General features: G+C 47.4%; 20 protein-coding genes across 20 annotated transcripts; 6 read left to right on the top strand and 14 right to left on the bottom strand.

The window, feature by feature from the left end:
- Positions 1 to 13,705: 13,705 nt before the first annotated feature.
- On the bottom strand, positions 13,706 to 14,083 carry VC83_00370 (uncharacterized protein; the record flags this gene model as incomplete). Its single annotated transcript, XM_024464064.1, has 1 exon — positions 13,706 to 14,083. One exon carries the CDS (start codon positions 14,081 to 14,083, stop codon positions 13,706 to 13,708), a length of 378 nt encoding a protein of 125 aa, XP_024328482.1.
- Positions 14,084 to 14,167: 84 nt separating this feature from the next.
- On the bottom strand, positions 14,168 to 14,878 carry VC83_00369 (uncharacterized protein; the record flags this gene model as incomplete). Its single annotated transcript, XM_024464063.1, has 1 exon — positions 14,168 to 14,878. One exon carries the CDS (start codon positions 14,876 to 14,878, stop codon positions 14,168 to 14,170), a length of 711 nt encoding a protein of 236 aa, XP_024328097.1.
- Positions 14,879 to 14,952: 74 nt separating this feature from the next.
- On the bottom strand, positions 14,953 to 15,594 carry VC83_00368 (uncharacterized protein; the record flags this gene model as incomplete). Its single annotated transcript, XM_024464062.1, has 1 exon — positions 14,953 to 15,594. One exon carries the CDS (start codon positions 15,592 to 15,594, stop codon positions 14,953 to 14,955), a length of 642 nt encoding a protein of 213 aa, XP_024328096.1.
- Positions 15,595 to 16,996: 1,402 nt separating this feature from the next.
- VC83_00367 (uncharacterized protein) lies at positions 16,997 to 17,487 on the top strand (the record flags this gene model as incomplete). Its single annotated transcript, XM_024464061.1, has 3 exons — positions 16,997 to 17,035; positions 17,083 to 17,164; positions 17,381 to 17,487. 3 exons carry the CDS (start codon positions 16,997 to 16,999, stop codon positions 17,485 to 17,487), a joined length of 228 nt encoding a protein of 75 aa, XP_024328105.1.
- An 8,323-nt stretch (positions 17,488 to 25,810) lies between these two features.
- Positions 25,811 to 26,302, bottom strand: VC83_00366 (uncharacterized protein; the record flags this gene model as incomplete). Its single annotated transcript, XM_024464060.1, has 1 exon — positions 25,811 to 26,302. One exon carries the CDS (start codon positions 26,300 to 26,302, stop codon positions 25,811 to 25,813), a length of 492 nt encoding a protein of 163 aa, XP_024328104.1.
- Positions 26,303 to 27,318: 1,016 nt separating this feature from the next.
- Positions 27,319 to 28,353, bottom strand: VC83_00365 (uncharacterized protein). The gene is made up of 3 exons (XM_024464059.1): positions 28,084 to 28,353; positions 27,669 to 28,016; positions 27,319 to 27,569 (listed from the first exon to the last, which is right to left on the bottom strand). Exons 1-3 carry the CDS (start codon positions 28,317 to 28,319, stop codon positions 27,443 to 27,445), a joined length of 711 nt encoding a protein of 236 aa, XP_024328103.1. The 5' UTR covers positions 28,320 to 28,353; the 3' UTR covers positions 27,319 to 27,442.
- An 11,394-nt stretch (positions 28,354 to 39,747) lies between these two features.
- VC83_00364 (uncharacterized protein) lies at positions 39,748 to 42,523 on the top strand. The gene is made up of 2 exons (XM_024464058.1): positions 39,748 to 40,881; positions 41,988 to 42,523. The coding sequence occupies exon 1, from the start codon at positions 39,822 to 39,824 to the stop codon at positions 40,746 to 40,748; it is 927 nt and encodes a 308-aa protein (XP_024328102.1). The 5' UTR covers positions 39,748 to 39,821; the 3' UTR covers positions 40,749 to 40,881; positions 41,988 to 42,523.
- On the bottom strand, positions 41,121 to 41,726 carry VC83_00363 (uncharacterized protein; the record flags this gene model as incomplete). Its single annotated transcript, XM_024464057.1, has 1 exon — positions 41,121 to 41,726. One exon carries the CDS (start codon positions 41,724 to 41,726, stop codon positions 41,121 to 41,123), a length of 606 nt encoding a protein of 201 aa, XP_024328101.1.
- A 285-nt stretch (positions 42,524 to 42,808) lies between the features above and the next one.
- Positions 42,809 to 43,411, bottom strand: VC83_00362 (uncharacterized protein; the record flags this gene model as incomplete). The annotated part of the gene is made up of 3 exons (XM_024464056.1): positions 42,809 to 42,996; positions 43,068 to 43,127; positions 43,168 to 43,411. 3 exons carry the CDS (start codon positions 43,409 to 43,411, stop codon positions 42,809 to 42,811), a joined length of 492 nt encoding a protein of 163 aa, XP_024328100.1.
- Positions 43,412 to 44,300: 889 nt separating this feature from the next.
- VC83_00361 (uncharacterized protein) lies at positions 44,301 to 46,355 on the bottom strand (the record flags this gene model as incomplete). The annotated part of the gene is made up of 3 exons (XM_024464055.1): positions 44,301 to 45,541; positions 45,591 to 45,644; positions 45,692 to 46,355. 3 exons carry the CDS (start codon positions 46,353 to 46,355, stop codon positions 44,301 to 44,303), a joined length of 1,959 nt encoding a protein of 652 aa, XP_024328099.1.
- A 721-nt stretch (positions 46,356 to 47,076) lies between these two features.
- NHX1 (monovalent cation:H+ antiporter, CPA1 (nhx1)) lies at positions 47,077 to 49,727 on the top strand. Its single transcript, XM_024464054.1, has 4 exons — positions 47,077 to 47,309; positions 47,369 to 47,401; positions 47,455 to 48,264; positions 48,314 to 49,727. Exons 1-4 carry the CDS (start codon positions 47,267 to 47,269, stop codon positions 49,450 to 49,452), a joined length of 2,025 nt encoding a protein of 674 aa, XP_024328098.1. The 5' UTR covers positions 47,077 to 47,266; the 3' UTR covers positions 49,453 to 49,727.
- A 448-nt stretch (positions 49,728 to 50,175) lies between these two features.
- VC83_00359 (uncharacterized protein) lies at positions 50,176 to 50,812 on the bottom strand (the record flags this gene model as incomplete). The annotated part of the gene is made up of 3 exons (XM_024464053.1): positions 50,176 to 50,257; positions 50,317 to 50,539; positions 50,605 to 50,812. 3 exons carry the CDS (start codon positions 50,810 to 50,812, stop codon positions 50,176 to 50,178), a joined length of 513 nt encoding a protein of 170 aa, XP_024328447.1.
- Positions 50,813 to 57,021: 6,209 nt separating this feature from the next.
- On the bottom strand, positions 57,022 to 59,139 carry VC83_00358 (uncharacterized protein). Its single transcript, XM_024464052.1, has 6 exons — positions 58,943 to 59,139; positions 58,829 to 58,876; positions 58,633 to 58,705; positions 58,465 to 58,544; positions 57,555 to 58,406; positions 57,022 to 57,496 (listed from the first exon to the last, which is right to left on the bottom strand). The coding sequence occupies exons 1-6, from the start codon at positions 58,958 to 58,960 to the stop codon at positions 57,374 to 57,376; spliced, it is 1,194 nt and encodes a 397-aa protein (XP_024328448.1). The 5' UTR covers positions 58,961 to 59,139; the 3' UTR covers positions 57,022 to 57,373.
- Positions 59,140 to 64,034: 4,895 nt separating this feature from the next.
- Positions 64,035 to 67,127, bottom strand: UGA1 (4-aminobutyrate transaminase). The gene is made up of 3 exons (XM_024464051.1): positions 66,069 to 67,127; positions 65,617 to 65,931; positions 64,035 to 65,558 (listed from the first exon to the last, which is right to left on the bottom strand). Exons 2-3 carry the CDS (start codon positions 65,889 to 65,891, stop codon positions 64,352 to 64,354), a joined length of 1,482 nt encoding a protein of 493 aa, XP_024328441.1. The 5' UTR covers positions 65,892 to 65,931; positions 66,069 to 67,127; the 3' UTR covers positions 64,035 to 64,351.
- A 2,484-nt stretch (positions 67,128 to 69,611) lies between these two features.
- VC83_00356 (uncharacterized protein) lies at positions 69,612 to 70,367 on the top strand (the record flags this gene model as incomplete). The annotated part of the gene is made up of 2 exons (XM_024464050.1): positions 69,612 to 69,625; positions 69,722 to 70,367. The coding sequence occupies 2 exons, from the start codon at positions 69,612 to 69,614 to the stop codon at positions 70,365 to 70,367; spliced, it is 660 nt and encodes a 219-aa protein (XP_024328442.1).
- Positions 70,368 to 70,420: 53 nt separating this feature from the next.
- VC83_00355 (uncharacterized protein) lies at positions 70,421 to 73,906 on the top strand. Its single transcript, XM_024464049.1, has 2 exons — positions 70,421 to 71,583; positions 71,827 to 73,906. Exon 2 carries the CDS (start codon positions 72,280 to 72,282, stop codon positions 73,726 to 73,728), a length of 1,449 nt encoding a protein of 482 aa, XP_024328439.1. The 5' UTR covers positions 70,421 to 71,583; positions 71,827 to 72,279; the 3' UTR covers positions 73,729 to 73,906.
- A 4,340-nt stretch (positions 73,907 to 78,246) lies between these two features.
- QNS1_2 (glutamine-dependent NAD(+) synthetase) lies at positions 78,247 to 81,118 on the bottom strand (the record flags this gene model as incomplete). The annotated part of the gene is made up of 3 exons (XM_024464048.1): positions 78,247 to 78,509; positions 80,898 to 81,030; positions 81,089 to 81,118. The coding sequence occupies 3 exons, from the start codon at positions 81,116 to 81,118 to the stop codon at positions 78,247 to 78,249; spliced, it is 426 nt and encodes a 141-aa protein (XP_024328440.1).
- Positions 81,119 to 85,419: 4,301 nt separating this feature from the next.
- On the bottom strand, positions 85,420 to 88,146 carry VC83_00353 (uncharacterized protein). The gene has a single exon (XM_024464047.1). It carries the CDS (start codon positions 87,990 to 87,992, stop codon positions 85,683 to 85,685), a length of 2,310 nt encoding a protein of 769 aa, XP_024328445.1. The 5' UTR covers positions 87,993 to 88,146; the 3' UTR covers positions 85,420 to 85,682.
- A 400-nt stretch (positions 88,147 to 88,546) lies between these two features.
- VC83_00352 (uncharacterized protein) lies at positions 88,547 to 89,063 on the top strand (the record flags this gene model as incomplete). The annotated part of the gene is made up of 2 exons (XM_024464046.1): positions 88,547 to 88,855; positions 88,911 to 89,063. The coding sequence occupies 2 exons, from the start codon at positions 88,547 to 88,549 to the stop codon at positions 89,061 to 89,063; spliced, it is 462 nt and encodes a 153-aa protein (XP_024328446.1).
- A 6,387-nt stretch (positions 89,064 to 95,450) lies between these two features.
- On the bottom strand, positions 95,451 to 95,822 carry VC83_00351 (uncharacterized protein; the record flags this gene model as incomplete). Its single annotated transcript, XM_024464045.1, has 2 exons — positions 95,451 to 95,660; positions 95,709 to 95,822. 2 exons carry the CDS (start codon positions 95,820 to 95,822, stop codon positions 95,451 to 95,453), a joined length of 324 nt encoding a protein of 107 aa, XP_024328443.1.
- Positions 95,823 to 122,117: the final 26,295 nt, after the last annotated feature.

Genomic DNA, 122,117 nt, shown 5'->3' with positions numbered 1-122,117 from the left:
GACGGACTCGCAGGATGATGAGAAGAATCCTAAGAGTCCAGGACTCCGAGGACTCGAGTGAGTTCCCAAGAGTCCACTAGGCACGACCCCACTATATAAGTAGATAGTATTTCCTTAGATAGGAGCTTCGTGCTCAACTTTTTCCTAGCTCTCCGGCGCTTGCTTAGTACTTCATTTGCCTGTCGTAGGTTTTGGTTCTCTGCCTTTAGCAGTGCTAATTTACTTATCAGAGGAGCCAGGGGATCAGACACAAAGGCTTCAAGTAACACGTTACTAGTATATTCCCTTGGCTTCCGACCACGGCTTGCCCTTATTTCCTGCTCTACCTGCTGCACAACATCCCTCTCATCCTGTAGCTCTTGCGCCCCTTGTTGACTAAGTGATCCTCCTTGCTGTAGTCATGTTTTCCTAGCTCTCCGGCGCTTGCTTAGTACTTCATTTGCCTGTCGTAGGTTTTGGTTCTCTGCCTTTAGCAGTGCTAATTGATGCATTATTTGCGATGCACCCTTAGTAAACTGGTCAACAGCTGCATAGATTGAGGTTGGAGAGCTATTTTGATGGCGTGAAATCCGAGTTTTAATAAATGTAGACTGTGACATAGCTTCAATTGGGTTGTTTGGTGTCTGAGAAACCCAAGGTTGAGCAGTACCTGGGCTGGAGCTTGGAGGCGTTGGTGTCCTTAACTTAAGATCAAGTGTAGATATCACTCTCTCAGGGTCAAATGGAAGAAGCCCTGCCCCTCGGAACCCGCCTCGAATGTTACTTTCCGTCATTGTAGTGTTAAATGCAGCGTGGAAGGCAGGAAAGAAGTCATCCTTTGTAATATGAGAAATATGAGCCTGCATCATATCTTCAATTTGCCGACCATAGGCCTGCTTTAACGGGCCGAAACAGCCAACATCAAGTGGCTGGAGTAGATGAGAAGAGTGAGCAGGCATACAAAGCGTAATAATGTTGTGTTCCTTGCAGTACTCCTCAAACTCATCTGAGTGGTGGCTCTCATGACCATCAAGGACTAACAAGCGATAACCACCAACACTCTGGGCCTTTGTATGCTTCTCAAAGTGCTGAATCCAATCCATGCCTCTCTCGTTTGTAGCTGTGCCTTCTATCGTTTAGAAGTCAGCGTTACAGTGGACTTGTTGAGAGAAGTTCATGAACAACCTTCTATGGGACATCCAGGAGCTGGAAAGATGCTGCGAGTCATGAAACAGCACTATTACTGGCCAAACATGGACAAAACAATAATTCGATATATCAAAAACTGCCATAGTTGTCGAAGATCGAAACCATCTCGAGATTCCTACAATGGACTTCTACAACCAATCCCTATTGACAGTCGACCATGGATGGATATATCAATGGATTTCGTGACAGGATTACCACTCTGTGAAGGGAACAATGCTATCTTGGTTGTTGCATGCAGGTTGACGAAAGAAAGACATTTCATTCCGTGTTTCGCTGGGCAAGAAGGGACTACTGCAGAAGCTACAGCACAGCTCTTACTTCGACATGTATGGAAGCACCATGGTCTACCAAACTCGATAATATCAGACAGAGGTCCTCAGTTCATTGCAGAAGTCTGGAGTTTGCTCTGCAAAATTTGGAAAATTTCAGCCAAACTTTCAACTGCCTTCCACCCAGAAACAGATGGACAGACTGAGCAATTCAATGCAGAGCTCAAACGCTACTTGCGAGCTCATGTGAACTATCTTCAAGACAATTGTTTTTCATACTTGTGCATGGCGGAGTTTGCTGCCAACAGTTTGCCATCAGATGCAACCAAGACAAGTGCATTTTTTGCGAACAAGGGCTATGAACCAAGAATGAGCTTCAATACAGAGCAGCAAGCATATTACGAAGCCAAACAAGAGCACAAGAACATAGCTCAGACCATGGCAAAGGTTTGGGAGTTTCTGCAGGATGAAATCACGCTCTCGCAAGCAAAAATGGAACATTTCGCGAACAAGAAAAGGAAACCTGCACCACGCTATCAAGTGGGAGACAGAGTATGGCTTTCAACTCGAAATATAAAGACACAGAGGCCATCAAAGAAGCTAGACCACAGCCGCAGACGACCAATGGGTGCCAAAACATGATGTAGGGCTATCGTTAATCGAGGCATATCACAGGAAGCATGCACAAGGAAGCAAGGATGGGACAACGTAATGGTATTGGCCTTGGTGGCATTGCTGTATACGCGCTGGGCAGCGTGAAGGGCGCTGATGGCCGGACAGTAGCCTCAGAATCAGCAGCAAGGCCAGCATCTTCGTCGTCGGCCCAACAGTTCAGGAGAGTGTCGGCCGCAAGCTGGAGGGCCTCCAACTCGGTGCCAAGCTGGGCAGCAGCCTACCCAACCATTAGTACAAACAAATAATGAGGAGGGAGTCCCTTACTGGAACGCACGCGTGGTTGCCCCGAAGGCAGTCTGCGCACTTGGCCATGCCGGAAGGGACCCAGCACATCTGGCCCGGGAAGTTGTAATACGTGTGTGCACACCTTACGCAGCATGGGCGGGAGCCAGCGCGAAGGCGTCCCGCAGAATTGGGAACCTCACAGCGGGCAGCAACCTTCCACCCAAGCACGGTGCGCTCACCCTTTGGAGCCTCGGACTCAGGAACGACGGAGCCCTCGGGCTCCTCAGCTTCACCCTCGACTTCAGGCGAGCGATACGGACGGACAGTGCGAGAACGTGATGTGGGGGAGGCGACACCAGAAGGAACAGGCGTGGCGGGCGCCTGCGACTCAGGAGAGCCGGACATCTGGGCCGCTGGTCGCTTGCGAGGCGTAGCAACTAGAGCCTTCCCCTTCGGCTTGGGAGCCATGATGAGGGTTGGACGATGTGAGATCTATCCGTAACGATAAGCTCCTGCAATCCAGGTGGAAAGGAAGTGATTACCTTGAAGAAACAAGCAACAGTATCAAAGGTTGGGACTAAGATCGAGGGCGAAAGGCGAAGTAAGGTGATGTTCAGGATGAAGGTGGAAGGAAGTTCAATAGGGAGTTTGGAAGTAGGAGTTTGGCGCGACACCCACAACAAAGGGGGTGGCCGCGGCAACCCACAACAAGGGGGGTCACGGGACCAGCCCACCAAGTGCGCACCCAAACAAGCCCACCACCTGGGGCAAAACAAAAAGTCCAAACAAGCCAGGAGGATAATCAAGCCCTACCTGCAAACCTCGGAATTGAGGGCAATTCCCCCAAGAGGGGGGGTAATTCTAAGGAAGGCCATCACGTGCCACCACGTGAGGCCCCTTTGGTGGGACCCGTAGGGCTCAGTAAAATAGGGCACAAGGTGCATAGATAAAAGGGGTTGGAGGCCTCGGAAGAAGGCCTCCAGTCAATAGTCGCTGTGTATACGTAGACCTATTGTGCTTACAGAATACGATACCTTCCTGCCTCCTGACCTGGTTCCCTGGACTCCCGTGAGACCTTAGGCTTACGATTCTTACACATACTACCACATGACATATCTCTACCAACTAGAGGCCTAGGAGCATGAATGATAGCTCTAAAAGCTCCTACGAACCTCTATAATTCATTACATGTCATCGCTCTTTAGTTACCCACAAGATTGGTTAAGTTATGACATAATTTGTCTATGACATAATTTGTCTATGACATAATTTGTCTATAGGGGTACTCTGACCTTGGACCTCCTTTTACTTCCTATAGGCTACGAACCTAAGAGATGGTTCTATGGGATTCTCTTACGTCGACTACAGTTACCAAGGCTGGTTAGTCATGGAAAGTCTTGGAAAATGAGGACATCTGGTGCACCCACCATTACATAGCTCGGCAAGCTTGCTGGACAGGGGAGGTTTTCATGATAGGTAGCTTGGCGAGCTTGGCGGACAGGGGAGGTTTTTTTATGGCTGCCGATGGATTGGAGATATTGGTCGAGGGCCTGAGATATTCATTGGGAGGCAGCTCGGCAAGCTTTCCAATTGGATATATTTGCCTCTTGGGGGTATAATTGATGGATTTCAATCTGCACCAAGGTTAGCCAGCTGTTGGTTCTAGGAAAGGTGGAGAGATCATCCTGGGGTATGCTTTGGGCCAGGTTGATGCAAGCTTCAGAGATGCTCGGAAAATGTCCAGAGATGTTCTAGGATGCTAGAAATGCATTGATTTGATGGTTGGGTGAGGTCAAATGATGCTTTGACGAACTCGAAGAGCTCGGAATAAGGCTTGAGAACAAGCATCCAACTGGCTTTTTCAATCCAAACATTTCGTTCAAGTGAAATTAACTTATCTGACCTTACTGAATCAATACCAACTCTAATGGTAGATCAAACCTTCGGCGAAGGTTGATTCGAAGACTGGCTGTGAGTTGGAGGTGAGGGGGCTCTTACTTTGAGTATTGGCGTGGGATCGCCAAACACGAAAGGCGGGGATGGGCAGTTTTGACATCACCATCCTCAGACCATCAGGACAAGCATCATAGGTAGAAATAGGAATAGATAAGTATACAGGTAATTGGATACATTTATTAAAGCTACAGCTACAGCTACAACCTCAACTCTGGTCTGTAAAAGCGCTCCTGTTTCTTCATATCCCTATGTCCCCTATATCCCCATGCCTACTCTCTCACATCAGCCCTACATCAAACCAACAATGAATGAACTTTGCTGAATAACTTAAAGCAGCCGAAGATAACTGTTCAGCGTGGTATTCCGTGGTGTTCAATCTCAAGCCGCCCTTCCCAAATGGCGCCGGTTCATTCCTTCTTGTGGGATCTGTGTCAACGATATAAACTGGTTTGGTGCCAATACCTGGGAGACCAACAATCATCTGTGTCGCTTTCATATTTGAAATAATCCTTGAGGAATGGTTCGACCCATCGCAGGGCTTCCCCCCTAAGGTAGGACACAGTCCACAGGGCATAGCTCTCCTGGGTGGGAAACTTCTCGTCATTGAAGTGCTGGTACAGTTCGACCTGTAGCAAAAACACCTCAAGTTCCTTTCGGTTGCCGGACTAAGTGTCGGGCAACTTGACGCGTAGAGTTTTTTTGAGTTCGTTGACGGTGGGTGCGTCGGGCATCTCTTCATTCTCAGGCTTAGACCTCTGAGACGAAGTTGGCGTGGTGGGAGTTTTCCCCTTCGAACTGACGACAGACATGTTGCTTTGTGTATGAGCCAGTGCCTCGTAGAAGTGGTGCTCAAAGTGTAACGCTGACTTCTAAACGATAGAAGACACAGAGGTTCTCTTGCGTAAAGGTTTACTTATCAGAGGAGGCAGGGGATCAGACACAAAGGCTTCAAGTAACACGTTACTAGTATATAACAAATACTGTATTGAGTTGAGCACGAAGCTTCTATCTAAGGAAATACTATCTACTTATATAGTGGCGTCATGCCTCATGGGTAATCTGGATAGTTGGCGGATAGCTAGATATTCAGGATAGTTCGTGGATAGCTCAACTATCCAATATCCACTAGTTTCTGCAACTATCCATTAGCCCTGTCACATGGCAGCCTACCCCGCTTCCCACTGTGACTCACACGTCATGTTACTAGGCCCTGGCCCTGTAACCATGACATCATGTTACTATAGCCGTAACAACAACGGCAATACTGTCAAAATCGGGACTTCAAAAATACTTTAGAGAGTTCACAAGGTTCCCATCGCCAGCAAGATGGGGACGACGACAGTCGCCCCTTCATCATCTTAAATCCTGGAGCCTCTCTGAGGCTGGGATAGCCTCGATGCAAACGCCCCTGATATTGCGATGCATGCCACTCGAGAAGGAAGATATTGAGTTGAGGTTTTATAAGGCCATGCAATCTGAGTTCCGAATGAAACTGAGACTATTAAAGCTGACGCCAGAACAGCTTGTTGTGCTTGCTTTTGCAAGTATCGGGGGCTCTGCAACGCTGCATCTCTGTGTCATACTGACATTCGTTGCACTCAGTTTGCTATCAAACTCAAGAGCAAACTTGGAAATCTCCTCCTCAAACCTACAAGTCACTATACATATTTTGGCCTATCACACCAACAACAAGAGCAATACTACTCAACGATTGCTACAACCATCTATGATTCATTACACGTCATCGCTCCTTAGTTACTGGGCCGATATTACCACATAGCATATCTCTACAACCCTCTATGATTCATTACATGACATCACTCATACTACCACATCACATATCTCTACCAACTAGAGGCCTAGGAGCATTAACGATAGCTCTAAAAGCTCCTACGAACCTCTATGATTCATTACATGTCATCGCTCTTTAGTTACCCACAAGATTGGTTAAGTTATGACATAATTTGTCTATGACATAATTTGTCTATAGGGGTACTCTGACCTTGGACCTCCTTTTACTTCCTATAGGCTACGAACCTTTGGGATTCTCTTACATCGACTACAGTTACCAAGCCTGGTAAGTCATGGAAAGTCTTGGAAAATGAGAGAACTACACTCCTTTAGCATAAATAGGATTGCCCTTTCCTTAAGAAAGGGCAAGCAGACAATACAGTAAATCGACTATCACATACTTCCACGTCTTTTCCAAGCTTCCAAGCATTGATCTTGTTACTCCTTGTTTCTGAAAAGTCAGTGAGGTGTTAACCTCTGACTTACCCCTGAGTTCCCAGACTCAACATTTGTTGCAACTTGTCTGAACCACTTCACTACATCACACACCTGATTGCTGCGTTGTGGAATAGTCTAAGCTACGACCCTTTGGCTCTGTTTCCTAAGACAGTGTGTTGTCTTAGTAAATTCATCCCTTCCTTGGGTGGCTAGATTCTCACATCTGGTGCACCCACCATTACACTCTGGCTTCACAGATGAAAGTTCGGAACCAAGGCAAGGGAAAAGGGAAAGGAAAGGGGAACGCATCTCTAACGCCATCAGTTAGTCCACCAAGTGAGGATTTCTGCAGTGTTATAGATTCAATCGAGCAGTCGGTGCAACAAGAATTCGAACTGGTTACCAGTATGATGGATTTAAAAACAGCATCAGGATCCCTCAACAATTATATAAAATGGCGCAGCCGGCCGAACATCCACCAAGGAGCCCATATCAACGATACAATTGGGAGGTATGGAAATAGTTTCAGCTGCAATGTTCTCCATTGCGAGGACAAGCATAAGTAGGTTGTCCTCCCCTTATTTATTTGATTCTATTCTGATTATTGAGATAGGCTTTTTAAGAAGTGGGTGGAGGCACTAAATGGATGCTCAGTTGAGTGTTCTTTGATGATGCGCGAGTCAATCAACACGACCATTCGGCTCCTGCTCCAAGGACCATTCAAGTATTCTGAGCCAGAGATTTCAAGTCAGTTGAAATCTCTCTATGAGAAATACCCAAGTCTTATGGGCCAGATTATGCCATCTCCAGAGCAACCTGATAATGTCGAAGAGATAACCCCAGGCATATTGGAAGATGCAGCACATATCTGGCCAAGGGCAGTGAGATGTGCTTCACAGGCCTACATACAAAATGACCTCGATCTCCCATTATCTATGAAGGGGATCCCAGCACAGCATCCATTCATTCGTCAGCTCCGGCAGGCATATACAAAAGACTATCAGATGCCGCATATAACAAATCTGGGAACACAACCAATTGAATGGTTCTCCCAGCTTGGATTTACAGATCCGTGAGTTTTCCATTTCCTAATATTATTAACTTGATAGTAGCTGATAAAAAGCCAAACAGAATCTCCCAGCGCCGCATTACTTTTGAGACTAGGATCACATTCTTTGTTCTTGGTAGCACCATGTGTCGTTTTGACATGGGCCTTGTTCATGAGCGGGTACTAGGTGAGAAGCGGCTGTTTGTCCTTGTCACCGAGCTTGCAGATTGCGGAGAGGAGGATGAGCTGGTCATGTTGCCGTTGGTAAGAATAAAAAACCACCAATGGAAGCATGGCAACTACGCAGACTATGTTTGGCAGCTGGAAAGGATTCTGTAAGGAAATCCGACGCATGTTCGGAGAGATCGATGAGATTAAGACCGCGGAAGACCATCTGTTTGCACTTAAGCAGACTGGCAGCGCCCTCACGTACTCCACAGAATTCCAGAGATACGGCAATCAGACAGGATGGGACGCCAGCGCACTCATCAGCCACTACCGACGTGGGCTGAAGAGCCATATACGTATGGAACTTGCCCGTTTGGAACAACAACCAACGGACATGGTAGCGCTAATCGAACATACGGTCCGAATCGACAATCGACTATACGAATTCCAGAAGGAACGTCGGACCTATGACAAGCCCAAGAAAAGTTACCCCTACCGGGGAAACGAGGGCAGACGACGGGATCAACACCCGCGAGACAACCGTTGGTCGGACCCAATGGAACTCGATGCCACGTTCAAACCTGGACGACCCCGTGACCCTAAGAAAGACAGACAATTCAAGGAACGACTCTGTTTTAACTGCGACAAGCCAGGCCACATGGCCCGAGACTGCAGACAGCCAAAGAAAGGGAACGGCGGATGCAAAGTCGGCAAACAACTCAATGCTACCTGGCAAGGCCGGGGAAGTTACAACGCCTCGGGGACAGGACAGTTGAACGCAACGTTTGTGAGCAAACAGGACTGGGGAATAAACGGCGAAAGCACCCCAGAAGACGAGAGCGGAGAGCCATGGAGCAACTAGACACGTTCTCCACGCCTCCGAGGGAAGATAGTGCATGGGTGAGAGGACAGCGGGAACTATCAACGACAGACGCAACAGAGACTGATCATCCCTGGCACGCGTATGTCTACTGGGAGTATTGCAGCAAAGATGACTGCAAGCTCCACTGGAAAAAGAAACACCAGAATCAGTTGTTTCCCCGATCCTCGCCCAGGATACACTTCAGAGACGCAGAGCAAGTTCACGCCCTCAGGCGAAGCCAGTCTGAAGGGGACTTGCCTATCAAAAGCGAACAGGTATACGAGAAATACCCACATCTGCTAGACAAAGCAGAAGAGCGAGGGAAACGATCTCCCCAAGGACCACCATTGGAAGCGGATGAATACTATCCTTCCTCGGACGAGTCAAAAAACTAGGAGTCCTTGACGGTAGGCCACCGGCGAGCGACACGAAGAGGCCTAGTACAGACCAGCTATGCGCCACGACGGGCAGCATGCAACTATATGTGGTCGCTAAGATACAACAGCGACACCTCCGAGCAATGATTGACTCAGGAGCGACGGGCAACTTTATGACAAAGAAAGTAGCAGACACGCAAGGTTTCAAGACACAATTGAAAACTGAACCATACCCGTTAATGGTCGTAGATGGAGAGCCCATCTCGACTAATGAAGGAATGGTGACCCACGAAACGGTCCCATTGGAAATGGTCATGCTACACGGGCACAAGGAAACGATTCAGTTTGACATCGTGCACATGGACAACCATGCGTGCATCCTTGGTGTGCCATGGCTCAAGAAACACAACCCCCAGATCGACTGGTGGAACGAGAAAGTTGTGATGAGCCAGTGCGCGTGTGAACAACGGACGGACACGCGACAACGGGAGAAACCCTCCCAGGGCCGGAAGGAGTTATGTGCAACCTCCGAGCTCGATGACCTAGCCCAGGCATCCTCACCGACGAGTATACCGGTGGAGTACAAGGAATACGAGCAATTATTCCAGGAAGGCCCTAAGAACGAGGCGCTTCCTAAGCACCAACCATGGGATCACGAGATACCTTTGGAGAAAGACAAGAGTCCACCGTTTGGACCAATATATCAGCTATCGGAAAAGGAGCTGAAGGTACTTAAGGAGTACATTGATGATAACCTAGCGAAAGGATTCATCAGACCATCCACATCACCAGCAGGAAGTCCGGTGCTTTTCGTACCAAAGAAAGACGGCTCCCTACGGTTATGTGTGGACTATCGAGCGTTGAACAACATCACAATCAAGGACAGGTATGCCCTGCCATTAATCAACGAACTACACGATAGATTTCAAGGAGCAAAGATCTTCAGTAAGCTAGATCTGCGAGGAGCATACAACCTGATCCGAATCAAGGCTGGGGAAGAGTGGAAAACAGCATTCCGCACCCGCTATGGCCTATTCGAGTATCAAGTCATGCCCTTTGGGCTAACAAACGCACCCGCATCCATGCAACGACTGATGAATGATGCTTTGCACGAATACTTAGACATCTTTACCATTGTCTACCTAGACGATGTCCTGGTGTATTCAGCAACCAAGGAGGAGCATGTCAAGCATGTCAAACTCGTCCTGAAGAAACTAAAGGAGTACAGCTTACTCCTCAAACCAGAGAAGTGCGAGTTCCATAAAAACCAAGTCGAATTCTTGGGTTACATTATCGGAACGCACGGCATCAAGATGGACCAAGCAAAAGTAACGGCAGTGTTGGAATGGCCAACACCGACCACGGTCAAGGAAGTGCAAGCCTTCCTAGGCTTCGCCAACTTCTACCGAAGATTCATCTCAGGATATTCCAAGGTAGCTCAACCACTCACGGAGCTTACCAGAAAGGATCTCGAATTCAAATGGACGGACAAGGCAGAGGCTGCTTTCCAGGAACTTAAGACGAAGTTCACGGAAGCACCTATCCTTGCTACATTTGACCCTGCAAAGAAGATCATCCTCGAAACGGACTCTTCTGACTTCGCAATTGGAGCATGTCTGAATCAACCAGACGAGAACGGTAAGTTCAAACCAATCGCGTACTACTCTAGGAAACTGTCACCCGCGGAACTCAATTACGACATCCACAACAAGGAGCTACTGGCTATTGTCGTTGCCTTTGAGCAGTGGCGAGTATATCTTGAGGGACCCACCTACCCGGTGCAGGTATGGACGGATCACAAGAACCTCATATACTTCACCACGACCAAGGTTTTAAACCACAGACAAGTCCGCTGGGCAGAAACCCTCGCAGCCTACAACTTCACGATAACCTATCGCAAGGGCTCCGAGAATGCAAGAGCAGACGCTCTCAGCAGACGGACCGACTACGCCGGCCCAAAGGAAGAAAGACCTAGAGCAATTCTGAAGAAAACAGATGCAGGAATACAGTACAATGAGTTACTAGCGACGATCTCAGTCATCGAAGATACAGAACTCGAGGAAAGACTCAAGAAAGCTTACGCAACAGACGAATGCGCCAAGCGAGTCTTGTCCAAAGTCGAAGGCGACTTCGCCATCGACGAACAAGGATTGATTCGATACAAAGGGTTAGTGTATGTCCCAAGTCAAATGAGACGCCCGCTGGTGCAAGAACAACACTCGTTACCAGCACACGGTCATCAGGGAGTAACACGAACCTTCGAACGAATCACCCGACACTACTACTTCCCAGGTATGAGGAAGCAGGTAGAGACAGTGGTAAGAGAGTGCGACATTTGCAGCAAGTCAAAATCCAATAGGCACCTGCCATACGGACAACTCAAGTCGACACCAGTACCAAAAGGAGCGTGGAAATCAATAGCTTTGGACTTCGTCGTCAAGCTTCCACCCTCCAAGGACCCGTTAACAGGAATAGAATACGACTCTATCCTCGTCATCACGGAAAGACTCACGAAATATGGGAAGTTTATACCATATCTAGAAGCTAGCGACGCCGAGGCGCTCGCATATACCTTCATTCGAGTCATATTAGCCGATCATGGGATGCCAGAAGAAATCATCTCAGATAGAGACAAGCTTTTTACTTCGAAATTTTGGAAATCTTTAATGGCACTTTTGGGAACAAATCATAAGCTATCAACAGCTTTCCATCCCCAAACAGACGGTCAAACAGAAAGACTGAATCAAACCCTTGAACAATACCTACGGAGTTATGTCAACCACCAACAAGACAATTGGGTTCAGATATTACCCATCGCACAGTTCGCATATAACAGCGCGATGACCGAAGCAACAAAAGTCTCACCGTTCTTTGCCAATTACGGCTATCAGCCAGAGGCATATAGACAACCACGACCGGATGAATCAAGAGCAGAACAAGCTATGATCGCTGTGGAACAACTGAAATCGTTCCATGAACAACTCGCGACAGACATCCAATTCTTAAATGAACGATCTGCCGCGTATGCAAACAAGAAGCGCAGTATGGAACCTGCCTTCAAGGAGGGGGATAAAGTATACCTACTCCGGAAACATATCAAAACGAAACGACCAAGTACAAAGTTGGACTTCAAGAAATTGGGACCATTCAAAATATTGAACAAAGTCAGCTCAGTTAATTACAGACTGCAGCTACCCAAGAAGTCTAGACTACACCCGGTATTTCATGTCTCACTACTGGAACCAGCAAGAGGAAATACCCCAATTGCGACAGATACAGAACTTCAACCAGAGAATGAGATTGTTGAATACGAAGTCGAAGCGATCCTAGACAGAAGGTTAGTAGGACGCAAAGAAGAGTTTTTGATAAAATGGAAAGGTTACGAACCTACGGACAATTCATGGGAAACGGTCAGAAACCTTAGCTGTCCAGAGCTACTGGAGGCGTTTCGCCGTCGACACCCAAGCGATCAAAGAAGCCAGGAGACAGGGCCACGAAAAGGTCCTGGTCAGGGGCAGCACCCTCGGAAACGGCAGTAGAAGGGCTGTGCAAGAGAGTCCCTTTGACCTCTGCCTCCCTACACTCCTTCTCCTCTGCTTCATCCAATTCGTCCAAAGATTTCAGACCACGACGCAGCATCTCAACACCGCAGGTTTTGAGAGCCTTCTGCTGTTTGCGAAGACGCATGCGACGGGCATATGCTTCTTGAGCACAGAGGTGAGCCTCTCGCTCCTGAGATGCCGCTGCTTCCTCTTCTACCTCAAGACGCTCTTCTTCTTTTCGAAGCTTCTCCCAATCAGTTGGAGAAGGGGCGCAAGCGTTGCATTTGGAATTGCGACGAGTACATTCACTACAACGATGACTACCAGCAACAACAATACAGAATCGATTGTTGTGAAGACAGCTGGAACATGGCGACATTAGGTTGCCGTTCTTTTCAATACGGTCTGCAAGAAGATGACATTCTTTGATTTTTATGTGTCTACTAGAAGATATGGTAAGCAGCGCAACCTGCTTGACAATTAAGTGGGCATCACCCTACTTAAGTAAGCGATTCCTTAATCAGCAAGACCTAAGGGACTAGGCCTTTTGGAGGAGGACCTAGTGTTACGGCTATAGTAACATGATGTCATGGTTACAGGGCCAGGGCCTAGTAACGTGACGTGTGAGTCACATAACGTGACGTGCGAGTCACAGTGGGAAGCGGGGTAGGCTGCCATGTGACGGGGCTAATGGATAGTTGCAGAAACTAGTGGATATTGGATAGTTGAGCTATCCACGAACTATCCTGAATATCTAGCTATCCGCCAACTATCCAGATTACCCATGAGGCACGACGCCACTATATAAGTAGATAGTATTTCCTTAGATAGGAGCTTCGTGCTCAACTCAATACAGTATTTGTTATATACTAGTAACGTGTTACTTGAAGCCTTTGTGTCTAATCCCCTGCCTCCTCTGATAAGTAAACCTTTATGCAAGAGAACCTCTGTGTCTTCTATCGTTTAGAAGTCAGCGTTACAGTTGTGAGGAGAAGCTGGGATTGCTTCCCTTGCCTGCCATATTCTGAATGACACACATCCGGAGGCCGACTCAGCACAATATCAAGCGCTGGTGATATTTTGAACAACGCAGGCTCGGTTTCACACATCCCCCATTGCTGGTACCATGCCTTCTTTTTTGCAGGAGGAAGTGTGCTTCTATGCTCTCAGAGCTGGACTTGGTGATGGTGGTATCGGCCAAGCCTCATGTAGTCAAAGTGGATGTCTCCACGCTCCTCTTTCGAGGCCAAGCAGCTTCTGCAGCCCTTGGCTGCATTCTGGCGTAGTATCCCAGCATTATCGTTCTGCTGGGGCATGTCCCTAATATATCCTAGCATAAAAGCCATAACCAGCTTTTTCTCGCCATTGATATTAAGGGACATGCCCCTATCCAGCTTTGGGAGGTCCAAAATGGACAGCAGAACATCATCCAGGTTTGACCCATGCAGTCCAAGAGTGATCACAAAGACATTTGCACGATGCATCCGCGTCTTAAGGGGCTGGGCAGCAAGTGTAACATACACACCAGTCATTGATCGGTACATATTGCGATACAAACCAAAACCATCAATGAACATGAGCCATGGGACTGAGTTAAAGCCTTGTTCGAGGGCTTTAACTATCCATTCTCACCCGTAGGCCTTCAGTTCAAGCTCCGCCACATGTGGGTGGGATTGTGCAGCCGGCCGTATCTCTTCGTGCATGGTGTTCAACACCCTTCTGATTTGTGACTGTGGTTTGAAGCCATGATTCTGTTGACCTAGAATCCCGTTCCCAAACGTGTAGTCTACCGTTATATCAAGCTGCTGGACTAAATCCTTGGGCAAAACAAACTTGAAGTCATCTTCGGATAAGAGCTTCTCAAGGCGAGTCAGTGGGACTGGCAATTCAGACCCAATGTTTCTGATCTTTGGTGATAACTCAGCTGTTGAATAGACCATCTGGATCTTTACAACTGGCTTGCCTCTCTCGATGGCATCTCTTCTTTTATCGATTCCAATGCTATAAACTCGGCAAACTCGGACGCCGCCTTTCTTCTTCGAGTTATACTCCACAAACTCAGAGCAGATAACTGGTAGTCTATCAGAGAATGTAATATGCTCTCCAGACGTTGTCCGCAGCGAGCAAAGCCACACGTCACTTTCCCATATCTCGTTTGGGGTATCCACGAATGCCCCGAGTCCCTTCCAGAAGTCCTTGTGGAGGTCTTCCACTGACAATATTGCAGTTACCAATGTTGCAACATCAAACCAGTGTGCATCAGCCTGGCGGTCCTTTTTTGGGCCTGTCTTCTCCGCCGGCATCATTGTCGGGAGCTTCTCTTGGTTGAGATCAACCATCTTGTGCCGTAGTGGGAGCAATGGCAGTTGCGCCATAAACTGTTTCTTTAGAGTTGTAACATCTCGTGGCAACTCTACTGCTTTGATATTAAGATCTTGTCCGAGAGGTAATCCCTCATTAAGATCTTGATAGGCCTGCCAGGACAGATTGTACTTTCGGCCCACATGGCCATGAACGCCAGGTATGGGCTGAATGGCTGTGATGATCGGTTGTGCTGGACAAGCTCAGAATCATCTTCGCCGAGGATGGAAGCGTGTTCAGCGGCGGCTGGAACGGGGGGAGGGGGCATCCTCAAGTCATCAGGAAGGAAGTCCTCTATAGGGATCTCTAGCACAAAGACGTCGTTTCTGGCAGTGTCAGCATATGGAACTGTCGTGGCAGGATCATCCACAGGAATGTGGCCTGAAAGATCCTGGATTGCTTTCTCGGTGATTTCCTGGAGATCTTGGGGTTGGGGCAGGGGCATGTCGATATCGGAATCGCTGTTGCTGCCAATTGTGTCATAGTCATTATCATAGTCATCACTAGTATCGCCATTAATCATAGCGTTAAACTGTATACTTGTATCTGATGGCTGATCTCCATGGTTTCCTGCCTGTATACCTAATGCATTATGTCCACCACTGTCGACTGCTGGTGCACTGGGCCTAGGGATTGAAGCCCGGAACAAATGTGCCCTCTTCTTCAGTCGAGATCGCAAGGGTCGAGGAGGCATTGCCAAAGATAGCCAGCTATGGCTGACCTATGTATTGGGTGGTTGCAGTCGACCAATCTTCTGGTTTTTGGCTCAAGTCCAGTTGCACCCAAATCCACTTTATATTTCCAACCTCCAAATGAGGTGTTTAAGATATCTTGGATTTTTCCAGGGCTAGGAAAACCTGGAAGCTCTGAGCAAAATTCTGTTTGGGGGGGGGGGGACTGTTGATGAAGCACAGCATGTGTCAGCTGACCACCTTGGAGACGTGGTTTGACAGGAGCTAAGAGTTCTCAGCAGCAAGAGATTTGAATGTCCTCGAGGAGCTGAGATGTGGTTTAGCGACAGCTCACAATGCCTGGGATGTTTTGGCGACAGCTCACAATGCCTGGGATGTTTTGGCGACAGCTCACAATGCCTGGGATGTTTTGGCAACAGCTCACGATGCCTGGGAGCTTTTAGCAATAGATCGGTGATGGGGCTGGATGCCCAGGATATTTCAGCGACAGCTCACAATGCCTAGGAGCTTTCAGCAATAGATTGATGACAGGGCTGGATGCCCAGGATGTTTCAGCGATAGATTGGTGACAGGGCTGGATGCCTAGGATGTTTTGGTGATGGATTGTTGACAGGGATGGATACCCGGGGGCTTTTGGTAATGGATTGGTGATGGGGCTGGATACCCAGGGACATTTGATATCTAGAGAGAATTTCCAGTGCTAAGGCGATTCGAGAGATTTGTTTGGTAGCTGGAGAGAACAGCTTCGAAAGAACTTGGTGTTTCTAGTGCTGCGGGGGGAGTATCTTTGCTAACAATTTTTTCTAGCCTCAGTATATCAGTTTGGTTGGTGAACTTGAGGGCAACGAGGCACAGGCATAAGCTGCCAAGATACAAACAGGTTGGAGGTATAAGTGGCCAAGCTGTAGATGGGTCGGAGGATAGTTCAGAGAGAAAAACTCATGCCGTGAGGTGAACACACAAGGATATTTGCTCCAGACAGTGAGGTTGTTTCGGCAAGTTATCAGTCTGACACGTTTGCTGAACTTTGCTTCTGTTCTGAGGCTTTGTGTGAACCTATAAAACAATTAGTAATGATCAAGATTCCTTTCTTTCCTTGACTTACTTCTTCTTTCTTCTGTGGGCAGTGTTGACACGAAGTGAGGTTGGTGATGAGGTGGAAAAGTGAGAAACGGCTGTGAATCACAGTGGTCACGTGACCGTTTTGGGATTTGAAGCCATTTCCACCATTACTGCCTACCTATCGTAAGTCTTTCATCGTTTATATTATTCAATTTCATATTCTGTCTGTTATCTTGCGCCAGTAGGCAAATCTCTCTGTTTATTTCTATCAAACTAGGCATTCTGTTCATCACTCTCATCAAAATTCGACCATTTGTTCCACCGCAGAAACGGTCCCGCGTTATGCCTCTGACGCCTAACAATACAGAGTCAGACATTGATGTGAGTTGTTTTCTATCTTTCTATGCTTATAACTAATGCCTATTTAGCCCCTCCTTCGAAGTCGCAGCGTTTTCGATGATGATCTGTCAGAACATGCATCAAACGACGGCCATGACCAGCTCTCTGAGCGTAAGATTACCCTGACCCAGGACAAACCAGCTTTGTCAAGAAGCGCCCTCTGATTATACGTCCGCAACACTGCATCTGCCTCATCCAAAAAAAGGAAGCGTGCATCCGCACAGCAGCGCACTGCTGAAGCTGAAGCAGCCGGCGCAATGGTTGAAAGTTAAGGGCAAAAGGCCATTGGAAATGTACACCCAGGACGGCTTGACCAAATAATTACAGCTGAAATGAATGTCTATCAAGCTGCAAACTTCTCGCAAGACCCGGAAGGTTTCTGGAAGGAGAAAACCGATGCAATTGATAGAAAGGCGCAATTTCTTCTGCTGTAACATTTCACACATGACCTCCCTGGTTTAAAGGAAGAAGCAATCCACAAAGTGGTCCCAAACTTGCCCCCGTATTCACGGGCGTTCGAGAGTTTGCGCTGCCTTATCCAGGACAAGATGCGAGGCTGGAAGTATCATCTTCGGAATGACATCTTGGTAAGTAATTGGATCTACAAAACATATTAAGGTATGGTCTCACATATCTTAGGCGCATGTCAAAACAGCCATGGAGGCTGACGAATCGGGGCTCCTTGCGTCTTGTGGTAATATGAAGGACCTTGTGAAGACATTTCAAAGACGTTTTACTCCGGAGAACTTCTTTGAAGTTTTCCAATTCGTGTGCCACTACTTGAGCCTCGAAGAAAGCTGTCATACTGACATTCGTTGCACTCAGTTTGCTATCAAACTCAAGAGCAAACTTGGAAATCTCCTCCTCAAACCTACAAGTCACTATACATATTTTGGCTTATCACACCAACAACAAGAGCAATACTACTCAACGATTGCTACAACCATCTATGATTCATTACACGTCATCGCTCCTTAGTTACTGGGCCGATTACCACATAGCATATCTCTACAACCCTCTATGATTCATTACATGACATCACTCATACTACCACATGACATATCTCTACCAACTAGAGGCCTAGGAGCATGAATGATAGCTCTAAAAGCTCCTACGAACCTCTATAATTCATTACATGTCATCGCTCTTTAGTTACCCACAAGATTGGTTAAGTTATGACATAATTTGTCTATGACATAATTTGTCTATGACATAATTTGTCTATAGGGGTACTCTGACCTTGGACCTCCTTTTACTTCCTATAGGCTATGAACCTAAGAGATGGTTCTATGGGATTCTCTTACGTCGACTACAGTTACCAAGCCTGGTAAGTCATGGAAAGTCTTGGAAAATGAGAGAACTACATTCCTTTAGCATAAATAGGATTGCCCTTTCCTTAAGAAAGGGCAAGCAGACAATACAGTAAATCGACTATCACATACTTCCACGTCTTTTCCAAGCTTCCAAGCATTTATCTTGTTACTCTGAAAAGTCAGTGAGGTGTTAACCTCTGACTTACCCCTGAGTTCCCAGACTCAACATTTGTTGCAACTTGTCTGAACCACTTCACTACATCACACACCTGATTGCTGCGTTATGGAATAGTCTAAGCTACGACCCTTTGGCTCTTTTTCCTAAGACAGTGTGTTGTCTTAGTAAATTCATCCCTTCCTTGGGTGGCTAGATTCTCACATCTGGTGCACCCACCATTACACACCCGCACTCACGCACAAATTTGACAAAATATATGGAACAATTCTCACTCTTAGAGACATACGACTTACTCAAACGCGATGCCTTTTTCGAGGTGGTCTACAAGACTACCAACGGCAAAGCACCAAAGGCTCTCACATTCAGTGAGCTGGTGAAAGGTGACGATTACTTCCTGACGTTCTCGAAGCTGCCAGCGCCAGATGTGAGAGGAGGACCCCCGATGTGGACAACAAGTGGCCGCAACAACCTTTTTGTTCCTTCTGTTTGAGATGAAGGAAACTTACAGCCACGGATGAGCTTTTGTGGCAGTGGTGTAATGCTGCATGAATACTGGCTTGGCTTGGGATAATGGATTTTCCGTGGAGTATATCTCTGCGATGGTATTGCTAGGCTGGCTGGAGATATGGTTTTGGGGGCAGCTGGAATCATGGAATATTGTAGGCTTCATGTCGCATGGCTGTCGGGCTAGGCGGGCTATGTCATCAGATTTGGGCAGTTAGGGCTGGAATTTGCATCAGAGATGGCTATATTATTGAAGCTATTGAAGCTATATACAATGAAAGATTGTTCCTAGTGCCTTCTTTCTCTCCATCTTCTTCGTGACCAATATGTGGATTACTCCAACTTTGCCGGCGCCAGAAGAACTCCTACCACAACCTTCGCTGTGATCATTCTGATCACAGCAGCCCCAATACCAGCTTCCCTACTCCGAAGGGTGCTACAGCTTATCCACACATGGTTGTATATTGAGGCTGGCATGTCGTTCTAGCTATCAACCAACATAGGATATTGCCCTAGTAAGCTGTTTTTCTGTTAGCTTTCTTTGCTTGGTTTGCTTCTCTTTGCTTTGACGTTGATTTGGGACTTGAGATCTTGCCGCCCGCCGCCAAATTTGCCGAATCCATCTCTCTCTTTCTGTCAGCTTTCCTTTTGGCTTTCTGATATCTTTTCTGTGTTGATCCACGACTCAAGATCCTGCCGCCGCTGCCATACCCATTTCCCCTGATGCTAGCGCGTTCTTGCCATCACGAGTATCTGGTCCAGCTATATCATTCAATTCTATGCTAACTTATCTATAGGTCTATTCCATACATCACCACGATGAGCTGCCGCTGGCCCCCGAATCCCAATCCCATTCATCGCTGTGATGAGCTGCCGCGATAAGCTGCCGCCAGCCCCCGAACCCCACTCCCAATGCGCCAACCATGGCTTGAACAATCTGCTCCAAGGATACTGACTGCCGCCATCAGTTCCATTCTTATGGCGGCTGTATGACCGTTCACTGTGACAAGAATGGCGCCATCACCAAGGCGGAAGCGCTTTCGATCAATCTTTTGGGTCGCCATGATCGATCCATTTCGATTTAATGGGTAATCATGGCCCAAACACAACCACGGGAGCAAGATACAGAATGGTAAGTCAATTTCATGATTCTACAACTATCTACATTCTATTTACTGACTCAAGGCTTTAACCATTCGAGATCAGGAATGGTTGGTGTAGGAAACGGTCCCTCCATGGGTGCACGGACCAGGAAACCGTGGGCTGCCCGCTCTTTTTTCTGAACGGCCTCAAAACGGTCCCACCACTCTTAAAAATTTGGCTGGGACCCCGGTAAGGTACAACCCTACACGGGTACTCGAGAAGCTAAATACTCAGTTACGGACACCAACTCCGCCCGTGGCTATTTCTTCTGAGCAGGACCGTTGGGTACCCGAAACACCTCATAACGCTGCTCAACTAGAGCTCCAGACTAAGACAGTTAAAGGGCTTTTCCAGGGTCGTACTACTGGTTCTTCTAGTCCTACGGAACAGCACTTCGCCAGCTAGTCAAAGGCTGTCAAATGGCTATGCACAACGCTGTTCTTCTTGTAGAGGAAAACAGGCAATTACGGACCGCAAATGAAAGACAAAAGAAGAAGAGAGCAGTAAGGAGGTCGTACATAGCTAGCGGAGGTGTTTTGACAGTTCAGGAGGGCTTAAATCGATCGGAAATAGATAATATAGAGCTTGCGGGCGAGGTTGAGGGTCCGCCTATAGGGCCGTAAACATGTGCGCCACGGACGTGTAGTATGTGTAAATCACTTGAGCATACTGCACGTACATGTCCATTAAGGCAGGTTTAAAATTAGGATAGTTCTATAAGGATTAATAAATTGTGTTGTTGTTAAATTGACTAATACAGTTGTAGAATTCGTAGGGAGTGCGCAGCTCGCATGCATGCGCAGCTCGCTTGTCAAAATACGTTAACGTACTCCACAAGCCAGCGGCGCACACAAGTAAGTGGCGCACGCATCACGAACTCTAACGCGTATAGTATCCTTTAAATCAATATGTCTCAACCAATTGACCTGCAATTAATCCACAAAGAGGGTCGAATGACTCTTGCACTTCAAGCCTATAAAAACGGCCATTTTACGAGTGTTAGAGGTGCTGCGGTCGCGTACGATCTTCCTGAGTCCACTCTGCGGGCGCGCGTTAAAGGACGGACCGCGCGACGCGATTTACGGTCCGCAAACCTCAAACTTACAGCTACTGAGGAGTTAACACTTATCCAATGGATATTATCTATGGAGGAACGAGGCCTACCACTTAGAGCTAATTCCTTTCGACAAATGGCAAATCTACTTCTTCAAAAACGGACTGACGCAGACCAGGATCAGACTCCTACAGTTGGCCAGAACTGGGTTTATAATTTCGTACGACGACACAACTCCCTCCAATCAAAATACACCCGTAAATACGACTATCAGCGGGCAAAATGCGAAGATCCTACGATTATTCGGGACTGGTTTTGGCTTGTACGGAATACAATTGCTAAATATGGGATTCAAGAGGAGGACATCTACAACTTTGACGAGACTGGGTTTCAAATGGGAGTAGTCACGACCGCGAAGGTAATTACAGGTTCTGAGCGGGCTGGCAAGCCAGTTTGCGTACAGCCAGGGAACCGCGAATGGGTTACTGTTATTGAATCAATATCTTCAGACGGATGGAGCTTGCCAGCAATGGTTATTTTTGAGGGCAAGGTTCATATATCGACTTGGTACACAGACACTTTGCCTTTAGACTGGACAATTGCAGTTAGTGAAAACGGGTGGACGGACGTAAGCCAAGCAAGGCTTACGGACGTATTTCAGAAGCATACAAAGGACCGTACGAAGGGGGTTTATCGGCTTCTTATTCTCGACGGACACGGGAGCCATTCGACTCCAGAGTTTGACCTATTCTGTCCGAGCACTCAATTATTACGCTTTGCATGCTGCCGCATTCATCACATCTCTTACAGCCATTAGACGTTAGCTGTTTTGCGGTTCTAAAACGGTCATATGGACAACAAATTGAAAGATATATGCGGGTTGGACTAAACCATATTGACAAACCGGATTTCCTTACAGCCTACCTTTCGGCCCGCAAAGAGTCTATGGCCCTTAATGTGGTCCGTAGTGGGTTTGCAGCTACAGGTCTAGTCCCGTACGACCCAGAACGAGTGCTGTCAAAGCTTAATACTCAGTTACGGACGCCAACTCCACCTCTGCTTCTTCCTGCCCTACAAGACTGTTGGGTACCCGAAACGCCTCATAATGCTAGTCAATTAGAGCTTCAGGCTACAGCAATTAAGGGGCGCATTCAACGTCGTACAGCAGGTTTATCAAGTCCTACAGATCAGGCGTTCCAGCAGCTAGTTAAAGGCTGTCAAATGGCTATGCATAATGCGGCTCTTCTAACGGAGGAAAACAAGCAATTGCGGACCGAAAATGAAAGACAAAAGAAGAAGAGAGCAGTAAGGAGGTCGTATGTAGCTAAAGGAGGTGTTTTGACAGTCCAGGAGGGCCTAGATCGACTACAAACAGCAGATATAGATATTGTAGGTAGGGTTGCAGGTCAACCTACAGAGCCACAAACTCGTGCACCACGGACGTGTAGTATGTGTAAATCACTCGCGCATACTGCCCGTACGTGTCCATTAAGGGAGGTTTCTAATTAGGGTAGTTCTATAGGGTTTAATAAATTGTATTGTTGTGAAATTAACCTCTAGAGTTATAGAATTCGTGATGCGTGCGCCACTCACTTGTGTGCGCCGCTCGCTTGTGGAGTACGTTAACATAATGTATGATGTAGTGGAGTGGTTTAGACAAGTTGTAAATAAATGTTGAGTCTGAGAACTCAGGGATAAGTCAGAGGTTAGCAACTCACTGACTTTTCAAAAACAAGGAGTAACAATATCAATGCTTGGAAGCTTGGAAAAGACGTGGAAGTATGTGATAGTCGATTTACTGTATTGTCTGCTTGCCCTTTCTTAAGGAAAGGGCAATCCTATTTATGCTAAAGTAGTGTAGTTCTCTCATTTTCCAAGACTTTCCATGACTAACCAGGCTTGGTAACTGTAGTCAACGTAAGAGAATCCCATAGAACCATCTCTTAGGTTCCTAGCCTATAGGAAGTGAAAGGAGGTCCAAGGTCAGAGTACCCCTATAACAAATTATGTCATAACTTAACCAATCTTGTGGTTAACTAAGGAGCGATGACGTGTAATGAATCATAGAGGGTTGTAGAAGCTTTTAGAGCTATCATTCATGTTCCTAGGCCTCTAGTTGGTAGAGATATGTCATGTGGTAGTATTAGCCAGTAGCTAAGGAGTGATGATGTGTAATGAATCATAGAGGGTTGTAGAGATATGCTATGTGGTAATATCAGCCCAGTAACTAAGGGGCGATGACATGTAATGAATCATAGAGGGTTGTAGCAATCGTTGAGTAGTATTGCTCTTGTTGTTGGTGTGATAAGCCAAAATATGTATAGTGACTTGTAGGTTTGAGGAGGAGATTTCTAAGTTTGCTCTTGAGTTTGATAGCAAACTGAGTGCAACGAATGTCAGTATGACAGCAGACTCCTTTCGAGTACTCTTTGCCCTTGCTGCCGTGCTCGGCTGGCACATTCATCAGATGGATGTAAAAACTGCTTTCCTCAATGGAAACCTAGAGGAAGAAGTATATATGAAACCACCACCAGGAGTCTCCATTCCTCATGGCAAAGCTCTCCAACTCCGCAAAGCGCTGTACGGCCTCAAACAGGCACCTCGGGCATGGTATGATAAGTTCTGACACACTATGCTCAAGTCTAATTGGCGAGTGTCTGACTACGATCCATGTATCTTCCTACATGACAAGTCTCATATTATCCTTGCTTTATGGGTTGACGACATGCTCATCTTCGGGCCAGAGCTTACTGCCATAAATCATTTCAAATCGCACATCTCCCAAATCTTTGCAATGACCGATAAGGGCGAGTTCTCCTACTACTTAGGATTGCACGTAAAACAGCAACCAGGAGAAGTCACTATCCATCAAGGGCAGTATGCGCAGCAAGTACTCTCGTGATATAACCTTACTCGTGCCCCACAAAGCTTTACTCCTGGCAACTCGCGAACAACACTCACTCAAAACGATGCAACTGCTGCTAACCCCGAGTTCAAACTCAATTATCAGTCAAAGATTGGGTCTCTTAACTTTCTAGCTAATAATACTCGTCCTGACATATCTTTCTCAACTGGATACACTGCACGTTATGCCTCAAATCCAAATCAAAGCCATATGGACGCAGTTGAACAAATCTGTGCATACGTTGCTACTAATCCTACTAAAGGAATTCGATACAGACAAGTGCTGGAATCAACCTTCACGGTTTCTCTGATAGCAATCATGGCGGAGAACACGGCAAATCAACTGGAGGGTACATCTTTCTCATTGGCGGAGGCCCTGTTGCATGGCGTTCACAACGCCAAAAGACCGTCGCTCTCTCTACTATGGACGCAGAATACATCGCAGCCTCAGAAGCAGCTAAACAAGCTATTTGGCTTAAGAACTTCATTAACAATCTTCAAATTCCAGGATGCTACATCGACCGAGTTCCTCTCTTTATTGATAACAACTCAGCCCTGAAACTCACAAAAAATCCAGAGCTTCACTCTCGGTCCAAACATCTTGATATCAAGTACCACTATATTCGAGAAAAAGTTGTTGACGATAAAGAAATAACTACACATCGTGTCGACACTCAAAACAACATCGCGGATATCTTCACCAAGTTTCTTGCAAGAGTAGTTTACGAGCGTCTTACATGCAGATGGGCATGGGAGCTACTTCGACCAAGTCGCCGATGCCACATCCATACTGGATCATTTGGGTTGAGTACGTTAGGCATAACTTGTGTATCGGCTTGGGAAAGGAAGGCACTTTCCAACATGGTTGGCGCAGAATTGCTAAGGCGCATGTAGTAGAGACCATCTTTCTGTGTTGCAGATGCCATTTCCCCTTTTTCCTTATTATAAAAGGTAACATTCTCAACAGTAGCCCTTGCATGTGTCTGTGTAACAGAGAGGAAGCTATGAAGCGAGAGTAGATTGCAGCGTCCGTTTGGCGCATATGCAACATCAGAGAATGATACCATAGTCGTTTTTCCATTCGACTGTAGGACTGGGAGTTGAATGATACCACCGCCACGGATGTCAAGAGAGGTAGCGCCATCCGCAGTTTTGATTTGGACCTTCAAAGGATAAAGTTGGGTAAACCATTTATTATTATTTGTAATGTGCATGTTTGCACCAGAGTCTATAAGCCATGCATCTTTTGTTTCAAAATCACCTACAACAAGAGCTGTAATGGCACTTCGTTGACGTTGAGATTGAAAATGAGAGGCTAATCCAATTGCATCGCTATCTACGTCCTGCCCGTCCTGTTCCATCACAGCGAGACTAGAGTTGGGTGTCTGTGTGATGTCGTCATCAGGAGGCATAAGTAGGAATGAAGATAGTACTCTGTGCAGCGTCCATAAGGTTGGCTTTGAAGTTGTCGACGTCAGCAGCAGCAAGAGCCGCAGCGTGGCGTGGGGTCCTCGACTGTGTGTGAGAGGTAGAGGCAGCTTTGGGCTTGTCTGCTGGGGCATCCTGACCTTCCTGAGCACGCATGTTCTTTGGCTTGAGTTCAGGGTGGGTAGTCCAGCAGGCTTCTTCAAGGTGGCCCCATTTGTTGCACCCAGTACATTTCAGGTTGCTGCGATCATCTTGAGATTTGTGGCCTTTGCCTTTCTCTTTAGACTCGGTGTCCTTTTGATTGGCTTTGCGTTCCTTCTTCTGGTTTTCTTGATCTTCTTCTTCAATAAAGAGACGGTCGAAGAGAAAGGAGAGATCGTGTTCTTCGTCTGGGTTCTTCGCACGGATCCAGTCGTATTGTTTCTTGAAGGTTCGATAGGATGATGGGAGTCCAAGGAGAATGTTTGATACCATTGGTTATCAGAGTACGAGTACTCGAGTTTCTTGAGATCGGCTCGGTGCTGTCTGTGCTGATTGAGGTAGTCGGCCATATTGTCACTTGTAGTAAGAGATAGGGCACTGATTTTTTCAAGTGTTTGTTCACGAGAACGGTGACTGGTGACAGCATATTGTGTCTTAATGTGCTTATAGGCATCAACAGGATCATCGATGTCCTCAATGTCAATGAGGATGCCAGGGCTAACCCATTTGTAAAGGAGCTCCATAGCGAGGCGGGATTTAGCTTGATATCTCTCCCATTTCTTGACAGCAGCTTGCCAGGCAAGGAGACTGCGAGCACTGTCGATGGTTGGCACAGTATCGATTTCTTGAGCAGCCCTTGAGCGCGTAGTAACATTGGGTGAAAGAGCTGTTTCGGCACTGTTGCTGTAGACAAGATACTGTTCTGGCTAGGGTTCATCCTTGAGCAGCTTTGTTTGCCCTTGGAAGATCTTGAAGACATCTGCTGCCTTTGTAGCGCAATTGAATTCGCGAGTCCAGTTGATATAGTTGGACTTGCCCTGTAGCTGTGTAACGGGTGCCGCCGTTACAGTACATGTGGTATATAAAGCGTGTTACGCGTATTCCGGGCGAGCCGGAATACTGTAGTCTTTTTGGCTCCGTGGGATGTAGCGCGAGCGTAACCGTACATCATTACAAGCTGCTGCACCATTTTGACTTCCCCTGGTTTCGAGAAAGCCATGGCTGCAGACACCTCCGTGAGAGAATAGAGTCCACAAAATTACAACGTTGTTTTCAAAGGCTCATAAGAATGCTGTATTTCGCCTTCATATTCTCAACTAGTTGAAACCACGCTAGCTCAGGATCTTCGCATAAGGCCCTTTGGAAGTCGTAAACGCGATTAAAACGCGTCTTTAACTCTTGTCGAGCCAAGAGCTTCCTAACGCGTTTCCCTCCTTGCGATTTTAGGATAAAGTTCGCCATATCCTCTACACTAGCCAGCCGGGGTGCAAATCCTCTAGTATCCATATCAAGTATCTTTTGAACAATCACCTCCTCTTCTAGTTCAGTCAATTTGTGACCTTTTGGTCGATATTCACGACAGGGGGTCGGCTGGTCATTCTGTCACGAAGTGTAGATTTAGGAACGTCATAGATCTTTGTAGGAGATTTTAGGTATGAATTTCCATTAGGGGTGGTTGGGAAACCGCGTGTTAAAGTTGATGGGCAGTAGGGTGGGGAAAAGTGCGCGGCATGGTGATGTGCGCGACATGCTGATAAACCACGTTATAATTTTTATTCATGAATATGAATATAGCCTAGTATTCAAGTTTATATTCGAATTGCTAACCCTGTTATATATATATATATATATGGATGGACATATAATATGTCCATCCATCTATCTTAGATCATAGGCTGTAGAGCCCACGCCCTCACAGGATACAACTCCCTAGGAAACCCTCGCTGTAACTCCGTCCTCAGAATTTTTAGCCCTGCCTCGTTGAACAACTCCTTGAACTTCTCCTCCGTCCTATCACGAATATTAGCATTTCTCCTATGCACCCCCAAAACCATCCACAAAAGATAAACGTGACGCCAAACAGCACCATAAGAAACAGGGAAGACAAACCGAGTGACACTGCTATCAGTCTCATCATACACATCCTCCTCGCTCGTCAAATTCTCCTTCACAACAATCCACCCCACCACCTTCCCCCCCTCCTCCCTCCTCAGCGCCTCTCCACACCTCCGCAAATACCCAACAAGCTGAAGATCCGTCAGGTGACCAACACACCACTGGTTCCAAACAAGATCATACACCGCACCACTCGCCGGCTTCCACAGCTCAAGCCCAACATTATACACCTCCCCCACACCCGGCACATCCGCCAACGCATCCGTAAACTTCTTAATCGGCTCCACAACATCCACCTTCTCCGCAAGCGACAACAACAGCCCTCTCGTAATGCGTCCAATCCTGCCCACAAAAATCCGTTAGCCATCTCCCTCCAGGGCACACAGCACTCCAGCAAAAATCCACTCACCCAGCCCCACAATCAACCGCCCTTCCCAAAGGCTTCGCATCCCCCTCTGCCTTCCCAGCCAAAACCCCCAGCTTCGCCATCAACGCCCTGCTCCCTTGCAGATCGACGCGGCTCACGTGCGGGAATCCGCCAAGCATGCCATCGACATCCGCATTGATGCCGGACCAGTACTCGATTGAGGCGGAGTGGTCGATTTGCGCGTCGGGCGTGCTGGTGGAGACGTCTGTGTCTGCCATGGCGGGGTGGATGGCGGGGTGGGGTGGGTTGTTTTTCTGGATTGCTGCATTCGTCTCCTGTAGATTCCCTTTCGCCTATTCTGGCTAGTGCCTTTTACTTTTTAATGCTCCATAACTTCAACTAACGTGCATGTATAACGAAAGTGCCAAACAAGCGAAAGTGCCAAAATATCGCGACTACCCCATAAGAATTGCGATAAATCCACCACAACAATATAAATTAATTAAAACTACTCGGAGTCCTCTTCCTCAGACCTGTCTATTACAATCTGACAAGTGCGCGCATTGTGTCCAGTCTCACCACACTTGCCACAGCGACGTGCATGGGTTTCTTCCCTTGGCTTCCGACCACTACTTGCCCTTATTTCTTGCTCTACTTGCTGCACAACATCCCTCTCGTCCTGTAGCTCCTGTGCTACCTGTTGACTAAGTGATCCTCCTTGCTGTAGTCGTGTTTTTTTAGCTCTCCGGCGCTTGCTTAGCACTTCATTTGCCTGTCGCAGGTTTTGGTTCTCTGCTTTTAACAATGCTAATTGATGCATTATTTGCGATGCACCCTTTGTAAACTGGTCAACAGCTGCATAGATTGAGGTTGGAGAGCTATTTTGATGATGCGCAATTCGGTTTTTAATGAAAGTAGACTGTGATACAGCTTCAGTTGGGTTATTTGGTGTCTGAGAAACCCATGGTTGAGCGGTGTTTGGGCGAGAGGTTGGAGGTGTTGGCGTTTTAAACCTAAGGTCAAGTCTAGATATTACACTCTCAGGGCTAAATGGAAGAAGCCCAGCACCTCGGAACCCTCCCTGAATATTGCTTTCTGTCATTGCAATGTTAAATGCAGAGTGGAAGGCAGGAAAGAAGTCATCCTTAGTAATGTGAATAATATGAGCCCGCATCATATCTTCAATTTGCTGACTGTAAGCTCTCTTTAATGGGCCAAAACAGCCAACATCAAGTGGTTGGAGTATATGGGAAGAGTGAGCAGGCATACAAAGCGTAATAATGTTGTGTTCTTTGCAGTACTCCTCAAACTTGTCTGAGTGGTGGCTCTCATGACCATCAAGGACTAACAAGCGATAACCACCAACACTCCGGGGCTTTGTGTGCTTCTCAAAATGCTGAATCCAATCCATACCTCTCTCGTTTGTAGTCCAGCCATTTGCAGTAACAGCGATTACCCAATCTGCTGGAAATCCGCTATTCTCATACCAAGATGCAAGGTGGTTTTTACCTGCCACAATGACAAATGGCGGCACTGCCCAACCTTGAGAACTAACGCCTTGGATTACTGTAACCCATTCCTGATTGCCAGGCTGCACCTTTTTTGCCTTTGCCCGCCCATCTGAGCTCGTTACTACCGTTGCGCTTGAGATGACGCCCATCATAAACCCAGTCTCATCAAAGTTGTAGATATCTGCATTGTTGATGCTATACTTTAGAATTGTGTTCCATACAAGCTCAAACCAGCCACAAATGACTTCTGGATCTTCGCACTTAGCCCTCTGGTAGTCGTATTTTCGCTGGAAGCGTGTCCGGAGCTCTACATGGCGCTTAACAAAGTTTGAAGCCCAACGTGACCCGACGCGTGGCGCGTCGCATGTTGCAAGTAGTCTATTTGCCATATCTTCAACAATAGACAACTGAGGAGGGAAACCTTTAGCAGCTAAGTCAAGTATATACTGAACAAGAACTGATTCCTCTAGGTTACTTAATTTCCGTAAGTTGGCTTGGATATCGCGTCGTGAAGGTACGCCTTGTAAATGGTGACGTAGCTTGTGGTGGTCTATGGAATAGATCCTAGCTGCAACTCGAAGGCGCAAATTTGGGTCGCTTTGCATAGCTTGGATAGCTAGCACTAATTTGCTTTCATCATTTTTATGGCGCATGTTTTGTTGTGGAGGAATTTAACATTTACTTGGGGGGGTTGGTCACCGCATGATTTTGGCACTTTCGCTTGTTTGGCACTTTCGTTATACATGCACGTTATCTTTGAAAGTGAAATAACAATGACGATCATTGCCACAATCGAGGGAGAAACAAATTATAATAATCTGAGTAAATAAATATGTGCTCATAAACTAAATAAATCAATGCAATCGTTCCCCCGCTATGGTATCTAACAAATCTTCTAACGTGGTTGTACACCGAGTCGTGAATGTCACCGAGTCGTGAACTTTTCCCTACTTAGCTACCTACGAACTTCAACACGCGTTTCCTCCACAACTACCAATGGAAATCCAAACCCAAGAAGCGCGAATCATTCTAGCTATTGAGGCTCTTCAAACATGTAAATCGCTTAATTGCAGGTCTGCATCAATACTATATAAAGTGCCTTATTCTACGCTTACTGATAGAATGGCCGGCCGACCTTCTCGACGCGAAACCAAAGCCAATAGTCTTAAATTGACTGAGCTAGAAGAGGAAGTGATTATTCGAAATATATTGGATATGGATGCAAGAGGATTTGAGCCTCGGCCTGCTAGTGTGGAGGATATGGCAAATTATATCCTTGAATCGCGTGGGGGAAAGCACGTTGGGACGCGGTGGTGTAACGCTGACTTCTAAATGATAGAAGACACAGAGGTTCTCTTGCGTAAAGGTTTACTTATCAGAGGAGGCAGGGGATCAGACACAAAGGCTTCAAGTAACACGTTACTAGTATATAACAAATACTGTATTGAGTTGAGCACGAAGCTCCTATCTAAGGAAATACTATCTACTTATATAGTGGCGTCGTGCCTCATGGGTAATCTGGATAGTTGGCGGATAGCTAGATATTCAGGATAGTTCGTGGATAGCTCAACTATCCAATATCCACTAGTTTCTGCAACTATCCATTAGCCCCGTCACATGGCAGCCTACCCCGCTTCCCACTGTGACTCGCACGTCACGTTATGTGACTCACACGTCACGTTACTAGGCCCTGGCCCTGTAACCATGACATCATGTTACTATAGCCGTAACACTAGGTCCTCCTCCAAAAGGCCTAGTCCCTTAGGTCTTGCTGATTAAGGAATCGCTTACTTAAGTAGGGTGATGCCCACTTAATTGTCAAGCAGGTTGCGCTGCTTACCATGTCTTCTAGTAGACACATAAAAATCAAAGAATGTCATCTTCTTGCAGACCGTATTGAAAAGAACGGCAACCTAATGTCGCCATGTTCCAGCTGTCTTCACAACAATCGATTCTGTATTGTTGTTGCTGGTAGTCATCGTTGTAGTGAATGTACTCGTCGCAATTCCAAATGCAACGCTTGCGCCCCTTCTCCAACTGATTGGGAGAAGCTTCGAAAAGAAGAAGAGCGTCTTGAGGTAGAAGAGGAAGCAGCGGCATCTCAGGAGCGAGAGGCTCACCTCTGTGCTCAAGAAGCATATGCCCGTCGCATGCGTCTTCGCAAACAGAAGAAGGCTCTCAAAACCTGCGGTGTTGAGATGCTGCGTCGTGGTCTGAAATCTTTGGACGAATTGGATGAAGCAGAGGAGAAGGAGTGTAGGGAGGCAGAGGTCAAAGGGACTCTCTTGCACAGCCCTTCTACTGCCGTTTCCGAGGGTGCTGCCCCTGACCAGGACCTTTTCGTGGCCCTGTCTCCTGGCTTCTTTGATCGCTTGGGTGTCGACGGCGAAACGCCTCCAGTAGCTCTGGACAGCTAAGGTTTCTGACCGTTTCCCATGAATTGTCCGTAGGTTCGTAACCTTTCCATTTTATCAAAAACTCTTCTTTGCGTCCTACTAACCTTCTGTCTAGGATCGCTTCGACTTCGTATTCAACAATCTCATTCTCTGGTTGAAGTTCTGTATCTGTCGCAATTGGGGTATTTCCTCTTGCTGGTTCCAGTAGTGAGACATGAAATACCGGGTGTAGTCTAGACTTCTTGGGTAGCTGCAGTCTGTAATTAACTGAGCTGACTTTGTTCAATATTTTGAATGGTCCCAATTTCTTGAAGTCCAACTTTGTACTTGGTCGTTTCGTTTTGATATGTTTCCGGAGTAGGTATACTTTATCCCCCTCCTTGAAGGCAGGTTCCATACTGCGCTTCTTGTTTGCATACGCGGCAGATCGTTCATTTAAGAATTGGATGTCTGTCGCGAGTTGTTCATGGAACGATTTCAGTTGTTCCACAGCGATCATAGCTTGTTCTGCTCTTGATTCATCCGGTCGTGGTTGTCTATATGCCTCTGGCTGATAGCCGTAATTGGCAAAGAACGGTGAGACTTTTGTTGCTTCGGTCATCGCGCTGTTATATGCGAACTGTGCGATGGGTAATATCTGAACCCAATTGTCTTGTTGGTGGTTGACATAACTCCGTAGGTATTGTTCAAGGGTTTGATTCAGTCTTTCTGTTTGACCGTCTGTTTGGGGATGGAAAGCTGTTGATAGCTTATGATTTGTTCCCAAAAGTGCCATTAAAGATTTCCAAAATTTCGAAGTAAAAAGCTTGTCTCTATCTGAGATGATTTCTTCTGGCATCCCATGATCGGCTAATATGACTCGAATGAAGGTATATGCGAGCGCCTCGGCGTCGCTAGCTTCTAGATATGGTATAAACTTCCCATATTTCGTGAGTCTTTCCGTGATGACGAGGATAGAGTCGTATTCTATTCCTGTTAACGGGTCCTTGGAGGGTGGAAGCTTGACGACGAAGTCCAAAGCTATTGATTTCCACGCTCCTTTTGGTACTGGTGTCGACTTGAGTTGTCCGTATGGCAGGTGCCTATTGGATTTTGACTTGCTGCAAATGTCGCACTCTCTTACCACTGTCTCTACCTGCTTCCTCATACCTGGGAAGTAGTAGTGTCGGGTGATTCGTTCGAAGGTTCGTGTTACTCCCTGATGACCGTGTGCTGGTAACGAGTGTTGTTCTTGCACCAGCGGGCGTCTCATTTGACTTGGGACATACACTAACCCTTTGTATCGAATCAATCCTTGTTCGTCGATGGCGAAGTCGCCTTCGACTTTGGACAAGACTCGCTTGGCGCATTCGTCTGTTGCGTAAGCTTTCTTGAGTCTTTCCTCGAGTTCTGTATCTTCGATGACTGAGATCGTCGCTAGTAACTCATTGTACTGTATTCCTGCATCTGTTTTCTTCAGAATTGCTCTAGGTCTTTCTTCCTTTGGGCCGGCGTAGTCGGTCCGTCTGCTGAGAGCGTCTGCTCTTGCATTCTCGGAGCCCTTGCGATAGGTTATCGTGAAGTTGTAGGCTGCGAGGGTTTCTGCCCAGCGGACTTGTCTGTGGTTTAAAACCTTGGTCGTGGTGAAGTATATGAGGTTCTTGTGATCCGTCCATACCTGCACCGGGTAGGTGGGTCCCTCAAGATATACTCGCCACTGCTCAAAGGCAACGACAATAGCCAGTAGCTCCTTGTTGTGGATGTCGTAATTGAGTTCCGCGGGTGACAGTTTCCTAGAGTAGTACGCGATTGGTTTGAACTTACCGTTCTCGTCTGGTTGATTCAGACATGCTCCAATTGCGAAGTCAGAAGAGTCCGTTTCGAGGATGATCTTCTTTGCAGGGTCAAATGTAGCAAGGATAGGTGCTTCCGTGAACTTCGTCTTAAGTTCCTGGAAAGCAGCCTCTGCCTTGTCCGTCCATTTGAATTCGAGATCCTTTCTGGTAAGCTCCGTGAGTGGTTGAGCTACCTTGGAATATCCTGAGATGAATCTTCGGTAGAAGTTGGCGAAGCCTAGGAAGGCTTGCACTTCCTTGACCGTGGTCGGTGTTGGCCATTCCAACACTGCCGTTACTTTTGCTTGGTCCATCTTGATGCCGTGCGTTCCGATAATGTAACCCAAGAATTCGACTTGGTTTTTATGGAACTCGCACTTCTCTGGTTTGAGGAGTAAGCTGTACTCCTTTAGTTTCTTCAGGACGAGTTTGACATGCTTGACATGCTCCTCCTTGGTTGCTGAATACACCAGGACATCGTCTAGGTAGACAATGGTAAAGATGTCTAAGTATTCGTGCAAAGCATCATTCATCAGTCGTTGCATGGATGCGGGTGCGTTTGTTAGCCCAAAGGGCATGACTTGATACTCGAATAGGCCATAGCGGGTGCGGAATGCTGTTTTCCACTCTTCCCCAGCCTTGATTCGGATCAGGTTGTATGCTCCTCGCAGATCTAGCTTACTGAAGATCTTTGCTCCTTGAAATCTATCGTGTAGTTCGTTGATTAATGGCAGGGCATACCTGTCCTTGATTGTGATGTTGTTCAACGCTCGATAGTCCACACATAACCGTAGGGAGCCGTCTTTCTTTGGTACGAAAAGCACCGGACTTCCTGCTGGTGATGTGGATGGTCTGATGAATCCTTTCGCTAGGTTATCATCAATGTACTCCTTAAGTACCTTCAGCTCCTTTTCCGATAGCTGATATATTGGTCCAAACGGTGGACTCTTGTCTTTCTCCAAAGGTATCTCGTGATCCCATGGTTGGTGCTTAGGAAGCGCCTCGTTCTTAGGGCCTTCCTGGAATAATTGCTCGTATTCCTTGTACTCCACCGGTATACTCGTCGGTGAGGATGCCTGGGCTAGGTCATCGAGCTCGGAGGTTGCACATAACTCCTTCCGGCCCTGGGAGGGTTTCTCCCGTTGTCGCGTGTCCGTCCGTTGTTCACACGCGCACTGGCTCATCACAACTTTCTCGTTCCACCAGTCGATCTGGGGGTTGTGTTTCTTGAGCCATGGCACACCAAGGATGCACGCATGGTTGTCCATGTGCACGATGTCAAACTGAATCGTTTCCTTGTGCCCGTGTAGCATGACCATTTCCAATGGGACCGTTTCGTGGGTCACCATTCCTTCATTAGTCGAGATGGGCTCTCCATCTACGACCATTAACGGGTATGGTTCAGTTTTCAATTGTGTCTTGAAACCTTGCGTGTCTGCTACTTTCTTTGTCATAAAGTTGCCCGTCGCTCCTGAGTCAATCATTGCTCGGAGGTGTCGCTGTTGTATCTTAGCGACCACATATAGTTGCATGCTGCCCGTCGTGGCGCATAGCTGGTCTGTACTAGGCCTCTTCGTGTCGCTCGCCGGTGGCCTACCGTCAAGGACTCCTAGTTTTTTGACTCGTCCGAGGAAGGATAGTATTCATCCGCTTCCAATGGTGGTCCTTGGGGAGATCGTTTCCCTCGCTCTTCTGCTTTGTCTAGCAGATGTGGGTATTTCTCGTATACCTGTTCGCTTTTGATAGGCAAGTCCCCTTCAGACTGGCTTCGCCTGAGGGCGTGAACTTGCTCTGCGTCTCTGAAGTGTATCCTGGGCGAGGATCGGGGAAACAACTGATTCTGGTGTTTCTTTTTCCAGTGGAGCTTGCAGTCATCTTTGCTGCAATACTCCCAGTAGACATACGCGTGCCAGGGATGATCAGTCTCTGTTGCGTCTGTCGTTGATAGTTCCCGCTGTCCTCTCACCCATGCACTATCTTCCCTCGGAGGCGTGGAGAACGTGTCTAGTTGCTCCATGGCTCTCCGCTCTCGTCTTCTGGGGTGCTTTCGCCGTTTATTCCCCAGTCCTGTTTGCTCACAAACGTTGCGTTCAACTGTCCTGTCCCCGAGGCGTTGTAACTTCCCCGGCCTTGCCAGGTAGCATTGAGTTGTTTGCCGACTTTGCATCCGCCGTTCCCTTTCTTTGGCTGTCTGCAGTCTCGGGCCATGTGGCCTGGCTTGTCGCAGTTAAAACAGAGTCGTTCCTTGAATTGTCTGTCTTTCTTAGGGTCACGGGGTCGTCCAGGTTTGAACGTGGCATCGAGTTCCATTGGGTCCGACCAACGGTTGTCTCGCGGGTGTTGATCCCGTCGTCTGCCCTCGTTTCCCCGGTAGGGGTAACTTTTCTTGGGCTTGTCATAGGTCCGACGTTCCTTCTGGAATTCGTATAGTCGATTGTCGATTCGGACCGTATGTTCGATTAGCGCTACCATGTCCGTTGGTTGTTGTTCCAAACGGGCAAGTTCCATACGTATATGGCTCTTCAGCCCACGTCGGTAGTGGCTGATGAGTGCGCTGGCGTCCCATCCTGTCTGATTGCCGTATCTCTGGAATTCTGTGGAGTATGTGAGGGCGCTGCCAGTCTGCTTAAGTGCAAACAGATGGTCTTCTGCGGTCTTAATCTCATCGATGTCTCCGAACATGCGTCGGATTTCCTTACAGAATCCTTTCCAGCTGCCAAACATAGTCTGCGTAGTTGCCATGCTTCCATTGGTACTTTCATATTTGAAATAATCCATGAGGAATGGTTCGACCCATCGCAGGGCTTCCCCCCTAAGGTAGGACGCAGTCCACAGGGCATAGTTCTCCTGGGTGGGAAACTTCTCGTCATTGAAGTGCTGGTACAGTTCGACCTGTAGTAAAAACACCTCAAGTTCCTTTCGGTTGCCGGAGTAAGTGTCGGGCAACTTGACGCGTAGAGTTTCCTTGAGTTCGTTGACGGTGGGTGCGTCGGGCATCTCTTCATTCTCAGGCTTAGACCTCTGAGACAAAGTTGGCGTGGTGGGGGTTTTCCCCTTCAAACTGACGACAGACATGTTGCTTTGTGTATGAGCCAGTGCCTCGTAGAAGTGGTGCTCAAAGTGTAACGCTGACTTCTAAACGATAGAAGACACAGAGGTTCTCTTGCGTAAAGGTTTACTTATCAGAGGAGGCAGGGGATCGGACACAAAGGCTTCACGTAACACGTTACTAGTATATAACAAATACTGTATTGAGTTGAGCACGAAGCTCCTATCTAAGGAAATACTATCTACTTATATAGTGGCGTCGTGCCTCATGGGTAATCTGGATAGTTGGCGGATAGCTAGATATTCAGGATAGTTCGTGGATAGCTCAACTATCCAATATCCACTAGTTTCTGCAACTATCCATTAGCCCCGTCACATGGCAGCCTACCCCGCTTCCCACTGTGACTCACACGTCACGTTATGTGACTCACACGTCACGTTACTAGGCCCTGGCCCTGTAACCATGACATCATGTTACTATAGCCGTAACATTTGCAGTATATCCAAACTTCTTTGACTCAAAGTCACAGTCCATAAGGTATAAATTGCTCCGGCCTTCTGCCCAAAAGGCCCGCCAAACCATGATCTTCATGTTCTTCTTTGTACTGTAGGTTTGGATCATCTCCCGCTGCCACTTCTGAGCAGGTGTGCGGAAACACCACTCGCTCCTGTTACCCCCCCCGGCTCAACAGAGCACTCATCACTCCACACAACTTGACCCCAATCCTCTGCTGTCCAATTCCTCCATGCTAAACACCATGCAAGCCGTTTAGCTGCATGTATTGGCAGTAGGAAAGGGCGACACTTTGCACGCCAATTGCCTATGCCTGCTTCTTGTAGTATCCTCTTTATAGTTGATGTTGAGCAAGCAACATTACAAGCATCCTTTACTTCTTGGTATGTATCCTTTGGGTTTAGGCCTACGTGGCGGAGTATAAGGCGTTGCTCTGCTTCTGTATATGACTTTCCCCGTGGTGTATGGGGTAGGCTCTTGCCTTCGGTGCATATTGAGTCAACTGCAATTGTATATCATACGGTGCTTCGGTCAAGGTTTAGGTCGTGTGCAATCTTAGTAGGTGTTGCACCCTCTGACTGCCTCCCAATAATCTGCCCGCGTTGGTATGGGCTTAATTGGCCACCAGGCTGTCGATTCCCATCAATTGGAGCCAAATCCCTCCAAGTTGGTGGCATAAGTATGGTTGTTGTCCAAGGAGGGGTGGGTTATGTGACGCGATTTGCGCGTTAAATTGGAATTCGGTTAATAGCAGTGGTCTAGTACTGTACACCATAGGGCCTTTGGTGATACAAGTCTAATCTACTAAATACAAGAGGAATAGCAAAGCTGCTATAGCACACACTGCTAAAGAAAAAGCTAAGATGGCTAACTGAAACCTAGAAGACTATAAGTCTATAAACGAAAAAACAACCTTAGTAGATGAGTCTAAGAAGAGAGATGAACTTCAAGATGGCTTCCTTAAAGCCTAAGAAGATTTTAAGAAGATAGGCAAAACAGCTTAGGAAAGACGCTAGTCTATTGTTACGGCCACAGTAACGTTACGTTAGTTATAGGGCTAGCAGGGCTAGGCTTAGTAACGTGACCTTAGAAGTCACAAGGCTAGCTAGGCTAGGCTGTTGTTGACTAGGCTAGTGAATAGTTGTAGAAACTAGTGGATATTAGATAGTTAAGCTATCTATCAACTATCTAGATTATCTAGCTATCTATTAACTATCTAGATTATTAATGAGGCACGATGCTACTATATAAGTAGATAGTATTCCCTTAGATAGGAGCTTCGTACTCAACTTAATATAGTATTATTTACAATACTATAACATGTTACTTAGAAAGCCTTTGTGTTTAATCCCCTGCCTCCTCTGTTAAGTCAACCTTATGTAAGAAACCTCTGTCTTCTATCGTTTAGAAGTTAGCGTTATACATCCATTTAGAAAGTCTAAGATCTCATGAACATAGAGCCACCTAGCAAAGTCTACATAGTGTGCTTGAACTTCGACCCATTCCTAGCCTTTAAAAAAAGCAATACGGATCAGCACAAACTCTAGGCTGACAAAGAGTATAAAAATTTCCAGCGGAAAACCATTCGGGAATATAACCATCGAAAAGTCGAAATATTTACTTGATGCTGCGAAAGGCGGCTGCGTTTATTGCACGCACTATGGTTCAATTAGCACTCGGGGCTGTATCCCTTGGGTGGGAGACCGAAGGGATATACTTTCTAATTGCGCCGACCACGAGTGGCCGGAGACCCCTTGGTCAAAACCTTGCCAGACGGAATGACACCGGCATTTTAGGGAAGAAGGAGTAAAGAATATCGTTCTTTCAGCGAGGAGGCATTCCTGCCAGATCCATGACCGAGTGGACACCTTGCCATAGTCGCCTCCTGTGTCCTCCTTTTCTAAAGGAAGTCATCGCCGCCGACAGTGAAGCTTCAAAGCCCCAATTCCATTAACAGTCAAGTTGACGCTGGAAGTAGACCATTTCTTATCTCGTTCCACCATGATACGGTCCTGTTCAGAACTAGCAGAAGCGGCTGCTATGGTCACAGTGGCATCCCCGTAAATCTCTCCCATTTTTGGGGCCTGCGTTTTAAAATCGGCATCGTCTCCTTGAATAATGCACAACCGATCAACCCTGATGTATTGAATTCCAAGCGCACGAGGCGGTAAGTCATCGAGGCGTATGCCAACTTTCCTAGCCTCATAAGTGGATGGGTCTGTCAGATTATCTAAGCTCACAGATTCCAAGCAATAACTGACTGCAAGATACACGGCACGGACTCCTTTCGGCTCTATGAGCTGAATACGACTTGGAATGTTAGCTTCGGTCCAAATGATGCGATCAGGAAGGAAAGGCAAAGATTCCGTGCTAGTAGTTAAGTAACGCGCTTACATTCTCGCTCCTTTTAGTAATCACACCACCCTTTCCCGTCTACATCTATCCTCTAAACCATCAACTCGGTCGACATTACTTCTACTTCTCATAAGTAGAAGTAATGTCGACCTCATTTGATGCAGTTGCAAGTAGCAGCGATGGCTTCACATCAACTTCACCGCAATCGCCTTCTGGTGAAACGAAAGCTACCATAATGTCACCAACACCTCATGAAAACCCCCGATCCATCGGAGCTCACAAATTCACCACAATCCTTAATGCTCGTAAAGTCATCGACCAACAAACCGATCGCCTTCTCGCCGACACCTCACGCCTACAATACCTCCTCTTTAAACCTGTCAGCGAGTCTCAGTACACTACCATTGACAACGGCCGCTACGACAGTCGCCAGACCTTCCCAAAAGGCACGCGCCTTACATACGATGCTGATACAAATTCACTGATTGTCAAACTAATGGCTTCAACAAGACACGAATCGGCCCACCGATTAGTTGAGTATAGGATCCTCTTCAAGCTCGGCGGTTTTGGGATTCCTTCGTCAGCATTAATTCCATTTGGCGGCGGGAAGTGCAAAGGCAACTCCACTTCGAAACAACCAGACTCTTCATACAAACCATCTTTCCGGGGCATACATGGGTGGCCAACTGTGGTCGTGGAATCAGGCTTGTCAGAGTCATTGACGCAGCTCCGCAGCGACGTCTCGTGGTGGTTCGTCAACTCAGAAGCACAAGTTCACATCGCTCTTATAATCTCCGTACGCCAAGATGACCGCAGTATTGTGATTGAGACGTGGGAGGTGACCCAACCAGATGAAGCGCGGATGATCACGAGATCGAATGCCCAGCAAGTCCCAATCCGAACCCAAGAGATCTCTATCTCCGACGTTGCGATCACAGGGGCGCCGCTGGTGTTGGAGTTTCCAAAGATCTTTGAGCGTGCGGCTGTTCCACCAGAGGGGGATGTTGTCTTCTCTGCTCAAGAGCTGAGAATGTGGGCGGACGATGTTTGGCAGGATGAGATGGCCTGATCCAAATTAAAGCCCTGTGGTAACTCGGTCTGGAACAAACTATCTGCAGCTTCCCTCTCGATAGGAAGGCTTGAAATCACACCAAAGTCTAGCCGCACGACTCGGACAGGCCAAGCGCAAGGAGGATATGAATGTATGACCCATCTCTAAGCCCTTCCCCTAGCCTTTTCTTCACATATCTGATATTTTTGTTACTTTCCAACCACGTCTGAAATCACCGGTGAACCCGCCGAACCTATCCCTCACGGGATATGGGCAACGGCAAAACGGTCATTCTGGGATTTATTTATACGGAAGCAACGCCTGAGCTGATAAACGAGTATGGAGAGGTCTGGTACGAGTGGCAATCTCATCCACCAATGCAAAACCCGTTCACGCTCTTTGGATCCCTTGGAATGCGTGGCTAGGCAATGTTCCTAGTTGGCCTGTTTTCATGGATGGCTGACGCCTTCCATTTCCATGCCCTTTCCATCCAGACAGTGAAATTGGCCGACTATTACGGCGAAACGAAAGCACAATCCCCATCGCAATAATCGTCGTCGCAACGCCCATCACAGGTCCGTAGGCCGGCACCTGCCCCCCCTTTATGCCAGTGATGTTCATCTTCTCCGACAGCGCATTCACGATCTGTGCGCTGGGGCTACTGATCGTGTTACCCAGCTGGTACGTAAGTCCCGGGAAACTACTGCGGAATGCGGGCGGGGACAGCTCGTTGAGGTGGATTGGAATGACGCCCCAAGCGCCTTGGACGAAGAATTGCATGAAGAATCCGGAGGCGGAAAGTGAGCCTTCCCTATTCGGCAGGATCCAGGTGGGAATTAAGACCATGGAAATGAGGGCCGATGCGATGATGGTGCGGCGGCGGCCGACGAATTGGGAGAGGTATCCCAGGATGGTTCCACCGACGCAGGCGCCGACTTTCATTATAATGGAGGCGCGCGATGCGGCAGAGTTGTCGAGGGCTTTGCCAGTGCGCATGAAGGTTGTGTAGCTGTCTTGGGAGGTGTGGGAGTAGAAGTTGAACCAGACGCTGCGGTGCTTGTTAGTTGAATGTTGCAAAAAGGTACTGGTAAAGGTCTGACATGAGGAAAACGCAGTAGACCACCATCTTCCATTCTTTAGCAAGCATGAGTCTGGTGTCCCGCCAGAAATCCGCTAGAGTAATATGCTTATGGCCCTCCTTCTTTGCATCAATGAATTATTGCGATGCTGGGAAACAGATGCTAACGAGGCCGGCAGCTATCGAGACGCCAGTACAAACCCAGAACACCGTCTTCCAAGATTCTGTTGAACCACCAACCCCAAGACTGGCGCAAGCAGCAAAGACGTAGCCCATCGAGTAACCTTGTTGCAGGATTCCCGACATGAGACCTCTAGCATCTACGAGACAGTCGCAATGGCACTCCCAGAGCCATCGCAGTAGCACTCCCATATACACCGCCCATAAAAAGGCCAAACACGGCCCGTACGGCGAGAAAGTGTGAAAATTCCCCACTGTACGGAGATGGTACCGATTTGTAGGATCTCGAGGATGATCATGTGCACAACCAGCGGCCATTTGCGTCCATAGCGATCTGAGAAGAGGCCACAGATGGCCCCGCCGACCGAACGAAGTAAAAGGGTGAGGCTGATGGTTGTGGTGAGTTGGAGGAGGTGGAGACGAGGGATCAAAAGACAAAGGAGATTCCGGCGTAGGTGTTTTGCATCGGTAAGGGGCTCAGGTTCCACGATATGTCTATTAGCACATTGAGAGTATTAAGCAACTGAATTACAAGCTTGTTTATGACAGAGCGGACGGGATGCCTAAATTTCTTGAGTCTATGGTCGTATGTATCAATCACCCTCATATCACATACTATAACTATATTATGACACAGTGTGAATCTTTATGTTTCGCTTTAGTAGTGTATACAGGGTGAAAAAGTCTCGAAAAGTTAATGTAATTAATAATAGTATTCTTATCTACGTTCTTCCGCCTTAGAATGTTATTCAATCAACTTTTCTCCGCCTTAGCATATAATCAATCCACATCTCTCCATCCACGTTGGATTTACATCAATCTACAACAAGCCCGCAAGAAAGACGACACCGGCCAACCCGACCATCACGCTGGCGCCCATGTACGACGTTACGGCCGCTCCATTGGGGTGTGGTCCATCAGTTCCCGGAGGAGAGGTTGTCCCCGGCCCGCCGCCACTGGGAGTGGGCGGTACAGGGGGGCCACGAGTAAAGGTGGTGTTTGGGTACACTGGGCATGCGGTGACATATACGGTGACGATGATTATTAGCTTCGTCCGGAGCAGAAGGGGAATGACTTACCAGTGCTACCTGGTGGTGGCTGCGATTTGTTCGTGTGGGCAGTCGATTGTAGCCCGTCCTCTGGACCCCATGTTGGGTTAGTGTAGATGGCCGTGTATACGGTTGGTGTAAATGGTCGTGTAGGTTGACTCCTCTGCGCTGCGTGTTGGGTTTGTGAGAATCGTCGAAACAGTCGCCTCCTCTTGTCCCCGTGTTGGGTTTGTGAGGATTGTTGAGACGGTCGACTGCTCTACCACCCGTGTTGGGTTCGTGTAGATGGTTGAAACAGTCCCTTCCACTGGCTCCTCAGGGGTGTTGTGGGCAGCGACGATGGCCACGAGAGGGAGGAGTGCGAGGATCTGCATCGTTGCGGGATATGTGTATATATGAATGCTTTGGAAGGGGTATTAACGAGAGAGCAAGGCGAAAGCAAGCGACGGTATGAGAACGACAGTAAGTGTGAGACGTATGTGGATAAAGCAATAGAGGATGAACAATAGAACAGAAGGAAAAACGATACTTATAACTCGATCACACACGTCTAGACAGTCATGACAGGTACCCTAAATTAGCTAGAACACGAATAAACATCTTTCTAACGGCCCCTTTAGTTAATATTGCGACATTATGGCAAGTCCTAATAGTGGCGTGGCGACATGGATGCCATGTGTCACGGCAATACGAGCCTGTTAGTGTTACTTCCCTCTCTGTTATGAAGCACATCGCAGGCTATAAATGCGGGAGTCTCAGGATTTCAGGGACCCACGATCACGGCAGCCACAGTTGGATAAGCCGTTCTGAGGATATGAATAGTGTTACAATTGTGGCTAAATATGGCGGATGTTGCGAGTTGATGTGGCTCGTATTGGTGCGAATGACGATCGATGCCGCCACCACTTATGATTGGGCGGCGGTGGAGTTCCAGTTTGGTGTTGTGACGAGAATATAACAAAATAGCCAGGGTAGGTGATAAAACATATGTATAGTCTCCCAGCCCCGCGTTTTGTCGCCGCCGTGGGGACCTCTGTCCCTGCCAGCAATGCAGCTGTCGACGCACAATTAAACAGAAGACGAGGCGTACATACTCTAAAGATCCGATGTATTGCCCAAGGCTATGTAGGTTCATAGATAGGTTGGAGTTGTGCTCGACTACGATGGACCCAGTGCTCCATTTGGTGCGTCGCACCGTAAATCCAGCATGCAATGAATGCTCTCTGCCACAAAACTCAGCATCCCAATATTCTAAAGCAATCCCTAGTAAGTTAAACCAGTTTCAAAGCTTCGGCTTCGGCTCAAACTCCTCCTATTCTGGCTCGCGTTAGTCTCCCTCCTCCCCCCGCTATGTGCAGCCAAGCCCCTTGCAGCCTCCAGGCCCTCAACGGAACTATCTTCCGCGAGTCTACTTGCCATATAGGCCGCAATCAACGCGAAAATGCCACCCGCAGCTAGCGATGCGGGCATACTCATATCACCCGGGGTCCCCCGTGGCTTTTGGAGGAACTTAAATATCAGCGACGAGCCTAGGGTGGCAAGGACCTGTGGCGCGGCGATAGAAACGTTGTGAATGCCGAGGATGACACCTGCCTGATCTCCGTTGTCATCGCGGGATAATGGGTCGACTCGGCCACCCGAAGCTACGTTCAGTGCCTGTGCGCGACGAAGGGCATCCCGCATGGAAATTTCGGCTGAGATGATGGCAAAGGGCGCCCAGATGGTGAGAGCCCATGGTATACCAACGATTCCAACGACGATGGTGGCAACAGTGGGATTAGGAACCATGAGGGTTGAGAACATACAGAGGCCAAACATGATTAAGCTAATGGTCCACGCGCGGCGCAGCGAAAGCCATGGAATGACGAGGCGTTCGAGGAAGCGGTCCAAACGAGTCGTGTAGCTTGACGATGAGCTTTGCGAATGGATACTTTGGGTTACTTGACCGGCGGACGGGACAAGTGGGGCATCGTAGGTTGGCGCAATGAAGAACGGAAGGAAAACATTGGCAGCCAACGATACGCTGGCCCATACGAGAAGTGCAAAAGTGCCAATGCGAGTGCCTTTCTCATACAGGCGGTCGATTTCTTCCGGGGTTAGGTCTGGGTTGGCCTCGACAAATGGTTCAACATAGAGTTCTGCCACCCATGTTGATAAGTAGAATAGGAATCCAAACCACCCGATCCAGGCAAAAAACTGAACCTCGCAGACTTTGCGAGTTTGTGGTGGCAGGCTCTTGATCGAGCTAAAGACGCCCTTAAAGAAGGAAACGACACCTCCCTTGTCGCCAAGAGGTGGACCCTCTTCACGTGGGTCTCTCTCTTTAATGAAGATGATGCTGATTGCAACAGTAAATGACAGACAGATACTCGCAATTACGCACAGTATCTTAAATTGGGTGTCTCCAAAGAACCACATATACCTTGGGAGGTTGATGTAGCCAAAGCAATACCCAATTATGTTTCCGATTCCAGTCATTCGGCTTCCCATGGCGTTTGCCGCCTCTGTCACAGAGTTAGCAGCTACAACCATTAGGAAATGTAGGGGCCATACCTTGTTGATGTGTAGGGGCACAGTCGACCATGAAAGCTCTAATCGCGGCTTGGACTTCAAGATGTTAGAAATGCCGAGTATACTTAGCGGCAGTAGCTTACTAGTATTGATAGCAAAGTCCAAAACGTAGACGAAAAGCACAGCAACGACGATGGTGGTTACTTTTACACCAGGGTCGTCCTTCTTGGCCCCGAAAATGCCCAGAAATCCACCAACTACCTCTTTCGTCCAGGCCAAGGCTAGAAGGGACACTATCGTTGCCGCTGCTCCCCCAAGGATAAATGGCTTTCGCTTGCCCCATGGAATCCTGCAGTTATCACTTCGAACGCCGACATACGGTTGAACTAGAGTTCCAGACAGTGGCCCGGCAATCCATACCAAAGCCATCACAGATTTGCTCAGTCCAAGCGATAGCAGGTATGGTGAGCCGTTTGATAATTCCACAGACCATGCTATTTGTAACCCTCCAAGACTAATCGTTAGAATGATAAGGTACCAAACGCTCTTGGTGACTTGGTACTCGTCATGGTGGTCTAGGGCGGTACCATCATTCAGCAAGCCATCTCCGTCGTCTTCGCTCTGCGAGGCTCGGAGGAGAGGAGACTGCTCGTTTGCTGGGTCCCCGGCTCCATCAAATGACACCTTGTGCGGTGAACCGTTGGCTACCCCTGAAGCATCCGAACTGTTACGTTCTGAACCAGGCGCTAGTTCTGTATCGGTTCTCTCTCTGCCTTGAGGTGGTGATTTCGCATCTGACAAGCTCATCTGCTCAAGCTGTATATTCTCCGACACTGTGCCGATATTTAGACCCTCGCCTGGATTATGTACGCCTGTAATATCGCACGGAAGACTGAACGCAAAACTTTATGAGGACAGTAGGTATATGATTTCGAGTTAATCGTGGGAATGGTCTAAAGCGACATCACTCGTGGCGGGGTCGTCCAGGACACAACACCAGTTGGTCAGATCGTTGGGTTTAAATTGACAGGCTTTCTAAGAATGTAAGCGGGGAGCGTATACAAACGGGCTATATAATGTTGAAGCCAATTACCTTGAACAGAGCTGATTATTGGCGTTCAGGGGCGAGGGGGCTCAGGACATCACGAGGGCAGTTGGACAGCTTGGACAACTTGGACGGCTGAGATGTCGGCGTGACAGAGCCGGCGACAGTAGGTACATGCAAAGATGAAAATTCTATTTCAAGTATGCGCTGAATGATGGGTATGACTTTATAGAGTCTGTAGTTACGGTATGCAGAAGAGGAGGAGGAAAGCAAACAGAGAGTATGCGTTCTGCGAGACGATGGAACTCAAGGGCACATGACGACCACTGCCCATCATCGTCATTCAGGTCCAATACGACACGCGATAGAGACCTGTGCAGAAGGGTTACCAGCGGCTAGCGGTTAGCGGTTAGCGCAAGCCGATTGGCGGCTACTAACCCTCCAGCCACTAGCACCTGTCGCAATCTGTACAATATCGTGAAGACCTCATCTTCGACTTTCTCAAGCCCATTCATCCTAGGATATATATGGTGCTTTCTCTCACCATTCTCAGCTCACCGTTGAGCGACGCTATCGTCACCCCACGAGCCGCAAGTTCTTGCTCAATAGGGGACCTTCGAGTCGCCTAAGGTCCATCGCGGAGGCATATATTTACATCCCAAGACTGCCAAGCATGGTTGCCGCCGTTGCGACCTATCTGATACACGGCCTACTCAGTATGGTTGCTAATGTATATGACATGCGACATACCCATGCTAATAATGCTTCCTCACAGAGCGTCAGGATGATGAAGTCGACGACCGAGAAAGTTGGTTACGCTTCTTTGTCCGCTTCACGAGCCTGTGTCTAACTCATTACCAGAACCTGGATCTGCCCAAAGGGAGATATCTATGTCATGGGCCCTATTCATCCTCATAAGCCTCCTCATCATCGCCTTGTTTACGTCATACCTGCTTCAAACCCGAAAGGTGCAAGCTGTCCACGAAACTGTCATATCGATTTTTGGTGGAATGACTGTGGGGTTGATCCTGAGAATCACCACCGGGACATCGATACAGAACCTCGTTACCTTTGACTATCTATTATTCTTCAACCTGCTCCTGCCGCCTATTATCCTTGCGTCGGGATATGAGCTACACCAAGCCAACTTCTTCCGGAATATAGGCACCATCTTGACTTTTGCATTTGCTGGGACCTTCATCTCAGCCGTTGTTCTCGGGTCAATTCTCTGGCTATATACCAGGATACCATTGGAGGGCTTTGATATATCCTTCCTGGAGGCCATATCTGTCGGGGCTACACTATCTGCCACTGATCCAGTCACCATCCTTGCCATCTTCAACACCTACAAAGTTGATCCGAAACTTTATACCATCATTTTTGGCGAGTCCATATTGAACGATGCTATTGCAATTGTCTTGTTTGAGACAGCTCAGAGGTATGAGGAGGTCGGCCAAAAAGTTACTTTGGGACCCCTTAATCTCATCGAGGGTATTGGAATTTTCTTGGCCGTTTTCTTTGGCAGCCTCCTAATAGGGGTTTTCATTGGGGTTGCTACTGCTCTGGTGCTGAAGCATACCTACGTGCGGCGCTTCCCCAAGATTGAGTCTTGCTTAATTTTTCTGATTGCCTATGCGAGCTACTTCCTTTCCAATGGCCTCCATATGTCTGGTAAGTCGCCTGTATATCGGTATACTAGATTATTGCTAACACCGTCTAGGCATCGTGAGTCTGTTATTCTGTGGCATAACTCTAAAGCACTATGCCTACTACAATATGTCGCGCCGCACACAGCTCAGCACCAAGTACATCTTTTCCGTGCTGGCACAATTGTCAGAGAATTTTATCTTCATCTATCTCGGTATTACCCTATTTACGGAACCTTCGTTGCAGTTTAAGCCTCTGTTTATTATCGTCACCGTCTTCGGCATCTGCATCGCGCGATGGGCCGCTGTCTTTCCACTATCAAGGCTCATCAACTGGTTCATCCGCTACCGAGCCCGTCGCCGCGGCAGAATGGACGCACCTGATGAGCTGCCCTACAACTACCAAACCATGCTCTTCTGGGCCGGCCTCCGCGGCGCAGTCGGTGTCGCCCTCGCCGCCGGCCTAACTGGCGAAAACGCATCCGCCCTCAAGACCACCGTCCTCGTCGTTGTCGTCCTAACCGTGATCATCTTCGGTGGCACCACAGCGCGCATGCTCGAGATCCTGGGCATCCGCACCGGCGTCGTCGACGAGATTGACAGTGATGACGAATTCGACATTGAAGCCGTCACTGGCGGCTCCGGCCCCTATTTCGCCCGAGGTGGTGGCAGCGCGATCGGGAACTTCCCCAAGCGTCGCTCCAGCGTGCAGCTCGACAATGTCGGTCGCCCCGCGAACGGTGCTTCGAGGCGCATCTACGCGTCTGGTAACTCGAGCCCGGCAGCCCGTGAGCAAAGCCTCGGCAGGGCCAACTCAGCCTTAGGAGGCAGCATCGGGCGCCACGGCTCTGACCAGGAACTGTTGCGCGCCCCGCCGTCCGACGACGAGGAGAGCGACTCGGATCTTCCTCCCGCAGCGCGACGGGCGGCGCGGCCGGAAGGCCCGTCGAGCGCGTTGGAGGGTTTGGGGCTTCTTAATCCAGAAATCTATCCTACAAGCGGATCAACGGCGGAGCGTACGCCGAGCGCGGGGTTCGTGGCGGGGCTGAGCAACACGGTCACGGGTGCAGGTGCGGCTATGAGTAGTTTGCTGAGCGGGACGACGGAAGATCATGCGGCGTGGTTTAAGCAGCTGGATGAGGGCTTTATTAAGCCGAAGTTGCTGTTGGATGGGGGGAAGCCGGGGAATGGTAGTGGGAGCGGTGGTGCGTAGGGGGCGATGCGGTTGTTGGGAAATAATGTTGTAGTCTACTGTTGGCTTTAGTGTTGTTTCTGGAGACTGGTGATACCTTTGTTTTAGTGGCCGCTGGCGGATGAAGGAGAGAGGTGTGCTGTATGATACTGATGAGCATAGCTGGCGTTTGGTAGATGGTTACTGCCAGCTGATGGCCTGGGTGCGTGAATTTTCTTCGTAGCCTTGGTATTCATGTCATGTACACATCTATATACTTTTGTTACTATATACACCTTTTCTGGAAACGTCTTGGCCCCCCTCTCCATCAACACGCCTCCAAAACGGCACCAGCCAGGTCCGCTCCGCGCGCACAAAAGCAAAGCTAGCCCACCACATCCCGCTGCGGGGCCCCCTCACCCCCCTCCTTCAGCCACCCGGGAATCCTCCTCGGTAATCTGGATTTCGCCCGTGAGGTTCAGAGGTGTTGGAGGGCGGGAGGATCCCTGACGCACATCAGTTCCAAATAGGCTGCTCAGCCTACTCTATCCTCGAGCAATGGAAAAAGTGGTTACAACGATTTAGTGCCTATGTATATGCAACGTTCCGGCCCAACCGTGAGTTGCGCCCGCTCATGGGCTGGCCGCCAGCTCATGAGCGAGAATAAATCACAGTTGGGCCGGAACATATATAATTTTATATGGAAAGGTAACTACAAGTGATTCATTCAGCGATCAACGCTCGACAACCCATCATTCACTCTATCTAATCAAGTCCAGGGCAGTTCTCAGAAGTAGTAGCAGCGATGGCGGAGTATGGTGAAGGATCAGTCCAGATCAGGTTGAACCTATTCCGCATGTAAGAGTTATGCTCATAAAAGTGCCAAAGCGCAATATAGAAACTTACGAAGCACTTGGGTAGGTGGGGGCATTGCCGTCACCCAGGGCCTTCACAATATCGGTCAGGGCATTGTGCTCCCAGCAGATAAGGATGTTTCCGCCACCAGCGTAGTTGTTCACAACCTTGGCGACGCACTTCTGGTCGTCACGGTCGCAAGAGGTGTCGACGGTGATACCAAGGTCGGAAGCAAGGGGCTGGACAGTTGCGAGCGGGCGGGCGCGGGATCCATCTGAGGGTTCAATTAGCACAGCTGGAATATCTATAAGAATTTATTGGGCAGCGCGGGAAGAATACCAGAGTCTGGGGTCATGGCCATGATGTAGCCGATGTTGTAGGAAGATGAGCTTCCGAACACGTTACGCAGGCACTGGGCACGCTGGAGACCTTGGGCATTGAGGCCCTTGCCGCTGGAAGGCTTCTCACCGTGACGGATCAGGTACACGGTGCTCTTAGCGGCCACGGCCGGGACCAGCAGAAGTGGGATGTAGTTGAGGAGTTGCATGGTGAATGATGGATTGTCAAAGATTTGGAGATGAGCCTAGGACTTATTATTGCGTCTCATTCTTGGCTGAATCAAACTTCTTTATAGCTTCTCGAGACACCCTTGACATGGCAACATGACGGACGAACTGCCAACCCCCGCATGCCCGTGATCGACTGATCGTCGGGCTGTCATGATCTTATCCAACAGTATGACCCAGATGGCACACGCGATGCAGGGCCGAGGGACGGTGAGGGACTGTTCTGGAATCGAACATTAGTAGCGCCTTGAAGAAGAAACTTGAATGAGTCGCTTCCAGTGTTCATGTTGTACATACTAGTACGTCTAATCTCCGGATCGCTGCGGGTGGCAAGCTTTTTAGGGATTATGTGTTAGAAATCGGGCCGGGGGTTAGAAAAAAACTGTGGTTCTGGTTCTAGAAAACCGGAGGATCTCCGCCACGGACCCGAGCTGTCCCATGGTTCTCTCAGAGCTAGGGGACTCAACCCACGGTTCTTACAGAACCAGAAAAAGCCTCTTTAGGGCTCCATATTCCGGTGAAAACTCTGCACCAGAAGGAGCGGCTCACTCGGAAGTTCCGGGGGTTATTAGGGGTTATTTAGAGCCTATAAAAGTATGCGTAGTCCGATTAGAATAGCCTGTTTAATTGCATCGTTTTACTCTGTTCTACAAACTACATCCTACACTGTGAAGCCAGCTTCTGTACTGTCATTATGGCGAACTTTAGAGTTAGTCCACCCTGCCCAGTGCCGCGAATGGGAGCCGTGTTCCACTACACATGGCGATGATAAGTACCTCTGCACAGTAAATTATATGTAAAGAATAGTTATCAGATCCGAAGTACGACGACGCTCATCATCCCATTACTCGCATGATTCTGACTCCTAACGCTAATTCTACGCCTTATTTGCTTTATCAACCACAGTCTATTTATTCAAGCCAGCGACACGCCACCGTCAGGCTCCAAATCCCTGTCTTTCTTACTCTTCTTCCCTCTGGCAACTTGTGTGGTCTGTCGGCCGTTTCCCGCCCACTACTAAGATAGGTATCTAATCCCATGGGAAGAAGGACGTCGACGCGATGGCCATTAGCATGATTGAGAGTAAAAGGCAATTGATCCTAAGCTTTGTATATGGCAGAGCGAATAGGACGCCCGGTTCTCTCGAGTCTATCGCCATACGTGAGAGTTTTGTGCTTGTGGCGGCCATATCTAACTTTGAATTGTCCGATCTAAACCATGGTACCTTCAGGAATGGTCCTCTGAAATATTGAAGCCCCCACGATGTTTCTTCCTGTCAAAATAGTTACCACTCGAGTATTGCCAAAACGCAGAGAGTAATTCCTGATGGGGATTCACCGCCTATTAGTTACGGCTAAAAACAATTAATATATCAGGAAGGTGTGATCTACTTCAAACTGCATTGCTCTTCATATCCCGTGTAACACCTACCGAGCATGCATTCGGGCGCAACGAGGCGATTACTGGTGGCTAATACTAATTGACGGTGAAGTGGTATACTGAAAGTACAAAGTATATTGCTCTTAACATTCTGAAGTGCCGCCTATCGAGCCTAAATGAGTATTGATATCCGTACGACCTTAGGCACGACCTGATTGGATATGGCTAATGTCAATCGGAAGATAGTTGAGCTACCTTGGGGGGTATATTACGCTGAAGTACTCGAGTATGTTGAAAACAGCACTCCGGGCTTGGCACTAGGATCACCGGCTTTACCAGTCCGCTCCCCCGACATCGGTGCAAGGATATCAGAACCCTGTATCGTATTATGTATTATATTAGGTTTAGCGGTTAGTATTACAGTATTATCTCGTTAAGTTGATGTAATTGGTCATGCATAAATATCGAGTTACTCGTACTTTGGGTCAATAATTGTTAACTGTGCAATGATCGTCTACACCCTTGTAACTCCCTTGTAAATATATGGACAAATAGGGAGCGCTGATTACCCGAGTAATGTTGTGCTGCTTTATCGTATGTACGTGACGCGTTATAGTAATTCAATTAACAACAATGGAAGTTGAGCCGCCATCAACTCCAAAGCGACAGCAAGAGCTGTCTCGAGATGAACGTCTACGGATTTATACTTTATTTAATGATGCAAAATGGTCGACATATGAAATTTGCAAGTTATTAGATTGCACGCCTCGACAGGTACTGTACAATATGCTCTTGAAACTCGGCCAACACCACAACGAAAAGGAAAATGCGGTCGTAAAGTTGGTATTAATACACCCCGTCGAAAGCAACTTGTTAATTTTGTTACTGCCTCTCGAGTAAATCGCCGTCTACTTTGGAAAGATATTCCTGCTGCAATCGGATGGGATTGTAAGATTTATGCTATCTCGACAGCATTAAAAGCTGAAGGATTTAACAGACGAATCGCACGACGAAAACCACATCTTTTGCAACGACATGCAGATACACGACTTGCTTGGGCAATAGAACATGAAAATTGGACATTGGAACAATGGGGATCTATCTTATGGACAGATGAAACTTGGGTAAATCCAGGATTACATAACAAGCATACAAATAAGGTTACTCGACAGGTGGGAGAGGAACTTTTGCCTGATTGTGTCGACCCAAAGATACAGCGAAAAATCGGTTGGATGTTCTTTGGGGGGATTACAGGAAGATATGGAAAAGGGCCCTGCCTATTTTGGGAAAAGCGATGGGGAACTATAACTTCTGCAACTGTAAGGATGCCTCCGTACCTAGATACTCGAAGAACCTGTCTCAGAACTGTTACGGTCACTACAAACATGGAATCCGACTCGGTGGGGTTTCGAACCAGTAGAGGATCATATAGCGAGTTACACTATAGTGGGGGACGGTAAGTGTATAGGGTTCAGGGCCGATGTAGACCTGTTGCGGTGGAAGGTTCAGGGCTAGGGTTGGGATAACCGAGTCGGGCCCGTTTCGGGAGTTAAGGAAACAGACTCAACGGGGTTCCCCCTTCATCTTTTTTGTATCCTTCGTAGTAGACCTATAGGATAGAATACAGCATCACCTCCGACTCGCACTCCCATATGCACCTACGGAGAGCCGTATTCCCTGTGTCCTTACAGCAACATACTGTGAACATACTGTTCCAATTCTTGATGCATATATACGTGAACATCTAGAGTTAGTTCTAATGCAAGATGGAGCAGGCGGTCATATTGCAGCTGCAACAATGGCTGTACTTGCTGCTCTTGGGATTTCTACAATCCGTTGGCCTTCTTTTAGTCCTGATCTTAATCCAATTGAGACGTTGTGGAACAGGATGAAGGACTGGTTGCAGGAGAAATATCCTGAGATTCACCGGTCAAGCCCAAGACTACGAGAGCATGTAATTGAAGCTTGGGAAGCAATTCCTAATGAAGAGGTTATTGCATTAATTCACTCTATGCCTGCACGTTTTATTGCTGCTAATGGGTGGCATACAAAATATTAGATTATTATTTTTATTTGTATTTAACGTACATGTATAGCGAAAGCGCCAAACAAGCGAAAGCGCCAAAATGATGCGGTGACCAAACCCCCCAACTAAATGTTAAATTCCTCAACAACAAAACATGCCCCATAAAAACGATGAAAGCCAATTAGTGCTAGCTATCCAGGCTATGCAAAGCGACCCAAAGTTACGCCTTCGAGTTGCTGCTAGGATCTATTCTGTGGACCACCGCAAGCTAGGTCGTCGTCTAGAAGGTGTACCTTCACGACGCGATATCCAAGCCAACTCACGGAAATTAACTAACCTAGAGGAGTCCGTCCTTGTTCAGTATATACTCGACCTAGCTGCCAAAGGGTTTCCTCCTCGGCTGTCTGTTGTTGAAGATATGGCAAGTCGACTACTTGCAACACGCGACGCGTCACGCGTTGGGTCGCGTTGGGCTTCAAACTTTGTTAAGCGGCGTGTAGAGCTCCAGACACGCTTTCAGCGCAAATACGACTACCAGAGGGCTAAGTGCGAAGATCCAGAAGTTATTAATGGCTGGTTTGAGCTTGTGCGTAACACAATTGCGAAATATGGTATCGATGAAGCAGATATCTACAACTTTGATGAGACTGGGTTTATGATGGGCGTTATCTCAACTGCTATGGTTGTAACAAGCTCAGACGGGCGGGCAAAAGCAAAGAAGGTACAGCCTGGTAATCGGGAATGGGTTACAGTAATCCAAGGCGTTAGTTCTCAAGGTTGGGCAGTACCACCATTTATCATTGTTGCAGGCAAAAACCACCTTACATCTTGGTATGAGAATAGTGGATTTTCAAGCGATTGGGTGATTTCTGTTACTGAAAATGGCTGGACTACAAACGAGAGAGGCATGGATTGGATTCAGCACTTTGAGAAGCATACAAAGGCCCGGAGTGTTGGTGGTTATCGCTTGTTAGTCCTTGATGGTCATGAGAGCCACCACTCAGATGAGTTTGAGGAGTACTGCAAGGAACACAACATTATTACGCTTTGTATGCCTGCTCACTCTTCTCATCTACTCCAGCCACTTGATGTTGGCTGTTTCGGCCCGTTAAAGCAGGCCTATGGTCGGCAAATTGAAGATATGATGCAGGCTCATATTTCTCATATTACAAAGGATGACTTCTTTCCTGCCTTCCACGCTGCATTTAACACTACAATGACGGAAAGTAACATTCGAGGCGGGTTCCGAGGGGCAGGGCTTCTTCCATTTGACCCTGAGAGAGTGATATCTACACTTGATCTTAAGTTAAGGACACCAACGCCTCCAAGCTCCCGCCCAGGTACTGCTCAACCTTGGGTTTCTCAGACACCAAACAACCCAATTGAAGCTATGTCACAGTCTACATTTATTAAAACTCGGATTTCACGCCATCAAAATAGCTCTCCAACCTCAATCTATGCAGCTGTTGACCAGTTTACAAAGGGTGCATCGCAAATAATGCATCAATTAGCACTGCTAAAGGCAGAGAACCAAAACCTACGACAGGCAAATGAAGTACTAAGCAAGCGCCGGAGAGCTAGGAAAACACGACTACAGCAAGGAGGATCACTTAGTCAACAAGGGGCACAAGAGCTACAGGATGAGAGGGATGTTGTGCAGCAGGTAGAGCAGGAAATAAGGGCAAGCCGTGGTCGGAAGCCAAGGGAAGAAACCCGTGCCCGTCGCTGTGGCAAGTGTGGTGAGACTGGGCACAATGCGCGCACGTGTCAGATTGTAATAGACACCTCTGAGGAAGAGGACTCCGAGTAGTTTCAATTGATTTCTAATGTTGTGGTAGATTTATCGCAATGTTTGTCGTGAGGGTAGATAATTTTGGCGCTTTCGCTTGTTTGGCGCTTTCGCTATACATGTACGTTAGTTATATATTATATTATTTCCTACAACTTTTTATTTCTCGTATCTCTCGCAACTTTTTAAAACAGCGTTGTGGCAGATTGTGTGGTGGAACTACGTACATGGGTCCCCTGTTAACAATTATTGACCCAAAGTACGAGTATAGTAATATCGAGTTAGAAAGTGATCTGAAGTAGACCCGAAGTAGCCTCTTAGCTAAACCATCCATCCATCCAACGTGCCTTAAGCCAAGTCATTGGCCTGTTTAGCCACTAGTTGCCTCTCCACATGCTCTAAAGAGCGTAAAAATGATGCTGGATCCGTAATGCCACTATTCTCAGATTCTGAGAACTTAATCAGAACTTAGAGGGCTTGTACAGCGTTCTGTGTAGTGAGCACAGGACGCTAGGGTGTAACACTGACTTCTAAACGATAGAAGACACAGAGGTTTCTTGCGTAAGGTTGACTTGACAGAGGAGGCAGGGGATTAAACACAAAGGCTTTTCTAAGTAACACGTTACAGTATTGTAAAGAATACTATATTAAGTTGAGCACGACTAAGAAATAACTATCTACTTATATAGTTTCTAAACCGGTCCAGCGCACCATTAACCCCTTGCAACCCGCCGCTGGCAGCCTGTCTCGCGTTGGTGGCATCCACAGTAACCACCACCGCACTCATGTCGGATTTGGGCTTTGGCTCCCTCTTAGAGGCCGGAGAGGTCGACAAGTAGAAAACGAAATTTGAGCTATACGGGGCCTATGGGAGATTATGTGTTCACCAGGTGAGAATAATCGTCCAAACACACAAGCAAAAAACATAAGAACCCATTCGGAATTTCATAGCATTTATTTGGTATCCCACCCCCTCCCCATCACCCCACGCCCCCCCTATCACCCGTCTGTATACTACAAACCCCTCCCATCAGCAAAAAATGAGTTTTTTTTTCTGGTCAGAGACGCAAGTCAGCATATGCAAACTAGGTACAAGTCCCCTCATCCACCCCCACTTCCGCACCAAATCGGTGGCTGATTATATCGCCTCGTCTCGTCTCGCCGCGCCTAACATGGCAGCAGCACAAAAAAAATCCATCCATCCCAAGCCAGCCAAGAAACCCCGGCCCCCCCCTTCCCCAAAAGAAAAGCAGCCTAAAGCCACTTGAACCTAAAAAAAAACTCTTCGTTTGCAGGAAGTAGATCGGGTGATTGGTTGGATCGCTCGTCGGATCAGAGATCAGGGTCTTAGTTCTGCCCGTCCTCGTCGTCGGGCTGCTCGAACAGGAAGTTCGCAGCCAGCTCCTCGTTCTTGTCGCATGCGAAGTAGGCCTGGATGGCGAGGTCGCGCTCGAAGCCGAGACCGCAAAGCTAGTTTTCATTAGCACACGCAATCACCCCCAAAATACAATGGGGGACAAAAACTCACCCTCTCAATAGCCTCGCTCTCCTCCGGCGTAACGCTAATCTGCGTCGCCCCCGGCGGCGCCAGCGCATCCCCCTCCTCTCCCTCCTCCCCAAGCAACTGCAAGAACTGCTCCGGGTGCTGTCCAATCAGCTGCGCGAGCTGGGGGTTCCCCGCGCCCACAGACTGCAAGATCGGCTCCAGCATCTGCGGCTGCTGCTGCACCACTTGCCTCAGCTGCTGGAACTGCGGGTTGTTACGCAGCCAATCCAGGTTGCCGAGTCCGGCCTGTGCACCAGCTGCGCCTGCGCCTGCTCCAGCACCTGCAGCAGCAGCGAAGGGGTTTGCGCCGCGGGCGCCGGCGCCGGCACCGCCGCGACCAGCTTGCGCGGCGGCTTCGAAGAGGTTTATGCCCTCATCGCCGGTGGCGGGTTGGGCTGGGGGTGGTGACTGCGCGTCACTGGCCCCAGCGGCGGGGGCGGCGGCTTGCGGGGCAGCGGGGCGCTGCTCGCGCTGCAGGTCTTCGGGGATGCCGTTGAGGAGGTACTCGACAGCGCGGTCGGGGTTGAAGAAGGCGGCGCGCATGGCGGCGTCGATGCTGGCGCGCTCGAAGCCCATGCTCTCGAGGTTGGCGACGGCCTCGGCGCGCTGGGCGCCGATGGTCAGGGCGGAGGGGTCGTTGAATTGCGGTTGTGCGGGGGCGGGGGCGGGGGTTGCGGAGACGCCGGCGCCGGCGGGAGAGGGGGTGGAGGGGATGCCGGTGTTTGTGCCGGAGTTCGAGGCTACGACGGGAGGTGGCACGGGGGTCGAGGTTGAGGCAGCTGGGGCTGGAGTGGCGGGTTCTTTGGGTGCTGCTGCTGCTGGAGCTGGCTTAGGCTATGGACGAATCAGTTAGAGTTTGGGAGTTTGGGGGCGGTTGGTGGCGAAAATGTACCTTTGAGACCATGCACACGATGAACCCCTTCTCCTCGATCTTGTAGGACTCCACGGTGTTCGCATCTTGCAAGATCTTGCCTGATAACTGTCAGCTGTGTCCATTCCGTTGTAGCTTCATAATCTCGTATCCCAAGCTCCTGCGCGTGTCCATGTTTTGTAAGCATACCAGAGTAAATCAGCTTCTGCTGAGCAGCCTCCCAGCCCTTCTCCTTCTCAATCTTGGCCTTAACATCCGAAATCTAGCACAGAAACCGTCAGCCATATCCAAACAATTCCCGTCACCAAGCTCGATGATCGGTCTGGAGCGCCCTAGGCGCCACCCGGAGCGGGGTCGAGCCATCGTGAGAGTAAGGGTATCGTACCAGTTCGGTGGGTTCGGCTTCGATAACAAACTTTTGTTGCTTCAGATCCTACACCGTAAAATTCGACGTTAGCCACAGGTACAACAAGCTTCTCCCATCCGTGAGGCGACAAACCCTGAAAGTGAGCTTCATCTTGACTCTCTGGCTGCGCCTGGGCACCAGCTATTGTTGTCTGAAGGGTGATTCGTAGAGAGAAAAAACAGGAAACTAGGTCCCGAAACTCAACCCTTTGAAGAAAGAGGTCGAAAAGTGGTGTATAGATGTATTGGGGGTTTAATGAAGAAGAGTGTTTTGTATCGAAAGAGTTGGGGAGTCTCTTGAAGCCACAAACAGCAGACCTGTCGAAGTAGAAAGTCGACTAGCGTCAAGGCTGATTCCCCACCACGACCAGGTCGCAAGGCGACGACTTACTCTGGAACTTTAAAAGGGCCCTAGTACGTTCTGGGCGATTGAGATGAAAGCCTTATCAGGTAAGGCAAGTTAGTTACAGAATCATACAAATTCATCAGTTGAAGTTCACTGAAAAAGGCAGGGTTAGCAAATCAATTATAATCATGATTATTTAGTCGTAATCATGAATAACGTATTGCACATGCGGGTGGCCTACACAAGCGAGTGGCCCAGCTCATTTTACACCTAAAATCTCAAACTTTGTAACTAAATATCTTAACAACAGTTAAATAATAAATTATAAAACAATATACTTAACGTACATGTATAGCGAAAGCGCCAAACAAGCGAAAGCGCCAAAATTATCTACCCTCACGACAAACATTGCGATAAATCTACCACAACATTAGAAATCAATTGAAACTACTCGGAGTCCTCTTCCTCAGAGGTGTCTATTACAATCTGACACGTGCGCGCATTGTGCCCAGTCTCACCACACTTGCCACAGCGACGGGCACGGGTTTCTTCCCTTGGCTTCCGACCACGGCTTGCCCTTATTTCCTGCTCTACCTGCTGCACAACATCCCTCTCATCCTGTAGCTCTTGCGCCCCTTGTTGACTAAGTGATCCTCCTTGCTGTAGTCGTGTTTTCCTAGCTCTCCGGCGCTTGCTTAGTACTTCATTTGCCTGTCGTAGGTTTTGGTTCTCTCCCTTTAGCAGTGCTAATTGATGCATTATTTGCGATGCACCCTTTGTAAACTGGTCAACAGCTGCATAGATTGAGGTTGGAGAGCTATTTTGATGGCGTGAAATCCGAGTTTTAATAAATGTAGACTGTGACATAGCTTCAATTGGGTTGTTTGGTGTCTGAGAAACCCAAGGTTGAGCAGTACCTGGGCGGGAGCTTGGAGGCGTTGGTGTCCTTAACTTAAGATCAAGTGTAGATATCACTCTCTCAGGGTCAAATGGAAGAAGCCCTGCCCCTCGGAACCCGCCTCGAATGTTACTTTCCGTCATTGTAGTGTTAAATGCAGCGTGGAAGGCAGGAAAGAAGTCATCCTTTGTAATATGAGAAATATGAGCCTGCATCATATCTTCAATTTGCCGACCATAGGCCTGCTTTAACGGGCCGAAACAGCCAACATCAAGTGGCTGGAGTAGATGAGAAGAGTGAGCAGGCATACAAAGCGTAATAATGTTGTGTTCCTTGCAGTACTCCTCAAACTCATCTGAGTGGTGGCTCTCATGACCATCAAGGACTAACAAGCGATAACCACCAACACTCCGGGCCTTTGTATGCTTCTCAAAGTGCTGAATCCAATCCATGCCTCTCTCGTTTGTAGTCCAGCCATTTTCAGTAACAGAAATCACCCAATCGCTTGAAAATCCACTATTCTCATACCAAGATGTAAGGTGGTTTTTGCCTGCAACAATGATAAATGGTGGTACTGCCCAACCTTGAGAACTAACGCCTTGGATTACTGTAACCCATTCCCGATTACCAGGCTGTACCTTCTTTGCTTTTGCCCGCCCGTCTGAGCTTGTTACAACCATAGCAGTTGAGATAACGCCCATCATAAACCCAGTCTCATCAAAGTTGTAGATATCTGCTTCATCGATACCATATTTCGCAATTGTGTTACGCACAAGCTCAAACCAGCCATTAATAACTTCTGGATCTTCGCACTTAGCCCTCTGGTAGTCGTATTTGCGCTGAAAGCGTGTCTGGAGCTCTACACGCCGCTTAACAAAGTTTGAAGCCCAACGCGACCCAACGCGTGACGCGTCGCGTGTTGCAAGTAGTCGACTTGCCATATCTTCAACAACAGACAGCCGAGGAGGAAACCCTTTGGCAGCTAGGTCGAGTATATACTGAACAAGGACGGACTCCTCTAGGTTAGTTAATTTCCGTGAGTTGGCTTGGATATCGCGTCGTGAAGGTACACCTTCTAGACGACGACCTAGCTTGCGGTGGTCCACAGAATAGATCCTAGCAGCAACTCGAAGGCGTAACTTTGGGTCGCTTTGCATAGCCTGGATAGCTAGCACTAATTGGCTTTCATCGTTTTTATGGGGCATGTTTTGTTGTTGAGGAATTTAACATTTAGTTGGGGGGTTTGGTCACCGCATCATTTTGGCGCTTTCGCTTGTTTGGCGCTTTCGCTATACATGTACGTTAGCCTTTTATAGTTATTTAAACAGCACTAATTGATTTTTAAGGCAATTAGCCTTATGGTTATTAAGATACGAAGTTTTAGCCCCTACTTTTAACCTACTTCTTAGTATCTTAATAACTATAACACTAATTGCCTCAAAAGTCAAGTATAGTACTTTAAATGCTTATAAAAGGTTAAGATTATATTTTTATAATTTATTATTTAACTGTTGTTGATATAACGTACATGTATAGCGAAAGCGCCAAACAAGCGAAAGCGCCAAAATGATGCGGTGACCAAACCCCCCAACTAAATGTTAAATTCCTCAACAACAAAACATGCCCCATAAAAACGATGAAAGCCAATTAGTGCTAGCTATCCAGGCTATGAAAAGCGACCCAAAGTTACGCCTTCGAGTTGCTGCTAGGATCTATTCTGTGGACCACCGCAAGCTAGGTCGTCGTCTAGAAGGTGTACCTTCACGACGCGATATCCAAGCCAACTCACGGAAATTAACTAACCTAGAGGAGTCCATCCTTGTTCAGTATATACTCGACCTAGCTGCCAAAGGGTTTCCTCCTCGGCTGTCTGTTGTTGAAGATATGGCAAGTCGACTACTTGCAACACGCGACGCGTCACTGTTACGACGGAACAAGAAGGCTGGCCAACTACAGGACAGGAAGGAGGGAGGTCGCATGAGACCGGCCCTGGTACCTGGAGGGGCAGCGGGGAATAGTAGTTCCGAAAGTATCACGTGACGGACTCGCAGGATGATGAGAAGAGTCCTAAGAGTCCAGGACTCCGAGGACTCGAGTGAGTTCCCAGGAGTCCACTAGGCACGTAATGGACTCGCAGGATGATGAGAAGAGTCCTAAGAGTCCAGGACTCCAAGGACTCGAGTGAGTTCCCAAGAGTCCACTAGGCACGACGCCACTATATAAGTAGATAGTATTTCCTTAGATAGGAGCTTCGTGCTCAACTCAATACAGTATTTGTTATATACTAGTAACGTGTTACTTGAAGCCTTTGTGTCTGATCCCCTGCCTCCTCTGATAAGTAAACCTTTACGCAAGAGAACCTCTGTGTCTTCTATCGTTTAGAAGTCAGCGTTACAGTCACGCGTTGGGTCGCGTTGGGCTTCAAACTTTGTTAAGCGGCGTGTAGAGCTCCAGACACGCTTTCAGCGCAAATACGACTACCAGAGGGCTAAGTGCGAAGATCCAGAAGTTATTAATGGCTGGTTTGAGCTTGTGCGTAACACAATTGCGAAATATGGTATCGATGAAGCAGATATCTACAACTTTGATGAGACTGGGTTTATGATGGGCGTTATCTCAACTGCTATGGTTGTAACAAGCTCAGACGGGCGGGCAAAAGCAAAGAAGGTACAGCCTGGTAATCGGGAATGGGTTACAGTAATCCAAGGCGTTAGTTCTCAAGGTTGGGCAGTACCACCATTTATCATTGTTGCAGGCAAAAACCACCTTACATCTTGGTATGAGAATAGTGGATTTTCAAGCGATTGGGTGATTTCTGTTACTGAAAATGGCTGGACTACAAACGAGAGAGGCATGGATTGGATTCAGCACTTTGAGAAGCATACAAAGGCCCGGAGTGTTGGTGGTTATCGCTTGTTAGTCCTTGATGGTCATGAGAGCCACCACTCAGATGAGTTTGAGGAGTACTGCAAGGAACACAACATTATTACGCTTTGTATGCCTGCTCACTCTTCTCATCTACTCCAGCCACTTGATGTTGGCTGTTTCGGCCCGTTAAAGCAGGCCTATGGTCGGCAAATTGAAGATATGATGCAGGCTCATATTTCTCATATTACAAAGGATGACTTCTTTCCTGCCTTCCACGCTGCATTTAACACTACAATGACGGAAAGTAACATTCGAGGCGGGTTCCGAGGGGCAGGGCTTCTTCCATTTGACCCTGAGAGAGTGATATCTACACTTGATCTTAAGTTAAGGACACCAACGCCTCCAAGCTCCCGCCCAGGTACTGCTCAACCTTGGGTTTCTCAGACACCAAACAACCCAATTGAAGCTATGTCACAGTCTACATTTATTAAAACTCGGATTTCACGCCATCAAAATAGCTCTCCAACCTCAATCTATGCAGCTGTTGACCAGTTTACAAAGGGTGCATCGCAAATAATGCATCAATTAGCACTGCTAAAGGCAGAGAACCAAAACCTACGACAGGCAAATGAAGTACTAAGCAAGCGCCGGAGAGCTAGGAAAACACGACTACAGCAAGGAGGATCACTTAGTCAACAAGGGGCACAAGAGCTACAGGATGAGAGGGATGTTGTGCAGCAGGTAGAGCAGGAAATAAGGGCAAGCCGTGGTCGGAAGCCAAGGGAAGAAACCCGTGCCCGTCGCTGTGGCAAGTGTGGTGAGACTGGGCACAATGCGCGCACGTGTCAGATTGTAATAGACACCTCTGAGGAAGAGGACTCCGAGTAGTTTCAATTGATTTCTAATGTTGTGGTAGATTTATCGCAATGTTTGTCGTGAGGGTAGATAATTTTGGCGCTTTCGCTTGTTTGGCGCTTTCGCTATACATGTACGTTATATAAACTATACCTTATTAGGTAATAACTAAGCCTAATAAGGTATAGATTATAGTCATGATTATAATTGATTTTATAACCCTGATTATAACTTTAAAAAATCTGTGTAAGAAGTACCTTTACATATAAAATCCAGTGCAGAGGTACAATGAACGAGGTCACCATATTAACGAGATCCCCATACACCCCACGTTATAGAAAATGCGAATATTTTGAAAGTAACAGATACAATTCGTAAATCGATCTTATTGAATTGAAGTTCATTTACTACTTTGAGCTCCCCTATCGACCAGCAATCATCAAGCATGTAGACTTTCACCGTCTCAATCATCAAACGCCACTCCAACATAAATTATCCACTCTCACTCACCCCTTAGAAAATCATAACTCCCCCGCTCACATCTTAACAATCTTCTCCATAGCCTCCAACAAAATATCCGCATGTTCCGTATCAAAGATCAACATCGGACGCAGCCTCACCGCGCTCTCTCCCGACCCTCCAATATTAACCCCCACCGTCTTCGCCTTCTTCAAGAACGCATCACGTTGCGGACTATCAAACGCAATGAACGTTCCCTGTCCCTTACCCCTCAGATTCTTAAACTGCCCCGGATACTTCGCCGCCAGCTTCTCGATACCCGCATACAAGTAATCCCCCGTCTTCGCGGTGTGCTCGACCAGGTTAAGGCGGTTGACCTCGTCAATGATACCACGGAACAGGATCGCGCGCGCTGGGTCACCCATCCAGGTGTTAAACTGGCGGTAAGGCTTGTTAGGGCGCAGCGCGTGGTTACCATAGTAGTAACCCGCCGTCTGTGCCTTCTTGGAGAACGTCACCATGTCAGGTGGCGAGGGGAGGTCCCAGTGCTCGTGGGCCCAGAACTTGCCAGTGGCACCGATACCGGTCTGTACCTCGTCAACGATGAAGAGGACGTCGTGCTTGACGGTGAGCTCGCGAAGGCCGCGGAAGAAGGCGGGCGAGGCGTGGTTATCGCCGCCTTCGGATTGGATGGGCTCGACGATGACAGCAGCGGGGGGGTGGGGGAAGGTAGTGATGAGGCGCTCGACGTCAGCGAGGGCGTCTGCCTCCGCCTTTGCGTTCTCGGAGGCATGTTCCTCGAGCGGGTATTTGAGGAGGGGGAAGGTGGCTTGGGGCCAGTCGAAGGCGGGAATGTCGAGCTTGTGGATGGGCTTGGAGCGGGTGGTGGAGAGGGTGCCGAAGAGGCGGCCGTGGAAGGCGGATTTGAAGGAGAGGATCGAGAGGTTCGAAGCGCCGGGAAGGGCGTTGTTCATGCAGGAGGAGAGCTCCTCGGCGGTGAATTCGACGTCGGGGCCGCCGCGGCGTTGTTGGGCTTTGTACATGAATGCGGCTTTGAAGGCGCACTCGTTGGCGTCGGAGCCGGCGGTTGCGGTGAAGACTTGGTCGAGGCCTTTGGGGGCGACGCTTAAGATGCCGGTCTCGAGAATCTGAGCCCAGTCGTGGGATGGGAAGTTGCCAAGCGCTGGGCGGTTGATGAGGGAGTTGATCATCTCGAGGGACTGGGCGGCTTTGGCGAGGGTTGGGTTGTTGTAACCGACTGGGATGGAGGCAATTTGAGCATAGCTGTAAACGATTAGACTCCAACTCCAACTTCTACTCAGCTATATGAAGAGAGACTTACACATCGAGGAGGACATTTCCGTCTGGGTCAACGATGTAGTTGCCCTTGCTCTTTGTGTAGTCCGCCAGCATGTTGACGGCACGGGTATCAAAGACCTTGTCGAGCTCCTTGATAGCCTGCTGTGACTTTGGGCCCGGGATCTGAGTTTTAATCTCAGGTCCCGACGGCTCACCAGCAAAGAGGGAGGCATAACTGCGGGTTTGCTGAGAGATACCTGCCTGCAACGCTGTGCGAGCAGCCGGCTGGAAACGGCCAGCAGCTCTGACTGATGCCATTTCGGATGTATAAATGAAAAAGCTAAAGAGTAGAAGTAGACTATAAGCATGATCAGTAAATTTCTTGCCTTGAAGCTTTAATTGACGTTGTTGATTGACAAAAGCTGTGGCGACCTCATGAGAAGGGTCCGAGGATGAGATGACGCACTGGGTCTCAGATGTGTTGTAGGGACGTACTGTGTAGTTTCCGACCAACTCAATTGACCGTGATGATATATCTTCTTATGCCCCTACTCTCGCAGTCATATAGAGTCAAATCCGAGATCTTGAGAGTAAAGAAGACGTGGATATATAGTAATCGCGGAGAAGAAGTGGCCATCGTCGCATCTTATACCTCGAGGGCGGTGAAGCGCAATGGAGCGGCTAGGAGAGGGGGAAGCGGGTTAGCAACCCTTGACCCCGGTCTATCCGCTGCCATTTACGCAATTCAAAGCCTCTTTCTGCCGTCCCGTGACTATTGATGGTCGACGCCAGTACCATTTCAGGAAGTCCAGCCGATGAGCTCTGATTTGATTAAGAGATAATCGTGGGTCGAATAACCCACCGCTACGTTGCATCGCCCCAGATTTCTCAACCACCCAATTTGTATTGCAATTGAACCTTGAACAATGCCACCACCTGCAACCCACGAATACGAAGAGGCTATAGCCAGGCAATTGCCTGGGCTACTGCCAATCCTGACGAGAGTGAGACTACCGCCGCACGTATTTTCCACGTGAATCCTCAAACCCTCAAATCGAGGATACGACGAAAGAAGCAACGCGACGACCGCCCTCATATAATACACGGAGGCCAGAATCGAATCCTCTCTAGGCCACAACACGAAGCTATTATTACATATGCAGACGATATGCACAGGACAGGCCTCGGGGCTACGAAACAGATGGTCTTTGCGATAATCGAATACCTAAAGGATCTAGAAGGCAGACCGCGACCGTCCTGGCGATGGTTTCAAAACTACATAAAAACAACCCCGGGTTTTCTTCATACACTAAAAACAAAGCCAATTGCACGAAACCGAGTCGGTGCACAAGATGTTAAGGATGTACAGGATTGGTTCAAGAATTGGATGACTTGGTGCGAAGCCCATGATATTCAGCCTGGTGATATTATCAATTTTGATGAAGCTGGGTTTCAAATTGGAGTAGCTTCTGGAGAAGATATTCTTGTCCCTACCTGGATAGTAGATGTATGTATATTCCAGTTATAATATAAAATATAGTAACGTACATGTATAACGAACCGGCCAAACAAACAAACCGGCCAATCCATTTTACACCTTAAATCACGAATTTCATAACTTAATATCTCAACAACCCTTTAATAATAAGTTATAAAAATATGTACTTAGCCTTTTATAAGCATTTAAAGTACTCTATTTGATTTTTAAAGCAATTAGTATTGTAGTTATTAAGATATTGAGTTTTAGCCCCCACTTTTGACCTAATTCTTAGTATCTTAATAACTACAATACTAATTGCTTTAAAAATCAAATAGAGTACTTTAAATGCTTATAAAAGGCTAAGTACATATTTTTATAACTTATTATTAAAGGGTTGTTGAGATATTAAGTTATGAAATTCGTGATTTAAGGTGTAAAATGGATTGGCCGGTTTGCTTATTTGGCCAGTTCGTTATACATGTACGTTATAGAAGATGACTTTAAAACAGAAACTTCGACCTATTTCTAAGAACCTATTTCTCATTATAAGGTAAGCTATTAACCCTCTTTAATAATTAACTTACTAATATTATATAGATTAATCCTTTAGACTATTAGAAAATGAATCAATCTCGATTTCTAATTCTAGCTACTTGTCATACTGACATTCGTTGCACTCAGTTTGCTATTAAACTCAAGAGCAAACTTAGAAATCTCCTCCTCAAACCTACAAGTCACCATACATATCTTGGCTTATCACACCAACAACAAGAGCAATACTACTCAACGATTGCTGCAAACTCTTCTACTATATCTGTTTATGCTACATACATTACGGCATATCATTTGGACACACATTGAACAAGTTATTAAGAAAATTTCCTCCATAAGGGGGTGGGCCAATACTACCACATGGCATATCTCTACCAGCTAGAGGCCTAGGAACATGAATGATAGCTCTAGAAGCTTCTACAACCCTCTATGATTCATTACACATCATCGCTCCTTAGTTACCCACAAGATTGGTTAAGTTATGACATAATTTGTCTATAGGGGTACTCTGACCTTGGACCTCCTTTCACTTCCTATAGGCTAGGAACCTAGGAGATGGTTCTATGGGATTCTCTTACGTCGACTACAGTTACCAAGCCTGGTTAAGTCATGGAAAGTCTTGGAAAATGAGAGAACTACACTCCTTTAGCATAAATAGTATTGCCCTTTCCTTAAGAAAGGGCAAGCAGACAATACAGTAAATCGACTATCACATACTTCCACGTCTTTTCCAAGCTTCCAAGCATTTATCTTGTTACTCCTTGTTTCTGAAAAGTCAGTGAGGTGCTAACCTCTGACTTATCCCTGAGTTCTCAGACTCAACATTTCTTACAACTTGTCTAAACCACTCCACTACATCATACACCTGATTGCTGGATTGTGGAATAGTCTAAGCTACGACCCTTTGGCTCTTTTTCCTAAGACAGTGTGTTGTCTTAGTAAATTCATCCCTTCCTTGGGTGGCTAGATTCTCACATCTGGTGCACCCACCATTACACTCGTCTATAGACTCTACCGCAAGGGTTGACTGGTCAGAGCCCTTATAGATATACTTGTGAATATACTTCACAGCCTGTACAGTGCTGCATACTTCAACGTTCATGTGGCAACGATATTTCTGAAGTAGAAACGGGTTGTATGGAACTACCTGTAATGGTGGGTGCACCAGATGTGAGAATCTAGCCACCCAAGGAAGGGATGAATTTACTAAGACAACACACTGTCTTAGAAAACAGAGCCAAAGGGTCGTAGCTTAGACTATTCCACAACGCATGTGTGATGTAGTGAAGTGGTTCAGACAAGTTGCAACAAATGTTGAGTCTGGGAACTCAGGGGTAAGTCAGAGGTTAACACCTCACTGACTTTTCAGAAACAAGGAGTAACAAGATGAATGCTTGGAAGCTTGGAAAAGACGTGGAAGTATGTGATAGTCGATTTACTGTATTGTCTGCTTGCCCTTTCTTAAGGAAAGGGCAATCCTATTTATGCTAAAGGAATGTAGTTCTGTCATTTTCCAAGACTTTCCATGACTTACCAGGCTTCGTAACTGTAGTCGATGTAAGAGAATCCCATAGAACCATCTCTTAGGTTCGTAGCCTATAGGAAGTAAAAGGAGGTCCAAGGTCAGAGTACCCCTATAGACAAATTATGTCATAGACAAATTATGTCATAGACAAATTATGTCATAGACAAATTATGTCATAGACAAATTATGTCATAACTTAACCAATCTTGTGGGTAACTAAAGAGTGATGACATGTAATAAATCATAGAGGTTTGTAGGAGCTTTTAGAGCTATCGTTCATGCTCCTAGGCCTCTAGTTGGTAGAGATATGTCATGCGGTAGTATGAGTGATGTCATGTAATGAATCATAGAGGGTTGTAGAGATATGCTATGTGGTAATATCGGCCCAGTAACTAAAGAGCGATGACGTGTAATGAATCATAGATGGTTGTAGCAATCGTTGAGTAGTATTGCTCTTGTTGTTGGTGTGACAAGCCAAAATATGTATAGTGACTTGTAGGTTTGAGGAGGAGATTTCCAAGTTTGCTCTTGAGTTTGATAGCAAACTGAGTGCAACAAATGTCAGTATGACAAGATTGATATATTTAGTAGTCCTACATGCCGGAAAATCGACTCTACAATACGAGGGGTCCAGAACGTCCTTCTGACTGCAGAAGTCTGGGACCGGCAGTACGAAGACCTTCATAATAGGGTTCAAAATCAACAGAAGTCTAGGATTCGAGGGAATCGGAAGGTCTTACAAAAAGGAGGGGTCCTTACAGGAACTCAGGCACGACAGATCCAGGAAAACAAGCATGAAAAGGAGCAGGTTGATAAGATCAAAAGACGACAATATCTTATACGAATTACAACAAATAAGATTAAGAAGAAGTATCATATCCAAGGGGTTGCTGCACGGAAATCAGAGAAGGAACATCAAAGGACAATTCTAAACTTCAAAGAAGCTATTCCTATTGAGCTATTCAATCCAATCCCGGACCCAGAAAAGCTTATAACTGATAAAGAGATTGATATACAGGTTAAGGAAGCTCTTATATCCCTCCCAGAATTTAATGGGGTCTCATTTGAATACGAGGAACTAGGTGCAATTGGTGTCATTGATCCAGGACTTCAGGAATTTACGTCGCAACAGGATTTCATATCATTCGAAGGCACAAATATATGGGGCCGTGATTCAATTGCGTCAGAAGACGAAGAAGATGAAGATTCAATTCAAGATGCGTTTTCATACTTGTAGTGGTAAAATATTTCCCATAGTCTACGATTCAATTGCAATACAAATTGGGTGGTTGAGAAATCTGGGGCGGTGCAACTCGCTTTCGCGATGCAACTCGCTTGCGCCCACCGCGTAGCGGTGGGTTATTCGACCCACGATTAAGACTTTTATTTCTGCTTTTGGGTCACCGGCAACCGCGACGGGCTGAATTGGCATGTCGAGACGCTTGAGGGCACCGCCGATTGAGCAAAATCATCTTGCCAGCCCTAGTCAGCCAGTACGATTACTGCACTGAACTGAACGAACGTTTTGGGGTATTTTGACTAGAATTACAACGTTATGAGGCTAAGCACCTGTGGCGTGGGCCGCCTCGAGGCCAATAACTCCCGGTGAAGGCAATCCAACATGTCTGTGTTTGTACCATGTTTATACGGGTTGGCCCTCTCGACGACCTCTTGACGATCTGCTGTCTGAGACATCTGCTGTCTGAGACGCATTTAGCACGTCGTGACGTTTTGTTCCGTTCTGTTCCGTTCCGTTCTTTCCGTTCTGTTTCGTTCTGTTCCTGAGCAAAGTCATCCATCTCACTTCCATGCCTGAGCATCGTTCTTCGACCGAGCCGCAATTGTATATCTGATCCAGAATGTCTCATCGAAGCGCGTCGTCAGAGCCAAGAAAGGCGGGGGCGGCAATGAATGGTGAGACAGACTTTGACCGAAGCTTTTGTTTATGATCGACAGGAACATAAACAATTCCGGCGTTATCGTTATCGATAGTTTCTCCCTAGCAACGGAATCAACAACAATTGTTGTTGATGCACCTGCTACCATTCCACATGCGACTTTATTGATTTCCTGCCACACCAATAACCGATAATAGGAGCAAGAGAGGAACACAAGCCTCCAATATAACTGACATATAACGTTGTCGGCTTTACGCCTATTCTCCGCTATTCTACGGCGGCGGCTTCCAACAAAATGCCCAGACGTTCTCAAAACGAAACGTTCCTGGAGCCCCCGAGGAATTGCTTCACCAACTTCAACTAACCTAACTTCACTAAACAAGCACATAAGAACACGCTACTTTACCACAACCCTGCGTTAAATGTTCTGTTAGCGAGATAGAAGATAGACTGACTTCTATAGGTGGGGGAGTGGGACGACGCGCTTTGAACTTGTCTCAGACTTTCCATACAGCCGCTGGTGGGATGGGATGGTAATATAGATGCACATCCAGCGTGAGCTAACTCTCCTTCATCCTCCTTCATCCTTCTTCATCCTCCTCACTTTCAATCGTTACTCCATCGATAATTATTTTCTTTCCATATACAAAGAGTTCTGTCAGAACTATATTCAATCGCTATCAAACATCACTATCACTTTTCTTTATCAGCCCCCCCTTGCATACAATATATATCATATCATCCCACCCTTGATTCGACAATCGCGCCAACTCCTTCAAAGGCCAACGCTCTCTCTAGAACCTCGCGACCCAAGAATTTGCGAAACCTTTACTGCGAATCGCATTAGCAAGAGAAAGATCAGCTTCTTTTCGGTTTTTAACCACCCGGAGCATATTATCCTGAATTATCGTGGCCTTTGCCTCGACACGACAGAACTGCACAAATCCGAAAACGCCTACCGACATTGCAAATCATTTCAACATTCACCGCCGGATGAGGTTTCCTGGATTATATTGACGATCTACGAGCGACCGGCTGCCGCTGCAAGAAGCCGTTGCATAACCACGGTTCCTCGCATCTTCGTTTGCTCTATCCGTTTGCAGCCCATCCTTCTTTGCAGAAAACGGACTGAACCCTGCGTCACCTCGCACCATTGCATACCGACGTGCTACCAAGACCTGCGAACGCGTCTCTTGGATTACTATAGCTCTATCAACCCCGCAAGTTCTCACACGATAACATCTAAACACAATGACGGTGCTGCGAAAGTTGGAGCCGTATATCGGCGCATTGGCCGTTGCAACTCTGGCCGCGAACCTCGCATTGACTATCGCATTTGCTATAAATCTCAGACAATTCGGGCATCCAGCTGGGGTACTGGCGTGTGCTTCAGCTGCCCTTGGTGGCCTCTCATTATGCGTCATCGTCTTTGTTGGACTCCACCGTATATATTATCAACAAAGTGCTGAACATTCGAAAGCCGCGAGTTGGCGACTTTGGAAATCAACATTGGAGGTTGCGATTATCCTAATCATTTGGAGCCTCGGCGCCATCGCGACATTTATCTGGATACTCTGCGCTCGAAAGGATGGTTTGCCTCCAAACACACTTGGCATGTCCACACAAACTCTTGTCATCATTGCTCTTATTTTATGGGCTGTTTCGGGCCTCGCGCACTCTCTATATATGATGAGCATCGCGAGTGTAGTTAGGAAAGATCTCCACGCCGCTCAAGGCGTTGTCGCTGCTGAGGAAGGACGGGCAACATCAGAGACGGCCGAGACGTCCCATCCAACAGTAGACGACTCTCAGCGCAGCAACGATGGCTCCACATACGTTGGCTCTTCGGGCTCAACCTCAACGGGCTCGATCCAGAAGCGATCAAGCTCTGAGACTAGGAGTTCTATCCGATATTCGTTCACCAATGCCATCAAGCCGATGACCTCGAAAACTCGTCTCATTGCCCACGGACAGAGCCATCGGGCTCCATCTCTCGAATCTGCTGGAGAGCGCGATTTTATTGACAGTTTCGATTCGTGGGACACTTCGGGCATTGAAGGTCCGGCATGGGAGAGCACTCTCTCTTTCGGAATCACAAACTCCAGTCCGCTCAGCGCCATCCCCCCACGCCCTCGCATCCTTGAGACCATTCCCGCCTCACCGACAGCGAGCTCTCGTTCGCAAAGCCCGGGATACACACTAGAATTCCCACCACCAAGCATCTATGCTCGCCACTCACGGAGCCAGTCGCCTGCCAGCTTTAGAGAGCTTTCCGGTAGTCACAGCCCAGTCGGGAGCGAAAAGCACATTCATCCCCTCTTCCGCTCTGATTCACCTACCCCGGCTCCATCGGCTACACCAACCAGCATCATAACCGCAGCGCCAAATGCGGGAGTGGTGATCTCTGAGATGGCTGTAGCTGTAGTGAGGGGGAAGCGAAGTAGCTCTCAGACGGGCCCAAGTCCGCTGATCCACACGACTAGCTTTGACAATATTGCGATGGAGGTGAAGAGAGAGATTGGCAAGATTACGCAAGAAGTGAGGAGGGAGAGCAGGTCACGGTCAGGCGAAGTGGATTTTAGTGAGAAGAATATGGCACCTCCGATACCTGACTGGATTCTAGGCGCGGCGCAGCGCACATCCTTTCATGGATATTCGAAGAGGAAAAGCGACAAGGGAGAAGTGACAGGCGGGGGATGAATGGGGGATTTAATGGTTAGGAGTCTGCGGTCCTACTAATGGCCTTTGTTTTCATTTGTCTGCACGTTTTTGGCATTTTTGCAGCGCGGGAAATACCACTGGTTTTCACGGGGTGTGGGTTGGGTGGGATGGGTTGATGGCTCAGGCGTTAATTTGGGGAAGCAAATTTATGAAAGGAAACAAACTAACTGAAATGTCTGTTATAATGGATACTTTGATATCTAAAGTCAGCTGAATTGAAAACAATTTAATAATTAAAATAATTAATAAATGGCCTTTTTTGCAGGGTTAGCACAAATAATCATAATAATCATGACTAACATATTCGAATAACGTGGTTGTACACCGAGTCGTGAATGTCACCGAGTCGTGAATTTTTCCCTACTTAGCTACCTACGAACTTCAACACGCGTTTCCTCCACAACTACCAATGGAAATCCAAACCCAAGAAGCGCGAATCATTCTAGCTATTGAGGCTCTTCAAACATGTAAATCGCTTAATCGCAGGTCTGCATCAATACTATATAAAGTGCCTTATTCTACGCTTACTGATAGAATGGCCGGCCGACCTTCTCGACGCGAAACCAAAGCCAATAGTCATAAATTGACTGAGCTAGAAGAGGAAGTGATTATTCGAAATATATTGGATATGGATGCAAGAGGATTTGCACCTCGGCCTGCTAGTGTGGAGGATATGGCAAATTATATCCTTGAATCGCGTGAGGGAAAGCACGTTGGGACGCGGTGGGCATATCGATTTATACAACGCCGCCCCAAGTTAAAGACGCGTTTTAATCGCGTTTATGACTTTCAAAGAGCCTTGTGCGAAGATCCTGAGCTTATTGGAGCGTGGTTTCAACTTGTGCAGAACATGAGAGCAAAGTACGGCATCCAAGACTGCGATTTCTACAACTTTGACGAGACGGGCTTCATGATGGGCGTTATTAGCTCAGCTTTAGTTGTTACGCGCGCCGATCGACGTGGCAGAGGCAAGGCAGTTCAGCCTGGCAATCGGGAATGGGCTACAGCAATTGTTTGTGTGAATGCTGAAGGCGGGAGTATCCCTCCGTTTTTAGTAGTTCAAGGGAAATGTCACCTTTCAAGTTGGTATACTGAAGGCGGCCTTCCTCACAATTGGGTAATTAAACCAACAAGCAATGGATGGACCAACAACGAGACAGGTCTAGAATGGCTTCATCATTTCGATAAACATACTTGCAGTCGTGCAAAAGGACCATATCGGATGTTGGTTTTAGACGGGCATGAAAGTCACGAATCAGCTGCGTTTCAGGAATATTGCAAAGCAAACAACATCATAACTCTCTGTCTACCTCCTCACTCGTCTCACCTAACTCAGTCACTTGATGTTGGGTGCTTTAGTGTTCTTAAACGCATGTATGGGCGTCAAATTGAGACCTTTATTAAGGCTCATATAAACCATATTACAAAGGTTGAGTTTTTTATAGCTTTCCACGCAGCTTATAACCAGTCAATAACAACTCAAAACGCCAAAGCTGGATTTCGCGGAGCTGGTTTAGTGCCCTTTGATCTGCAAGTAATCATTTCAAAGCTAGACGTCAAGTTGCGGACTCCTACACCTACAGGACCCCCCTCTATAGACGCTGATCCTTGGGTTTCTCAAACGCCTCGCAACCCAATAGATGCTCTCTCACAGACTACTCTAGTTAAAAATCGCATTGCACGGCACCAAGGAAGCTCGCCAACCCCCATTTTTGCTACTGTTACTGCATTAGCTAAAGGGACAGAGATTTTTTGGCACATGAAATGACTTTATTGTCAGCTGAAGTCCGCACCCTTCGAGCAGCAAACGAAGCTCTTAGCAAACGCCGGAGGGCTAAAAAGTCTCGTGTCCGTCAAGGGTGTGCACTTTCTGTAGGGGATGCACATGATGATTTGTCCCAAAGGGCAGTTACGGAGCAAATAAATCGCGAGAAGCGCTCTGGAGGGGTTGGTAGGAATGAGGGGCAACCAGGTGTACGACATTGTGGCACTTGCGGGGGGGCTGGCCATAATGCACGAACTTGTCAGGAGGTCATAGAAGTACTTAGCTCATCAGATTCTGAATAGTTTTAGTTTTAATACATGTTGTGGTTGTTTAATTATACCTTACAGTGGTGGGTATAAAAAAGTTTCATGACTCGGTGACATTCACGACTCGGTGTACAACCACGCAAGGCGAATGCTGCGCGGTGCAGTACCCACACTTCGAACTGGTCGGGGACCAGACGCAGTCATGGGACTGAATCCCACGGGCTTTGCCCGAAGGCAGCGCAGACAGAGCACGCGGAAGGCAACCGTAAGGGCCCCGGAGGGGGTGGGAACCGGCATCTTCGATTTTTGTAATCTGCAATTCTGTCAGCCAAGCCCAAGTTATCACCAGCACGCCAACGCGCTCCCATCACCTACTCGTTCATGCAGATTGTGTAAATACTATACAATCAGTTAGTAAACAATCAAGAAACGGACGGGGAGTGGCCACTTACTGGTCTCGGAGGGCGGTTTGTGGGCGTTGTTGTTGTTGTGAAGCAAGGAATAAAAAACGAGAAAGTGGGCGAAGCTCTGAACTCAGATTTGTCTTACAACAATGACACCCGAATCGGGTTAGCGTAGCCACCCTCCTTGTGCGATGGGGAACTTTCCACGCCTACCTGTAGGATCTCCCGGTGCTCATTCGGACCATCACCACTAAGCCAGAGATGGAACAAAGAAAACAAAAAGTAGTCGCATACCAGACGGAGCTGATACTGTAAGGGGTTATTTGGACAGCGTGCTATGACCGGTAGGTAGCAATCAATATGGTATTCCACAGACTAAACTCTGAGCCCCCTTAAAATGGGGGCTCAGCTATTGTTATATACTGCAGGCTTACGGGCGGTCCGCAACCGACCCGCCTCCGACTCGGAGGTGCCTATGTGTCTCAGCCTAATTGGTGTGGCCTGAACGTAGTGTGGCTCAGTGCCGTAACGGAGCCGAGCAGCTCTATACCCGTAGCCTGACTCGTCAGGCCTTCACCGTGCCCTCGACCGCGTTCCTTCGACACAGGCTCGACCCGACCCCGAGTCGCCCTGTACCCGTGACAGATACGGTATTACTGCCCCAGGACTATTTTTCCATCTCCCGTCACATCAGACCAATGCGGCTGTCACTAATGCGGCCACGCGCGCAAACCCTATGACAAAGAACGCCTAGCTCACAGAGGCTACCCGGATGGGTTCCGGACTATAGGTGGGCAGCGTGCTTTGCAGACAAAGCACTCTCTTAAGATGGGGGGTAAGGATGCCTCCTTACCTAGATACTCGAAGAGCCTGTCTCAGAACTGTTACGATCACTACAAGCATGAAGTCCGACTCGGTGTGGTTCTGAACCAGTAGAGGAGCACATAGCGAGTTACACTATAGTGGGGGACGGTAAGGGTGTAGGGTTCAGGGTTGATGCCGACCTATTGCAGTGGAAGGTTCAGGGCTAGGGTTGGGATAACCGAGTCGGGCCCGTTTCGGGTACTTAAGGAAACGGACTCAACGGGGTTCCCCCTTCATCTTTTTTGTATCCTTCGTAGTAGACCTATACAATAGCATCCGTTTAGCCTCCGACTCGCACTTTCATATGCTATTACTGTGAGCTGGGTGCCCTGTGTCCTTACAACTTAAGTATATCAATTTTAGGCCCAAGAGTTGGCTCGTTCATCCAGCGCTTCCATTCTGGATCTAAATCTGGCTGCCGTTGTGAGACATATAGCTCATCCTCAGAATCAGACTCTGTCTTCTTAGAATTGTCATCTTCTAATTCCACATCTTGGATACTTTCCATAACCTTTGCTGCTTGGATGTCTAATGCCTTGCCTGAATATTTATAATAACAGTCTTGCCATTGTGCTTTTGCCCGCCTTTTTCACGTGTCTTAAATGCTTTTTGGCCAAATAATATCAAATACGTTAAAGTTATAACGTGGGTCGCATATTGTAGCTATAGTTGAATGACTCCGCTGTTGATTTGTTGCAAGTGTATAATACTCATTAAGCTTTTTTAATGCTGCTAAACAAGCATCATATATTGTGCTATTCTCTGTATATCCAGCTTTAAAGACTTCAAGCTTTTGCGTCATTCTCATATACTGTATAACAGCATAATTTAAAGTAGGATAAGAAGAGCCTTGTAGCTTCTCTGTTGGGCGTATAAAGATATAGAAAAAATCTAATAACGCCTTCAACATTTGCCAATCTTATGCTGTTAAAGCTATATCTTTCATACTTAAATCAAGATGTTGAGAGGCACAGAGAGCTGTTATTGGACCTTGTAATCTTAACGCTAAATGAAGCATATAATATGTTGAGCTCCATCGTACTGGCATATCGAGGCTAAGCTGCTTAAACTCAATATTTGCAGCTTCACATTGCTTTTTTAAGGCATCCTTCCATTGTCGTCAGTTGCGAAACACATATATATGACGCCGAAGTTTGCTAAGAACAGCTACTGACTCATTTTCTGGTAGTGATGGAACTCAGGCAGCTCCATACTCAAGGCGGTATGCGTTTGGCTCATCTGCTGGTACTGCCTTTAACGATGTTAAAGCAGCTTGAACAGCAAGGTTTATAATGTGCCCAATACATCTGACATCGCCTTCTTTTGTTGTATATGCCCATGGTTGCTGTAATGTAGTTTCGTTCTTGCATGCTAAGTTCTCATATTCTGAGAGCATGGTAGTGTTTGCAGAAGCATTATCACGAGTGATAGTAAAAACTGCAGGAGTAATACCATAGTCATCTGTAACAGCTATTAACTGCCCTGCAAGATATTCACCAGAATGTATTGGCTCTTGTAGCTCAATAACATCTAAGACTGTACATCTTAACTGCCACTTATCAGACATCCAATGTGCTGTTACTGCAGCGTATTCAGAATAGTTGCGTGCAGACCAAGTATCAGTTGTTAAAGATATCCTTGTGCAGTATGCTGCTGTAATTCAAGTTGTAACCGTGCTTTATGAATGCAAAATATCTGTTGCAAGTCTCTTGCAATTGTCGTCCGTCCAATTACAAGTGTTGTTGGATTTAAATGGCTAACAAGCTGCCGGAAGGATAGACTCTCAGATGTATGCAATGGTAGGTTATTAGACACAATAAATGAGAGTAGAAGCTCTCTAAATTTTGATGAATTTGGTGCATTGCTAGGTACTTTGTGAGGCTGGAAGAATGTAGCTGTAGTTGAAGAAGAAGGCTGTGTATCTCCGTCTTGAACATGTTTTTTCTTATATTGTGCATGTATTGCTGGATGTTGTGTCTTTAAATGCTTCCAAAGATTACTCGTTGTCTGCATCTTTGTAGGTTGTGATGGTGTATATGTGCAATGTGGCTGCAAGCACTTAAATGATATTCTTAAAGGCGCATTATCAAGAATAGTATGAGAGTATAGACCCTTTGCAAAGAGGATTGAGTCAGAATCTGGTAACAGTTGGTCTTGAGGCCATACAGGCATGCGTACAAGTGGTAGGGGCAAGAGTGGATCTTGAGAGGCATTCTCATATACGCTCGGGTCGTCTAGGGGCGGCGGTGATAGCAAAGACTCGCTCATCTTGACGATGGTAAGTATCACAGTAATATTCAAGTCATTGAAAGCTTCACTTTGCCTATGCTATAATTCTGTCTACGTCCTTACCCCGCTCTCTTGGCTGTCTTGGCAACTACTCGAGTAGTTCAGATTTCTTCGAGTCAAGTACTACTCAAGTAATTCCTCGAGTAGTACTCGCAACGAGTAGTACTCGGGCAACACTGAATTTATATGTAAATACCCACATGAGTGGGATTACAAAGCTTCGTACGGAGTTATCTTGTACTGAAGTGAACATTTCTTGCTTCCATAGGTCTGTAATTTCCTTTGTGGCTGCAGCTTGAAACCCAATGCCTATGAGGGTGGTTTCTAAGCTGATTCCAGAATTTCGGAGCTGCTGGTAGGTCCGTACAGTGTATTTTGCGTTTGTGGAAATCCGTTCCTACAATGAATGCTTAATGTAGGCTTACTTTCGATTCTGGATGGGCAATGGTTGCAAGGTAGACCTCATGCCTCTGTACGGCATCCTCTGAACGTTCTGGCATCATTTCTGGAGTATGGAGCTGTCTGTCTTCCATTCCATTTTGCTGTTCCTTCTGTTGGTCATCTTGGGGTCTATCGTCTTGTGGAGGAGATAAAATTGTTGCTTCTGCATCGTACGGAGTTTGCGTTTCCTGTGGCAGCTCTGGCGATCATTCTGCCTCCTCAAATTCCTCTCCACACCTCACTGACTTTTCAGAAACAAGGAATAACAAGATCAATGCTTGGAAGCTTGGAAAAGACTTAGGAGTATATGATAGTCGATTTACTGTATTGTGTGCTTGCCCTTTCTTAAGGAAATGGCAATCCTATTTATGCCAAAGGAGTGTAGTTCTCTCCTTGTCCAAGACTTCCCATGACTAACTAGGCTTGGTAACTGTAGTTAATGAAAGAGAGTCCCATAGAACGATCTCTTAGGTTCCTAGCCTATAGGATGTGAAAGGAGGTCCAAGGTCAGAGTACCCCTATAGACAAATTATGTCATAACTTAATTATGTCATAACTTAACCAATCTTGTGGGTAACTAAAGAGCGATGACGTGTAATGAATCATAGAGGTTTGTAGAAGCTTTTAGAGCTATCGTTCATGTTCCTAGGCCTCTAGTTGGTAGAGATATGTCATGTAGTAGTATTAGCCCAGTAACTAAGGAGTGATGTCATGTATCATAGAGGGTTGTAGAGATATGCTATGTGGTAATATCAGCCTAGTAACTAAGGAGCGATGACGTGTAATGAATCATAGAGGGTTGTAGCAATCGTTGAGTAGTATTGTTCTTGTTGTTGGTGTGATAAGCCAAAATATGTATAGTGACTTGTAGGTTTGAGGAGGAGATTTCCAAGTTTGCTCTTGAGTTGATAGCAAACTGAGTGCAACGAATGTCAGTATGACACTCTAGAGGTTGGTGCAAAATGGTCCTTAAGCTTAACAAGCATTTCGTATGGAGTATTGCAGTTGTATGTATAGGGTAGGAATTCCTGTCTAATGGTTTCTTGGATCGTTAATTGGTTTCATATCCAAGGTGCATATGCAGAAGAATGACCCAATGACAAAAAATACAGCACATACCCAAGCATCCATATCCGCATACTTCCAACTCTGGGCCAACTCTGAGCTTGCTGCCAGCAAGCTTCGCCTTCTTGATGCTTTCAATAATTCTTTGCAGGTTACCCTGAAAGTCGAGGGCCCACTGGTTTAAACTCTGCATATAGTGTGTGAGCAAGGACCTTCAACGAGAGGAAACAGGGAAAGGAGCATACACATGTCGCAACAGTGATAAGGTGGCCCATCTTGCTCTTGGATCTTTTTGGGATTTGTTTGAATTGTGATGCAAGTCGTCTATGACTCCGTGGAGCATCATTTCAACTTCTTACGCCATAGAAATGGCCATGAGTCAATGTGCTCTATCATGAGAGCAGTGCCCCGCGTTCTAATCCTGGACGCCATCGACGCCCTCTACTCCGCTGTCTCAGAGGAACACAAATCAGCCATCGTGTTTGTAATGGTGGGTGCACCAGATATGAGAATCTAGCCACCCAAGGAAGGGATGAATTTACTAAGACAACACACTGTCTTAGGAAACAGAGCCAAAGGGTTGTAGCTTAGACTATTCCACAACGCAGCAATCAGGTGTATGATGTGGTGAAGTGGTTTAGACAAGTTGCAACAAATGTTGAGTCTGAGAACTCAGGGGTAAGTCAGAGGTTAGCACCTCACTGACTTTTCAAAAACAGAGAATAACAAGATCAATGCTTGGAAGCTTGGAAAAGACGTAGAAGTATGTGCTAGTCGATTTACTGTATTGCCTGCTTGCCCTTTCTTAAGGAAAGGGCAATCCTATTTATGCCAAAGGAGTGTAGTTCTCTCATTTTCCATGACTTTCCATGACTAACCAGGCTTGGTAAATGTATTAGAAATCAAGTGCGACCCACAACTAGCTTGCTAATCATGTAGTGAACGTAAGAGAATCCCATAGAACCATCTCTTGGGTTCCTAGCCTATAGGAAGTGAAAAGGAGGTCCAAGGTCAGAGTACCTATAGACAAATTATGTCATAACTTAACCAATATTGTGGGTAACTAAGGAGCGATGACGTGTAATGAATCATAGAGGGTTGTAGAAGCTTCTAGAGCTATCGTTCATGTTCCTAGGCCTCTAGTTGGTAGAGATATGCCATGTGGTAGTATTGGCCCACCCCCTTAAGGAGGAGAGTTTCTTAATAACTTGTTCAATGAGTGTCCAAATGATATGCCGTGATGTATGTAGCATAAACAGATGTAGTAGAAGAGTTTGCAGCAATCGTTGAGTAGTATTGCTTCTGTTGTTGGTGTGATAAGCCAAGATATGTATGGTGACTTGTAGGTTTGAGGAGGAGATTTCTAAGTTTGCTCTTGAGTTTGATAGCAAACTGAGTGCAACGAATGTCAGTATGACAGTGTTAACTATGGAGCCCAAGATTGCAGTGCAGTGTTCCTTGGCTGAACAGGGCAGTGGGAAGTCACGTTGTAGATAGTTATACCCTCTGCCTTGGCACTATAGCGCACGTGACAGGTCCTACACATGAGGGTACTTGTGACAATTATACCCCCTTTATGGCTCAAGCCCCTTTGAGCCCGAGATGTGAGGTCGGGCCGTATTGTAAGTTATGGGTACTGCCAAGTGGCTTCGGCACCGGCTACAGCCTGAGGAATCGGGCTAGTCTTGCCTGCGCATGTTGTGGTTGTGCTGTTTGGGTGAATTCCTCCCACTTTTGCTCCTTCCTTTCTTCCTCACAACCTCAACAACTCCGCCTCCGAGGAGCTCCTCTGAAACTCCTCAAGATCAGCCAGATGCAGAAATCGAGCATGAGACCCAAACTCGCAAAGTCTGGGTTCCTATTGCTGAACACAATCGAGTCACGAGAAGCCAAGCAAAGGATCCTGCTTCATCTCGAAATGCCATGTATGCAGAGGAAGAACAGGAATATCAAGACGAAGATTTCCAAAATGCATTTTTCACAGGCACAGAATACAACTCAGATCCGCAAACCATGGAAGAAGCACTCGCTCAATCTGATGCAGATCTCTGGCATGAGGCCATTGCCTCTGAATATCAATCCATTACTCGTAAGAAAGTGTGGAAAGTCATGCATAAAAGCAAAGTTCCAAAAGGGAAAAAGGTCCTTGGTGGACGCCTTGTTTTGCGCACTAAAAGAGATTGAGATGGCAAAATCCTTCGCCGCAAGGCTCGATGGGTCGTAAAGGGCTATGAGCAGAGATATGGAAAGGATTATGAGCAGACCTTTGCAGGAGTTTGCAAATCAGCCACATGGAAAATCGCCGTTGCCCTCGCTGCACGTTTCGATCTTGAGATTGAACAGATGGATGTTGACACTGCATTCCTTGAAAATGATATTGATGCAGAGGTATATGTCGAATTGCCTCCTGGATGGTGTGAGAATGGTGTCAAGCTTTCAAAGGAGGATATCATGCGCGCTTTACAGTCTCAAGCAGTCACCACGTCTCTGGCAGAAAAAGCTTCGCAAAGCACTCCAATCTCTTGGATTTGAACCACTCGAAACAGACCAATGCATCTTCATCAACAAGGACACAAAGATCATCATTGTCACTTATGTTGATGACTGCCTCATTATTGGCAAAGATAACGAGGACTTAAGTAAGTGGAAATATGAGTTGCAGACAAAGTTCACAATTGAAGAACTCAGTCTTGCACAATACTTCCTTGGATTCCGCATTCATTGAGATAGAAAGAAGCGAGAGATCTACCTTGGGCAGGATGCATATACTCAAAAGATCCTCAGCCGTTTTGGAATGACGAATTGCCACACGGTGAAGACGCCTTGTGCCCAAGGATGGGAAATTCTCATGACTCCGTACAAAGACAAAGCTACAGCTCACGAAATCAAGCTGTATCAGTCTATGGTTGGATCTCTAATGTATCTAGCCACGAACACTCGACCGGATATCAACTATTGCACGTCCGTTCTATCTCGTTTTCTCGCAAACCCCTCGCCACAGCATATTGCAGCTGCTTGTCACTGTCTGCAGTATCTTGCAGGCTCTATTCATCTGTGCATCTGTTATGGAGGCGATTGGAAGGATGATGAGGCTATGAAATTAAGAGGATACGTCGATGCAGACTTCGCAGGCGACAGAAGCGAGCGCAAGTCTCACACAGGATGCGTCTACCTTTTCTGTGGAGGCGTCATTGTGAGCATTTCAAAGAGACAGCCAACCGTTGCAGTTGCGACTACTGAAGCTGAATACGTGGCTATGTTTAAGGCTGCACAGGAAGGAGCATGGCTTCGACAGGTATTCAAGGAGCTTGGATATAAGAAGAAGGATGCACTCGCAACGGAAATCATCAGCGACAACCAAGGAGCTCTTGCACTTGCAGAGAATCCAGAGTTTCATCAGCGAACGAAGCACATCGACATCAAATACCACTACATCCGAAATCAAGTGAAGGAAAACCTTGTTGATCTATATTATGTGTATATGAAGGAGATGGCTGCAGATGGACTGACGAAGCCACTATCAACGATGGATCATCAGAGATTCATTGAGCTGATCAAGCTTAAACAGCTTCCAAAGATGGACTGATTATAGGTTACGGATGAAGAACTAGGGGTGCTACTAACTGTTGATATGTTTTCTACAATATCACCAGAGGGGTGTGTTGCAGGAATCGGGGTTCAGAGCCACGGGAGCCACTGGCGTGGCACCCACCCACATATATAGTTCTCAGTAGTTGTAACCTATATACTTCAACTAATCAACAACTTGTCTACCACCAACACTTCCAATGACCTCCAGTGACTATGTGTTACAATCACTGTACCTGACCAAACCGAGAATGTCGAGGAGGATGAGAACCCAGAAGAAGTATATGAATGCATTATAGTTGAATACTAAAGTAATAATACTGTACTTTTCGCTTTCTTCGTGGTCGGTCTTCCCCCACTATCCCGTTTACGCCATTTTCACCGTTACGCCACGACTTACGTTAGGGTTGGAGGCTTCAGATAGTCTAGGGGAACCAGTAGTCTAGGTTCCCCACGACGCACCCTAATCGCAACTTCAAACCTAATTACTCCACTACACCACAACAAAAAGATGCCTTAGAAATGAATGAAAGCTGAGTTTTACTAGCCATTTAAGCTACCAAATCACCCCACAAACTGTCCATCTAACGTGCTACGCAGCTATATGAGGTCCTACATGTAACACTTACCTGTCGCATACACAGAAGCCAACCACAAGCTGGTAGACGTAGTAAACAACGTCCATTGACCCTAATTGAGGAAGAGGAGCTCATATAATACGTACTTGACCTAACTCACGACAGCAGTCGGAGCTTACCGCCTTCGTGAACCCGTTCCTGCTCGACCAGGACGTGATTACCACGGTATTTAACAACGGTGGGGGGTTCACGTTTGATAAGTCGAAGTGGATTGACTGGACTACCCCGACATTGACGTGAGTTTGCCTCCGGGTTTGTAGAACGAGAGTCATGGCGTTGCTGTGTATGCCTGGTCGAGACAGCTTTAGTGATATCCATACCATTAGTAAAGTTATTTATAATGCTTTACCCCCCAAGCAAGACTATCCTCCGTCGCCCCAGCACAACCGTTTTACTAGTAAATACAATGCCAATCCCATATTTCGACCCCCGCCCATATCAGAACCCATTCCCCATTGACAACGTCACACCATAACCTATACCAGTATACCTCCCACCATAAAAATCAGATGGCATGCCACCATAACCACCGCTACCACCCAACGCCGTAAATCAAAATCATACAACCTCACCGCCCATAACCTCCACTGTAAACTAATACACCACTGACCATTCACCATGCGTATCCATCCCCCGCACCACCTTCATTCGTCCCATCCCAATCTTCATCACCTTCCGGCTCGCTGTCCAGGAAATCTTCCTCTCGAAACTGCTTCTCCGTCGGCCTCAGATTATCAATCTTGAAATCAACAACCTCGCACATGCCCTGAATCACCTCCCGTTTCGGTATCTCTTTCTCTTTCTCTTTCTCCTTACCACTGTCGCTGCCCCTCTTTCGGTGCACCAGCGGCGCATCATCCGAATCAGAAGCATCACTCGTGAGAGATGGGAGACGCGACGAGGGAGTCGGCGCTTTGGGTCCGTGGAAGCCGGCGGTGCTGCGGAGGGCAGCGAGCTCGCGCGCGGCATGGTGAGATTTAGGATTTAGTGCAGGTGATTGCCCTGCAGGTGGCGTGACTTCAGGTTCGGAGGAGGATTCCCTGTAGCACAGCCGTTCAAGGACTCGGCGGCGTTTTGGAGGAGGATTGGCCGAGCGTAGAGTTCGCCTCTTAGGCTCTTCATCCTCGTCAAATATTGTCGTCGACCGGGGTTTTCGGGTTGATCGAGACATAGGAAGGTCATCGTCGCTTAGGTCTATGATTTGGGGTCTAGGTTTTGGTGGTTCCGCCAATTGCTTTTTATGCGCTGCGTACGCGCCCATTGACCTGAGATGGGGATTCGGCGGTGCAGGTTTCCGTTTGAAAACACGTTCAAAGGCCTTCTGCCACCTGTCGCGGAACCCTCCGCGGTCTCGCCAGCTGATGGTATCCAATATGGCCTTGATCACCAGGGTACGGAGGTGAGGAAGCGTCCCGGCACTATCAAGCAAGCTGCGGAAAAAGACCTCGGCAGCATCGACGTCCCATTTCCGTAGTTGGATCAGTTCAAGCGTCTGGAGTGTCGTTGGCCATGTAGGAACCTCGTTCTCGCGCAGTAACTGGTCAAAGAAGGGCTCCGAATCTTTGAAGGTCGCGTGGAGGTTGTAGTATGTCAGGTTCATCTGAAAGCTGACAAGGTGCGGACATGCACTTCCTAATATGGTAAAAAACGATATGCTTAGTGACTGGTTGTGGCTGAGAGTGAGAGTCCGAAGCTGTCTCCCATGCGTCACCAAAAATTTGGCCAGATCATCCGATGCTAGCTCGCTGCAGGCAATAATGTCCAGATGTTTCAGGTTGCTTGGAAGGCTAAGAAGCAGCTCGTGATTGAGCAGAGGGCTTGCTTCAAAAATGACATGTTCTAGGTTGGGAAGATGTGATATTGCTTCGGCGAGTCGTTTCACGTGCTCTGGCGCCACGAATTCTGCAGTGATCTTCTTTGGGCGAACTGGGGCTTGGTAGTTGATGAATGCTACCTTCCGCAAACCCATGAAACAAGGCGTCTGATGCAGCTCTATGATTCTTCTCAAATCGTACTCCGGATTGGGGTGCTTGCTGACCATCCTCGAGCTCCAGCGCCAGCTTTGAAGGCGAGTCGGAACGCCATCGATGTTCTTGGCCAATGCCTCGAAGAGTTGGGGTGGATAGCTCCATTTTATTGTCTCATCTAGCTCCCGATATGGAGAGAAGTCTTTTTGATGGTATAATTCGAGGTCGACAAGACGCGGGGTGTGGAAAACAAGCCCATACAGGTCCAGAACCCCACAGCCAGTCAACGTATAAGCTGCTGTTTGAAGAACCTCGACCTGTAGTTTCTCGACTTTCGAACGATAATTGTACAGCATATTTGATTGGTCGGATTTTAACAAGTCGCAGAGGGTGTGAGCTCGATCCATCGGCGTCAAACAAGGCGAGCGATATAGTATGGTAAGGGCGGGCTCTGAGAACGAACGACATAACTTGGAGGTCTGCAATAGCCATTGCCAATTAGCCGTCTGGTTGAAAGTGCGTACATCTACAAGCGGATAAGACGCATAGTAGAAGATCTGAAGAAGTATTTGGTATGGTAGCGTCTGCCAGGGAGGCATGACACCGGCGCTGTATCGATCGACGTCAACCACGGGCTTCGGCTTTGGTATAGTCTTCTTTATGGCCGAGGTTCGAGAGGCAGACTGTAGACGGCGCTTCTTGGGAGATTGTTCGTCCAATATTTGTTCGTCCGAGTCCGACTCGTCCCGCGCTCCCCGCTGGCGGCGGGGTCTCGCAGAAGCCGCATTTGACGAGGTTTTCGCACGCTTCGCTCGAGAAGGTTCGTAGTCAGCACCTTTATCTACCTCATCGGCGCTGTCTGATGAAGATTCGCGATAGCAAATGCGGTGTCCAGCGTGCCTTGAGGAAATTGTCGATGCGACGGATTGAGGCTGCCGCCTAGCCCTCTGCGCCATAGCGAGTTGCGTCTACCCTCTGGGCTTGGGCTTGGGCTTGGACAAAATGGAGTGGATATCTTTGATTCAGGCCTCAAGCCGCGAACAAGCATGAGAAGTGGCAAAGTTGTACGGTGTGGTGGTGGGCGATATATTTCCAGAGAATGCATCATGGAGATTTGGCTGTGATGTACGATAAGATAAGATGAACGATCTTATCTTATCGCTACTAGTGTCCAAACGACGACGAATAGTGTGACTGTCACCTGACAATCCTCTGGTACATGATTGTCACAAGTAGCCTCACGTGCAAGACCTGTCACGTGCGATATAGTGCCAAGGCGGAGGGTCTTCCCTCCGAACCCCACACAGGAACATATATAGTAGGAACGCGGCCCTTAATCGGAAGGGCAGCGTTCAGTCTTCGTATCAATAGAGAGCTTGGCTACATAACTATCTACAACGTGACTTCCCACTGCCCTGTTCAGCCAAGGCTCTTTTACATTCTGAACACCACACCATTCCTACGATTGGGAAGAACAGCCCAGAGGGGGAAGTCAAGTAAGTGGAAAACCATGCCGCCACGTCAGACCTGTAGGGAAGTGGCTGCGAGCCTTGAGCGTGAGCGTAGCGGAGTGGCTGCGCTTGAGAACGCACCTGAGGAGTCAGGGGCATCAAGCTCCTTATCCCAGGCTCACAGCTCCCCTGGAGTAGAAGCCCAGCTTGCTACGGCCCTCGCCCTCGAAGCTGAGTTACAGCGAGAACTTGAGCTGAGAGAGGCGGGCGAGCGAATCCGTCGACTACAGGAACGCCTAGAGCGCGTAGGACAAGAGGAGGCTTCTCCCCACACTCTTAGGTCGGACGAACGAAGCGTTATGACTACTGTAAGCTCTACTTCGCATGCTGGGGTACTGTCATACTGACATTCGTTGCACTCAGTTTGCTATCAAACTCAAGAGCAAACTTGGAAATCTCCTCCTCAAACCTACAAGTCACTATACATATTTTGGCTTATCACACCAACAACAAGAGCAATACTACTCAACGATTGCTACAACCATCTATGATTCATTACACGTCATCGCTCCTTAGTTACTGGGCCGATATTACCACATAGCATATCTCTACAACCCTCTATGATTCATTACATGACATCACTCATACTACCACATGACATATCTCTACCAACTAGAGGCCTAGGAGCATGAACGATAGCTCTAAAAGCTCCTACGAACCTCTATGATTCATTACATGTCATCGCTCTTTAGTTACCCACAAGATTGGTTAAGTTATGACATAATTTGTCTATGACATAATTTGTCTATGACATAATTTGTCTATAGGGGTACTCTGACCTTGGACCTCCTTTTACTTCCTATAGGCTACGAACCTAAGAGATGGTTCAATGGGATTCTCTTATGTCGACTACAGTTACCAAGCCTGGTAAGTCATGGAAAGTCTTGGAAAATGAAAGAACTACACTCCTTTAGCATAAATAGGATTGCCCTTTCCTTAAGAAAGGGCAAGCAGACAATACAGTAAATCGACTATCACATACTTCCACGTCTTTTCCAAGCTTCCAAGCATTCATCTTGTTACTCCTTGTTTCTGAAAAGTCAGTGAGGTGTTAACCTCTGACTTACCCCTGAGTTCCCAGACTCAACATTTGTTGCAACTTCTCTGAACCACTTCACTACATCACACACCTGATTGCTGCGTTGTGGAATAGTCTAAGCTATGACCCTTTGGCTCTTTTTCCTAAGTTGTCTTAGTAAATTCATCCCTTCCTTGGGTGGCTAGATTCTCACATCTGGTGCACCCACCATTACAGGTACCACGAAGCCTAAGGTCAAGGGCGATACCTGAATACTGAGGGAAGAACGTCCGCGAACATAATGAATTCATTACGAGCTGTGAGCTCGCCTTCCGCCTTGAACCACTAGCTAGGACAGACGAGTTCTGTCATACTGACATTCGTTGTGGTCAGTTTGCTATCAAACTCAAGAGCAAACTTAGAAATCTCCTCCTCAAACCTACAAGTCACTATACATATTTTGGCTTGTCACACCAACAACAAGAGCAATACTACTCAACGATTGCTACAACCCTCTATGATTCATTACACATCATTGCTCCTTAGTTACTGGGCCGATATGACCACATAGCATATCTCTACAACCCTCTATGATTCATTACATGACACACTCCTTAGTTACTGGGCTAATACTACACATGACATATGTCTATCAACTAGAGGCCTAGGAACATGAACGATAGCTCCAAAAGCTTCTACAACCCTCTATGATTGATTACACGTCATCGCTCCTTAGTTACCCACAAGATTGGTTAAGTTATGACATAATTTGTCTATAGGGGTACTCTGACCTTGGACCTCCTTTTACTTCCTATAGGCTAGGAACCTATGAGATGGTTCTATGGGATTCTCTTACGTCGACTACAGTCACCAAGCCTGGTTAGTCATGGAAAGTATTGGAAAATGAGAGAACTACACTCCTTTAGCATAAATAGGATTGCCCTTTCCTTAAGAAAGGGCAAGCAGACAATACAGTAAATCGACTATCACATACTTCCACATCTTTTCCAAGCTTCCAAGCATTCATCTTGTTACTCCTTGTTTCTGAAAAGTCAGTGAGGTGCTAACCTCTGACTTATCCCTGAGTTCTCAGACTCAACATTGGTTACAACTTGTCTAAACCACTCCACTACATCATACACCTGATTGCTGTGTTGTGGAATAGTCTAAGCTATGACCCTTTGGCTCTGTTTCCTAAGACAGTGTGTTGTCTTAGTAAAATAATCCCTTCCTTGGGTGGCTAGAATCTCACATCTGGTTCACCCACCATTACAAGTTCCGCTGCGACTTTGCAGCTACGTGGCTTGAGGGGGAACCCCGAGACGCTTGGCTCCGGCACAAAAAGGAGCCTAACTTTCAGAAGACCTGGAAGGAATTCAAGAGGTTCCTCCTTTATCTAGTCCAGGACCCAGTGAATAGGACCATATCAACAGCGATCAAGTACGAGGAGGCGAGGCAACGAAGCGGCCAGTCGGCTCAAGCCTTCGCCACCTACCTTGAAACGTTAGAGGCGGAATTGCCTGCATATAGTGAGGAGCACAGGGTGCAACACCTTCTTATGAAGTTACGCCCTGAAGTCCAGAGGAAGGTCCTCCAGTATACAGAGATCCCGCGGTCCCGGGGCGCACTCATTGTGCTAACTGGCTGTTTCGAGCAGACTGAGGCTGCGCGCCCCCGGGAAAGCGCGGGGAAGAGGGAGGAAAAACCGCAGGGGAAGTGTGACAGGTCCTACAAGAGGTTGGCAGAGGGTTCAGGTGAGAACCGTGGTGCCTCAAGGCCCTTCCCGAAGCATGCCCGCCTTTCTGACGCGGAAGAGCTGCGTTGAAGGGAGAATAACCTATCTTTTACTTGCGGTAAGAAGGCCACAGAGCAGCTCAGTGCTTCACTAAGCAAGCTGAGAGCAGCTCCCGAGTCCGGGCTGTACACTCAGAAGGACCCCTAGGGTCAAAAAACTAGATTCCTCCACTGAAGCCCCATCAGTTGGAGTTGAAGAGAGGGGCGCATCAAGCCTGTTCACGTACGTAGATGTGAAGGGAGCAGTCGCATGGCGGATGCTCCATGCCCTCGTTGATAGCGGCACAACAGAGAATTTAATGTCCCACCTTATCGCAAAGGAAATTGGGGGCAATTGGGAGCCAAACTTTACGATGGCAAAGGGGGTGGGCGAGCAGGAAATACCCTTGTTTGGGAAGGCCCAGCTTACCCTCCGTGTTAAGGACGATGAGGATGTAATCCGAGAAGGAGAACACTCCTTCGTCACAACAGTCCTTGAGAAATATGACCTCATGCTTGGGTATCTGTGGCTGTACTGCGAGAATCCCATGATAGACTGGAGGGAGGGAACCTGGAGGTTCCCTGTAGAAGACATTCAATATTTCTCACACAGGGAAGTGGAAGGGTTATGAGACCGTAACGAACCCGTATATGTGGCTATGCTACACCGAATCGCAGAGGACGACAGTGAACCACAGACGCAAGAAGTGCCAGGGGAATATGAGTCCTTCACAGATGTTTTTGACGACGTAGGGGCTGCGTCGCTGCCAGAATACTCAAAGCGTAAGGAACACGCAATTGATATTGAGCCAGGGAAGCAACCCCCCTGGGGTCCAATATACAGCTTATCCGCAAAGGAGCTGTCTATCCTCCGCGTCTACATTGAAGATTCATTGCAAAGAGGCTGGATTCGACACTCTACAAGCCCAGCCAGTGCCCCAATCCTCTTTGTACCAAAGCCAGATGGCTCAAAGCGATTGTGTGTCGATTATCGGGGTCTTAACGCAATGACTATTAAGAATCGGCACCCAATACCCCTCATATCAGAGATCCTCGATCGGCTAAGTGGTGCGGTGGTGTTCACAAAGCTTGATGCAAAGGATGCGTACCAGGGATGAGGATCCGCAAGGCTGACTAGTGGAAGACAGCTTTCCGAACAAGGTACGGCCTTTTCGAGTATCTAGTGATGCCATTTGGGTTGTGCAACGCCCCCGCCTAATTTCAGGCATATATTAATGAGGCACTTGCAGGACTTGTGGACGTCTTGTGTATTGTGTACCTTGACGATGTGTTGATCTACTCGAAGCACAAGAAGGATCATACGCAACACGTCCGCACTGTCCTCGAACGCCTTCAGAAGTTTAACATCTACTGCAACTTGAAGAAGTGCAAGTTCTCAACTACAGAAATAGAATTCCTTGGGTTCATTGTCTTTACTAAGGGGGTATCAATGGACGCCTCATGGGTAGAAACCATCACGGAGTGGCCAAAGCCTACAAGCTTCTGAGACCTTCAGGTTTTCCTTGGATTTGCGAACTTCTATCGGAGGTTTATCGAGGGGTATTGGTGAGTATCGCAACCCCTCACAGGGCTGCTAAAAGGCAGTGAGAAGGGAAAGAAAGTTGGCCTGTTCATATGGAACGGTGAGGCAGCGGAAGCTTTTCGGACGCTAAAGTTAGCCTTCACGTCTGCTCCACTCCTCTGCCACTTTGACCCAGAGCAGCCTATTAGGCTAGAGATGGACAGTTCAGGAATGGCTATTGCAGCAATCCTAACCAGGTACGATGTCCATGACATAGAGCTCCTCGCCATTGTGGCAGCCTTTAAGCATTGGCGCCACTACATGCAGGATAGCAATTTTCCAGTGACAGTAAGGACTGATCACAACAATTTGGTCTACTTCATGAAGAAAGTATTGATCAATAACCGGCAGGCTCACTGGATCAAGTTCCTTGCAGGTTTCGATTTCTAGATTGAACATAGGCCTGGCCATACAAACCCTGCAGACGGTCTGAGTCGTAGACCTCGACCGCCAACACCAGGCGTATCAGGGACTGCGCTCTACACTACAGCAGAAGCTGTCAGTGGGGTTGAGTGAGGCTGTTAGAAACAGTGAGAGCGATGCATCGCAGCAGAATACTCGAGTCCGCGCAGTCTTTGCAAAAGCAAGTCAGCGAACGGAAACCAAAGATATCCTCTACGAGGTAGAAACATTTATGCTACCCTTCTGCGGAAGAAGCGCAGGTCAGCCACAGGCTCTTCTATCCCGTTGCCGGGCAGTGCTTGGAGTGGTAGGAGAAGGCCCATACGAAGAGCCTTCAGTCGACCTCTGCAAGATCATCACCCAGTTACAGAACGGTGATCCGTTTATTGGGAACCGAGTCCAGAGGATAGAAAAGGGGCATCCTCGCCATAATGGCATAGAGAGAGAGTGGGTGTTACACCCCGAAAGCGGGGTCTTGTACCAAGATGGCAAGATCCCGGTACCAAGAGACCCTGCTCTCATAGAAGAGCTGCTACGGATACACCATGACGACCCGCTAGCTGGACACTTTGGTGTAACTAAAATGCTTGAGCTACTACAGCGTAAGTACAAGTGGACAGGGATAAATAAGGATGTGAAGGAGTATGTCAAAACCTGCCAAATATGCCAGAGAATGGTAACGAAGCGCCACCGCCCATATGGCGAACTAGAACCGCTCCCACTACCAAGTGGCCCTGGAAAGAAGATCACTATGGATTTTATTACCGGTTTACCCCCAAGCCTACACCCAATAACAAAGAAGGTGTACGACTCTATACTTGTAGTAGTAGACCGATATAGTAAGTACGCTATCTACGTTGCAACAAACAAGACAATTACCGCCCACGATTTGGCACTGTTAATCGTCCGCTATGTCATTCCTGAGTTCGGGTTCCCAGAAGGAATTGTGTCAGATCAAGGATCTGTATTCACAAGCAATTACTGGGCAGCACTCTGCTTTTACTTGCGAATATGGTGACACTTGAGCACCGCCTTCCACCCGCAGACAGACTGATAAACCAAGAGGCAGAACCAAACAATTGAGCAATACCTATGGTTCTACATTACGAGCCTCCAAGATGATTGGGTAGTGTTACTACCACTCGCCCAATTCACGTATAACAATTCACTTCACTCTACAATTAAGACCTCCCCTTTCCAGGCCTTAAAAGGATTCAACCCACGGATAGGAGACGTGAGTGTCGTGGACGCCCCTCAGAAGGGGGATGCACCCGAAGTAAGGGAGCGGGTGATACAGCTTCAGGTTGAGCGGGAAGCATTAGCTCTACACTGGTTTAAAGTGACCCAGGCGCAGACCAAGCAGCATAACATGAGAAGACAACCCATAGAGTACAGTATGGGGGACCAAGTGCTATTATCAACAAGGAACCTAAGGTTGCGACGGCCAAATAGGAAGCTCTCAGAACAGCGTGTAGGGCCATTTAAGATTGTAGAGATTATTGGGAAGCAGGCGTACCAGCTTCAGCTTCCTATAGAAATGGGGGTCCACCCAACGTTTCACGTGTCCTTACTCGAGCCGTATCATGAGAGATGGCAGGGAGGCAAGGGGGACACAGTCACAGCACAACAGGCAGCAGGATCGTCATAAAAAGCGTCAATTCACATAATGCCATGCCTTCTTTAGGGCTATTTCCTCGAATCTATAAGTATAGAGGGGGCGCAGAATAGTGTAAGGATGCCTCCTTACCTAGATACTCGAAGAACCTGTCTCAGAACTGTTACGGTCACTACAAGCATGAAATCCGATTCGGTGTGGTTTCGAACCAGTAGAGGAGCACATAGCGAGTTACACTATAGTGGGGGATGGTAAGGGTGTAGGGTTCAGGGTCGATGCTGACCTGTTGCGGTGGAAGGATCAGGGCTAGGGTTGGGATAACTGAGTCGGGCCTGTTTCGGGTACTCAAGGAAACAGACTCAACGGGGTTCCCCCTTCATCTTTTTTGTATCCTTCGTAGTAGACCTATAGGATAGCATCCGTTTAGCCTCCGACTCACACTCTCATATGCTATTACTGTGAGCTGGGTGCCCTGTGTCCTTACAAATAGGGCATGTGTAGGGTGAGCGGGGCTCACACGGCACCGTCAGCTTCGCCAGCCGCGAGCTCAACAACCTTATCATCGTCGTCAAGGAGAGTGTCCTCATCCTCCGCAGCACCACCACCAAGGGCACACTCAAGGTCAGAGTCACCGTCGTCCTCGCCAGGGTAAGCCTCAGATTCAGGCTTGCTCTCACTGCTCTCATATTCGTGGCAGTCGACGATGGTTGGGTTGTGAGGGTGCTACAAATGTTAATAGAGGAACGGAAGAAAGGCAGAAGGTAATCGTACCAGGGCCTTAACCAGGTCGTTGCTATGGCGCAAGGTACGCTGAATGCCGTGCAGAGTGTCACAAATCCCAAGGAGACCAGCAGGGTCAATGACCGCCTTCTTGTGAGGAGGCATCGCGATGGCAGCAAGAGCAAGGTTGGTGGGGGTTGAACCTCAAGATTAGTAGTATCAGAAAGAAGAGTTCCGGAGTGCACTCACAATGGAAGCTTTATTCATTGAGACAGAAGGTGGAGGGTATCGCAGTTCATCCATTTCTTCCACTGCGTTGTTGTGGGCTGGTTGGACATTTTCATCACTGATTTGGTCAAATGTTGGCTCTGTAATGAAACCACTGCCTTCATCAAATTGAGCATGCGAAGTTCTTATAATCTTCTCTCCAGCTCGAGAGGGGACGTAAACTCGAAAAATGTTATGACCCTGTAAGGATGCCTCCGTACCTAGATACTCGAAGAACCTGTCTCAGAACTGTTCCGGTCACTACAAGCATGGAATCCGACTCGGTGGGGTTTCAAACCAGTAGAGGAGCATACAGCGAGTTACACTATAGTGGGGGACGGTAAGTGTATAGGGTTCAGGGCCGATGCAGACCTGTTGCGGTGGAAGGTTCAGGGCTAGGGTTGGGATAACCGAGTCGGGCCCGTATCGGGTACTTAAGGAAACAGACTCAACGGGGTTCCCCCCTCATCTTTTTTGTATCCTTCGTAGTAGACCTATAGGATAGCATCCGTTTAGCCTCCGACTCGCACTCTCATATGCTATTACTGTGAGCTGGGTGCCCTGTGTCCTTACAGACCCTCATATCCAACGAGAATGCCGACTTCTGCCCTTGAGGCAAGCTTCTGGCTTTGCACTCTGCGTTCCTTTTGGATAATAACATACGTCTTGCATCCTAGAACTCGCAAGTGGGCGATGTTAGGTGTGTGATTCACCCCTGGTTCAATTTCGTCCCAAAATGCTTCAAATGGTGTCTTCCCATCAATGGTTGAAGTGGCTACTCTGTTTGAGATGTAAATGGCAGCTTGAAACAGCTCTGGCGATAGGAATTCAGGAATTCACTGATCGATTGCAGCAGATCAATTGCAGCGGATCGAACACGTTCAAAAATGGTGCGAAAGCTTCGTTCGGCTGTGCCGTCTTGATATGCGCAAAATGGAGTGGACAGCTCAATGATGGTTCCGAGATCTGCTGTAAGCTCATCGATCTGGGTAGGAGCATATTCCTTACCTCCATCCATTCTGAATCTCTTAATTGTGATGTTGTATTGCGTCTTTGCAAGTCGAATCATCCAGACAATGCATTTGTACGCGTCACCCTTATTCTTAAAGGTCCATCCATAGCGGACACTGTACTTTCCACAAGTAAACAGTATGCCATACTTCTCTCCGTGGAGTCCGTGAGGTGTGACAGTAACAACATCACAATTAACTTCTTCAAGAGCTGTTTTCGGTCTTAGTCGAGCTGAAATTTTGTTCACTCGACGGATTGGCTTTGCCTCTTTGCATGGCTGGCACAACCTCGTCGCAATGGCAGTGCCTTCTTTGCTATATGAGATCCCATTTACCATGTCTTTGGTCTTGCGGACGTTATCGAGTCCAAGATGACAGAGGCGTCGATGCCAAAGTTCAATGTCTGTGTTCTTCTGCTCAATCGCAGCAGGTAAAATCAAGGGCAGGATAAGTGATTCCTTTGCTTCCATTTTGAATTCGTAAAGGAACAGATCTGAGTCAACTGTGCCCATCTCATTGCCATGGTTATCGAGAAGCTGGCCATTCTGTAGATGACCTCCGCTGCTATAAAGCTTCTTTCCGCTAAACAGGCAAACTGGTGAGGAAGGCATATAGATGACATGATGGAGGGTAATTTGGGTCTTCTCTCTGTTTCCCTTTACTCCAAAAAGTCGAACTGAGCCACAGCCTTGAGGACGAACAAGTCCATTTGCTCTATTCATGAATGGTAAATCCATGCGCTCTTCATAAGTGTCAAACTTCTCAAGACTGTTTGCAATGTGCTCATTTGCTCCTGTATCGAATAACCACCTATCTCTGCTTATAGTGTTCGATTTGGCAGGCATTGAGAAAGCTACGAGGTCGAAATAGTTCTTAGAGTCATTGCCCTCATCTTTGGTTTCATTTTTCTTTTTCTCAATATGCTTCCTATATGGGGTCCATTTCTTCCCATTCTTCCGCTCCCACTGATCACGCTTCTCCTTGTTATTTTCGAGACAGTCTTGAGGTGAGTGTCAAGGTTTCGGCATTGTGCAATGTGGGCAAGATGGTCGATCTCCATTCTTCTTGTCCTTGCTTGGGTTTTTGCCCTTACCCGTTCCTTGAGATTTGTTTCCGTACAAGGCATTCGAGCCTGTAGGAGTCGATTTCGATCTCACCTCATCTGTGAGGTCATCAATAAGAGAGTCGAGAGTGATGCGGTGATCTGGAGACTGAAGGAGTGATCTTTGGCATTCTGCCCAAGTTGACCACTTGTTCGCACAAGAAGCTATAAACATAACAGGAAGCCAATCATCATGAGGAGGGCATTGTAGACTCTCAAGTTTGTCGATAGGTTCATGGACAGCGATAATAAATGTGTCAAGCGAAGAGAAATTCTCGTACTTGAGGTGAACATAATCCTGAATTGCATTGTACTTCAGGACTGAACCTGAGCCTTCGTATTGCTGTTGTAGGGCTCTCCACATCTCAAGCGCTGTGTCCTTTGCAGACGCCACTTTTCCTGGAATCGTCTTGCAGTTATATTGGATCGCGAGCTGCATCTGAGCGTTGCCCTTCTCCCAAGCTTCATACTTCCTGAGCTTGTCTCCATCTGTGGCCTCATCGTAGTCCTCATGGAATTCATCGATGTATTCTGGCCTCTTGCATCTATCATTGATATATTTCGCCAGTCCGTTGCCTCGGGCGATGTTAACGATAAGTTCCTTCCAGTTGGTGTAATTCTCTTCACCCTTGAGCTTCAAATGCTCTGGAAGATGCAGCGAAGTCGTATTCAGACTCACCATAGTTGTAGAAGACATATTGGCTATTGGTGTAGTTGCAGTCGTGTTCGAAATTCAGTTTGAGATGAAGTTGGGAGTTGATCTGTCGCGTCTTCAAAGATCTCGGAAAGTTGTTCTCGCTCGAGCGCAGAGGACATAAAGTGAAATAAACAGTGTGGATATAACTCAAAGAAAGAGAGCCACAATCCTCTTCAGCGTACTTCAAAACTGTTTGAGGTTGAGGTTGTGGTGCTGTAACAAAAACACTGACTTCAGCGAGTCTGTTGACGGATTGGTGAATTGGACTGCACAAATCAACACTCAATGATAATTCTGATCTTGTAAATACCTTGGAGGTCATTGGAAGTGTTGGTGGTAGACAAGTTGTTGATTAGTTGAAGTATATAGGTTACAACTACTGAGAACTATATATGTGGGTGGGTGCCACGCCAGTCGCTTCCGTGGCTCTGAACCCTGATTCCTGCAACAGTGATATTTGTCGCTGTACTCTTGCCTTTGGTAGTCACTTTCTGGGTGGCCTCCTCAGCCTCAATGACTTGGGAGCGTAATTCCTCTGTAGTTATGTGGAATTGGCCCTTTAAAATTGCACGTTTCCCTTTGCTCTGTGCTCTCCGTGTTTGTATTATTGATCGTAGGTTATCTGCCTCGCGTTGGTGTAAGAAGTTGCGTGTATTAAGTCACTCAGTCTCATCAGCCAACCGACGGATATATCGAGTAGTGGGTGTGTTTAGGACTGTACGCGTCTCTAAGGCCACAACCAGGACAGTGTTCGCTTTGCGCAATGTAGAACAGTCGGGTGGACTACTGTTCTGAAAGACAGTGTCAAAAATATCGTACTCAGTTGGTGTTTTAGTCGATCATCTGTCCCATCTGTCTGTTGGAGCGTCACCATCCGGATCACCCGTTGAGGTTGGAAAGGTTGTAGACCAGTACGCAGATGTAATATTATGAGTAGATAGCGCAATTGCTCTCACTTTGATGTATGCAGATAACCATTCTGCTTTTTGTATGCGTGTAAGTTGCGCTTCATTCAAATGTGAGAGCGCACTTGTGAGATGTTTTTTGAATGGTCCGAAGACTGCAACATCGAGTGGTTGCAACACATGCGAAGTATGCGGTGGGAGGACAAGGATAGATATTCGATTTTGCATACAATGGGATATAAAGCCTCCACTTATATGACTGTCGTGGCCATCGCATATGAGTAACCATTGTTGTTGTGCTATTAGATGTCTCTTTCGCATGCGTTGCTGGTTCAAATACGCGTTTTAACCACTCGATGCCATGTAAGTTGCTTGTCCAACGCTTTCTATTAGCAGAGAAGTGCCATTTATCGATAACCTCAGGAGGGATCCAGTTTTGTAAGACGTTCCGACCCTTGAATATAATAAGAGGGTTAATGGTCGTTCCATCCATACAGATGCATTGAACAGCAGACACCCATTCCTGCCGGCCTTGGTGTGCCTGGTGACATGTACGGAGTGTAGAATCAACGATGATCAGAGTACACTCAATAGTGCCAATCGAAAATCCAGTTTCATCCATGTTATACACGTTGTATTCTTGTATTCCTAAACGTGCCACAAGGTCCTTATACGTGTCAAACCACCCCGTTAACACATCTTTTGTAACTCCACTCATTTTTTGTGCTTCGACCCGTCTGCCTAGTTGGATTTGTAAATGTGGTTGTCGTTTTATAAACCGTGGGACCCAGTCTTGTCCAAGGGGAAAGTTTGGAATCTCTTCGTGATGCGTGTGTTGGGCATGTTGACTGTTAGGGTGCGATAGTTCGAAAACGTGGCATCGGTTGACACAGATTTCGTCAGCAATATCCCGCAATATACGGTGACTAGGAGCATATCCACTAATTGTTAGCACCTTAATCCACTTTAAAAGTGTCTGCTCTTGCGCTGGCGATAGCAGTTGTTGTTGTTGTCAAGCTTCTCTCCATGACAGTTTCCCATTAACACGTTGAAGGACTGTGTCTGGCCAAAGGTGTAAAGCCTTTGCAGCACAGTACGTGTAAGGACACAGGGCACCCAGCTCACAGTAATAGCATACGAGAGTGTGAGTCGGAGGCTAAACGGATGCTATCCTATAGGTCTACTATGAAGGATACAAAAAAGATGAAGAGAGGAACCCCCGTTGGGTCAATCTCCTTAAGTACCTGAAATGGGTCTGACTCGGCTAACCTGCCTTCACTCTCACCACGTGACCATAACTTGTCTGACTCAGATACCTTCTGTCACTGAGGGAGAGTGACCCCGTTGGGTCAATACCCGTAAGTACCCGAAACGGGTCCGACTCGGCTAACCTGCCTTAACTCTTATCATGTGACCGTGACCTGCCCGACTCGGATCCTTTCCGTCACCAAGGGACAGGCATCCTTACACTACCCCCCTCCTGAGAGAGTGCTTTGTCCGCAAAGCACGCGGCTAGTATCATGTCTGCAACGTCTCTGAATGGTATCCATGAGCGGAGCGTTCTTTGGTATCAGAATGTTGGCTGGTAATTGCGTCCGGAACAACTCCGTTTCTCGTGCGCGTCGGGAAGATGCTTTGTTTGCCACAGCAGGAATTCTGAGGTGGTATCACGTTAGGGTCCGTTTGGCATTGGAAACTGGAGCTCGCTTTTGTTCGATCTCAGGTTTGTTCTTGAGGTCCGAAACAGTACCGGAAGGTGTCCGCTACACATTTGAGTAGAATTGTCGTAAATGTGAAAGAAGAAGTGGCCGCGCTAGCCCAATTCAGAGTTTATTGTTGTAAGCCAACATTTGAGTATTCCGCTTCGCCCACTTCCTCTTGTTTTTTTTCTTACAACAACAACGCCAGCGACCCTCCCACCTGAGACCAGTAAGTGGCCCCTCCCCATCCGTTTCATGATGTGATACTGATAGATTGGATAGTATACATCCAATCCACACGAACGAGTAGATGATGAGAGCGCGTTGGCGCGGTGTTGATAACTTGTGCTGGGCTGACGGAATCGCTGATTCCAAATTTGAAGATGCCGGTTCCCGCCCCCTCCAGGGCCCTTATGGTTACCTTCCACTTGCTCTGTCTGCACTGCCTTCGGGCCAAAGCCTGTGGGATTCAGTCCCACGACTGCGTCTGGTCCCCAACCAGTTTGAAGTGTGGGTACTGCATGGCGCAGCACTCGCCTTGCGTCCCGGTAGGTTTTCTTGTGGGGTTCGGTGTTTGGTTTGGTTGGCCGTTGCTGACTTTGGTGGAAGCTGCCCTGGTTCCTTGGGGAAGAATTTGCGGCCCTCCACACTGCCGAAGAGGCCACCCCCCTCATTCCCGCCGACATCGCAGCCGCCGCCACCAAGGCAAATCGGGTGTCCCTCTTGGCCGCCCAGAGCATTCCAAAGTTCCGCTCCGAGGTGGAGCGTGACCTCTACAAGGAGTCACGCGCCACTCGGGCTGCCCTCGAGTCGGGGATTGCCGTGAGTATACCACCTTCCCCTTGTGTTGTTTTGGTGCTGACTCTGGGCAGCAAATTCTGTCGTCGCTGCGCCATCTGCGGATGGAACACGAGAGCTTCCCTGCTTTCTTGGGGGAGTTGGTGGCTGCTGTGGGCAAACTGCCCACCGCTGCTGCTCCCGCAGTCGCTCCGACTCGGGGTGATGTGAGGAAGGAGGGGGAGAATAGGGAAATTGGGGTGGCCTACGGGGCCTAGGTCAGGAAAGACCCTGTGTCAGAGGGAACTCGGGCCTGGCCCTTCGCGTGGGGTCACTTCGAACATTTGTCTCTCATGGTGGTAGCTGCTTGTTGCGACGACTGTGAGACGTTTGGAAAGGCTGACTCCTGCAAGGGTTACGGTGGTAAGTGCGACCTGGCTTGGAGGATATTTAGTTTAGAGTCATAGATAGCAACGACTCTGTTTCTTCCGCTTTGTTTTCCCTCCCGTGATCATAGTTTTGTTCGTCGCCCGTCTCCCATGCCGTAACTCATCCGAGTAGTTCTTGAGGTGGACCTGGTAAATCTTGGTATTCCGTGTGAAATTCTCTGAGTTTATGGGGAGAGTTTTTGAAGTTCGACACTGGGTACCACTCTGGGTTCGGATTGTATCCGACCCAACTAACCCGGTATTGTAGTTGCTTCCAGCGGAGCCTCACAGTGAGGACCTTTTCCACTTCCCATTCCTCTACGCCATCTATCACTTTGCTGCTAGGCTCAGGCGGATCCTGACCAGGTAGGGGGTTGTTCGGGTCCTTCATGAGGACGTCTGGTGAGAACACATTGTGTATTTGAGAACCGGTAGGTAGTTCCAATCGAAATGCGTAACCAATCCGTTCCAACACCATATATGGTCCGACCCATTGTTGGCCCAGCTTGCGGCTAGGACAAGAGTTTTTTAAATTTTTGGTCAATAGGTACACTCTATCTCCTACGTCCCACTCGATGGCCCTTCAGCATCGATTCACGTGCTTAGACATTTCATCCTGTGCCTTTGCCATGTTTTCCTTTGCGTGGACCCATGCGGTATGCATTCGGTCTGCAACCGCCTTGGCTTCCTCTCGGTTTAGGGTCTCCCGGGGGTTCGTGCTTTTCGGGGTGTTCCAATCCCAACTCGTACGCGGATCGGTTCCGTACTTGAGTCAGTAGGGGGTCATGCCAATGGATGCGTGGGGGAGTGTCATTTGCATGCGGTCCATTATGGGGATGAGTTCGCTCCAGTTATCCTGATAATGGGATACGAAAGGCCTCAGTCTTGTCATACTGACATTTGTTGCACTCAGTTTGCTATCAAACTCAAGAGCAAACTTGGAAATCTCCTCCTCAAACCTACAAGTCACTATACATATTTTGGCTTATCACACCAACAACAAGAGCAATACTACTCAACGATTGCTACAACCATCTATGATTCATTACACGTCATCGCTCCTTAGTTACTGGGCCGATATTACCACATAGCATATCTCTACAACCCTCTATGATTCATTACATGACATCACTCATACTACCACATGACATATCTCTACCAACTAGAGGCCTAGGAGCATGAACGATAGCTCATGCAGTTCATGATTTCCATCTGTCCATCGGTCTGCTTATGATAGGCAGTCGACAGCTTAACCTTAACGCCGATAATTCGACAGAAGTCCTGCCAAAAGGATGATACGAATTGGGGTCCGCGGTCGCTTACAATCTACTCCGGAGTGTGTCCGAATCGGTATATCCATTCGATGAACAATTGTGCCATTTGCCGGGCAGTTGTGGTTTTGTAGCAAGGGTTGGTCACCGAACTCTTTCGAGTCGGTCCATAAACACTAAGATGCTGTCGTATCCATGCTTGTCCCTTGGGAACTCCTTGAAGTTCATGGTGATGTGTTGCATAGGATATTCGGGTACGGGTAGCGGGTGTAGGAATCCTTGTTGCTAGTGACATTGGTGTGAGAAAGCCGGCATGTCACTCAGTTTCGTACATACTGTAAACAGTCTGCTTCCATCCTGACCCAATTATACTTTGGAGCGAGCAATTGGTAGGTTTTCCTGCCACTTGGATGTGCTGACGACACTTGATCGTGCGCTTCTTGGATCAGTTTTGTACATTGGTCGGTGTGGCGATTCACACATAGGCGACCTTTGTACAGGAGGAGCTGGTCGTTCATTGCGAATCCATCTGGTAGGTGTTGTTTCGCGCGAGTCTCGGTAAACGACTGCCGATTGTCCGCACATAGTGCCTCTATTAAATTGAAGGGCACCTGTGCCTTGGGGGTGTCTATCAGGTTAATGGACGCCATGTAGCTCTCTGCTAGTTCGGCGCTGATGCAGGGGTGTAAGCAGCTTGGACCTAGCAATACCCTCGCTCTACTGTTGAATTTGACTTTTTGTTGCGTTACCAGGTCTTGATCTCTTCGGCTCAGAATATCAGCCTTCTGATTATTCTTGCCTATGGTGTACGTAATGCAGAAATTGAAGTCAGAGAGTAGCTCCCTCCATCGAACCTGTTTCGCGATGAGAATCTTGGTAGACATGAAATATTCCAACGAACGGTGATCAGTGTAGACGTCAACTCGATGGTGTACCGAAGCCAACTCGGGCTTCCATTTTCCGAAGGCTTTCACGATTGTGAATAGTTCCTTGTCATGGATCTCCCAGTTGATCTCATGTCCAGATAGGATGTGACTGTAGAAGCTTACGGGGTACCATCGCTTGTCAGGGTGTTCTTGAGACAGGACACCAGCTACCACTCCATCAGAGGAGTCGGTCTCCAGCTTCGTAGGCAATTCGGGGTTGAAGTGGTGAAGTGCCTGTACCGCTAAAAGTTGTCGTCGCAATTCCTCGAACGCATCCTCACATGCGTCTGTCCACCGGAACAGCTCCGAGGGACTAGTAATAGTTGTGAGGGGCTTTGCTATTTTGCTGAAATCTCAAATGAATTGCCGGTAGAAGCCACAAAAGCCTAGGTAGGACTTCACACCTGTAACGGTAGTCGGTCGGATCCAGTTTCAAAGGGGCTCGATCTTGTCAGGGTTCTCTTGGACACCAGAAGTAGTAAGGATATATCCTAAGTACTTCGTCCAGGTAACGTTGAAATCGCATTTCTTTATATCGGCTTGAAGTCCGGCTTCTCGGAGACACTGTAGGACCTTATGCACATGGTATACATGTTCCGTAGTGTCCTCGGAATAGATTAGGATGTTGTCTAGGTAGGCAGTACAGAAGTCGTCCAAATATTGCATTAGGACATCGTTCATATACCGCTGATAGGTTGCGGGACCGTTTGTCAGTCCAAACGGCAACACTTTGCATTTGTAGGTTCCATAGCGAGTCTGAAAGGTAGTGTACTCTTCTGAGCCGGGGTGGATTCGTATACGATGGAAGGATTGTCTAATATCTAGCTTCGTGAAGATTTTGGCTTTCGACACCTGTCCTAGTAGTTCGTCAATACGCGGGATAGGGTAGGGGTCGTTACGGGTAAGACCGTTCAATTTCCGGTAGTCAATGCAAAATCTTAAGTTGCCATCCGCTTTCTTTACGAATAGGATAGGGGACGTGAAGGGGCTGTTGCTGTTGATGATGAATCCCTTTTCCAGGTTTTCCAGCAGGTATTGCTTGGTAGCCTTAAGCTCTTAGGTGCCTTGTTGTAATGGTGGGTGCACCAGATGTGAGAATCTAGCCACCCAAGGAAGGGATAATTTTACTAAAGACAACACACTGTCTTAGGAAACAGAGCCAAAGGGTTGTAGCTTAGACTATTTCACAATGCAGCAATCAAGTGTATGATGTAGTGGAGTGGTTTAGACAAGTTGTAACAAATGTTGAGTCTGAGAACTCAGGGATAAGTCAGAGGTTAGCACCTCACTGACTTTTCAGAAGAATATACTGTAGTGTCATCTTGTCTTGGATAGCCTCAACCATAGCGTTATACTCTAACCCTATTTCCTCTTTAGTCATATAGTAGAATCAATAATATCAGTTACTAAATAGTGTTTGACTATTAGTGCTTGGGAATTAGTTTAGTCTCTCTTTCTACCAAGTCTGGTTCTGCTACTAGTGAATGAAGATATTTGCCTTTGAAGGCATCTACGTAAACACATTTAGACCTTAGATTTTAACCAATTCATCCCATTGGTTGTCTAGTTGTTGTGAGGACCTAATTGTAGGTATTTCATCAGTAGGCTAAGGAGTATCAAGAGAGAAGATATCACTATAGTTGTGTATAGGAGAGCTTAAAGATTGCTCATAAGACATAATAGTCAATATTAAAAAGCCTCAATAGTATACAACAGTACATACAAGAAGGAGAATTCAAAGACTGATAGAATAGTTCTTGGGTGTTGTAAACTATTCAATACGTACCTCGCTTGATATTTGGAAGTCCTTGCCTGATATTTCTACTTTTGGTTACAAGATTATAATTATGGGTTAATTATGGGGTATGTATTAACGTGGTTTATCAGTACCTCGCGCACTTTCCCCCTAACTACCTATTTCAAAGTGCGATTGAACCACCACAACATATAAATTTTATTAAAACTACAGAATCTGATAAACTAAACATATCTACATCTGCTTGACAAGTTCGCACATTATGACCTGCTTTTGCACAAGTGCCACAGTGCCACCCAGACAATTGACCCTCCTTCGGGCTACACCCCGCTCCACGTACGTCGTGTTACACCTGCTCGTCCACATCCTTCTGCGCAATAATGTCCTGTGCATCCTCTACAGTAGGTGTACCCCCTTGACGGACATGAGTCTTTTTAGTCCTATGGCGTTTGCTTAGCTGCTCCAAGGGTGCGCAGCTCAGTAGACAGAAGGGTCATCTCATGGGCCATCCGCTCTGTACCCTTCACTAATGCAGCAGTCTCGAAGAGTGGAGTTGGTGAGCTCCCTTAATGACAGGCAATCCGATTTCGAACGAGGGTTGTTGTGAAAGAGCTTCAGTTGGGTTGGAAGGGATCTGGGAGACCCAAGGGTTGGTGGTAGCAGTAGAGGGTCTAGAGGGAGTTGGAGTCCGTAACCTCACATCAAGCTTTGAAAGCGCTGCTTGCGGGTCAAAAGGCACCAATCCAGCTCCACGAAATCCAGCCTGAGCATTTTGAGGTGTCATTGACTCCTTATATGCTGCTGTAAAGACTAGAAAAAACTCTACCTTTGTAATGTGGTTGATATGGGCCTTAATGAATGTCTCAATTTTGCTTACCGTATGCCCGCTTCAACACACTAAGACACCCAACATCAAGTGGCTGGGTTAGATGGGATGAATGAGGAGGTAGTCCAAGAGTGGTAATGTTGTGTGTCTTGCAGTACTCTTGGAACTCAGCCGATTCGTGGCTCTCATGCCCATCTAACACTAGTATTAGATATGGACCCCTTGCACGAGTAGTAGTATGTTTGTCGAAGTGTTTCAACCATTCTAGACCCATCTCATTGTTTGTCCATCCATTGCTTGTCAGTTTAACAACCCAGTGTTACGACGGAACAAGAAGGCTGGCCAACTACAGGACAGGAAGGAGGGAGGTCGCATGAGACCGGCCCTGGTACCTGGAGGGGCAGCGGGGAATAGTAGTTCCGAAAGTATCACGTGACGGACTCGCAGGATGATGAGAAGAGTCCTAAGAGTCCAGGACTCCGAGGACTCGAGTGAGTTCCCAGGAGTCCACTAGGCACGTGATGGACTCGCAGGATGATGAGAAGAGTCCTAAGAGTCCAGGACTCCGAGGACTCGAGTGAGTTCCCAAGAGTCCACTAGGCACGACGCCACTATATAAGTAGATAGTATTTCCTTAGATAGGAGCTTCGTGCTCAACTCAATACAGTATTTGTTATATACTAGTAACGTGTTACTTGAAGCCTTTGTGTCTGATCCCCTGCCTCCTCTGATAAGTAAACCTTTACGCAAGAGAACCTCTGTGTCTTCTATCGTTTAGAAGTCAGCGTTACACTTTGAGCACCACTTCTACGAGGTACCGGCTTACACACAAAGCAACATGTCTGTCGTCAGTTCGAAGGGGAAAACCCCCACCACGCCAACTTCGTCTCAGAGGTCTAAGCCTGAGAATGAAGAGATGCCCGATGCACCCACCGTCAACGAACTCAAGGAAACTCTACGCGTCAAGTTGCCCGACACTTACTCCGGCAACCGAAAGGAACTTGAGGTGTTTTTGCTACAGGTCGAACTGTACCAGCACTTCAATGATGAGAAGTTTCCCACCCAGGAGAGCTATGCCCTGTGGACTGCGTCCTACCTTAGGGGGGAAGCCCTGCGATGGATCGAACCATTCCTCAAGGACTATTTCAAATATGAAAGTACCAATGGAAGCATGACAACTACGCAGACTATGTTTGGCAGCTGGAATGGATTCTGTAAGGAAATCCGACGCATGTTCGGAGACATCGATGAGATTAAGACCGCAGAAGACCATCTGTTTGCACTTAAGCAGACTGGCAGCGCCCTCACATACTCCACAGAATTCCAGAGATACGGCAATCAGACAGGATGGGACGCCAGCGCACTCATCAGCCACTACCGACGTGGGCTGAAGAGCCATATACGTATGGAACTTGCCCGTTTGGAACAACAACCAACGGACATGGTAGCGCTAATCGAACATACGGTCCGAATCGACAATCGACTATACGAATTCCAGAAGGAACGTCGGACCTATGACAAGCCCAAGAAAAGTTACCCCTACCGGGGAAACGAGGGCAGACGACGGGATCAACACCCGCGAGACAACCGTTGGTCGGACCCAATGGAACTCGATGCCACGTTCAAACCTGGATGACCCCGTGACCCTAAGAAAGACAGACAATTCAAGGAACGACTCTGTTTTAACTGCGACAAGCCAGGCCACATGGCCCGAGACTGCAGACAGCCAAAGAAAGGGAACGGCGGATGCAAAGTCGGCAAACAACTCAATGCCACCTGGACAGGACAGTTGAACGCAACGTTTGTGAGCAAACAGGACTGGGGAATAAACGGCGAAAGCACCCCAGAAGACGAGAGCTCAGATGAAGGGTCGGAGGCGGAATCGTTCACCGTCTCGGAACAGGAGACCTTCGATGAACTCGCACCTACGGAACCAATGAGTCCACGGTGCAAGAGCGTAGTAAGACGCATGGCAAAACACGCCCACGCGAAGATTAGGGCCGAACGAGACAAGCCCAATGGCCAGAGGAGAATCCCCATGCTTAAAGACCTCTACGGGAACCTGTTACAGGGACTTCCGTTAAAGTGCAAGGTGGACGACTGCAAGGATGACCTCTGGAGATACTACGACCAACTAACGAATACCCGCAGGCTGCTTGGCACGTCCCAAGACGTAGCTAAGTTGGAAGCCCAAGAAGCGGAAGAACTGGAGAAGGATGTCGAGCATATGGCTAAACTGAAGTATATGAAAAGCGTCAAACTTTACTACCAGGACCGCAGGAGAGCCCTGAAGAAGTACGACGAGAAAGCCAGAGATATGCTCCGACGGGAAAATGCGAGACCCACTCCACGCATCGAAAGGAGAGCCATGGAGCAACTAGACACGTTCTCCACGCCTCCGAAGGAAGATAGTGCATGGGTGAGAGGACAGCGGGAACTATCAACGACAGACGCAACAGAGACTGATCATCCCTGGCACGCGTATGTCTACTGGGAGTATTGCAGCGAAGATGACTGCAAGCTCCACTGGAAAAAGAAACACCAGAATCAGTTGTTTCCCCGATCCTCGCCCAGGATACACTTCAGAGACGCAGAGCAAGTTCACGCCCTCAGGCGAAGCCAGTCTGAAGGAGACTTGCCTATCAAAAGCGAACAGGTATACGAGAAATACCCACATCTGCTAGATGAAGCAGAAGAGCGAGGGAAACGATCTCCCCAAGGACCACCATTGGAAGCGGATGAATACTATCCTTCCTCGGACGAGTCAAAAAACTAGGAGTCCTCGACGGTAGGCCACCGGCGAGCGACACGAAGAGGCCTAGTACAGACCAGTTATGCGCCACGACGGGCAGCATGCAACTATATGTGGTCGCTAAGATACAACAGCGACACCTCCGAGCAATGATTGACTCAGGAGTGACGGGCAACTTTATGACAAAGAAAGTAGCAGACACGCAAGGTTTCAAGACGCAATTGAAAACCGAACCATACCCGTTAATGGTCGTAGATGGAGAGCCCATCTCGACTAATGAAGGAATGGTGACCCACGAAACGGTCCCATTGGAAATGGTCATGCTACACGGGCACAAGGAAACGATTCAGTTTGACATCGTGCACATGGACAACCATGCGTGCATCCTTGGTGTGCCATGGCTCAAGAAACACAACCCCCAGATCGACTGGTGGAACGAGAAAGTTGTGATGAGCCAGTGCACGTGTGAACAACGGACGGACACGCGACAACGGGAGAAACCCTCCCAGGGCCGGAAGGAGTTATGTGCAACCGAGCTCGATGACCTAGCCCAGGCATCCTCACCGACGAGTATACCGGTGGAGTACAAGGAATACGAGCGATTATTCCAGGAAGGCCCTAAGAACGAGGCGCTTCCTAAGCACCAACCATGGGATCACGAGATACCTTTGGAGAAAGACAAGAGTCCACCGTTTGGACCAATATATCAGCTATCGGAAAAGGAGCTGAAGGTACTTAAGGAGTACATTGATGATAACCTAGCAAAAGGATTCATCAAACCATCCACATCACCAGCAGGAAGTCCGGTGCTTTTCGTACCAAAGAAAGACGGCTCCCTACGGTTATGTGTGGACTATCGAGCGTTGAACAACATCACAATCAAGGACAGGTATGCCCTGCCATTAATCAACGAACTACACGATAGATTTCAAGGAGCAAAGATCTTCAGTAAGCTAGATCTGCGAGGAGCATACAACCTGATCCGAATCAAGGCTGGGGAAGAGTGGAAAACAGCATTCCGCACCCGCTATGGCCTATTCGAGTATCAAGTCATGCCCTTTGGGAAAACAAATGCACCCGCATCTATGCAACGACTGATGAATGATGCTTTGCACGAATACTTAGACATCTTTACCATTGTCTACCTAGATGATGTCCTGGTGTATTCAGCAACCAAGGAGGAGCATGTCAAGCATGTCAAACTCGTCCTGAAGAAACTAAAGGAGTACAGCTTACTCCTCAAACCAGAGAAGTGCGAGTTCCATAAAAACCAAGTCGAATTCTTGGGTTACATTATTGGAACGCATGGCATCAAGATGGACCAAGCAAAAGTAACGGCAGTGTTGGAATGGCCAACACCGACCACGGTCAAGGAAGTGCAAGCCTTCCTAGGCTTCGCCAACTTCTACCGAAGATTCATCTCGGGATATTCCAAGGTAGCTCAACCACTCACGGAGCTTACCAGAAAGGATCTCGAATTCAAATGGACGGACAAGGCAGAGGCTGCTTTCCAGGAACTTAAGACGAAGTTCACGGAAGCACCTATCCTTGCTACATTTGACCCTGCAAAGAAGATCATCCTCGAAACGGACTCTTCTGACTTCGCAATTGGAGCATGTCTGAATCAACCAGACGAGAACGGTAAGTTCAAACCAATCGCGTACTACTCTAGGAAACTGTCACCCGCGGAACTCAATTACGACATCCACGACAAGGAGCTACTGGCTATTGTCGTTGCCTTTGAGCAGTGGCGAGTATATCTTGAGGGATCCACCTACCCTGTGCAGGTATGGACGGATCACAAGAACCTCATATACTTCACCACGACCAAGGTTTTAAACCGCAGACAAGTCCGCTGGGCAGAAACCCTCGCAGCCTACAACTTCACGATAACCTATCGCAAGGGCTCCGAGAATGCAAGAGCAGACGCTCTCAGCAGACGGACCGACTACGCCGGCCCAAAGGAAGAAAGACCTAGAGCAATTCTGAAGAAAACAGATGCAGGAATACAGTACAACGAGTTACTAGCGACGATCTCAGTCATCGAAGATACAGAACTCGAGGAAAGACTCAAGAAAGCTTACGCAACAGACGAATGCGCCAAGCGAGTCTTGTCCAAAGTCGAAGGCGACTTCGCCATCGACGAACAAGGATTGATTCGATACAAAGGGTTAGTGTATGTCCCAAGTCAAATGAGACGCCCGCTGGTGCAAGAACAACACTCGTTACCAGCACACGGTCATCAGGGAGTAACGCGAACCTTCGAACGAATCACCCGACACTACTACTTCCCAGGTATGAGGAAGCAGGTAGAGACAGTGGTAAGAGAGTGCGACATTTGCAGCAAGTCAAAATCCAATAGGCATCTGCCATACGGACAACTCAAGTCGACACCAGTACCAAAAGGAGCGTGGAAATCAATAGCTTTGGACTTCATCGTCAAGCTTCCACCCTCCAAGGACCCGTTAACAGGAATAGAATACGACTCTATCCTCGTCATCACGGAAAGACTCACGAAATATGGGAAGTTTATACCATATCTAGAAGCTAGCGACGCCGAGGCGCTCGCATATACCTTCATTCGAGTCATATTAGCCGATCATGGGATGCCAGAAGAAATCATCTCAGATAGAGACAAGCTCTTTACTTCGAAATTCTGGAAATCATTGATGGCGCTACTGGGAACAAATCATAAGCTATCAACAGCTTTTCATCCCCAGACAGACGGCCAAACAGAAAGATTAAATCAGACCCTTGAACAGTACCTGCGAAGCTATGTCAATCATCAACAGGACAACTGGGTTCAGATCTTACCCATCGCACAGTTTGCATATAACAGCGCGATGACAGAAGCAACGAAAGTCTCACCGTTCTTTGCCAATTATGGCTACCAGCCAGAAGCATATAGGCAACCAAGACCGGATGAATCACGAGCTGAACAAGCCCTGATCGTGGTGGAACAACTGAAATCGTTCCACGAACAACTTGCGACGGACATCCAATTCTTAAATGAACGATCCGCCGCATACGCAAACAAGAAGCGCAGTATGGAACCTGCCTTCAAGGAGGGGGATAAAGTATACCTACTCCGGAAACATATCAAAACGAAACGACCAAGCACAAAATTGGACTTCAAGAAATTGGGACCATTCAAAATATTGAACAAAGTCAGCTCAGTTAATTACAGACTGCAGCTACCTAAGAAGTCTAGACTACACCCGGTATTTCATGTCTCACTACTGGAACCAGCAAGAGGAAATACCCCAATTGCGACCGACACCGAACTCCAACCCGAGAATGAGATAATCGAATATGAGGTCGAAGCGATCCTAGACAGAAGGTTAGTAGGACGTCGAGAAGAGTTTTTGATAAAATGGGAAAATTACGAACCTACGGATAATTCGTGGGAACCAACAAGGAACATCAGCAAAGAACTGCTGGAGGAATATCGACGCCGCCATCCGCCAGCCATTGATCCCAAGATGCAGGGGAGTAGGCCAGTGGATCGGAGGAAGCGGGGGTCCCGGTCACAGATGAGGAGGCAGCGCTAACTGCCTGTTCCTCGACCTCAACAGCGTCACGCTTCTCAGCAGCCACACGTTCGGCCTCCTCTGCCGCATCAAGCTCGTCGAGGGTTTTCAAACCTCGTCGGAGCATATCTTTACCACGGGTTCGGATGAGGCGTTTCTGCTTTCGCAGACGAAGTAACTTCGAAAGGGTTTCTTCCTCTTCGCGATCCAGGCGATCCTCCTCCCGTTCGAGCTTCACCCAGTCGGGATGCTCAGGACCCATACAGTCACATTTTTCTTTCAAGTTGCGACGAACGCACTCAGCGCACCGCCGTGAATCATTTGGAGACGACACGCAAGTAACGTTTCGCCTCACGCAGTTCGAGCAAGAATCCATTTCGGGTAGTTCGTATCCGTGGTTCTTTATTCGACGGACAAGATCGTTGCGTTCCTGGAGTTTGCGGGCAGTGTCAGTAGGCATGTTGCATGTTGAAGGACTCGCTGAGGAGCAGCAGAGTCCCGGGGACATGGACGTACTTATAGGATTCGAGACGAATGCCCAGGGGAAGGGAGCGAGTGTTACGACGGAACAAGAAGGCTGGCCAACTACAGGACAGGAAGGAGGGAGGTCGCATGAGACCGGCCCTGGTACCTGGAGGGGCAGCGGGGAATAGTAGTTCCGAAAGTATCACGTGACGGACTCGCAGGATGATGAGAAGAGTCCTAAGAGTCCAGGACTCCGAGGACTCGAGTGAGTTCCCAGGAGTCCACTAGGCACGTGATGGACTCGCAGGATGATGAGAAGAGTCCTAAGAGTCCAGGACTCCGAGGACTCGAGTGAGTTCCCAAGAGTCCACTAGGCACGACGCCACTATATAAGTAGATAGTATTTCCTTAGATAGGAGCTTCGTGCTCAACTCAATACAGTATTTGTTATATACTAGTAACGTGTTACTTGAAGCCTTTGTGTCTGATCCCCTGCCTCCTCTGATAAGTAAACCTTTACGCAAGAGAACCTCTGTGTCTTCTATCGTTTAGAAGTCAGCATTACACCCAGTTAGGAGGGAGGCCACCGTCTGTGTACTAATTTGAAAGGTGGTTCTTGCCCTGAACAACTAGAAATGGAGGAACACTCCAGCATTCACTGTTGATACAAGCAATTGCTGTAGCCCATTCCCGTTTGCCCTTATATTTTCAACTAGTCGGAACCACGAGCTAATTAGCTCAGAATCTTCGCATAAGGCCCTTTGAAAATCATAAATGCGATTAAAACGCGTCTTAAGGGCCGGTTGTCGCTTTACAAATCGATGCGCCCAGAGCTTTCTGACATGTCGCCCTCCACACGTTTGTAGGATCAAATTTGCCATATCTTCCATGCCAGTTAACCAGGGTACAAATCCTCTTGTATCCATATCAAGTATGTTTCGAACAATTACATCCTCCTCTAGTTCAGTCAGTTTAGATGCTCCTGGTCGACGTTCGCTAATAGGGGCTAAGCCGTTTATTCTGTCACGTAACGGGGGACTTGATAGATTTTTGCAGCAGCTCGACAGCTTAAATTTTTGGATGTTCGGATAGTTTCGATAGCTATAATAATTTGTGCTTCATTGGTTTGGAATTGCATGACTGGTTGTAGAGAAAACACGTATTAGAGTTAGAAGTAGGTAGGTAGGGGGAAAGTGCGCGAGGTACTGATATGCGTGAGGTACTGATAAACCACATTAGTAGTAAGTTTCATTAATTTTTAGTAAACAATTATAGTACTAAACATAGTAATCTAAGACATCATAGTGTGTAAATTAGGGGATCTATACTACTCTTGATGTAGAAGCTGATCTACTAATTGTAGAAAGTAGAAAGGAACTCCTTGGATTCTTTAGTAAGAGGTAATCCAACAGCTGGTCTTTAGCTAGAAGAACCCATTTGAAGTTTTCAGGCTTAGTTGTCTCCTGTAATATTCTCTATGCTTGGTAAGCTCCCTTAGCATCAGACTCTAGATGGAACCTATATTTTGTAGTCTCATCTCATATCCGTTAGGGTACCATGCTGCCAGACCTAGGAGATACACCTCATTGTTGTCATCATTCTAAGAGAAAAAAATCCTCTAGACTGCCAATTCTAACTTAGTAAAGTAAAGGTGTGGTAGGATACGATTATAGTAGATACTAGGTATGTTAGCAGATTACTATAAATATTACTATAGGATCATACCTCGTGCTTAGGCTAATAGCTAGTGGAAGCTTCTGTAAGAAGTCAGGGTCGGTGATAATCTTGTTGATGATCTTTAAGGTAGAGCGATATGCCTTAGTCCACTTCTTGCACTAGATCTAGAAGGCAAGGTTCTGAAATTCCTGTGCCCAAGCCACCAATGAGCTGGCAGGACACTACACAAGACTGGGAGGTCGCAATTGTTATGATTACAGCTCACAGCTTGTCACAGCTTGTTACGGTTGTTACGGTTGTTACAGTTGTTATGGTTATTACTGTTATTACGTTGTTATGGGGATTACGGGTGTAGCCTTAGCCACCAAGGTTACAACCGCTAAGCAGACAACTTTATGTTATGAGGAATAGCCTCAGCTTCCTTCCTTCTTCTTCTTCTTCTTCTCTCTTTAGATTCAATCTAGATTACTTTTCCTGGACTGGCATCATGACCTCTATGACCATAGTAACAGCAATTCACACAATGAGGTGCCGACCAGAATACCCTCACCAGCAGGAACCCCGTGGTGTGAAATACACGGAGAAGGAAGCCACAGGATGGCTAGAGTACAAGCTCTGCGAATATAACGTCTGGGACGCTATCGCAGATTGGAGAATCGATGACATACACCACCCTAAGAATGAGGTCTATGAGGCTCGACGAAACAACCTGTTACGAGTATTACAACAACTAGAACAGGAGGGAGAGTATGAAGCATCACAGCTTGCAGAAATCTGGGATGCCAATAAGTATCCTTCCCAGGAAAGCATCCCAAGAGAAGAAAGGGGAACACGAGTGTTAGAAGCACACGAACACCTACACCGTGAAGCAGAACGAAGAAGAGAAAGGGTACCAGTTCTATGACCATTAGAATATGGTGAACATGATGGATTTTCCTCAGAGGGTTATTCCTCAGACGATTCAAAAAACTAGGAGACCTCGGCAGTAGGCCACTGGCGAGCAACACAAAGAGGCCTAGTACAAACCAGCTATGCGCCACAATGGGCGGCATGCAGCTATATGTGGTTGCTAAGATACAACAGCAACACCTCCGAGCTATGATAGACTCGGGAGCAACGGGCAACTTTATGACAAAGAAAGTAGCAGACACAAATGGGTTCAGGACGCAACTGAAGACCAATCCATACTCATTAATGGTTGTAGATGGAGAGCCCATCTCAACTAACAACGGAATGGTGACCATTAGAAATGGTCATGCTACGCGGACACAAGGAAACGACAAAGTTTGATATCATGCACATGGACAATCATGCATGCATACTTGGTGTACCGTGGCTCAAGAAACACAACACCCAGATCGACTGGCAGAATGAGAAAGTTGTGATGAGCCAGTGCGCGTGTGAACAACGAACGGACATGACGCAGAAGGAGAAAACCTCCAAAGACTGGAAGGAGTTATGTGCGACCACCGAGTCTGATGACCTAGCCCAGGCATCCTCACTAAAGCAAATACCAGTGGAGTATAAGGAATACGAGCAGTTATTCCGGGAAGGCCCTAACGAAGAGGCGCTTCCTAAGCACCAACCATGGGATCATGAGATACCTATCATGGAAGGAAAGAGTCCACTGTTCCGACCAATATATCAGATGTCAGCAGCAGAGCTGAACGTACTGAAGGAATACATTGACGAGAACCTCGCAAAACGGTTCATTCGACCATCAACATCATCAGCAGGAAGTCCAATACTATTTGTGCCAAAGAAGGACAAGAAGCTAAGACTCTTCATGGACTATCGAGGAACGAATAATGTCACTATCAAAGATAGATATGCTTTACCTTTGATAAACGAACTACACGACCGGTTCCAGGGATCCAAGATATTTACCAAGCTGGACCTCAAAGGCGCCTATAACCTGATTTGAATCAAGGAAGGGGATGAGTGGAAAACAGCATTCCGCACCCGCTATGGCTTGTTCAAATACTTGGTTATGCCCTTTGGTCTAACAAATGCACCAGCATCCATGCAGAGGCTCATGAATGCAGCTCTCCATGAATACTTGGATGTGTTTGTTATCATCTACCTAGACGATATCTTAGTCTACTCAGGAGACCCAACAGAACACATTGGTCATGTTCAGAAGGTATTACAGAAGTTAAAGGAGCATCGGTTACTCCTCAAGCTGGAAAAATGAGAATTCCACAAGGATCAAGTAGAATTCTTCGGCTACATTGTCGGAACGCATGGCATCAAAATGGACCAAGCAAAGGTCACGGCAGTGTTGGAATGGCCAACACCAACCACGGTCAAAGAAGTACAAGCCTTCTTAGGCTTTGCCACCTTCTACCGGAGATTTATTATGAGATATTCCAAGGTAGCTCAACCACTTACAGAGCTTACAAGGAAAGACCTTACGTTCGAATGGACAAGCAAGGCAGAGGCTGCTTTTCAGGAACTTAAGACGAAGTTCACAGAAAAAGAGCGCATAGTGAAACTGGGTGTAACTGTAGGCGGCTTGGTGATTCTGAGAGTTCTATGTTTATACAGAGCTCATCAGTCTCCTGTTCTTGTATTGCCTCGCATTTTAGTTGGTGAAGTAGAAATCTAGATCTTGTGATCTAGGGGGCTCGTTTCCGAGGTACAAAGGTAGCCACTGCTTCATACGGAGTTGTGCTCTTAAGTAAGCACTCCTATAGGAGGTGCTTTATGTCCACAAGGTTTAAATGGTTAATAAACTCCTCGTGTCTTTGGCGTGGTAGGGCTTTTGTAAACCCGTCTGCTGGCATCTCGTATGTAGCTATCCACTTGATATCGAGATTGTGTCTCTCTACCTCCTGTCTTAGCCAGTGGGAGTGAATATCAATATGCTTGAGTTTCGTAACTAGCTTCGGGGACTCTTTGAGTAAGAGCCGTACGGTCTGCATATTGTCACATTGTAGGGTTAACTTCTCATTAAGATCAAGTTTAATAGTTGAGAAAATCGCTGCCACCAATAGAGCTGTTTTGCACTATGTGATAGAGCTAGAAGCTCAGCTTCTGTAGTTGAGGTTGATACGGTTTTCTGCTTCGTACAGCGCCAGTCAATTGCTCCTCCAAAGAGTGTGAAGAGATACCCTTCTGTAATCTTTCTTGTAGCTTTGCAATCTGCGTACGAAGCATCACTAGAGCATTGGAAGCGTGGTGTATTGATCTTTGGTCCGTACTGGAGGGCTAGATGTTTTGTCTCCTTTAGATAGAGTATAAGACGATCGACTGCTGCCATGTGGTCTGTTCCTGGGTTAACAAGGTATTCAGATAGTTTCTGCACCGTACGGCATATATCTGGTCTTGTAACCACTGCAGCGTAGTTGGTAGATCCTACTTTCTGTTGATATAGGTGGATTTGCTGTTTGTCTGCTTGCCCATCATATGGAGTGAGATTGTCATTAACCATTGGAACCTTAACTGTTTTCGACAATGGCGTTACTCCGTACGTAGTCGTTATTTTGTCGATGTATGAGTCCTGGCATAGCCAGAGTGTTCTCTCTGTCCAGTCTCTTATAATTCTTATTCCTAAGAACCATTCAAGTTCTCCTATTTCACAGAATTCATAGGCTTCCATAAGTTTCGTACGGAACTCTGTTGCTTCTGCCTTATGGTAGGGATGGCTTAGAATGCAGATATCGTCTACATAGAAGAACACAATGATTGTAGATGAGACGAATAGACACTGGGCTTCTGGGACCTGTACGAGGCCTAGCTTCTTCAGTGTATCTGAAAAGTCGCGGAACGATAGGAGTGGTGACCGTCGGAGTCCATATAAGGCCCTGTTGAGTTTTCAGCATTGTCCTTGCTCCTCATAACGGTCAGCACATCGTACGTAGACCTCCTCATCAATGCGGCTGTTTGTAAAGGCATTTATTGCATCTAATTGCTCCATATCCAAATCGAAGTAGGCTGTAATAGCCATGAGGGCTCGGAAGGTCTTTGAAGCAAGGGTAGCTGCATACGTCTCATCATGGATTGAGTAACGCTGTAGGTCCCCTCTTACAACAAGTCTAGCCTTGTATTTGACAAGGTAGCCATTATCGTCAAATTTGTAGGTAAATACCCACATTAGTGGAATGACAAAACTCCGTACAGTGCTGTCTGGCATCGATTTGAAGGTGTCTTGCTTCCGAAGGTCTGTTATTTCCTTTTCCGCTGCAGCTTTAAAACCAAGCCTATGAGGGTGGTTTTGAAGCTGGTTCCAATACTTCGGAGCAGCAGGGAGCTCCGTACGATGTATCTTACGTTTCTGGAACTCTGTACCAATGATGAAAGCTTGGTGCTGGCTTATCCTTGCTTCTGGGTGTGCAATGGTTGCAAGGTAGACGTCGTGTCTCCGTACGCTGTCTTCTGAACACTTTGGTGTCATTTCAGGTGTCTGGAGTTGAGGCTCTTCATGTTGGACCTCTATCTCCTTTTGAGGTTCTACCTCTACTGCTTCCTCTTGTTGAAGAGCTGTATCTGTTGTTTCCGCCTCGTACGGAGTTGATATTTCTTGTAGAGATTGTAGAGCTGCGCGCTCCTCTTCATATTCCTCTCCTTCCTTTTCTAAAAAGTCAGGAAGTTCAATGACCTGGACTGTCTTTTGGAGCTCCAATTATACAACTGTAGCTTCGTACGATGGATCATACACCTTTGTCTCATCAAAAGTAACGTCCCTGCTTACTATAACCCTCTTAAGATTTGGAACCCATATTCTAAAGATGTTTGTAGAGTTGTAGCCAATAGGATAGCCTATTTGGGCGTTCCTCTCTATCCTCTTTAGCTTTGGTTGCTTAAGGAGGAGTGCGTAGGCTCTACATCCATAGGCGCGGATATGAGAGAGTAAGGGCTTAGTAAGCTCTGGCTTTTGAAGCTGCGAGGGTAGGGACTGGAGTAGCAGTCCGTACGGAGTCTCATAATTAATGACAGATGATGGAGACCGGTTTATAAGGTAACCTGCAGTCCGAAATATTTCAGGCCAAATTCCTTGTGGTAGGTTGCCTGCTTCCTTTAAAGCTCGTGAGCATGTGATTATCGTACGGCCTGAACGTTCAATTCCACCATTTGGTTCGGCAGTGTACGGGGGTGTAAGTTGCACTTCGTATCCTTCATCTGCAATCCATGCATCCCATTCATCTCCAAGTGATCTCTCACCATCAAGGAAGAAGATCTTTACCTTATAACCACATCGTCTCCGTACGTAGCTTACAAAGTCCTTAATTGTTTGTAGGACTGTGCCTTGCCTCTTGTCTTTAATGGTGTAGACATGGTTCATGCTGTCATACTGACATTCGTTGCACTCAGTTTGCTATCAAACTCAAGAGCAAACTTGGAAATCTCCTCCTCAAACCTACAAGTCACTATACATATTTTGGCTTATCACACCAACAACAAGAGCAATACTACTCAACGATTGCTACAACCATCTATGATTCATTACACGTCATCGCTCCTTAGTTACTGGGCCGATATTACCACATAGCATATCTCTACAACCCTCTATGATTCATTACATGACATCACTCATACTACCACATGACATATCTCTACCAACTAGAGGCCTAGGAGCATGAACGATAGCTCTAAAAGCTCCTACGAACCTCTATGATTCATTACATGTCATCGCTCTTTAGTTACCCACAAGATTGGTTAAGTTATGACATAATTTGTCTATGACATAATTTGTCTATGACATAATTTGTCTATGACATAATTTGTCTATAGGGGTACTCTGACCTTGGACCTCCTTTTACTTCCTATAGGCTACGAACCTAAGAGATGGTTCTATGGGATTCTCTTACGTCGACTACAGTTACCAAGCCTGGTAATCATGGAAAGTCTTGGAAAATGAGAGAACTACACTCCTTTAGCATAAATAGGATTGCCCTTTCCTTAAGAAAGGGCAAGCAGACAATACAGTAAATCGACTATCACATACTTCCACGTCTTTTCCAAGCTTCCAAGCATTGATCTTGTTACTCCTTGTTTCTGAAAAGTCAGTGAGGTGTTAACCTCTGACTTACCCCTGAGTTCCCAGACTCAACATTTGTTGCAACTTGTCTGAACCACTTCACTACATCACACACCTGATTGCTGCGTTGTGGAATAGTCTAAGCTACGACCCTTTGGCTCTTTTTCCTAAGACAGTGTGTTGTCTTAGTAAATTCATCCCTTCCTTGGGTGGCTAGATTCTCACATCTGGTGCACCCACCATTACACATGCGGCAGAAATCACACTGTAAGTGTAGGGCCTGTGTGCTACCATCGTACGCCTCTGGCATCTGGATAAGGTCTAGGTGCACCTTCTCATAAGGGATCTGTGACCGTGGTGTAGATCTTCAGGAGATCCTTTTTGTAGCATG

The sequence above is a fragment of the Pseudogymnoascus destructans genome (genome assembly GCF_001641265.1).
Source record: "Pseudogymnoascus destructans isolate 20631-21 unplaced genomic scaffold scaffold_1, whole genome shotgun sequence".
Lineage (NCBI taxonomy): Eukaryota > Fungi > Ascomycota > Leotiomycetes > Thelebolales > Thelebolaceae > Pseudogymnoascus > Pseudogymnoascus destructans.
The sequence above is the reverse complement of the archived record's forward strand: the minus strand, read 5'-3'. Positions and strand labels throughout refer to the sequence as shown.

Bases quoted from the DNA above. Each gene is read 5' to 3' on its own strand.
- VC83_00365 (XM_024464059.1), bottom strand. From the start codon at position 28,319: ATGGCAGACACAGACGTCTCCACCAGCACGCCCGACGCGCAAATCGAC. The intron at 28,017-28,083 runs GTGAGTGGATTT...TTTTGTGGGCAG, and splicing joins GCGGTTGATTGTGGGGCTGG to GATTGGACGCATTACGAGAG. The intron at 27,570-27,668 runs GTTTGTCTTCCC...TATTCGTGATAG, and splicing joins ACTGATAGCAGTGTCACTCG to GACGGAGGAGAAGTTCAAGG.
- VC83_00364 (XM_024464058.1), top strand. From the start codon at position 39,822: ATGTCGACCTCATTTGATGCAGTTGCAAGTAGCAGCGATGGCTTCACA.
- NHX1 (XM_024464054.1), top strand. From the start codon at position 47,267: ATGGTTGCCGCCGTTGCGACCTATCTGATACACGGCCTACTCA. The intron at 47,402-47,454 runs GTTGGTTACGCT...ACTCATTACCAG, and splicing joins TGAAGTCGACGACCGAGAAA to AACCTGGATCTGCCCAAAGG. The intron at 48,265-48,313 runs GTAAGTCGCCTG...AACACCGTCTAG, and splicing joins CAATGGCCTCCATATGTCTG to GCATCGTGAGTCTGTTATTC.
- VC83_00358 (XM_024464052.1), bottom strand. The intron at 58,706-58,828 runs GTACGATACCCT...TTTCTGTGCTAG, and splicing joins AAGCCGAACCCACCGAACTG to ATTTCGGATGTTAAGGCCAA. The intron at 58,407-58,464 runs GTACATTTTCGC...ATTCGTCCATAG, and splicing joins TCGTGTGCATGGTCTCAAAG to CCTAAGCCAGCTCCAGCAGC.
- UGA1 (XM_024464051.1), bottom strand. From the start codon at position 65,891: ATGGCATCAGTCAGAGCTGCTGGCCGTTTCCAGCCGGCTGCTCGCACA. The intron at 65,559-65,616 runs GTAAGTCTCTCT...AATCGTTTACAG, and splicing joins GGAAATGTCCTCCTCGATGT to CTATGCTCAAATTGCCTCCA.
- VC83_00355 (XM_024464049.1), top strand. From the start codon at position 72,280: ATGACGGTGCTGCGAAAGTTGGAGCCGTATATCGGCGCATTGGCCGTT.
- VC83_00353 (XM_024464047.1), bottom strand. From the start codon at position 87,992: ATGGCGCAGAGGGCTAGGCGGCAGCCTCAATCCGTCGCATCGACAATT.